Source organism: Cnephaeus nilssonii (assembly GCF_951640355.1).
Source record: "Cnephaeus nilssonii genome assembly, chromosome: 7".
In the NCBI taxonomy this organism is placed as follows: Eukaryota; Metazoa; Chordata; class Mammalia; order Chiroptera; family Vespertilionidae; genus Cnephaeus; species Cnephaeus nilssonii.
The window spans coordinates 103,166,692-103,304,888 of record NC_137078.1 but is presented as its reverse complement, the minus strand read 5'-3'; the positions used below and the strand labels follow the sequence as shown (position 1 = coordinate 103,304,888).

Here is a 138,197-nt window from a genome sequence, read left to right as displayed (position 1 = left end):
CATGGCTCAGGGAGTCGTCGGTCTCTCCAGCAGAAGAGGCCAGCGACCCACCCGGGACCCAGCTTGCATCTACTTCTGTGTCAAGTCTCTTTATTTCTTTATTTCTCAATCCCCGGACGCCTCTATCAAGAACCAGTTTCATCTCTCTCCGTGCTGGCCACGGAAAAGGGAGATCCCCGCCACATCAGGCCCCCGCATATTGACGCCCAACGAGAGGCAAGAGGCAAGGGATCACTCCTAGAAGTGTGCGCGCACCACAGACTTAAGGTAAGGAGTGGATTGTTGTAAAATTTGAATCAACCGGGTGTAAAAATATGGGTAATTCAGGGTCTCAGGAAAGAGATCTCTACTCACCCCCACCTTCTGCGCCTCCTCCACCTTCCCCACCTCCACCCGTTGCTCCTAAATATGAGTGGGAGCCAGAGCTTTAGGAAAAGAGAATCAAGCATCACGGTGAGTGGGATGATTCAGATGATGAGGAAGATCTCGCTCACAGTTTTGCAAAAATGGCCTTCGCCACCCGGCCTTTAAGGCTAGAAGCAGGTGCACAGCCAAATGTGAAAACTTCAACTTCTGCGCCAATACTGTCCCCTTTACAGCTAACCTTACAGGAGGCAAGACAAGCGGGAGAGGATATTACAGGACTTACAATGTATCCGGTTGTAGAAAGGCCAGACCCTACCAACCCAGGGCAGATACTGAGAGTGCATGAGCCTATTCCTTTTAAAACCCTCAAGGAGTTTAAAACCTCTGTTTCCATGTATGGCCCCACTTCTCCATTTGTCTTGGGCTTGCTTGACACTGTAACTAGTGAAGCTCTGCCTCCTCTCGACTGGCAAACACTGGCTAAGGCATGTCTTACCCCTGGAGATTATTTATGTGGAAATCCAATTGGACTGAACTTAGTGCAGAGCAGGCGGCTAAACATCAACAACATGGTGTGCCTCTCACTCTTGAAATGTTAATAGGAACCGGGGCATATCACAGCTTACAGGCTCAGATGATGTTCCCTTTGCAAGCTTATCAGCAGATAAATGTTTGTGGCACTAAGGCTTGGAGGGGGTTGCCCACTAAGGGAGAAAAGACCATGGACATTACTAAAGTTATACAGGGGCCAGAGGAGCCCTATCAGGACTTTGTGGCACGGTTGCTTCAGGCAGTAGACAGAATGGTTGGAGATTCCGATGCGGGATCCCTACTAGTGAAGCACCTGGCTTTTGAGAATGCCAATAGAACATGTCAGGAGGCTCTACGCCCCTACAGAAAAAGGGGGTCAATTTCTGAGTTCATCCATATTTGTGCTGATATTGGGCCTGCCTTTGTTCAGGGAGTGACTTTGGCTGCTGCATTGAAGGAGTCTCTGCAGAGGGACCATTCAGGGAGCAAAGAAAAAAGGACTTGTTTCACTTGCGGGAGACCAGGCCACTTTGCAAAGAATTGCAGGCAACGGGCTGCCTTAAGGGGGCAGGAAAGTTCTCCTAGTCACCCTGCTCGGCAGCCAAGTCTTTGTCCTCGCTGCCGCAAGGGGAAACACTGGGCCAGTGGCTGCCGCTCCCAGACAGACATTGATGGCCGGCCTATTGTCCCACATCAGGGAAACGGCAAGTGGGGCCAACTCCAGCCCCGCCAAACAGTAGGGGCACTGTCACTCACCCCGGCACAACCGTACCATACCGGCCTGCCGATAGGCCCACTGTCAAAGAACTCTACCACGCCACCCCAGGAAGTGCAGGATTGGACCTCTGTCCCACCGCCAAATATGTACTAACTTCAGATATGGGGCCACAAGCAATCCCTACAGGGATTTATGGACCATTACCTAAGGGCACCATGGAACTCATTTTAGGGAGAAGTAGTTTAACTATGAGAGGTTTTCAGGTTTTACCAGGTGTAATAGACCAAGAGTATACTGGTGAGATTAAAGTTATAGCACAAAAAACAAATACCATAATTCAAATTTTTCCAGAAACTAGGATAGCCCAGATTATAATTTTGCCATATTGTACAGCAGGGAAACTTCTCTCCACAGAGCTTCGGGGAGAAGGAGGATTTGGATCCTCTAATCAAATGTACTGGGCACAGCTAGTTAAAAGAGGGCGCCCAGAGCTAGAATTAAAATTAAATGGGAAAGTTTTCCTAGGAACAATAGATACGGGGGCAGATGTTTCTGTGATTGCCTCCAGGCACTGGCCTCCTGCATGGCCTCTTAATACAGCCACTGCCAATCTACAAGGCATTGGCCAAGTCTCTCGGCCTCAACAGAGTGCGCAGCTCATCAAATGGGAAGATTTAGAAAGAAATACAGGATATTTTACACCTTATGTGCTTAATCATTTACCTATTAACCTCTGGGGAAGGGACATTCTAGAGCAAATGGGAGTATTACTAATGAGTCCCAATGCTGCGGTTACAGCTCAAATGTTAAATCAAGGATTTTATCCCGTTAAAGGACTAGGCAAAAGGCAGCTAGGCAGAGTATCTCCTATCCCCATGTCCTCCCAGCAAGGGAGAAGAGGGCTAGGATACAGGGAGCCACAGCCTTTTCATTAAGGGCCTTGGTCATCTCTCCGACCCAGAAAACTGCTGCAAAAATTACATGGCTCTCTAACGACCCTGTTTGGGTTGACCAATGGCCCTTAACTGGAGAGAAGCTTCAAGTAGCACAGCTTCTAGTACAAGAACAGCTTGAAGCTGGTCATATTGAACCTACTTATAGTCCTTGGAATACACCTATTTTCGTAATTAAGAAAAAATCAGGTGGATGGAGACTTTTGCAAGATCTCCGAGCAATAAATAAAACCATGGAGGTTATGGCCCCTTCAATCGGGGCTGCCCTCACCTACTGCTATTCCTCTTAATTATGAACTACTCATTCTAGATTTAAAGAATTGTTTTTTCACTATACCTTTGCATCCAGATGACTGTAAACGATTTGCATTTAGTGTCCCTGCAATAAACTTTAAAGAGCCAGCGAAGAGATACTGCTGGAAAGTGCTGCCGCAGGGAATGGCTAACAGTCCTACGTTATGCCAGGATTTTGTGGATGCAGCTATCCGCCCCATAAGGCAGCAGCACCCCCAGGCATACATCATCCATTATATGGATGACATCCTATTGGCTCATGAGAATGTGGACACTCTTCATAAAGCTTTTGCAGACTTACAACACTCTCTCTTAACTATGGACTGTGTATTGCACCAGAAAAGGTACAGAAAAGTTCTCCTTTTCAATATCTAGGCAGTTTAATTGAAGGACGTACTGTGCGTCCTCAATGCTTACAAATTCGGACGAATTCATTAGTAACTTTAAATGATTTTCAAAAGTTACTTGGGAACATTAATTGGGTCCATCCTTCCTTAAAATTGACTACTGCAGATTTAGCTCCTTTGTATGGTATTCTTCGAAGAGATTCCTCACCATCTTCTCCGAGACAATTAACTGCAGAAGCTGGTATTGCTTTAACCAAAGTAGAAGCTGCCCTTCAAGCTGCTCAGCTTGCAAGAGTAGATTTAACTAAACCCATTCGGGTATTAATTTTCCCTACTACTCACACTCCCATGGGAGTCATTTGGCAGGACCCAGGAGTAATAGAATGGCTCCACCTGGCCCACTCTCCAACCAAAGTATTAACACCTTTTCATGATTTGGTTTCTCAGCTCATAGTGAAAGCACGGTACAGACTAGTTTAATTAGTAGGGCAAGAACCTTCCCTCATTACAGTGCCATTTACCATAGCACAGCAAAATTGGCTATGGCAATACTCTATTAATTGGCAAACAGCTCTTGCTAACTATCCTGGTCAAATTGGAAATCATTATCCTGCTAATAAGATTTTACAGTTTTTGTCTGTTACAACTTTTATCTTTCCAAAAATAGTTAAGGAACAACCTCTCCCCCAAGCACTAACCGTCTTCACTGATGGGTCCAGCTCAGGGAAAGCCGGATTTCACAGTATAAAGAGTTCTAAAGTAATTCAGACAAATTACTCCTCTGTACAACAAGTAGAAATCCAAGCTCTCATTTATGCTTTAGAAAACTTTGCCTCTGAACCTGTCAACATCTACAGTGATAGTGCTTATGTAGTTGGAATGGCTACAATTATTGAAACTGCTACCATTGGGCATACAAACTCTGAAGAGCTATTCCATCTGTTTATCACCTTGCAAAGAGTTATTCAAAAACGGCAATTCCCATGTTTTATTGGCCATATTAGATCCCATTCTGGCCTTCCAGGTCCTTTGGCTGCAGGTAATGAGGAAGTAGATCGTCTCGTTGCCTCAGTAAAGGAGACCACCCCATTTTCCATGGCACAGGCCTCGCATGCCCTGCATCATCAAAATGCCTCTGCCTTGCTCAAGGAATTCCATATTTCTCGAGAGCAGGCTCGTCAAATTATCAAGCAATGCCCTCAGTGTGTTATCCACCTCCCTGTGCCAGCATTAGGGGTAAATCCCCGAGGACTTAAACCTAATCAAATCTGGCAAATGGATGTTACTCATGTGCCTGAATTTGGCAGATTTCGGTGGGTCCATGTCTCTATGGACACATGCTCACGTTTCATTTTTGCTACTCCCTGAACAGGGGAAAGTGCAAAGCATGTAATTAACCACTGTCTAGTGGCTTTTCCAGTCATGGGACGGCCCCTAGAAATAAAAACAAATAATGGGCCTGCATATACTAGCTCCTCCTTTCAGCAATTTTGCAAGCAATACCAAATTATGCATAAAAAAGGAATTCCCTATATATAATCCCCAGGGACAGGCAATTGTAGAAAGAGCTAATCGAACCTTAAAAACTCAATTACAAAAACAAAAAGGGGGAGAGAGGTATAATCCTACTCCACAGAATCAGTTAAACCATGCCCTTTACACTTTAAATTTTTTAAATTGTGACGATGAAGGTCACACAGCAGCCGAGAGGCATCAAACTCCTGGTGCCATGGCATCTGCCGATATGGCACGATGGAAGGATTTGCAAACAGGACAGTGAAAAGGGTCAGATCTAGTAATGAAGTGGGGAAGAGGCCACATTTGCATCTTCCCAGAAGGTGCTTCTAACCCCATCTGGGTGCCAGAGCGAGCGGTGCGTCACCACCATGGACCTGGACCATACACCTCCGGTGATGATGCCAGCCCAACCACCAGCCCCAAAGGAGAGAAGAGTAAGGCAGCAGGCTAAGACCACCCAAGAAGCTAGTGTCCCCACATGGGGGCAACTGAAGAAGCTGACCACCGATGCCCAGCAAGTGGTGAAAGAACAGGGGGTTCAGGTAACCCCCTCCAACCTTTATCTTGCTATGATGGCACTTGTCAGCTGCCAGGTAAGTATGGCTGCAGCAGAAACTTACTGGACTTATGTTTCAGACCCTCCTATGGCCAATCCAGCCACCTGGACTGGAGATTCAGTGCCAGTATTTACTAACCACACCAATATGGTTGGGGGTAGCTCCGACAAGCATATAACTCCTTCTTTCCAATGTGATTATACTTATAGAGAGAAACCAAGATGGCGGCATAGGTTAAACACCTAACCTACAGCCTGGCACAACAATTTCAAAAATACAACTAAAAGTCAAAACGGACATCATCCAGAACCACAGGAAAGCTGGCTGACTGAAATGCCCACAACTAGAAGGAAAGAGAAAACCACAAGGAAAATCAGAGAAGCCGTAAAAGACTGAGGTATGGAGACACGGGCAGAGACACGAGCCCGCGCGCGTGCGGGGAGGACGGAGCCGGAGAGGAAGGGGCGGCTGACGGCCTGGCTGGCGTTCTCTGGCGGGAAGGAGATAAAAGCGCCAGATTGTGCTGAACCCCAGCTCCGACTGCACTGAACCCCAGTTCCGGGCGAAACCCTGGGAAGCCGGGCTCATGCTGGGGGAGTCTGGGCTGTGGGGCGGAGGCACAGAGGAGTTGCGCCGGAGCCGCGCACGGGAAAGTGCGCAGAGGAGGGACTGTTGCCTGTGCCGCTGGATTGCCCTAGCGGGAAGGAGACAAAAGCTCCGGACCATGCTGAACCCCAGTTCCAACTGCACTGAACCCCAGTTCTGGGAAAGACCCGGGGAAGCCAGGCTCATACTGGGGAAAACTAGGCTGTAAGGCAGAAATGCAGAGAAGCGGCGAAGGGCAGAGCACCGGAGGCGCGCACGGGATTGTGCGCAGAGGATGGTCTGTTGACCGTGCCGCTGAATCGCCCTGGTGGGAAGGAGACAAAAGCGCCAGACTGCGGTGAGCCCCAGTTCCGACTACACGGAAACCCAGTTCCGGGCGAGAATCTGGGAATCCAGATTCATTGGGGGAGAGACTAGACTGTTTGGCAGCACGCGAAACTCCAGGGCACTTTTCTCTCAGAGGTGTTTGCTGGGAGTACAGAGGGACACTGAGACACAGGAACCTCATAGGGCGGGGCTGACGGGAAGCCAAGGCTGTAGGCTCCGCCCTATAACTCCGCCCCATCCAAGCTGAGCACAGAGGCGTTTACAATTTTGCAAGTCTAGTTGAATGGGGCTGTCTCCCGGCATAGACACAGCTGATCCTCACAGCCAATTGGACTGGAGGTCACATCCTCCCAGTGTACCAACAGCAATCAAGGCTTAACAACACCAAGACTTTGCACTCAGCCCACAAAGGGGGTTATCAAGAGCGACCACCTAGGGAGATTGGGGAAGCTGAGCGATAGGGAGGCAGCCAAAAGGGGAAGACACCGAAACAGGTCACGAATATAAGGGATGCTGTAATTCCTGCTGAGGGGCCTCAGGCAGTAGCTGACCTACACTCCATTGGAGACCCAGAAACGAGGGCATCTAGTGGTCGGTGTGAGATGACACCAGATTTCAACCACTCGCATAAGGGACACATTCAAGAGGCAGACTCAGTGAGTGCCAAAGCCTTGCTGCACCAAGACCCGGCCCATAAACGTGTCTCCCACACAGCAACTCTTCCTTTATAGACACAGAGGGTCCGCACAGCCAAGTGGCCTGGAGGACAATTCCTCCCAGTGACACCAACAACAATCAAGACTTAACTATACAAAGAAGGACCAAGATGGAGGCATAGGGCAGAAGCCTGATTGTTGCCTACCACAACAATTTTGAGACTACGACGGGAGAGCAGAGCAGACACCATCCAGAACCACCGGAGGGCTGACTGAGCAGATGCTCTACAACTAGAATAAAAGAGAGGGGTACACGGGATGAAGCTGATGCCGGTGACCCAAAGACCACACTTTAAAAACTACGGCTCAGGCGACACAATGGCGGCCTGGAACGTGCTCGGCGCAGTTCCCCCAGCGGTCTCTGGCTGAGGGGAAGGCTCCACTCACTGCCGAGCACGGACAGACGAGCCCCTGGGAGACATGGGGTGGGAGACTCCGCGCTTGCTGACCTCCGAGTCCTTCAAGAATCTCAACGCCCCGGAAGCGGCCAGGTGCGCACGCTCGGCGACCGGCCACCGCTGCAGACCCAAGGGCAGACGCAGCCACCCCGGACCAGCCCGCCGCCGCGCACCGGGCACACCGGAGCTTCGCCGAGCCCGCCGCCCAACGAGTTCTGCGGTGGCTGCCCTGGAGCTCTGAGAAAATGGCCGAAGGAATTGCTGAGATGGAATTGACCAACAGGAATTGGGATCAAGAAGACGAAACCCAATGTGATTATACTTATAATGGCTTTAGTGGGAAACTTCAGGATGTTTACAGCTTGGTCAAGAGAATAAGACGTCCTATGGTGGCACAAACATTGCTAACATTGAAGGCCCCTGGGAATGCACATGGATATTCTTTAAATTGATGTCTATGGCCTAGAGCAAAGAAATATCCTTACATGATATTATTCTACAATTTCATTAAAATTTTGATATTATCTTACAACAGCATATTGTACAATTATCCCAAACAAACTTACAAACTAATTCTTTGAATGATTGGCAGCAATTTAAAAAGGACATGAAAGGATTTAATCCCTTCCACTGTGTGAAAGGCCCCAGGGGAAGGCACTTGAGCATTCTATATTGGCCCTTTTTGCCAAGAGGGACCCTCCCCCACAGCTGTTGCCTGAGTTTTCAGTTCATGCTGAGGTTGAAGCCTCGTGATGGCTGGTACCACGGATCTGTCTCTCGCACAATGGCATGAGCTGGGCCCTCCATGGAGAAGAAACCTGGGTTCCCCAAGATATGTGATCGGTGCCAGGGCCCCGCCAGCAGGCGAGGGGATCCCAAGGCAGGTGCTGGGCATGGAGGCCATGGGGGCATAAGCCACCAAGGAGACAGAACTGAATCTCACATCACCCTGCTTGGCCACGGAGGATGGCTGGTTAGTCAAAGACGGGTAAGATTCCTCAGGGGAGGAACAACCTAACACAGGCACAGTCGCAGAGGGGCCATCAGGAGAGAAAAAGGGGGTCAACAGAGGTGGGGCACAGATCCTCACCCCCCCCAATATTGCAGGGGCTTGAACACTCGCCCCTTCTGAGGGAGGTCTCCTGCCCCATGGCTGCTTCGCGCTTCCCATGCCCAGCTCAGATCGGGATCCAGGCAACAAACAGAGACTTGGCCCAGCTCAAATCGGAAAGACACCCAGATAACAGAGAGACATGGCCCAGCTTGGATTGGGACCCAGGCAACAGAGAGTTGGCCCATGGCAGCTGCCCTATGTCTAAATCCAGCCTAAATCCAGGAATGCTCAGGGCTTTCTCAAGGATGCAAATAACCCTTTCCATTAACATTTACAGGATAAACTAAGATTGTTGTTAAGAGTATTAACATTTTAACAGTAAAATAGTCAAATTTTCAGATTAATTTAAATTGGCGAAATGAAATAATTGAATATTCAAGAAAATTTAATTGTACAAAAGGCTGTTCCTAAAGTATTAACTAAAATTTCTATTGGTAGTTCATTTCATGGTAAAATTACTTAACATGTAATGAACCTAAAAGCAGTCATATTTTTGTGCAAAAAATTAAAACTTAAAGTGATCAAGACTGCATTATAAAAATTTTGCAAAAGCCTCCTAATAATTAAATCAAAAAGGGGGGGGGGGGGATAGTGGAAAAATATTATGTAAGGAAAAATATCCAGAAAAAAATTTTTACTTTGAAAACTAATTTTCATTTATAATACTAAGAGCAGGACACCTATGAAAAAACACACATGGTATCAGAATAAGCCAAAGGAAAATCATTTTGGAAAAAATGAAAAAGATCCCAAGTCAAATCTATAGAAAGGATTGCTTTACTAACTTTTGGTCGAGAATATGTTTGTATATTTTCAGAAAACAACTCCAAGACCATATGGATTCCTACAGGAGAGGAATTGACAGGAATGCTCCAGCCATGAAGACAAGAGGAAAAACAATCCAGGGATGAAAGACGCTGATGACACCTTGCCATGCTAGCAGTCAGCAGCAGTACGTCACTGCAGGATGCCCAGGACCAAACCAGAGACGGTAGGGCCTGCATTGCCACCGTTTGCCCACCATCCAGATATCATTGCTGACATGTAGACATGAGGAACTATTGGACATTGAAATTGGGACTCAAACATTTTTCATTCTTATATTTTATTTCTGGTCTGTAAATGCAAGATTTTTAAAAAATTAAAAATGGGGGAGATGTAGATGGCCCCCTGGGAAGACACATGGACATTATTTAGATTGCTGTTGACTAAGCCCAAGATATTTGACAGAGTCATGTCAGCTGCACCCCGCCCCAGGAGTGCGGAGGTGTTGTCAGTTCCTGGCTTACCTTTGTCTAGGTTCCGGAAGAGGGCTTTGAGATGTGGAACCAGTCTAGCACCGGAAAAGAGGAAATGAAATAGACCTGGGCCCTCCCAAGCTCCTTTAATCTTAAGTTTTCCGGTGAACCCCCCTTGTATATGGGAGTATAAATAAATGTGCTGCGTGGCTCAGGGAGTCGTCTGTCTCTCCAGCAGAAGAGGTCAGCGACCCACCCGGGACCCAGCTTGCATCTACTTCTGTGTCAAGTCTCTTTATTTCTTATTTCTCAATGCCCGGACGCATCTATCAAGAACCAGTTTCATCTCTCTCCGTGCTGGCCACGGAAAAGGGCGATCCCCACCGCATCAGGCCCCCGCATATTGTATTGAACTGAATTGAAATAGCCTGGTGTAAAACATGGGTAAATCCTCAAAAATGCTTTAAACTATGCTCTGTTAGGCATAGTCAGATTCTTGATTTCTTAAGTTTTGTTGATGAAACCTGGGAAAAGGTTAGAAAGCAGTTGTGTGAATACCATTTGCACCTCTTCTGCCTCCTGCAGTGGAAGGGTGCGAGTCTAAAAGGAACTTTTCAGCAACTGCCAATAATTCTTTATCTTAAAAAATCTTTTTCTTTCCTTAAAAAATATAAAAATAACAATAAAAATTGAAAAAATAAATAAGATAAAAACAATGGATGCCAGACCATTACTGAAACTTCCCCCGAAGAAACAAGGAGGTGGGGGAAAGGCCGCTTTGAGAGGCCTCATCTTCGCCATCTTTATTTATTTTCCAGCTAATGACTTATGTCAGGAGCCAAGAGTCAATGACAAATTAATTCTAACATTATTTTAGTAAGCTAATGAAACAGAACCTCATGGAAACTTAGTCCTCACCATTGGCTTACTTCCTCATGCCTGAGGACAAAGCATTCTTCGCATAGCTGCCCTTCAACCGCCCCATCCTTTATCTATAGTCAACACCCTTTACGACCTTAGCCAAATTATCTAAGTCCACATGATCCGCTCAGCCCCTATCCCTCCTAGACATCTCCCCTTCTAGAACTTCCTCATACCCCCTCCCCTGCCTGCAGCCCCTGCTGGCAAGCACTGATAGGTCCACAGTTCACTCCCCGCACCCCACCTCCCACTCCCTGACTTGGATATAAGGCACCGCTGTAAGAATAAAAATTTGAGGCTTGATCAGAAACCCATTTGTCTTGCCTCCATTCTTCGCGTTCCTTGTTTGTTTCTTTCTCTTAGGTTCGTCTCTGGTGTCCGTGTTGTTGCCCCGCGGGTCGGGGCAACTTAAAAGCTTTTACAAATTCATAAATGCATCTGGGGTTTCTGTGCACATGTAAAGGGAAAAGGCCAGTTTAAAAACGAGTGCGCATAGTTTTGAGCTGAACTTGACTTTTTGCTGTGTACAGAATAAAAACCCAAGACTGTTTTGGCCTTAAAAATGGCAAAGGTGAACCGGAGAAAGAAATACAGGCTAGTTTCCCAAGACATCTAAAGTAACTCTTGAAATTTCCCACCAGAGGCAAGTAAATAGCAGGAAGGAAATAGTCAACTTTACATATGAATGGCTGAGAGTTAGCTTCTTGACTTCCCCAGCAAGAAAATTGTGACCCTTTTGAAATTTAGAGGCTGGGCCAGGCCTATCGGCTGGAAATTTAAAAGAACTTGGAAGTTTACTAAATCAAATGATAAATTTAAATGATCTAAATGTATTGAATTGTTATAATACTGAAATGTTGATCTGAGTATGCATTGCATGAAGTCTAGAGGATAGAAGTTAATCTATTCATTAAATATGCCTTATATTTTATTTGAAAGGTATCCTTAAAAATGTAAAAGTATTATTGATTTGAGAAATGTTAAGTATTTAATTTTGCTACCTAAAATTTAAAGCTCTGAAAGTTTAAGGTTCAAATTGAATTGGGAGAAATTATATAAATGTGGTAATAATACCTAAAATATAAAAATGTGTTTTTGAGAAAATAAAATGTGTTTTCTCTTAAATAATTAGGAATTCAAAAGATGTTACTTCTTGGTCTGATTTAAAAAGGAGGGTTAATCCTGTGATCCAGATTAAATGTAACGGATAATATTTAAGACAATTTAAGTATATAAACTTCAAATCATATATATAAATATATATATTTGATCTTTCCAAGTGTATTTCAAGGTTTTTAGAGTAGCTTTTAGACATTTCACGGGCCCCAAAATGATTCAAAAGTCTGTTCTCTCTTAAAACAAATATATTTTTTTAATTAAACCGATTGATACCTGGAATCACATGGAAAGCTTTATCAAATAAAAATTAATTAACATATTTTACTTATATACATATATATTAAATGTTATGACAGTTTTCGCCTGAAAGAAGGGCAAAAACAATTTATTTCTTAAATATAGCCAAAATTTTCAACAGCAGCAGAATTTCAAGAAAGACAAAAGCCTCAAGCAGCCTGCATTTTTTAATCGGCTGGAGGTGGGACACTGTTTATGCTTTTAGATCAGACCAATAAAGTATCAAACCTATAAGTTTACTGAATAAGTTTCTTTGCCTTTTTGAAAAAATTAAAAATACCTACTTAAGTTACTTTATAAATTAGCTTTTTAAAATATAATCAAGGTCTCATATAAATTAAGTTACATGAGAAGCCAATGTTTTTATAAGTAACTGAATCCAAATAATATTTAAGAACAGATTAGAAGCCACCATTTACTGCCTGACTTTATGTAGCCTCCTGCATTAAGCTAGAGGTGGGGCAACATTTGCGGCTTGTGAATTCAGACGTAATTTTGCTTTATTTTTAAAATGAAGATACCTACTTTATTTACTTAAATAAATTAGCTTATTAAATTATAATCAAGGTTTTCAGCTTAATGAAAAGCCAATAATTTTATAAACAATTCTAATAAAGACCAAAAACAGCTAGTGATTGTCTGAAGTGTGATTTTTTACTTTCTTTTAAAAGAACAGATTGAGCAGCCTCCATGATGGCCACATGTCTTACCACTCACGTGGCTTGGGGGCCGCCATCTTGAAATAACAAAGGCCAACCCCCTTCCTTTAAATAAGCCAATGTCTTTGTAAGCAATTTAAATAAGTCTTCTAAGAAAATTACTGAAGGCTTCCCATGATCCCTCTGTATATGCAAATTAGCTAGTGGGAATACTCTTAAAAATAAATTTCTTGCTTAATAAAAAGGAGAAATTTGAAAATTTAGAAATCTCTTTCACTGGTATTACAGGATAAACTGAGGATTGTTATTAAAATACTAGAAGCCCGGTGCACGAAATTCGTGCACGGCGGGGGGTTGTCCCTCAGCCCAGCCTGTACCCTCTCCAATCTGGGACTCCTGGAGGGATGTCCAACTGCTCTTGTGGGATCGGGCCTAAATGGGCAGTCGGACATCCCTCTCACAATCCAGGACTGCTGGCTACCAACTGCTTGCCTGCCTGCCTTCCTTCCTGATTGCCCCTAACCGCTTCTGCCTGCCAGCCTGATCACCCCCTAACCACTCCGCTGCCAGCCTGGTTGATGCTTAACTGCTCCCCTGCCAGCCTGTTTGCCCCCAACTTCCCTCCTCTGCCAGCCTGGTCACCCCTAACTGCCCTCTCCTGCAGGGTTGATCACCTCCAACTGCCCTCCCTTGCAAGCCTGGTCCCTCTCAAATGCCCTCCCTTGCAGGCCTGGTCCCTCACAACTGCCCTCCCTTGCAGGCCGGGTGCCTCCCAACTGCCCTCTCCTGCTGGCCATCTTGTGGTGGCCATCTTGTGTCCACATGGGGGCAGGATCTTTGACCACATGGGGGCAGCTATATTGTGTGTTGCAGTGATGATCAATCTGCATATTACTCTTTTATTAGATAGGATAGAGGCCTGGTGCACGGGTGGGGGCCAGCTGGTTTGCCCTGAAGGGTGTCCCGGATCAGGGTGGGGTTCCCTTGGGGCGTGGGACGGCCTGGTCGAGGGGCCTGTGGTGGTTTGCAGGCCGGCCACGCCCCCTGGCAACCTAAGCAGGAGGCCCTGGTATCTGGAATTTATTTTCCTTCTACAGTTGAAACTTTGTAGCCTGGAGTGGAGCCAAGCCTGCTGCTCCTTCCGGGGCGGCAGCCATTTCTGTGGCAGTTAATTCACCTTCTACAATTGAAACTTTGTAGCCTTAAGCGGGTGAGCCCGGCCAGGGTATGCGGAAAGCTTTGCTTCCCCTGTTGCCGCCGGCAACCCTGGCCTGCTCTCTCAAGCTCCATTCTGCCGCCCTTTGTTTGAATTTGTTTACCTTCTATAATTGAAACTTTGTAGCTTGAGTGGAGGCTTAGGCCTGCAACGGCTATGGAAAGCTTGGCTTGCTCTGTTACCTGGGAAACCTTGCTCTCTGGCTGCAGCCATCTTGGATTGGGGTTAATTTGCATATTCGCCCTGATTGGCTGGTGGGCGTGGCTTATGTAGTGGAGTGATGGTTAATTTGCATATTACCGTTTTATTAGAGAGGATTAAATCTGATCCATACTAGTGGTCACCATAACCTTAAGAGAAATTGTTTCATGTGGCAAAGATTTTTAAATGAAACTCTCTGTAGCCTGAAAAATTATTTTGGAAGGAAATAAAGAGAGGTTTCCTTCAAATATCATAAGGATTGTAATTGATAACCAATGCAGCATTAGGCCTCCGAAGGTGGAGATAAGAAAAGATTAAATGACTTTCAGAAATTATTAGGGGACATTAACTGGTTAAAACCTTGTCTATACAAAAAGAAATTGATAGCCAGTTTGAAATTGAATTGCCATGACCTAGAGCAAAGAATATCCTTACATGATATTATTCTACAATTTCATTATAATTTTTGATATTTTACAACAGCATATTGTACATTTATCCCAATCAAACTTACAAACTAATTCTTTGAATATTTGGCAGCAATTTAAAAAGGACATGAAAGGATTTAACCCCTTCCAGGGTGTGGAAGGCCCCCTGGGGAAGCACTTGAGCATTCTATATTGGTCCCTCTTGCCCTTTTTGCCAAGAGGGACCCTCTTCTCACAATCCAATTGCCCACAGCTGTTGCCTGAGTTTTCTGTTCATGCTGAGGTTGAAGCCTCATGGTGGCTGGTACCATGAATCTGTCTCTCGCCCAATGGCGTGAGCTGGGCACTCCATGGAGAAGAAACCTGGGTTCCCCAAAGATATGTGATCAGTGCCGGGGCCCCGCCAGCTGGCGAGGGTATCCCAAGCCAGGTGCTGGGCGTGGAGGCCATGGGGGCATAGGCTATCAAGGAGACAGAACTGAACCTCACATCTCCCTGCTTGACCCGGAGGATGGCTGGTTAGTCAAAGACGGGTAAGATTCCTCAGGGGAGGAACAACCTAACACAGGCACAGTCACAGAGGGGCCATAAGGAGAGAACATGGGGGTCAACAGAGGTGGGGCACAGATCCTCACCCCCCCCAACATTACAGGGGCTTGAACACTCACCCCTTCTGAGGGAGGTCTCCTGCCCCATGGCTGCTTCGCGCTTCCCATGCCAGCTCAGATTGGGACCCAGGCAATATACAGAGACTTGGCCCAGATCAGATCTGGACCCAGATAACAGAAAGAGACTTGGCCGAGCTTGGATTGGGACCCAGGCAACATAGAGTTGGCCCATGGCAGCTGCCCTATATCTAAATCCAGCCTAAATCCAGGAATGCTCAGGGCTTTCTCAAGGATGCAAAATAACCCTTTCCATTAATATTTACAGGATAAACTAAGATTGTTGTTAGAATATTAAATGTTGACAGTAAAATAGTCAAGTTTTCAGATTAATTTAAATTGGCTAAATGAAATAAGTGAATATTCAAGAAAAATCTAATTGTACAAAAAGCTGTTTCTAAAGTATTAACCAAAATTTCTATTGGTAGTTCATTTTATGGTAAAATTGCTTAACACCCAATGAATCCAAAGCAGTCATATTCTTGTGCAAAAATTAAAAATAAAAGTCATCAAGACTGCATTAAAAATTTTTTATAATAGCCTCATAATAATTAATCAAAAAAGGATAGTAGAATAATATCCTGTAAGAAATGTCCTGTAAGTAAATTACATCAAGCCTTACTTGCTTTAAAATTTTACTTTAAAAATTATTTTTCATTTATAATGCTGATAAGGCACCCATGAAAAATCTTATGGTGTCAAAATAAGCCAAAGGAAAATCATTTGGACAAAAATCAAAAGGATCCCAAGTCTAATTTATAGAAAAGAGTTCTTTATTAACCTTTGGTCGAGAATATGTTTATATTTCCAGAAAACTCCAAAGCCCATATGGATTCCTGCAACAACGGATCCCAGAGAGGACCTGATAGGACTGTTTCCAGCCACAGAATAAGTAGTGGCCCCTGAGAACAGAGGAGAAATAGTCCAGAAATAAAGATAGTGAAGATGCCTTGCCATGATAGCAGTCATTACCTGTGCATTGCTGCAGGTTGACCAGGACCAAGGGTAAGGAAGGTCGGTGTGCACGCTTACAGACCATGTATGCACACCCTTCTGCATAGAAGTCAAAATATTTGATGTTTTGTGTTTTACCAGGACCCCTGACTTAGGGGCTTGCCTTATTTTAACACAGAGAATAGTATTAGCTGCCACATTAAAAGAGATGTTATACCTCAGGCATTAACCATTTTTACAGATGGATCCAGTTCCAAAAAGGCTGGATCTACTGCAGCAGGGGAGCAAGGATCCTTCAAACTTTTTATATATCAGTAGAAATACAAGCTCTTATTTATGCCTTAACAGATTTTGCTACAGAGCCCATCAACCTATAGTAACAGTGCTTATGTGGTAAGTATGACCAAATTTATTGAAACAGCTACCACAGGGCACACTAATTCAGAGGAACTTTTCATTTAATTTTCAGCCTTTAAAATGTTATTAGAGAAGGACAATGTCCATGTTTTATTGGAAGCAATGTCCTCAGTATGTTATCCTCCTTTCTGTGCCAACTTTAGGGGTAAATCCCCGAGAACTTAAAACTAATCAAATCTGACAAAATGGATGTCACTCAATAGTGGAAAGAGCCAATCGTACTCTTAAAATCATTTATTAAAACAAAAAGGGGGAGACAGGTGTTATGTGTCACCTCAAAAGAGGCTCAATCATGCTTTTTATACTTTAAAATTTTTGAATTATAATGCAAAGGATTGTACAGCAGGTGAAAGGCATCAGGCCTCCTGTACAATAGCTTCCACCGAGTCAGCTAGGTGGAAGGAAGCATAAACCAGACAAGAGTTTTATCAGATTCAGTAATAATGTGGGGAAGAGGTTGTGTTTTATATCTTTCCAGAAGGAGCAATGCAGCCAATTTGGGTGCCAGAGCATTACGTCCGTCACCACAATGGACCCAGAGAAGCTCCTGTGTCCCTTCACTCAAAAGGACTGAGAGCTGCCCTGATGACAGCGAAGCGGAAGAAGAAGAAAAATGAAAGCTAAGCTACACAGGGGACTGAGGTGCCAACATGGAGTCATCTGAAGAAAACGACTGAAGCACAGCAGATTGTGGTAAAGCAAGAAGTTGAAGCTACTTCTTTAATCATGTTTCTGGCCATGCACAGCCAAGTCTGAGGACTCTTGAGTAAATCAGCAAAAGAAACTTTAATTTACTAGGAAAATGTTACTGTAGCTTTATTTCTTTATTGTTGTGTTGCATTGGCATTGTTTTATTAATAGCCATGTCTGGATTTTGCATTGGCATTGTTTTGTTATTGGGTTTTGCATTGGCATTGCTTTGTTAATGTTTTAAGTCAGAAATTTGTTCTTGATGTTTAAATTTTACTTCCATTATTAGTAGCTTAAATTTAAAAGAAAGGGTGAGATGTAGGAAGCGGTTATAGGGTTAAGCCTCTGACTGACCTGTGGCAGGGTCACAAACAAGTTCGTTTGGAGGGCAGACCCCTCCCAGCATAATTAAGCCTAATCCTGTAACTGATCCCTAGATCCTTCCTGGGTAGCTAGTGGGCTGTGGGAGGGGCAGCAAGTGCTGCCAAAACATGTGAAACTTACAAGAACATTGTTAATTGCCTTGTTTGTCCCTGATTATAAATAAAGCCTCAGCTTTGCAGTCTGGATCTGTTCTGTGGCCTCAGCCAGGCACAGAAAGATTCACCCAGCCCCAGCTTTCAAATCTATCTCTGTGTCTCCTCTCTTTATTTCTAATATTTCTCAATCCCTTCCTGCCTCCACTTAGAACCAGTTCGTTCATCTCTCTTTCCACGCGGGACGCAGAAAAGGGAGATCCCCGCCATGTCTGCCCCCCCCCCCCCGCATCAGGCCCCCGCAACTAACAAAAGAGAAAGATGCAAATTGACCATACCTCTGCGACACACACTAGCCAATCAGGAGTGGGTATGCAAATTAACCTGACAAAGATGGCAGCAACCCTGCCCCCCAGCCGCTCTGCGCCTCTGGGAGTCAGAGAAGTCGGGGGAGACGGAGAAGTGGGCGCCAGCGCCTGAGACTGGCTGCGGCCCAGGAGACGAAGAAGCCGCCTACCCAGTGATCCCAGGCCACAGCCAGCCGGAGAAGCCACCCATACTGCATCCCAGGGAAGACGGAGAAGCCGCCTGCCTGCGGTCCAGGTGCCAGCCTAAGGCATGGTAGACAGAGAAGCCACCCACCCCGCAGTCCTGGGCACCACCACCTGCGGCTGCAGCCCAGGCGAAGCCACCTGCCCACCATCCCCTGCAGCTGCAGCCGGCCCGAGCGAAGCTGGCCCGGATCCTGGGTGCCTATGGCTGACCAAAGGGAGGGAAGCCTGGATCCCGTGTGCCTGTGGCCGGCTGGAGAAGGGAATCCTGGGTCCTGGGTGCGGGGCCAAGGCAGAGGTGGTTAGGGACAATCAAGCCAGCAGGGGAGCAGATAGGGATGATCAGGCTGGCAGGCAGAAGCAGTTAGGGGCAATCAGGCAGGCAGGCGAGCGGTTAGGAGCCAGCAATTCTGGATTGTGAGAGGGATGTCCAACTGCCAATTATCCCCCGAGGGGTCCCAGATTGGAGAGGGTGCAGGCCGGGCTGAGGGACACCCCTCCCCCCCCCCACTTCTCGTACACGAATTTTGTGCACCAAGCCACTAGTTTCTATATATAAAAGCCTAAGCAACCGAACAACCAAAAGACCAGTTACTATGATGTGCACTGACCACCAGGGGGAAGATGCTCAACACAGATGCTGCCCCCTGGTGGTCAGTGCACTCCCACAGCAGGACTGCCACTCAGCTGACCAACAGGCACCAGATGCTGGGCTCACGACTGGCGGGTGCAGCTGTGACACCGCAAGCTTCTCCCACCTCCACAGCAGCAGGGCTGGGATGAGCAGGAGTGGTGCCCAGCCCAGCTTGGGCTCCTCCCCAGCCGCCTGCCGCTTCATGCACTGCTACATCCCTCAGGGGATGTCAGACTGCCAATTTCGGCCCAATCCCTGCAGGCCGGCAGTCCAACATCCCCCAAGGGGTACCAGATTGCAAGAGGGCACAGGCCAGGCTGAGGGACCCCGACGGTGCACGAATCCATACACCGGGCCTCTAATTCTTAACAATACTTGTAGGTATACAGACCTTGTCAGTGCCTCAGGATGGCTGACTATTTTTGATATCTGTCCTTTTTCTCCTTGAAAAGCTTTTGATTTCCACTGTAGGTGGAGGTGTCACAGACAGGGCAGATGTCCATTAGCGGTTAGGAACCTAATAAGGTTCATTACAACAATGTTGGTGAGTCTTTAATTAATGTTTCTTTAAATGGACAAAAATGTCCGGGTGTTAAGTCGTGGTCATTGACCTCTTTGTCTCTGGGAGAATATTGTGACATTAATGTTGTAAATTTATCAGTCCCTGTAACCTGGTTAATAAGCCTTGATAATAATGTAAAATGTCTCCTTTTGGTTTTTCTTATATTTGAAAAATAACATAAAAATTAACAATATTTAAAACAGTGATAAGAATAATCATTTTTATTTTATTTAGCCTACAATCAATTTTTATTGATTTTTTTTACCTTTTTTTATTGAGGTATTATATGTGTACATATCTTACCATTACCCCCGCCCCACCCCACACCCATACATACCCTCACCCCCCAGAGTTTTGCGTCCATTGTTTATGCTTATATGCATGCATACAAGTCCTTCGTTTGATTTCTTATCTCCCCCACCTCTCCCTAACTTTCCCCCTGTAATTTGAAAGTCTGTTTGTTGCTTTACTGTCTCTGTATCTATCTTTTTTGTTCATCAGTTTATAATGTTCTTTATTATCCATAAATGAGTGAGATCATGTGGTATTTTTCATTCATTGACTGGCTTATTTCACTTAGTATAATATTCTCCAATTCCATCCAGGTTGCTGCAAATGATGAGAATTCCTTCTTTTTTATGGCAGCATAGTATTCCATTGTGTAGATGTACCACAGTTTTCTGATCCAGTCATCTGCTGATGGGCACCTAGGCTGTTTCCAAATCTTAGCTATTGTAAATTGTGCTGCTATGAACATAGGGGTGCATATATCCTTTCTGATTGGTGTTTCTAGTTTCTTCGGATATATTCCCAGGAGTGGGATTACTGGGTGAAATGGGAGTTCCATTTTCAGTTTTTTGAGGAAACTCCATACTGTTCTCCACAGTGGCTGCACCAGTCTGCATTCCCACCAGCAGTGCACGAGGGTTCCTTTTTCTCCGCATCCTCGCCAACACTTGTCGTTTGTTGATTTGTTGATGATAGCCATTCTGACAGGTGTGAGATGGTACCTCATTGTTGTTTTGATTTGCATCTCTCGGATAATAAGTGACTTTGAGCATGTTTTCATGTGTCTCTTGGCCTTCCTTCTGTCTTCTTTTGAAAATATTCTGTTTAGGTACGTTGCCCATTTTTTTATTGGATCATTTATCTTCCTTTTATTAAGTTGCATAAGCTGCCTGTAGATGTTGGAGATTAAACCTTTATCAGTGATACCATTTGCAAATATGTTCTCCCATGCAGTGGGCTTTCTTGTTGTTTTGTTGGTGGTTTCTTTTGCTGTAAAAAAGCTTTTTATTTTGATGTAGTCCCATTTGTTAATTTTCTCTTTAGCTTCCATTGCCCTAGGGGCAGTGTCAGTGAAGTTCTTTTGGCATATGTCTGAGATTTTGTTGCCTGTGGATTCCTCTAGTATTTTTATGGTTTCCCGTCTTATGTTTAAGTCCTGTATCCATTGTGAGTTTATTTTTGTGTATGGTGTAAGTTGGTGATCTAGTTTCATTTTTTTTGCATGTGTGTGTCCAATTTTCCCAACACCATTTATTGAAGAGACTGTCTTGACTCCATTGTATGTTCATGCCTCCTTTGTCAAATATTAATTGAGCATAGTGGTTTGGGTCGATATCTGGATTCTCTATTCTGTTCCATTGATCTATATGTCTGTTCTTGTGCCAGTACCAGGCTGTTTTGAGAACAGTGGCTTTGTAATACAGCTTGAAATCTGGTATTGAGATCCCTCCTACTTTATTCTTCTTTCTCAGGATTGCTGCGGCTATTCGGGGTCTTTTTTTATTCCAGATGAATTTTTGGAGAGTTCTTTCTAGGTCTGTGAAATATGCTGTTGGTATTTTGATGGGGAGTGCATTGAATCTGTACATTGCTTTGGGTAGTATGGACATTTTAATGATGTTCATTCTACCAATCCATGAACATGGTATGTTCTTCCATCTGTTTACGTCTTCCTCAACCTCTTTTTTCAGTGTCCTGTAGTTTTCCGCGTATAGGTCTTTTACCTCCTTAGTTAAGTTTATTCCTAGGTATCTTAATTTTTTTGGTGCGATGGTAAATGGGATTGCTTTTTTAGTCTCTCTTTCTGTAAGTTCACTATTGGTGTATAGAAATGCCATAGATTTCTTGGCGTTAATTTTGTATCCCGCTACATTGCCGAATTCATTTATTAACTCTATTAGTTTTCTGATGGAATCTTTTGGGTATTTATGTACAATATCATGTCATATGCAAATAAGGACAGCTTCACTTCTTCTTTTCCAATTTAGATGCCTCTTATTTCTTCTTCTTGCCTAATTGTGATAGCTAATACTTCCAGTACTATGTCAAACAGGAGTGGTGAGAGTGGGCATCCCTGTCTTGTTCCTGTTCTTAGGGGAAATGGTTTTAGTTTTTGCCCATTGAGTATGATGTTTGCTGTGGGTTTATCATATATAGCTTTTATTATGTTGAGGTATGATCCTTCTATTCCCACCTTGTTGAGAGTTTTTATCAAGAAAGGGTGTTGGATTTTGTCAAATGCTTTTTCTGCATCTATTGATATGACTATGTGATTTTTATCTCTCAATTTGTTTATGTGATGTATCACATTTATTGATTTGCAGATATTGTACCATCCTTGCATTCCTGGGATAAATCCTACTTGGTCATGATGTATGATCTTTCTGATGTATTGCTGGAGCCGATTTGCTAGGATTTTGTTGAGGATTTTGGCATCTATGTTCATGAGGGATATTGGTCTGTAATTCTCTTTCATTGTGTTGTCTTTATCTGGTTTTGGTATTAGGGTGATGATGGCTTCATAGAAGGAGCCTGGAAGTGTTCCTTCCTCTTGAATTTTTTGGAATAGTCTGAGGAGGATAGGTTTTAGTTCTTCCTTGAACGTTTGGTAAAACTCTCCTGTGAAGCCGTCTGGCCCCGGGCTTTTGTTTGCCGGAAGCTTTTTGATGACTGCTTCAATTTCTTCCATAGTTACTGGCCTGTTGAGCTGTTTAGATTCTTCCTGATTGAGTTTTGGAAGGTTGTATTTGTCTAGGAATATGTCCATTTCCTCCAGGTTGTCCAGTTTGTTGGAATAGAGTTGTTCGTAGTATTTTGTAACAATCCTTTGTATTTCATCGGGGTCTGTTGTTATTTCACCTCTTTCATTTCTGATTTTGTTTATTTCTGTCCTCTCTCTTTGCTTCTTGGTGAGCCTGGCTAGAGGTTCATCAATCTTGTTTATCCTTTCAAAGAACCAGCTCTTGGTTTTGTTGATCTTTTGTATTGTTTCTTTGGTCTCTATGTCGTTTATCTCCGCTCTGATCTTTATTATTTCTTTCCTTCTGCTTACACTGGGCTTTTCTTGTTGCTCTCTCTAACTCTTTGAGTTGTTGGATTAGGTAATTTATTACCATTGTTTCTTGTTTTTTGCAGTAGGCTTGTAGAGCTATGAACTTCCCTCTCAGGACTGCTTTCGCTGTGTCCCATAAATTTTGGATTGTTGTGTTTTCATTGTCATTTGTTGCCATGATGTTTTTTATTTCTTCCTTGATGTCTTTGGTAACCCAGTCATGGTTTAATAGCATGCTGTTTAGTCTCCATGTGTTTGATTTCTTTGGGTTGTTTTTATTGTAGTTGATTTCCAGTTTTATGCCACTGTGATCTGAGAAGATACTTGATATGATTTCTATCTTCTTGAATTTGGAGAGACTTTGCCTATGTCCTAACATATGGTCTATCTTTGAAAATGACCCATGTGCACTTGAGAAGAATGTATATTCTGTGGCTTTGGGGTAAAATGTTCTGAAGATGTCGATTAATTCCATCTGGTCTAGTGAGTCATTTAGGATTGATGTTTCTTTGCTGATTTTTTGTTTAGAGGATTTGTCCAATGGTGATAGTGGGGTATTGAAGTCTCATACTATGATTGTATTGCTGTCAATCTCTCCTTTGATATCTTCCAGGAGTTTTTTAATGTATCTTGGTGCTCCTGTATTGGGTGCATATATGTTTACCAGAGTTATTTCTTCTTGTTGGATTTCTCCCTTTAGTATTATGAAGTGTCCTTCATTATCTCTTGTTATGTCCTTCACTTTGAGATCTAATTTGTCAGATATAAGTATTGCTACCCCAGCTTTTTTTTCATTTCCATTCGCCTGGAAAACCTTTTTCCATCCCTTTACTCTCAGTCTGTATGCGTCCTTTTTTTTGAAGTGGGTTTCCTGTAGACAGCAGATATATGGGTTTTGTTTTCTTATCCAATCTGTTACCCTGTGTCTTTTGATTGGGGCATTCAATCCATTTACATTTAAAGTTATTATTGATAGGCACTTATTTGTCGCCATTTTTATTCTATACCCGTGTTCCTTCTTTGCTTCCTATTTCTTTCTTTCTTTCTTTTTTTTTTTTTTTTACAGCAGACCCTTTAGCATTTCTTTCATTGCTGGTTTGGTGGTGATGAACTCCCTTAGCCCTTTTTTGTCTGTGAAGCTCCTGATTTCACCTTCAATTTTGATTGATAGCCTTGCTGGGTACAGTATTCTTGGATTGAGACCCTTCCTTTGCATGACTTTGTATATTTCATTCCATTCCCTTCTGGCCTGATGAGTTTCTGTTGAGAAATCAGTTGCTAGTCTGATGGGGGTTCCTTTGTATGTAACTGTCTGTCTCTCTCTGGCCGCTTTTAAGATTCTTACTTTGTCGTTGGTGTTTGCCAACTTAATTATAATGTGCCTTGGTGTCGGTCTTTTGGGGTTCATTTTGCTTAGAACTCTGTGAGCTTCTTGGATTTGTGTGGGTTTTTTCTTCCCTATATCAGGGAAGTTTTCTGTTATTATTTCTTCTAACAGGTTTTCTATTCCTTGCTCCGTTTCCTTTCCTTCTGGTACCCCTATTATCCTGATGTTGTTTTGTTTTGTGTTGTCCCGAAGTTCCCTTAGGCTCTCCTCATGCTTTCTAATTTTTGTTTCTAGAAGCTGTTGTAATTGGGTATTTTTTTCCATCTTGTCTTCTAGCTCACTTATGCGGTCCTCTGCTTCTTCTAGTCTACTCTTGATGCTTTCTATTGAGTTCTTTACAGCAGCGATGCCATTTTTCATTTCTTCTTGGTTCTTCTTCATTTCCTCTTGGTTCTTACTCATATTGTCGAATTTGTCTTCCATCCTTTTCAGCCACCTTATGACCATTTCTCTGAATTCTTTCTCTGATAGGTTGCTTGCCTCTAATTCGTTTACTTCCTTTTCTGGTGATGCCTGCTTCTCTTTCCTATGGGGGCTATTTCTTTGTCTCCCCATGGTTTCTCTTCTCCGGATGTCTGGTTATATAGTTCTCTCTCTCCGGCGTTGATTTAAAGGTACAAAATACAACACAACCAGGCACAACACACAAGGCACTGAACAGAATTGTATTCACGATATTAATAACCTCCAATAAAGGTAACCACCAGAGAAAGACAAATTAGGGAATAGGAGTGGAAGAGGGAGAGTAAAAAGAAAGAACAACAACAAAAAAAAGAGTGTGAATCTGAACTTGGGAAAAGAGCAGGAAAAAAAGAAAAGAAAAAAAAATAAGAGAGACAAGAACAATACTAAGAAAGAAAAGGGGAACAAACTATATATATGGGGAGTAGACTCCACTAGAACAACCACTAATCCCAGCAAATTCCAGCAACACGAGCCTGGAGATTAATACAAACTGCAACACCAACTAATATCAAGGGAGGCAAGGGAAAACAAAAGTAAAAAACAAACAAAAACAAAGCAGACAATAGAACCAAACAAACAAAAAGAATAATCAAAACAATCTCATAAAAAAGCATAAAAATTCAATCTAATCAACATTCAAGCAAACAACAACAAAAGGCCAGAGAGAAAAATAATTTTTTTAAGGTAGCATAGAGAGAGGTATGTATGGATTTGGAGCAGGGGGTTGGGAATTAGATATATAAGTAGGGTGAAATTTTAGCAGAGGGTAAACTGAAAAAGTAGGGAAAATCTAAAGCCAGAAAGGGTTAAGATAAACAGGAGACCAAAAGGGGAAAGGTTAGGAGGAGAGTGATGGCAAAATGTTAGCGTTGAGATAGGGTAAGGGAAAGATGCAAATAGAATGTAGGACACTAATCCCAAAATAAAAGAAAGAGAAAATCAAATGACATTTTTAAAAAAATAAGTAAAATAATAGTAATAATAATGCTGATTGAAAATAAAAATGTAATAATTAAAAAGGTGAAAATCGAGTGAGGAAAAAGAAAAAAATTTAGTTTCTTAAGTAAAAGATGCAAAAAATGAAAATAAAAAATTAGAATAAAAAAATTTTTTAAAAAATTGAAAAAAGAATTAAAAATTAAAAAATAGGAAGACTAAAATGTGCAGTAGCGGCTGTCATTCACTTCCTCTATTATTCTGTTTGGTATGCCTGTTTCCCAGTCTTGGCAGTATTTCAGTTCAGCTTCGTTCCTCTGCTCCTCAGTGTTGTAAGCCAGTCCTGCTTTTTAAGCCGGCCGTGTCTTAATTTCTCGTATTTATTTTTGATTACATCAGAGACAATTAGCGTTTCAGCCCCTGGATGGCAGTGTTTCTGAATTGACTTCCGGGCCTCTCTAGATTTTTTTTTCCCCTCTATGGCACTCACTACCGGTTTGTGGAGGTGTGCACCTCAGAGCTTGTGGAGGTGTGCGCCTCAGAGCTGCCTCTCCGATGGTCACACCCAGCTCTGCTCCCCAGGTCTTTCAGGGTTTTTCCACCTGGGTTTTCCTATGTATTGGGCTTAGTAATCAGAATCGGAAAGAGCCCAAGTGTGCGGACAGAGGGTCTGTGCGCCAGACTAAGGAACCTGCACTCCTTTGAAAATTCTTAGTCTGATCCTCCTCGTCAGATTAAAATGAGTTGCTTTTAAGAGGTCACTTCTGTTAGCAGCTCAGAGGACCCCCTTCCACATTCACGGATCACGGCAGCTCCAACTGCCGCCGATTTTTCTAGGCACAGACCTCCCAGTTCCTGCCGGTCCTACGGCTCGCGCGCTTCCCTCCCACCGTGGGGATTAGAAACCACACCTTATTTCAGGCAAAATCTGACCTTTCCGTGGTGCAGTGAAGAGTTCCTTTGAATCCGAATGTTTGCGCTGATAGGGGACCGGTGTTCTGGTGCTCGCAGCTGTTCAGTGTTTGCAATTGTCGCGGAAAGTCAGGTTTCCAATAAAATCCTCCTTTCCTTGAAAGATGGCGAGGCGCCCGGTGAGCCCGCAGCTTCGGGAGGAGACCCAGCCCCTGTGGGTGCTGCACGGTCAGGGGAACCCTGGCCAGCACTCCCCCGCCTTCTCCTGGAGTTTAGCTGTCCCTTGGCTTGCCAAGATACACTCCCCCTGCGAACCTCTGCTGCTCCTACTCTCCGCCCCAGGACCAGACTCCAAACACGACTCTATTCCGTCGCCATTTTTTCTCTCCAATTTTTATTGATTTTGATTTGCCAACATTTTTATGAATTCAGGTATTTCTTAGAGTCTTATAAATATTTAAATACTAGCAGCCCGTTTGCAGGAAGATTCGTGCAATAGACCTTCATTCACCTGGCTGCCTGCACCAGTTTTCTGCAGGCACCAGGGACGCAGGCCTTGGCTGTGGCCACCGCCTTCTGCCTTCTTTCAGGGTCGGGGCTTGGCCCTGGGCGGCGGCCTTGGGCTCTGCTGCACCCCAGCGTCCCTGCTAAGGATCGTAGGAGCCGACCCCCAGTGGTTGCCTGCTATCCGTGCAGGCTCCCCGCTGGTGCCCAAGGCCAGGAAAGTGCGTCCCTGCTACGGATCTTAGGAGCCGACCCCCTGGTCATTGCCTGCGATCCGTGCAGGCTCCCTGCTGGTGCCCAAGGCCAGGAAAGTGCGTCCCTGCTACGGATCTTAGGAGCCGACCCCCTGGTCATTGCCTGCAATCCGTGCAGGCTCCCCACTGGTGCCCAAGGCCGGGAAAGCCTCCGCCCAAGGCTTTCCCGGCCTTGGGCTGAGCCGCACCCAGCATCCCTGCTACAGATCGTAGGAGCCGACCCCCTGGTCATTGCCTGCGATCAGTGCAGGTTCCCCGCTGGTGCCCAAGGGCGGGAAAGCCTCCGCCCCGAGGCTTTCCCGGCCTTGGGCTCCGCCGCACCTCAACGTTCCTTTGACAGTTTCCTGGTGGGCGTGGCTTTGTGGGTGAAGCAAAGGTACGGTCAATTTGCATATTACTCTATTATTAGGTAGCATATGACCTGTTTAGAAATCTATAATTTACAGCAAACCACTCCTTCTCATGAATTTTATAAAAGATGTAATTTATTTGAAACTGTACTAGAGTAAAACAATGATTCTATAAATGACAAAACATAAGGTAGCATTGTTATAGATTTTTTAATAAAGTACTTGAGGAAAACTTTGCTTTTTAATGATTATTGTACAATGACATAGAGAATAACATATAGTCCATATATTTTTTTAGACTTAATATGTAACTTCAATTAATATCTATAATTTTAAAACTTTGACCATGGATTATCAGAAGTGCATGTTGAACATTAGAAACAATTCATAACCTTCCAGTGTGTGGACCACAGAGACCTGGAGTGTTACTGCCGAACGGCCTCACAGGGAACCACTGCTCTTGGCTGCTTAGTGTACTGACAGGACACGTGCTACCCTGGGAGTTCCCTGTTTAAATCTGGCTTTCAAATTTTGCAATTTTTTTCTTAGTGCAGGTTGAAATTTTTATAACATCCATTTTAATAAAAAATAAATGTATATAAATAGAACATAGATGTTAGTATTTTTATTATTAATATCATTATTATTACTTTATTGTTATTTTAAGTATGTTAATGTTTAATTACTTTTTGTTGTTAATCCTCACCTGAGGATATTTTCCCATTAATTTTTAGAAAGAGCGGAAAGGAGGGGGGGGGAAGAGAAAGAGAGAAACATCGATGTGAGATAAACACATTGATTGGTTACCTCCTGTATGCTCCCCAACCAGGGCTGGGGATCGAGCCTGCAACCCAGGTAATGCTCTTGACTGGAATTAAGCCTATAATCCAGGTATATGCCTTTGACTGGAATCGTAGTCGGGACCCTTCATTCGGCTGGCCAAAGCTCTATCCACTGGGCCAAACCGACTAGGGCTAGTCCTAATGACTTTTAAAAATTTTTTTTCATAAAGACAGGGATTAAATTGTTGAGGTATTTCAGGGCCCATTGGAATAAATTAGTCATTTTTCGTTCAACTATAACATTTCTTACAATTTAAACTTTGGAAAGATTGTTAATTAAATATTATGACATAAATTTTGTAAAACTAGGTAAGGCTGGGTAAAAATAGTGTTAGTATTAAATATTTTGTCCAGACTATAAGATTTTGTTTAATTTAGAAGTATTTAATTTTTTAGGCCCATAAAAGATTACATCCTAATAATGCCATATGGAGGGAGAAAATGCACAGCACATAATACAAAGATGTATATGTATCATACAAATACCATATACTTACAGATTATATACATAATTAAAGAGTAACTCGCCTTTTTTGCTTAAATATGTATTTTCATATTTTTTTAATCCTCACCAGGAGTGAGAATATTTTTTCCATTGATTTTTAGAGAGTGGAAGGGAGGAGTGAGGACGGCAGAGAGAGAGAGAGAAAGAGGCAGGAGAGAGGGAAACATCGATGTGACAGAGACACATCTATTGGTTGCCTCCCACATGTGCCCTGACTGGAGATGGTATTGGACCTGCAAATCAGGTAAGTGCCCTTGACTGTGAATCAAACCCACAACCCTCTGGTGCATAGGACAATGCTCTAATCACTGACCAATGCCAGCCAGGGATGTATGTCCATATTTTATACTTTTTTATTTAAAGTAATTTAATATATGAGAATTTTTAGTGTTTGGAAGTCCAAATTTTCAATGATAATGAAATATTAACCAACCATTATTGCCTACATGGACTTGTATTAATATATATTTTTTATTTTAATGGCCATTTTAAGATAAGATTTCAAGTAAAACCATCTTTTTTCTGTAAAATGCTTGCCAGTAATAGGATTCCTATCAGGAGTATTATTGAGAGCTGGGGTCTGGGAGTTTCTGACCTTGGAGGCACAATTTCCCATGTAAATTGTAGTGGGGGGGAGGGGCGTTTGAACATTGGCAGTCTGAGCAAATTCTCTAGGGAGGTTATGTAGTGGGTCAAAGTGTGCTGCTTATGGGTTGAACTCTTTGAGGCTCTCAGCCATTGAGTGGCATTCAACCCTATTACATACCTCAGTTTCTCTCCCCAGCTGTCTAATACAGCCCTGAGGACTCGGAGTGCTAGGTGACCAACCTTTATATGCGTGTCCCCGGATGAGTCAATTTCTTAATTACAGTTGTGTTGGAGGTTCCCTGTGGGGCACCTACAAGTCATGAGGAATGACCTCTGACACCTCCACAAAGATTTTTAGTCCCACAAGAGGGTTCAACCTGGGCATGTATCCAGACCTGGAATTGAACACGTGACCTTTTGATGCAATGGGATGATGCTCAACCAAGTTAGTCACAATGGGTAGGGCAAAGGTTTTACCTCTTTTTTGTTATTTTGTTTTGTTTTGTTTTTTAATCCTTACACAAGGATATTTTTTCATTGCTTTTTAGAGAGAATGGAAGAAAGAGGGAACGACAGAGAGAAATATCCATGTGAGAGAAACACATTGATTGGTTGCCTCCTGCACAACCCCAACCAGGGCCCAGGCCAGGGAGAAGCCTGCAACTGAGGTACGTGCCCTTGACCCGGATCGAACCCGGGACCCTTTGGTCTGCAAGCTGATTTTCTAGCCAAACTGACCAGGGCAAGGTTTTACCTGGTTTTTCAAGGTGACAATTTTAGGGGAGGTCTCAATGAAATATCTCAATAGAATATTTATTAACGCCTCATGTGTCCTTTGACATGCTGATGCATTACAAAGAGCAGAAACAGTGATCAGGGTCATTCTCTGATCAGTTTCACCTTTTAAAATGTCACTGGAAAGGGACTTGAACCAAGGGGGATCGGCCCAGACACGGTCTGGAATGTGTAACCCATTGGCTCCTAAGCATCCTAGGTCAGGGAAGATACATTCTTGTGATTTATTAGTTGTGCCTATAAATTACTAGGCCCTGTTAGAGTCTCAGATTCCCCATTCCCCTTGCCAAGGACTTTTCCTAGCTTTTTCATAACCTGCCACAACTCTATACACTTGGGGACTCTTATTAGTGTTGAATTCAACGCAATGACCATCAGTGGACAGAGACTAGATGCCAGAGCCATAATCAGGACCCCAGACACACACCCTGGACTCCAGAACCTGGACCCTACAGAGGACCACAAACCAAAACCTGGACCCCCGGCCCTGGGATTCAAACTCGAAGCGATTCCCCTGACTCCAGCATACTATGCAGCACAAAATCCAGAAACCGGATGCCAGAGACTGACAGCGGATTCTTAAAACCAGATTCCATACACCAGAATCTGAATCTATAGATAGCTGCACTCGGACCCCACACAAGAACCCAGGACACAAAGCCACACACAGAGACCCAAAACTCCAGATACACACCCAAATACATATTTGACCCAAAACCACAGACCCTGGACATATAGCAGGGATCTATGATTAAGACGCCACAGCCACAATCTGGCGTTGGAGACAGACACCAGACCTCAGTTGCCAGATGCCAGATGCATGAACTGAACCAGATCCTCACATTGCACACAAACCCGTGAATCAATAAAGAGAAATCCTGTCACTCTAAGTCCAAGCAGCTAGTTTCACAAATACTTTTTTTTCATGCCAATGTCAATGTATAAGAGAAAAAATAATTTCAGAACTTCAAAATCCTACCAAACCCTGCAGTGTCACACACATAAGGCTAACAGAATGAAAAAGTAATAATAATGCTTACCTTTACTGGCAGGTGTCCATGATCTCTCGGCTGCAGCAGTGTGATAAGTTAGCCGTGTCCCAGCAGATAATTTAACAAGGCTGGCTCTTCAAAACCGTGGGAGATTTAAAAAGTAATTATTTGCCTCATACCTTGTAAATTCTAACAGCTGGGCTAATAACCAAATTAACATGATCAAATTAAGAGATGTACTACATTTAATACATGCACAAGGAAAACTCACGTACAAATGAATGCCAAAGACAAGAAGGAAATGTTAGGAACTGGAAATGTTGGAAAATGGGGAACCAGGGTCTTAGATTGTGGAGGTGAAATGGGTGATATTTAGGAAAAGTGCAGGATAAATGGAATGTTAATTTTTGTTAGGTAATCTCAAAAACTATAGGATTGGAAGAAGGGGTAAGATATGAATATCAAGAAACTCCTGGTAGCCTGGACAGTGTGACTCAGTGGTTGAGCATTGACCCATGAACCAGGAAGACATGTTCGATTCTGTCAGGGCACATGCACAGATTGTGGGCTCGATCCCCACAGTAGGGGGCATGCAGGAGGCAGCTGATCCATGATTGTCTCTCATAATTGATGTTTCTCTCTCTCTCTCTCCCCCTCCCTTCCTCTCTGAAATCAATAAAAATATATTTGAAAATAATAAAGGAAACATCTGAAAAAGCAAATGAATGAATAAAAGCTACCCCAACCAGATAGGATAATGTATTGTGTTATAATGCTACAGTAATTTAAAAACTTGGGTAATGTCCTATGAATAGAAAAGTTGGTGGAACAGAATACAAAGTCCAGTAATAAACTAAAATACATATAGAAGTTTGGTATAATAAAAATATCTCCTTAGACCAGTGGGAAAAATATGCATTATATAATAAACTAGGTGCCTGGTGCACTAAATTCGTGCACTGGGGAGGGGTCCCTCAGTCCAGCCTGCCCCCTCTCACATACTGGGAGCCCTCAGGGGATGTCCTACTGATGGCTTAGGCCTGCTCCCCATTGGGAGCGGACCTAAGCCGCAGTCTGGCCTCCCTTTGCGGGAGGCGACCGGGCTGATCAGGGGAAGGTGCCAGCCCCATCACCCCACTGCTGCAGCCACTGCCAGTCACCGCAGCCGCCAAGGTATTTTCATCAACACAGACTCCAGTCCCTTCACCATGAAAAAATGACAACTTTCTTTAGGCATTTTCAAGATGTGTCTTTCATAGGATATGACATTTCTTTCTTTCTTTTTCTTTTTATCCTCACCAAAGGATATGTTTCCATTGATTTTTTTCCCCTTCCCTCCGATCGCAGGCTCGGCCCCTTCCCAAGCCTAATGCCTCCGCCCAATGGCCGGCTGGGAGTGACCTGGGTGCCGAGGAGGTTCCCGGGACCCAGGTATGTATGCAAATTAACCGCCATCTTTGTTGGGTTAATTTGCATACTCACTCTGATTGCCTGTGGGCATAGCGCAGGTACGGTCAATTTACATGTTTCTCTATTATTAGGTAAGATGGTGTTGGAACAACTGAATGGGAAAAAATATTGAACCAAAAAACAATTCATTTCACTCATAACTAGTATAAAATCTGAAAGCTAATGAAAACATAAACGTACAAAGATATCAAAGTGAAAGAATGGAAAAAGATATATTAAGCAAACATAAACCAAATAAAAATTATATGATAACACAGGAGACTTAAAGGCAAAAAAGCATCACTGTAAATAAAGAGCACTTCATATCAATAACTTCATTTTAACAGGAAAATCCACATTCGCAAGCACTTCATCACATGAAATCAAAGTACACAGAACCGAGCTACAAGGGAAACTAGACAATTTTATCATCATAACTAGAGGCCCAGTGCACGAATTCGTGCACCTTGAAAGGAACTGTGGGCTATGAGGCCCATCCTCTGTGCCCCCACCCGGCCACTCCCACCACAGCCCCCCAGTCCCCTGTCTGCCAGCAGCCCCACTTCTGCGGCCACCGCTCCCACACGCTGACAGCACCGTCCCACTTGCATCCGCTGACAGCGTGGAGCCACTGGGGCCGGCGCCAGCAGTGGGTGCTAGCAGGGCCAGCACCGGCAGCAGGTGGGAGAGGCGGCTGAGGCCCTGATCGCCCCTCAGGAGCAGGGGAAGGTGGAGAAGCCCTCAGGGGTGATCAGGGCGGGCAGCTGCCACTCGCACCTGCTGATGGTGCCAAGTGATCGGGACCAGCACCTGGCACCAGCAGCAGATGCGAGCGGCAGCTCTGGCACTGGCAGTGGGTCCGAGCGGCAGCTCCGGCAGCAGGTGGACTGCAGTACATGGGATCAAAGAATTTTCAGTAACCACCAGAGGCTCGCCTCAATGACAGCAACCGGTGCCCCACCTTGGTCTGGCACCCCCCGCTCACCTGCTCCACCATCCCACAGCAGCCAATGCCCACCATGTTCTGCACATGCCCCCTGGTGGTCAGCACATGTCATAGCAACCAGTTGTTTGGTTGTTCCACCATTCAGTCTATTTGCATATTAGCCTTTTATTATATAGGATAAATTTATAATCATAATACATCTAACACACCTCTCTCATTCAGAGACAGAGCATAACTCTTTCAGAACCAATAGCCTCCCACAAATAATTCAGTAAAGATGTAAAAAACTTCAACAATCTGAGCAGCAAACTGTAGTCAATGTTCAGAGAACCCACTGTACCCAACAACCTTTCCTGCTGAAAGGCACAAAGGTGTTATTCCCAAGTTGCACACGAGATGGCAGCAGAGAAGCACACTTCAATTATAGTTTATGTGACCATGCAGTACCATAAAGCAAGTTTCAACAAACTTCAAAGAACTGAAATCATATACATTATGTTTCTTGTTGTCATTGCAGTTAATCTAGAAATCAGGAACAGAAGGCACCTAGAAACTCCTTATATTTAAAAGTTATGAGTCCCGGGTCCAGGCGAGGCCTCGCGCCCCTGGGACCGGGTGAGGCCGAGCGCCCCCGGGTCCGGGAGAGGCTGGATCCCGGGTCCAGGTGAGGCCGCGTGCACCTGGGTCTGGGTGAGGCCACGCACCCCTGGGTCCGGGTGAGGCCACGTGCCCCAGGGCCCGAATGATGCTGGGTCCCGGGTCTGGGTGAAGCCACGCGCCCCTGAGTCCGGGTGAGGCCGCACCCCTGGGTCCGGGCGAGACCAAACCAGATGGAGTCGGACCTGCATTACCACCATTTGTCCACCATCCAGAACTGAAAAGTCAGTGCTGACATGTACACATAAGGAACTGGTGGACATTGAAATTGGGTCTCAAAAGAACTGTTGGTCCAGAATGAAACTTACTACAGACTGATTCATTTGCCTGTCAGCATAACTATTATTGCTCGTTTCACATTCGGTTCTTATAAGTATATTTCTAGTAACACATGATCTCACTCATCTAGGGGAAATGATGAACAACATAGACTGATGAAACCCAGAAACAAGGAGGCATCGATCGGACTGTCGGGCCTCAGAGGGAGGGTAGGGGAGGGTGGTGTAGGGGGGAGAAATCAACCAAAGGACTTGTGTGCATGCATACGAGCCTAACCAATGGTTAAGGACAACAGGGGGGTGGGGGCATCCGTGGGGAGGGGTGTGGGATGGGAATGGGGGGATGAGGACAAATATGTGACACCTTATTCAATAAAGAAATTAAAAAATAAGAATAATAATAAATAAATAAATAAAAGTTATGAAATACACTTCTAAATAACCCCAAAATACATCACAATTTAAGTTAGAAAATAATTTGAACTGAATGATAATAGTACATACCAAAACTTAAGATGAAAAAATGTGCACTCATATATGCACATATTAGGAATAAAAGCTGAAAATTTGCATGTTTTGCATCCGTATCAGGAACCTAGCCTGTCGGGTATAGCTCGGTGGTTGAGCGTTGACCTGTGAACCAGGAGGTCATGGTTTGATTCCAGGGCACATGCCAGGGTTGTGGGCTCCCTCCCCAGTTGGGGGTGAAGTATGGTAGCAACCATACTTAGGTAAAAACTGTTGTTTGAATTTTAACCCTGCTATTCTGGCTTCTATACACACTTGCTTGCTTGGTCAATAGGGTGGTTACCTCAGCTTCCAGACTGAGACCTGGAGACACACAGAGGTAATTTTCCTGTGCCTGTGGACCAGGACTACAGGAGATTGATTCCCACTGACTCAGTAGCTCCAGGAGTAGAAACTGTAGATAACCTTTAGAGATTACTGACTCCACTTGGGTCTGCTTCTGTAAAAACCTGCTTTCCCAAGATAGGGCCACATTCCAATAATGTCCAGCAGGGGCTGGGAACCCCCCTGCAGGCTGTTCCCAGACTTGAGAATTTAGAATTTAGAACAAAGGAAAATTTTTGTGGTTTGGACCTTTAAAAGGACTGCCTACACCTGGGACAGCGCGGTCGTGAGGGTGGCCACCTGCGTGTGGTGCCCTCGCGGCCGTCCTGGCCAGTTCAATAAATCCTTGCCTGCTTTTTTTTTAATCAATCAGCAGCCTCCGGTGGTCTTATTTTTGATTCCAGGGTTCGACCCCACAACAGGGGGCATTCAGGAGGCAGCCATTCTCATCATTGATATTTCCATCTCTCTCTCCTTCTCCCTTCCTCTCTCAAATCTATATATACATTAAAAAAACCTAAAACAGTAAAATAAATTGAGAAAAAACAAAACCAAGGAAATGTGTGCGTATATCTGAAGGGGGATATACTTAATACCATAGCAATTTTTTTAACTCTTGGGGTAGAATTTTGAATTAATTTTATTTTTTCTGCATTACTTAATTAAACTGCAACAAACAAAGCCATTTTCATTTTAGGGAAAACATATACTAGAGGAAAACATGGGATAATTTATAAATAATAAGCTATACTGTTGTGGAGACAACACAAGTCTTTCCTTTACTCACCAAGCCTGGTCTCTTAGTTCAAAGAAAATAGAAGCTCTTCCTAATTGTTTAGCCCAAAGTGGCTCCTTTCATAATTTGCACTTTTTCCTATGCACTCCCAGCAGTTCTGAGAAGAACTCCTAAGCTTTGGGTCCCTGGAATTTACCTGAGCCTGGTTCTAACATTTACAAGTGATGTTCTTTTCAACACAGAACAGATCTCTCGGAATGAAGATGCGTTTTCATTCTTTAAATTATAAAATTGCGTCTTCATTCTTTAAATTATAAAATTCACACACACACTTTTTTTGGTTAATCCTCATCCAAAAATATTTTCTTTTCTTTTTTTTTTTAATATATTTTATTGATTTTTTACAGAGAGGAAGGGAGAGAGATAGTCAGAAACATCGATGTGAGAGAAATATCGATCAGCTGCCTCCTGCACAAATGTGCCCGCAACCAAGGTACATGCCCTTGACCGGAATCGAACCTGGGACCCTTCAGTCCTCAGGCCGACGCTCTATCCACTGAGCCAAACCGGTTTCGGCGAGAACATTTTCTTCATTGATCTTTTAGAGAGAGAGGAAGGGAGGGAGGGAGGGAGGGAGGGAGGGAGGGAGGGAGGGAGGGAGGGAGGGGGAAAGAGAGAGAAACATCCATGTGAGGGAGACACATCGATTGGTTGCCTCCCATACTCACAGGGAATCAAACCTGCAACCCAGACACATGCCCTTGACTGGGAATCAAGCCCAAGACCCTTCGGGGTGCGGGCCTACGCTTTAACCACTGACCTACACCTGCCATGCCAAATCCGTTTTATAGCTTTAACATTCGTTGCTGACAGACCGAGCCTCAGCGCCTGGGCTCTGCCTCCAGAGAGACTGCAGGATGGGACAGCGCAGCTCAGTAGACTGACAGGGAGGCGGCGCTCCAGAAGCTGGTGTTCAGCCGCAGGACGTGCCCGTGAAAAGTGGTCCCACAGGAAAGGCTCACTGATGTCCACCCGCCTCTCAAGTCAGGAAAAATCCTGCTGGTCATCTTTTATCTTCGACCCAATGTTTGGTGTCCCAAAACTGATCTAAGGAGACATCTTTATCCTACAAAAGGTATTCATGGTTTGGGGCTATTTACTAACACTTCTGTGCTGTTCCGTTAATTTACATACAAATGAATGCGAAAAGCAATGAGGTAATATTTGTAATACAAAGGTTTTGGGAAACGGTGAAGCAGGGTGATATTTAGGAAAAGGCAGCACACTGGGCAGGTTATGTTTGTAAGAAAACCCAAACCAATGGGACATGTGCGGGTGGGGTGGCCAGCAGGCTCCTGTTTGCACCTTCAGGTCTGAAGCTGAGGCCTTCAGGCTAACGTTCCCTCCGGACACCAGGCATCGCCATGGAAACCTCTTAGGAGAAATGGGGGAACTACAGGTTCTTTCTTAACTTACCTACCAGTTTAACATCAACATGCACAGTGCACAGCTGTGTCCTGTTGATTCCCACCTTTGGACGGTAAATAAGAGCTTCACATCCAGAAGCTAAACTTCCAAGCTTCAACTATCTACGAATTTCCCCCTTTAATCCTCACTGACTTCAGAGGATGCGGAGGAGATAGAGAAACCCCGGACACGCCGGGACCTGGATCAAAGCGCAATATTGTTGGCTACAGGCCAACCAGTCGCGGGGCCATGTTGTTGCAGCTGAAACACATCATCACTCCTCAGAGAGCGTCCATTACGGCTGCGGGCAGTGACACACACGAGGGCTCCGCACAGAAGCCACAGGAGAGCCTGGGGGCGGCTGTGGCTCCTGACACATAAGTCCCAGCGACAACGGGGAGCCGCCACTTGCCCGGCCACTGCGCCCCCTCACGCCTCACACCTCACACCCCTCTGCCCCCCTCACCTCACACCCCGCACCCGGAGGCCTCTCCTCAGGTCCTCTGTGCGACTCACCTCAGCCTCAGCCTCAGCCTCGCGCCTGCGGCCTCTCCTTGAGCCGCTCCTCACACCTCAGGACCCCGCCACGCTGCTCCCAGGCACCTCTCGCCTCAGGCCGCCAGCGCCTGCCTCGTACCTGAGCCGGTGTGGCTCCACTTGGGACACCTTCCTCTCCTCAGGTTCAACGGCCTCAGTTCCCGCTCAGCCCTCACAGCCCGGCGGGTCGGACGCACAGCAAGGCCACGCCCCTAAGTCCCAGACCAGCTCCAGCCTCAAGTCCGCCCCGCCCCTCATTCCAACCTGGCCCCGCCCCTCCAGAAAACAGCTTTGTGGCTTAGCCTTTTTTTAGTTGTTAATCCTCACTGGAGGCTATTTGCATTGATTTTTTAAGAGAGAGTGGAAGGGAGTTCTAGCCGGTTTGGCTCAGTGGATAGAGCATCCACCTGTGGACTGAAGGGTCCCAGGTTCGATTCCTGCAAAGAGCACATGCCCAGGTTGCAGGCTCCATCCCCAATGGGGGGCGTGCAGGAGGCAGCTCATCCATGATTCTCTCTCATCATTGATGTTTCTATCTCTTTCTCCCTCTCCCTTCCTCTCTGAAATCAATAAAAACATATTTTTAAAAAAAAGAGAGAGAGAGAGAGCCCTAACTGGTTTTGCTCAGTGGAGAGAGCATCGGCCTTCCGACTCAAGGGTCCCAGGTTCGATTCCAGTCAAGGGCATGTACCTTGGTTGTGGGCACATACCCAGTGGGGAGTGTGCAGGAGGCAGCTGATCGATGTTTCTTACTCTCTATCCCTCTCCCTTCCTCTCTGTAAAAAATCAATAAAATATATTTAAAAATAAAAAGAGAGAGAGAAAGTGGAAGGGAGAGGGAGAGACAGAGAGAAACACATCCATTGGTTGCCTCCCACATGCAGCCCCCAGGCCAGGAATGGTGCCCTTGACCCAGGGCCAACGCTCTAACTGCTGAGCAAACATGCTAGGTCTGCTGCTAGACTTTTATCTGTGACTTGCTGCTGGCCTCATGTCCCAACTCCATTTATTATATAACAAGAAGCCCAGCGCGCAAAATCGTGCGGCTCCACCCACCCGCGCCAGTCTTTGGTGGTTTCGGCGTTAGGGCCACTGGGTTTTTATAATATAGATGCACATTTTTCTAATGACCTGAGGAGACATATTTAGCATACAAAATTTATCTTTGGATTTGGGTCTCTTACTACACCTTCTATTCTGTTCCATTAATTTATCTATTTGGCCCAGCTGGCGTGGCTCAGTGGTTGAGTGTCGACCTATGAACCAGGAGGTCACAGTTAAATTCCTGGTCAGGGAACATGCCTGGGTTGCAGGCTCGATCACCAGTAGGGATTGTGCAGGAGGCAGCTGATCAATGACTTTCTCTTATTGATGCTTCTCTCTATCCCTCTCTCTCCCTAAAAATTAATAAATACATATATATTTTGAAATGTGTCTATTGGGAAGTAGTGCACTCCTGAATCCTGTCCAGAGGAGGTGATCATGAAAAGGGGTCCAACTGGAACCAGGAAGACGCTCCCCAGGAAACTGGTCCTGAGGAAGCACTGACTTGGAAACAGCTGGAGAATGTGCTCACAGACTCCAGCTGGCTGCAGTGCACCCCACCCCAGGCATCCCCTCTAGTTCGACCCTTATCTCAGGCACCCCCCCATCCCCCCACTGCCTGTACCAGGACGGAGACATCGCATCCAGGTCTCTCCTGGCCTGTTTTTGCAGACACCAGCTGCCCATTAGAGCTGGGCTGGAGCCGGGACACATAATTCATCTCAAGGTCTCTACTGGCCCCTCATGTCCCCTGGCCCCTTTCCTCGTGTCCTCTTTCCCATCACATCCTGGCAAAAGCAGGGGTGGAAAATTCAGCTCCAGAGCTTTCTCCTTTTGCCAGGCAAGCGCTGTAACCACACAGGCTGTCTAGAACCGTGATACAGAATTCTGCTCAAGGTCTTTCCTGGCCACGTACCCCAACAACCACTGTGCTCTTCACAGTGGGTTGAAGCAGGGAGAGAGAATTTGCCTGCAGGTCTCTCCTTGCCCATTAACTCATGACCCCCTCAAAAGGTGCGTGGAAAGGAAATAAATAATTTGTCTCCAGTTCTCTGCTCACCTCTTAGCCAAACACCTGCTCTGCCCCTCACATACTGCTCTCAAGGCAGAACGGAAATGTTGCCCCAGGTCTACTGCGTTCTTCCCCAGACACCTCATCTCCTTCATAGCTGGTTCAAGCCAGGATAGAAAATCTGCCTCCAGCTCTCTTCTTGTCCTTTACCCAAGGACTTCCCGTGCAACTCACACTGCAGACGGGTGATATGGATGATAAGAATAAAGATCCCTACTATAAAGGGCTCCTGATGAATAACTGAGCTCAAATTTAGCACACACAAAAAAACAAGCAAACAGAGCCTCATGTTCATTTCTACACAGGGGCTTCTCATACAAACCTCCATTCATGGAGTGACCTGCAAATGTCCTACCACATTGAACTGACTGATAAGTCATCTGGACTGAGCCAAGAAGAGATGACAGAACACATAGACTGGAGCAGAGAGGAGCTGAAATGTGTAGCCTGAAAGGGAATTCACTCAGGGGAAGCCTGACCCCAGGGTTTCCTCAAGCCATGACTTAAGGACTCCAGTTGGCGTTGAGCTAAAGATAAGGACCATCAATTAACAGACACCAGACAGCGGAGCCAGGCTTGGGACCCCAGAAACAGGCCCTGGTCCCCACAGCAGACCACGAACCAAAACCTAAACCTCAGACATAAAGCCAGACCTTGGGCCATGAATGCCAGACACCAGGTGCCAGAGAATGACACAGGACACCTTCCATCAGGCCCTGATGCCATAGCTGCACATGGACCCCACACAGGAACGCAGGAAAACAGCCACACCCAAACAGAACCCAGACAAAGAGCTAAACACAATTCACCCCGAGACCACAGACACTGCAGCCAGAACTCAGATCTCTGTTTAGGAACCCAGGTCCCTAAGTAGGCACTGGACACCAGACACCAGTTACCAGATGCCAGACACAGGAGCTGAACCACAGGCCCCAGGCCCTCACACTGTCAGCAGGGCTCCAGAGCAGGGGCCCAAGAGTTAGAAAATAATTAGAACTGAATTATAATAAAAGTACTACATTACAAGACTTACAGAAAAATGTGCAGTCTTAAGTGCACATATTAAGAAAAGAGACAAGCTGAATATTTACAAGTTTTATACACTTCTTAGAATCTAGAATAGTAAATTAAGTCCACAGAAAGTAGAAGAAAGGAACTGTGCATGTAGAGTTGTCTGGAAAGGTATGTACTTTTTTAAAAAAAAATAAATTTCTTTTATTGCTTTCAGAGAGGAAGGGAGAGGGAGAGAAATAGAAGCATCAATGATGAGAGAGAATCACTGATTGGCTGCCTCCTGCATGCCCCCCAATGGGGATCGAGCACGCAACCCAGACATATGCCCTTAGCTGGAATCAAACCCAGGACCCTTCAGACTGCAGGCTGACACTCTATCCACTGAGCCAAACCAGCTAGTGCTAGAAAGGTATGTATTTAAAACGAAAGCAGTTTTTACCTCTTGTGGCAGGATTTTGAATTAATTGTATTATTCTGTATAGTTTAAGTAAGCTGCAACAAACAAAGCCATTTTTATTTTAGAAAAAAAAGTAATAGAGGAAAACATGGGATAATTTAAAAAGTATAAGAACCTGGATTGCTGTGGAGAGAACACCAGAGGCCTTTTCTCTGGGCACCCAGTTTGGTCTCTTGACAGTCAGAGGAGGAAAATTATTCCAAACATTTTAGACCAAATTCGCTCCTTTTCTACTTTGCACTTCTTCATGTGTCACTGCAGCAGTTCTGATAGAGGAAATTTTCTAAAATTGATCTTAGCCTGGGTCTGCATTTACAGGCAATGTTCTTTTGGACAGGGAACAAACCTCTTAGGGTCTTTTTTTATTACTAATAAATTTATCATTTTTATAGCTACCTTAGTCATTGTTGAAAGACCTAAGCTTAAGACTCTGCTCTGCTTCTGAGAGCCTGTGAGGTTGGCCCTCCCAATGCTCAACTAAACTGGGACCAGAACTGTACACTCCTAAATACCGTGTCCAGTCTACAGGATGTGCTCACGGAAAGGTAGTCCCACAGGAATGCCTCACTTAAATTGGTACCTGAGACTTGTACCCCAGAAACAGTCCAGGCACACACTTTTGGTCCTCACAGGCTGGCTGTATCTGCTCCCCTGCCCCAGCTCACCTCATGTTAGGTCTCACAACCTGGTACCACCGCTTGCATGGATGCACTTCACCTTATGTCCACCGCATTGCTCTCCTGATGTGCAGACTTTGACTGTGCAACCTGGCCCAGTTTCTCATCTCAGGTCCAAGGTTGCTGTTGTCGACAAATGGCAGGAAGCAGAATCTCAACGAATTAATGGAGAATGGAGGTTTTTCACCAAGTTATATAAATAGACATGAAAGGAGTAGATATAAGTGGGTTACATGAAATCCATTGGTGATAGATTTGGGAGGTGGGAGAAAGCAAAGAGGGGAAACCTCTGGGGTTGGGTAAAAAGTAAAATAATAAACACATGCTTCTTTTAGGTGGGGCAGGATAGTTAACAGTCAACAATTAACATGACAACAATAACAATGGGGGAAATTGTGGTCTCCGCCCTGATGCACTGGTTGTGCCCGGAGGGGTCTGGAAAAGGGGAAGTTACAAGTTACCCTGACCTGCCACAGGTATGTTATCAGATGCAAAATAGACAATAGTCTCAGTTATGACCAAAGTTGATCTTTGTCAGGGAATATACCGGCCTAGGACATGACTACCCACCATAAACTTTTTTAATATAAAAAGTTTAATTTCAGACCATCCTTGTGGTTACTTTAGGTCTCTGAGTTTGCAAGGCCACCATGCAGACCTTCCCTCAATTAGTCAGGTTTGCATGTGGCCCTTTTTCGTACACAAAATTAAAAACTAATATTTTTTAGTTTCCATATTTTACTTTTTTTAGTGATTCACATTTTACCATTTCTGGCAATTTCATTTATTTATTTTTCAGTTTGGACTTTTTGACAGATATAATAATGTATACTTTACATTATGTCATGTCAAGAATAATGCAGAGTTTGATTAACTTGATTAGATAGCCCCCACTAGATTTGTGCATTATTAAAAAATGCTTTGAGCACAGCCAGCGTGGTTCAGTGCTCCACACTGATTCAGGACAATCAATGAGTCCGGGCTGACCCAATCAAGCAGAGACAGAGTTGAATCTGTGGACAAAGATTACATGGGAATGCAGGAATCATGGGCATGGGGGGTGGGGGGAGGCTGGTGCGGGAATCCCTTGGGCAACAAGGTTGTTAATCTTTCCATGATAATAGGCAGTTTTTGAATGGGGATGGACCACATTCCAAGGTTGGCTCCCAGGTGTGTAGGGGGGGGAGGGGAGGCGGCGGGGGGGGGGGGGGGGGGGGGAGAGCGTACAACACCCAGCCAGGTTAGAACTTGCTTTCTTTAATCAAAACAAAACAATCACGGTTAGCAGATCATGATTAATATTTCTTATTTTACTTCTTATAACTAATAACTAGTCCCCAGTATAAATATTTCTCTCTTCTCCATGTCCAGCGCAGCTAGAGAGCAGTCTGGTTCCTGAGTAGGGGTGACGGGGGATTGAGAAAATGAAAGAGACAGACACAAATACAGTAGGGAAAGCTGGGACTGGGTGGGACCACTGTCCTCTGATGGAGAGACAGGGACCCAGAGCCAATACAGCACATTTATTTTATACAGCAAAAAACAGGAAGTTTTGCCAAAACCGGTTTGGCTCAGTGGATAGAGCGTCGGCCTGCGGACTGAAGGGTCCCAGGTTCGATTCCAGTCAAGGGCATGTACCTTGGTTGCAGGCACATCCCCAGTAGGGGGTGTGCAGGAGGCAGCTGATCGATGTTTCTCTCTCATCGATGTTTCTAACTCTCTATCCCTCTCTCTTCCTCTCTGTAAAAAATCAATAAAATATGAAAAAAAAAAAAACAGGAAGTTTTACTAAAGGTCAAGACAAAGGAGATTATGTGCATTCTTAGGTGGACCCGAGTCATATTCATTCCTGGTGCTTGGCTGAATTTAGTTAATGAAACCCACCCCCTGGCGCCTGGGCTGAAGGTCAGGCTGACAACACTCCTGCCCTCTGGCAAGGTGTGTTTCCAGCAGATGGCTCTGCCAATGCCACTGGATTCAGCTGACAATAATTAAAGAAATGCTCATGTGCCTTACCAGGTGCTCTCTACACCCCAGTATTCTATTTCTGCCCCTGACAGTTGAGCATTGACCTATGAACCAGGAGGTCACAGTTTGATTCCAGGTCATAGCACATGCCTGGATCCCCAGTGTGGGGCATGCAGGAGGCAGCTGATCAATGATTCTCTCTCATCATTGGTGTTTCTATCTCTCTCCCTCTCTCTTCCTCTCTGAAATATATATATATACTAGCGTTCCCGTTGCAGGAAAAATCCTGCAATAGGGTTTCCTGATGCACTCTACCCCGCCCCGCCTGCTCTCCTCCCTTGTCCCCCGCCCCGCGTTCTCCGCCAGCCCCCCTGCTTTTCTAACTTATCCTCCAGCCCGCTCTCCTTCCTTCTCCCCCGGCCCTGCCTCCGCTCCTCCCTTCTCCCCCGGCCCCGCCTCTGCTCCTCCCTTCTCCCCCAGCCCCGCCCCTTCTCCCCCTGCCCCGCCTGCTCAACTTCCTTCTCCCCCGGCCCCGCCTCGGCTCCTCCCTTCTCCTCCCCCCGGCTTGCTTGCTTCTCTGCAGCTTTGCTCCCTTCTGCAGCTCTTGGCTTCTTTCTACGCTGTCTTGATATGTAAATTAGCCGCCATCTTTGTTGGGGTGATTTGCATATTCGTCCTGATTGGTTGGTGGGCGTGGCTTGGCTGGTGGGTGTGGCTTGGAGTAGCGAAGGTGCGGTCAATTTGCGTATTTGTCTATTATTAGATAGGATATATATTGTAACCAAATCAACCTGGTTACAATGGATTATATATATATATATATATATATATATATATATATATATATATATCCTATTATAACCAAATTATTGGATTATATATATATATATATATATATATATATATATATATATCCTATTGTAACCAAATCAACCTGGTTACAATGGATTATATATATAATCCATTGTAACCAGGTTGATTTGGTCTTTAAATTCCTCACAGTTGGCTAGTAGGAGCTCCTCAATGCCTCCATCAGTCTTTATGCACTTCCTTGCTTTCTGGTGCATTAACTCACCTCGTACCTCCTCTTGCTCAAACATTTATCAATTCTTTCTCCAAAGAGACTAGTTCCTTTTAATGGGAAATTACATTAGGAACCAAGAATTGTCTAATTCTCTAGCATACTGTAGAAATCATTCTACTTATGTATATTCTTCATTTGTCATTTACTTGCCATCCTCCTTTTCTGATGTTTGGCAGTATCTAAGGAAAAGCCACATGTTGGGCCTTCTGAATATATCATGTTTATAATGAGGCTGTTAGACTATTGGGGTAGGCAATTAGCTCAAATAGATTGTGGGAGAGGGGATTTCATGTACCCACTTAGGTCTCCTCCTTTGATGGTAATTTATACAACTGGTTGAAAAACTGCCATTCTCCGGATCATTATCTCAGAGCATTATCTCAATAAGTAGAGATTCTGCTTCCAGGCACTTGTTGACAGTTTGGCTCAATAGAAACTCACAAAAATTATTTACAGGTGTTAACGTAAAAAACCCATTGAAACCTGTAAAGAATTTTTGTGAGTTTATTTGAGCCAAACTGTCGACATATGCCAGGAAGCAGAACTTCAATGAATTGAGATAATGCTCTGGAGAATGGCGGGTTACATCCGTATTTATATATTGCAATCAAAGGAAAGGGACATAGGTGAGTTACATGAAATCCATTGGTGATAGATTAAGGAGGTGGGATAAAGCAAAGCGGGGAAACCTCTGGGATAGGATAAAAAGTGAAATGATGGACATATGCTTCTTTTACATAGATGGATACAGGATAGTTTAACATAATTAACAGTTGATAACAATAACAATGAGGGAATGTCCTGGTGCCATTTGTTGTACCCTGAGGGGTCCGGAAAAAAGGGAAGTTACAAGTTACCCAGACATTTTGCAGCTCTGTTATCTTAGGGGCAAAAAAGACAAATGAGCTCAGTAAAGATCTAAGTTGATCTTTGTCAGGGAAAATACTGGCCTAGGACATGACTACCCACCATAACCTGTTTGTAGTTAAATATTTAATTTTCAGACCATCTTTTGTGGTTATTTTAGGTCTCTGAGTTTGCAAGACTGCCATGCAGCCTCTCCTGAGCTTGTCAGGAGGTGAGGCTTCTCCTCCCTCAGCAGGTTCTTGGTGGTCACAGCCCAGGGTTAAGCTCTGGGGCTGGAGCTGGCTCTGCTGTTGGTGGTGCAGCTGGAGGTAGGAGTCACACCAGGGCCGTGGCCCAGCTGCCCCGCTCAGGAGGGAAGTGGAGGGGTGCTGCTCCAGCACCAGCATAGGGCTGACCAGGCTCTGGCCCTGGAGCTCGGGATGTGGTTCTGGAGCAGAATGAAAATGAGGCTTGTGCACATAACTGATTCACCCTATGTCTTTCCAAAGGCAGGACGACCCTGCTGCCTTAGAGGGAAGCCAGCCCGTGATCCTCACCCCAGACAGTCTTCCCAGCCTGAGCCCCTCACCTCCCAGCTCTGCTGCAGAAAGACCCGGAGAAGATGGGAAGGGCCACCAGGCCTGAGCCAGGCACGTTGACCTGCGTGGAGGCCAGCTTCAGCGTGAAACAGGGAATTGCAGGGGCTGGTTGATACCTTGCACCTGATCCGGCCAGGCTCCCACCATAGAGAACTGGTCCTGAGGGAGGCAGGTGTGCAGCAGGGTCAGAGTCCTGGCCGTTCTGTCCACACTGCCCTCCCTTGGCACCTTGCTTGGCTCTAGGCCCCTATGCCAGGGCACATCCCACCCTCGACCCCTGTGTGGGTGTAACACAGAGTCTGTGTAGGTCTCTTCTTCCCACTTACGTCTCCCAAAGGGCCTGGACACAGCCCACCCAGCCCTCGCTGTCCCTGGGCCCCTGGACTGAGGGTTGAGACAGCCCTGGGAGCAGGCTGCTCACACACCTCCTGTTCTGAGCCCAGTGACGGAGGTCAGGAGGGTGAGTGTGGAGAGAGGCAGGCTGAGAGAGATGGGGCTGTGGTGGGGATGGGGGCCCAGGGGACAACTCTCTGGTCCCCGGGACCTTGGACCCCACCCATAGTTCTCTTTGACTCCTCTCCTCCAGCCCTGAGCTCCCATGGGAATCGGAAGAGGTGTAAGAGTCAGGGTTCTGCCAGGTACTCTGAACCCACAGTTCCCAAACTCTACTCCCACCCTGTCCTGTAGACACAGGAGGCCCTCCTCTGAATCCAAAGTCCACTCACTTTTGTAGGATTTCCTGTGATTGCACATCCCGGGCAGAACCTGGGAAGATGCCTCCACATGCACAGGAGGCCATGAGGGTGTCAGATCTGACCTGTGTCTAGTGCCCCTGTCTGGCTCACTAACTAGAACTGAGGCCCAAGGATCATGTCTGCTTTGTTCATGGAGTTATGCTGAGTATCTCCCAATATCCCTGCTTGTAGTAGGTGCTTCATAACACAACCACAACCATCCCAGATATCCAAGTGGGCCTCAGTGGGGTCCTCTGTCCCTGGAGATCCCTAATCTGGCGACAACATGGACAAGGACAAAGACCACTAGATGGCATCTCAAGGTCCTTGTCCGGTCACTTGCCAAGCTCACAAATGCCACAGGCCAGTGATGGGTGAGGCTGGCAACTCTTCATGGGGAGAGAGACACAGCCTGCCCAGCAGCCAGCCCTTTCTGCAGAGCTTGGATCTGGGCTTGGCATCCTGGGATTCTGCCCAAGCTCAGCTCTCTGTGAGACAGATGGGGCGCTGAGCTAGGCGGCTGCAGCCTGAGTTCCCTCTATCACTGCAATGTCACCCCATCAGTGAGACTAAAGGCCTGGCAAAACCACCCAGGGCTTGGGGGCGTGCTGCAGGTGGCCACTGGTGCCGGTGCCCTGTGAGCCTAGCCTTTGACCTCTCTGACGTCATCTGCTGGGTCAGGTCCTGATGGGGCGCTGGGGAGAGCAGCAGAGCCTGTTCCCCCCTCCCTGAACCCAGACTTCCCTGGCTAGCTCTGAGAGGGTCTGGCTTCCTCGCGCGCCCTGGGTGGGAGCGACTGGCAGGGCCTCTGCACAGGTTCGCAGAGTCGCCATCAGGGGGCGCTGCTCCACCGTGAAACTCCTCACTGCTGAGAGATGGTCAAAAAATAGAGGCATGGAAATAGGGGTGAGCAAACAGGAAGCTTTTACAGAAAAGACATAACAATGACCAGATTCCCAATTTCACATAAAGGGGCTCATATTCTAAGTAGTATCTGCATGTAGAAATTTGGTTTGTTAATTTTGGCCAAAGCAGCGCCTCTGGAGACCCATCTAGTTCCCAAAACCCAGCTCTGTAAGGACACCAGGGAAGGGGCTTTGAGATCAGCAAATTATTTCCCCAAAGAGAAGCTGCATGTGCCCGAGGAGCCACTCAGTCTCTCTAAGGCTACTTTGTTGTAGAGATGATAGTGCCTCCCAAAAGGGCTGTTGGGACCCTCAGAGTCAGAGTTTATCTTTCCCACCCTGTCACCAGGCACCGCGGCCTTCTCACACCCTACCCCTCTCACCCCCCCACCCTCTCACCCCCCACCCCTCTCACCCCCCACCCCTCTCATCACCCACGCCTCTCATCACCCACCCCTCTCACCCCCCATCCACTGGTAAATCGCTGCCTTCTGAAACCACTGTTCAACTGAGAAAACAAATGCATAAAATAAACAGGCCAGGTACTACTCCACATCCACTAGAATGGCTATAATCAAAGAAAAGAAAAATAACATGTGTTGACGGCCCTCCTGCACTGCTGGTGGGAACGTGAAATGCTGCAGCCACTTAGGAAAGCAGTCTTGGCATTCCTCAAAAAGTTAAACCTAGAATTGCCATGTGATCCAGCCATTCCAGGCCTAGGATTATACCCCACAGAATTGACAACTGGTACTCAGACATGCACATGGGTATACATGAAGCACTACTCACCATCGCCAGTAAATGGAAGCAACCCAAACCTCCATCCACTGACGATGCGTAAACCAAATGTGGCCACACGACGGAGTGTCATCTGGTCGTGACAGGAATGGAGCAGCGACAGCACCACAGCACGGATGCATCTTCACACATCTCGCTAAGTGAAAGAAGCCAGACACAGAGTGACATATCGTATGAGTCCGATTATGAAACGTCCAGAAAACGCAAATCCACAGACCAAAAGCAGATGCGTGGTGGCCAGGGGGTGGGGGAGAAGGTACCAGGGGATAACTGCCTAATGGGTACAAGATTTCCTTTTGGGGTGATGATGTTTTGGAACCGAACAAAAGCATTGGTTGCACAATACTATGAATGCTCTAAATGCCAGCTAATTGTTTCATCTCAACACAAGAAACAAATCAGGTTTCATGTGCCCAATACACCGGTAGTGAAGCTGTGCCTGGAGTCATACAAGCCCCGCCACCATGGATCCCCAGCCTCATCTGCTGCTCTGGGGTCTGACGTATGGTTCCCCCCAGCCTCTACCCACAGGACCCTCTCCATGTCCCTACTGGCACCTTCCTCTCCACCTTACCTGCCCTCACCCAGGCCCTCCACCTGCACCAGCTTCGTCTCCTGCATTTCATACACTTCCCTATGAGACCCCACTTCTAACATGCACACCCCAATTTCAGTGACTGAGGACCAGCATCTGGGCCTGCCCTCCTGTCAGGCCCTCCTGCCCTCAGCCTGATGCTGGGAGTCCCTGCTCCCCCAAAGGCTGACCCTGCTCCCCTGGGAAACTCCCCTTGGGTCTTCACCCCCTGCCCTGCCTCTACTGCAGACCCTTGGCCCTTTATCACCCTCAGTCCCTTCCAACTTCGGGAGGAGGGATCCGCTTTCCATGACTCGAACTCCCCTCTCCACTTTGGTCCTCTGTCAGACACTCTTGGTCAAAATCTAGGAAGAGTAGCTTGCAGAGGATCTCTGCTCACTCAGTGCCTCCTGTCACACCCACAGCTCCAAAGCTCGCCAGCCCCACCCATGTCTCCTCAGGGCTCTCAACCTCTCCAGGACCTTTCTCAGAATTGACAGCTCCCTCCCCATCAGCACACTCCTTTGCCCAAAACCCAGCCCGAATCTTGGGGAGCACAGGTCACATGTGTCTCCACGTGAAGAAGCCAGGAGCTCCACGTGAAGAAAAAACTCCAGGAGCCCCACTGTGTGGTGTCTTGTTCTTCCTGTCCTGGGTGCAATCTAAGGTAAGTCCTGAGGCTTTTCTGTCATTCGCCAGTAACCGAAGTCTTCTGTTCCTCGGCCATTTTTTCATGCCTCATTCCGTCTTGTGTGAGCATACACACCGGCCCCTTGCAGGGTCAAGGAGGAGCGGCAGGGCCGGGTCTCATCTGATAGTGGCTGTGAGAATCCATATTCTCTGGGCTTAGGAGTAGCTTGCACGTATATCTCTGCTCACTCTCTGCCCCCCCTCGCCACCACTAGGGGTGTATTGCCTATAGACCCTCTGAGTACAGTTCCCAGAAGCCACCAGGACAGCTCTCTTCCCAGGTGGTGGGTCCTGACCAGCAATGAGAGTTCAGCCCCTCCCCAGAGTCCCTACTCCCCTACCGAGCGAGCAGCAGCAGCAGCAGCGAGCAAGCCAGCAAGGTTTCTCCTTAGGACTTCCCAGGGCCCCTCCTTCTACCTGAAGGGGCCTCCCGCTGGCCAAGTCTCAGCTCACTGTCAACTTTCAAGACAGACACCCAGTCAAAAATAGCCACGGAAGCACCTACCCTGCTACAAGCACAGACTGTCTAGCATTTTTCTCATTCATTGAATAATCTTTTTGTTCATTATCTGCCCCACACCCAAGTAGACTACAAGCTGCAGGCAGCCAGGACCTCCCAGCCCCTAGCAGAATGAGCACATAGTAGGAGCTCAATGAAAACTGATCATCACAAATAGATCCAGAGACATAGAAGCACGGAACAGACTGCGGCATCTCAGAGGGAAGGGGAGGGTAAGAGATCAACGAAAGAACTTGTATGCATATAAGCACAACCCATGACACAGACAATAAGGTGGTGAAGGCCTAGGGCAGAGGATGGAGGGGGCCCACGGCCTAGAAAGGGGTCAATGGAGGGAAAAGGGGACATATGTAATACTTTCAACAATAAAGATTTAAATTTAAAAATAATAAAATAAAATAAAAAGGGTCATCTAAAAAAAAACAAAAAACCTGGGTGTCAGCATATGGAGCTGTTAAAGCTACAGGCCACAGGGGTAGAGCAAGGAGATACAGAGGCGCATAAGGGAGGGAGCAGGGACCACACTGAGGGTGACCATGCAGTTTCTGGGCTGGCGAGGGCAGGAGCTGGAATGAGGGTGTAGGAGGGGGAGGAAGGTGCAGGAGGAGGAGGGGGAAGGCATAGGAGGGCGAGGGGGCATTAGCCTGAAGCAGGAGACAGGATCCTGCTCAGTTTCCAGCACTGTGACTGGTCCTGTCCTTGGCCTTCCAGGCCTCAGTTTCCTCGTCGGTAACCTGGGGCAGTGCAGTGAGTGTTAGTGCCATGATCTGTCCATGCAGCACAGTGCCTGGCACACTGCTGCTGCTACTAATAATAATGGTCGCTGGTGTGTCCTTATTGTTTTCCCTGTGATGTTGGGAGGAAGGACAGGAGGCAGATTGGCTGCAGAGAGCTGGTGGGTGTGGAGGAGGGTAGAGAGGAGTGTGGGACCCAGGAAGGAAGGAGTGGCTTCCTCAGTGACCAGAAGGGCACCTGGCCAGGGTCCTGCGCCAGCAGCGCGCTGGGTCCGCCCCCCAGGATCTCTGTCTGGGGTATGACCAGCCCGGGACACTCCAAACTCTGCCCCCTCTCCCCTCCTCGGCGCAAGCATCAGCCTGATCCCCTGGGACCTGCGTGGCGGGGAGGAGCGCAGCCGCGCGCTGGGGACAGAGAAGGGGCGGGAAGGGTTAAGCCGCCGCTGCGGGTGGGGGTGCGGGGAGCTGCCGCCGGCGAGTCGCTGCGATTGGCCCGGCGCGGGGACCCGGGGGCAGCTGCGGGCGGACAGCCGCCCAGACTTCCCGGACGCGCCTGGCGCCTGGGCTGTGCCGCCGGCGGCCTCCAGGGACGCTGCCCGGCTGCCCGGGGACAGCTCCGCTCCCGCCAGCCGCCCACCCCACCATTTCCCCAGGCTCCCGCCCCGCTGGGCCGTGGGATGGTCTCTCTCTCTCTCTCTCTCTCTCTCTCTCTCTCTCTCTCCTCTCTCGCTCTCTCTCTCTCCCCTCTTGTCAACCCAATGACAGCGCGGCTGTCAGCGCCTCCCACGCGTTTGCCACCCCCTCCGCCCGCCAGCGGAGAGGCCCCAGGGTCCAGGACTCCTGTGGGGCTGAGTCTGTCCAGAGGCCCGGTCCGTGGGGCTGGGTGCTCCCAGACCCCAGGAGCCTCACAAACCTTAACAGAGAGGGTGGGCCTGCGCCCCATCCTCCCCGGCTGCGGCCAGGGACCTGAGGGCCGGGGGGGGGGAATACCGGCCAGCACCCCCTCCACGACCACAGGCAGCACCTGGAAGAGGCTCCAGAAATCCCCAGTGTGTGCTCCCATGTGAGGGCAGGAGTGGATGGATCTTAGTATTGTGAAGAGTCCAGGTGAGATGGGATTCTGTTGAAAAACATCTAAATTTGTACAGAACTCCACTGCAGACCCAAGGTGGGGCGGGGCGGGCTAAGACTCCTGGCCCACCATCATGGCTCAGTGGTTGAGGTCAACCTGGGAACCAGGAGGTCACGGTTTGATTCCCAGTCAGGGCACATGCCGGGGTTGCAGGCTCCATCCCTGATTGTGCGAGAGGCAGCCAATCAATGATTATCATTGACTAGAGGCCCACTGCACGAAGATTCATGCAATAGGCCTTCCTTCCCCTGGCTGCCGGCACCGGTATTCCTCCGGCACCCGGGACCCAGGCCTTCGCTCGGGCTGCAGCAGAGAAGCCAAGCCTCTTCAGTCTTTAGTCTCCAGTCTTCGCTCCGCGCCTGTGTATGCAAATTAACCCATCTTTGTTGGGTTAATTTGCATACTCACTCCTGATTGGCTGGTGAGTGTTGTGGAGGTGCAGTCAATTTGCAAATCTCTCTTTTATTAGTGTAGATGTTTATATCTCTCTCTCCTTCTCCCTTCCTCTCTGAAATCAATAAAAATATATTTTTAAAAAAAGACTCCTGGAAAAAAATTGACTGAACACCTGCCTTCCTGTCTCCCCTCCCCACTAGGACCATGTAAGACTTCAGCCCCATGGGATTTGGGGGGAGGGTACTTCCGTTTCCATGCTCCAGCTGTTGCCTGTCCTTCCTCAAGAGGGGCCTGGACTTGGTCTGTGTCCTCTGTCCCCCACCCTACTCCCACCCTGGCCTTGCCACAGCCTACCTGTGGCTCCTCCTCCTCACCCCATCCTGAGCCCCTGGACCTTTATACAAAGGCAGGAGCCTCCTTCCAGCTGCCTCCCGGGGGGAGGGAAGCAGTGAGGCGAGCACCTGACTGCTCCCTCATCTATCACCCTGAGCTGTGTCACGATGACATTACTCATCCTTGGCCAGTGATGAATGAGATCAGTCTAGAGAGGACCACACATGTGGGGGTGGGGGCACCCCATTCAGGACTTCTGGGCCTGGGTGACAGAAGCAAGGTGCACTGTGTGTCTGTGTCTGTGCACTGATGGGTACTCTTGTTAGTAGAAAGACATGTGTGTGGAATTCTGTGTGAGAGTGACAGCAGCGGGGTGGGGGCTGGCTGGGATTTGGAGTTTGGGCATGGCAGCCAGGGGGGGGGGGGCTGGACAAGGCTGCAGAGGCGAGTCAGAAAAGTGGGGTGAGCCATGGAGAGGGGTAGACAGAAGGAGGGGCTGGGTGTCTAGAAGCCTAGCCTGGTGCCTGGTGCCGAGGGAGGGGTAGCAGGCAGCTTGGGGTGTTCAGGCAGGATGACTGACAACCGCGTGATCCCAGGTGACGAGCAGAGCCCTGCCCCTCCAGCCTGGAGCCTCCAGACCTTAGATATCCAGAGGTCAGGCAACTCTCAGCACCAGCCCGGGCAGCAGGATGGCCATGCGCTCCTGTGACCCTACTGATCCTCTCTCCCTTCTGCTGTCAGCCCAGGAACCCTTGAGAAGTCCTTAGCTGGCCATGGAGGGGTGAGTTAGTCATCACAGCGAAGAACTGAGGACGAAGCCTTGGCCCACAGCAGCTGGGTCCAGAGGACCAGGCCTCAGACCTGCTCTGCCACCTGCCAGTTGTCACCTGTAAAAGAAGTAAAAAGAGCACCTAGCTCACAGGTTTCTGTAAGATTATGCTAGTGAAATGCTGAGTCACTGTGACACTTATTTCCAAGGCCTCCTGAGGGCAGGCTGGCTCCTGGGGTCCCAGTTCAGGTGGGAATAGTGGGTGCCTGTGTGGGCCAGAGTTTTGGAAATGCAGGGATGTGTGCTCAGAAGCTCAAGGGATAATGTTCTGTCCTGATTGGAGAGATCCAGGACGCTTCATGGAGGACGTGGCATCTGAAATCAGCAGTTGAGGTGAGTCAGGTTAGATGAGGGGCTGCTGTCAAAGTCTGTTCTGGAATTTGCTCGGCCCACCCCTCCTGGGGAGCCCTGAGGAGGCTGTGACAGGTGTGTCACCTGCCCCACCTGGAGGGTTGGAGGTTCCTGCTCTGACTACCCCAGCAGGAAGGAAAGGCTATGTGAACGTTCACCTGTCCCTGCAACACAGCACTGGTCACAGAGGCAGACTCAGTGTTGGCTGAACAAATCTGAGCGAAATAATAAATGTGTGCTCACCCTGCAGGCAGTGGAGCCGTGGAGTTAATGAGTCGGGAAATGACAGGCTGAACACTCTGGGCAGTCGAGGAGAGGCCAGTGAAGACGGTAGGAGCCTGGGAAGGCTGCCCCACAAGGCCAGGCTCAGGGATGCTGAAGACTCTAACAGGGGAGCAGGGGGTGGGAGGTGGCGGGGGGGCATTGCAGCCTGGGCAGAGGGTCTGTGGTGTCTGCGCTATTTGGGCCCCGAGCTTCCCAGAGTCACTGCATTTGAGGACCGTGCCTGGTAGGGAGGGAGGCCACCTCCCAGGAATAACACTGGCCTCCAAGTCCTCTAAGAGTGGCTGGAGGCAGCATCTTTCCCCCCACTTGGGCCTCCAACTTGGGGTTACCAGAGGATCTACCTTGCTGCTGGCTGTGCTGACACTTTGAACTGGGCTCTACTCCCAGCTTCTCTCTGGGAAAGAGTTTTGCCTGCCACTCGAAGAATTCCTGGCCCATTGGAGCCTTTGGGTCCAACCTGCCCCCCCAAAAAGAAGAGACAGAGTCCAGTTCAAGACCAAGACTTCCCCTCCACACTCCCTGGACAGCCCACACCTGCTGCATATGCAGAGCTGAGACCAAGGTCCCGGCTGCCTGCCGGCCAGAGGTGCGCCTCCTCCAGGGGCTGTGCCCAGGCTGCTCCTCTGGCCAGAGGGCCAGCCCTGGGAGCTACCTCAAGCTCTGTGTGACAGGCCAAGGTCTGAACCCACCTGTTCTGGACAATGCCTGCTCCAAGCCAAAGCCAGATGCTGCCAGTCCTGCCCATGTCTCCTTTGTGCAAGCTTATTAGAAAACCCCGAATACAGTGTTCATTACAACTGCACCCAGGTGTTCAGAGGGAGGTGCTGAGTGGGGACATCTCGGAGCCAAGTGAATGCAGTGAGTTCAGTCGTGGGAAGAGAGCGGAAGCTTGGATGTGGATAGAGCTCTGCAAGAGGCTTGGGCTCAGACCCCACCCCTGTGGAGGCACCCAGCACCGGCTGGGCAAGTGCCACCTAGAAGGAACCACACCTTCCACACCTCCATTCAGGACGTCTGTGGTCTGGAGCCCCGCACTGCAATTTCCCAATCTTGCCTCAGCCCCAGCCTGCCCACTCTGGGGATGGTGACAGGAAGGGCAGTGGGCAGGGCCTGCCCCAGGGTGCTCATTTCTGTAGTTACTGTAATTGCTGGGGTCTGTGCCTGTGTTCAGCCCCCACCTCTGCAAACCTCAGCCCCTCCCCCTGGGGGGCAGATGCATACCCAGGGTCACCACCCCCACTACCCCACCCTCTGCCAGTGCCTCGTTGGCACTACACTGGTGTCTGGACTACTTGCTCAATGCCTGTCTGCCAGACCAGGAGCCCAGCACCAGACACAGGAAGACAGGGTAAGCCAGGGAGCAAATGCCGCGTCTGCAGGTGCTCAGGTACAGGTGCTGGCTCTGCACCCAGGGAGGCATAGACCCAGACGTAGACTTTTCCTCTCCTCTAGTCAGGGGCTGGGATGGGCTGTCTGTGGGCCTCTGCTGTGCTGATGATGAGGATGGCTGCCCTTACTGACCAAGTGCCCCCGGACTCCCTGGTTTGGCTTCACTAGCAGAGGGAGGGTCTGAGAGCACACAGGCTAACGCTCGGAGCCCTCAGCTCCAGGGCCAGGGGCTGGGGGTCCTGTCACTGAGGGGGAGGGAGGACAGAGCTCCTCTGGAGTCCCCACAGCCAGCAGCCGCTGACAGCCAGGCCCAGGCAGGCAGGACCCTGGCAGTGTGAGTGATGGTGGGCTGAGCGATAAGAAACTAATAATTTATGTTTCTAGCTCCACGGCTCTGGCGCCGAGGGAAGGCTGGGCCACAGCCGCCTCCTCACTCCAGCAGCCGCAATCCTTTATTGCACAAATTATTAACGACCAGAGAATGAACGACTCCATAATCAGATCAGGGCTGCCAGCACTTTTCATTTCACTTATTTGTATAAATTCTGAAGTCGGGGTCTAGCCTGAGTTCAGAAAGCCAGGATCATGCTGGCTGGGTGCCCAGGGCTGCCTCCCCTACTCCTCCCTGCTGGACAGAGCCTGCCCTCTCTCCCCTCCCCCCAGGACTCCGGGGGTGATGAAGACAGAGGGGATCAGGGAGGTCAGAGAGGGGGTCCGGGAGGTGGGACTGCACCGGAGACCTGAGTTCATGTGGACTCTGTCCTTCTACTGCCCCAGGGCCACCTCCTGCCCGCTCTCAGAGGCAGGGGCCGGTCCAGGGCTGGGGAGTAGGAGAAAGCCTCCCCTGCTGAGTGGAAACCTGTCCAGGCCAGCATCTCTCCAAGGCCTGAGCCTGGACACACCCGCCCCTCCTGTCCTCCCCTCACTGAGCCTCGCAGGTGGGTCTGTCATCTGCCTTCCGCTCCTGTCCTGCTGTGGTTGGGCTGGGCTGTTGGCTCCCTTGGGCCTGGGGACTTAAGCTGTGAGGTTTTCGGTGGCAGCACCAAAGAGCGAGCTGCCTGGAGTCCTCCTGAGTCCACTTTTAATCTCATTGACCTCTCGTTATACTACAGCGCATAAATTCTGATTTGGAGCGCTTATGTTCCATCATAAATTGGGCTGGCAGACTTCCGATCAACAAGATAAAGCTGTCTCCTGTGAGGTGGGTGTTTTATTAGTCTTGGCCTCGGCGCTGCAGGCAGAGGTGGGGGGCGAGGCCTCAGCTCAGCAACCCTCCTGTGCTGCTCAGAGGGGCCGATGGTGCCTGGGGTCTGAGTGCCTCCTGCTGTCATGAGCAGGCACCAGCACCTGGGCCCACATCCCCATAGCACCAGCGTGAGCAGCTGCCAGATCCCCGGGCTGGGCACTGGAGGGACGAGACAGAGGCCTGTGCACATGCGTGCCCCTACCTAGAGGTCATGTCTTCCTTCAAAAGCTCCATCTCTGCCCCCTTGCTGACACTCTGACCCAGTTTCTGGATCAGCCTGCCAGCACCGCCTGTCAGCACCCTGTTCCTCACCCACTCTAAGTTCAGTTCAGTAGTGTCTCTGAGCAACCTGGCCTCCCACAGCCTTGGCAGCACCTAAGAAAACATGTGGGACCAGCATATGTGCCCTAACAGGAGAGGAGAGCAATCCTGGGAGGCTTCTAGGAGGAGGGAATGCTGCTGTGATTCTGGAAGGTACGTAGGTGGGAACAGAGCTGAGATGGCCACAGGCACAGTGAACATAGCACCTGGACCCTGGTATTTTTAGGGACCACAAATGTAACTGAGGAAGAAAAAAGGACATAATAATATCAAATATCAAATACTGAAGCAGCATGGACTATATGCGTCTTCACACCAACACAGTTGTAGAATAGAATTTAAACATTTTAATGGAGGGGGCTCACAAAAGCAAAAGGTACTACACTAGTCGTAATGGGGCCCTGAGTGGGTGCAGAATAGTGATGTTGGGGACTGGGGCTCCTGGGCCCAGGCAAGGCCTGGAGGGCAGGGAGCCCGGACTGTTCCCGGAGGAAGCCCTGGAGAGCAGGGTGGCCAATGTGCCCATCAGGCGCTGGTTGAGTTGGACAGAGTCTGGGGCTGTCATGGAAGTAGTGAGGGGTGAGAGGGGCCTGGGAAGGAGCACAGAGGGAAGTCCGAGTGAGTGCAGTTCTCTGGTGACTGGGGGCCAGGTGGTGAGGAGAACTGGTGGAGGGAAAGGGCTGTGGGGACCGTGAGGTGGACGCACATGGCAGGCTGTAGACTCTTGAGTGTCTGAACTGAAGCTAGAGATGCAGACCAACAATCTGAAGAAAACCACAGAAGTACGTACAAAAGATAAGAGTGGGCCCTAGCCAATTTGGCTCAGTGGCTAGAGCATTGGCCTGCAGACTGGAGGGTCCTGGGTTCGATTCCGGTCAAGGGCACATGCCTGGGTTTTAGGCTCAACCCCCAGTAGGAGGCGTGTAGGAGGCAGCTGTTCAGTGATGCTCTCTCACCATTGATGTTTCTATCTCTCTCTCCCTCTCCCTTCCTCTCTGAAATCAATAAAAATGTATTTAAAACAAAAAAAGATAAGAGTGGAACCTAGGGTAGAACTCACCAATCCGTTTACTTATCCATCCACCAACCCTCCACCCATCTAGGGTGGAAGGGTGGGGAGGCAGAAAAGCACCTGAAAGAGTGAGAAGTGAGAGAAGGGAGGCTGATCTGAGAGGAGGGTCTCAGGGCATGTGTAGCTCATCTAATATACAGCTGGAAGCAGTGTGGAGGCCAGAATAGGGCACAAAGAGGAAGCAGCACATTAGCATCAAGCTGAAGCTGACAAGTTTGCTGAGGGCCGTGTTCCTGGCTGGAGGATGGGACGACCCAGCCCAAGTGTGGCTTTGCCCAGACCAGTGATGAATCAACTCATCCTGCCTCTGTGGCCCCAGGCTCTGGAGCACCCACATACCTGCTGCACCTCAGACAGTTACTCAATTGCTGGCTTGGGGCAAACTCTTGTATTTTGGCAAGACGGCCCAGTCCAAAAGGATGGTCTGTCCATTCTCCTGGACGGAGTCTGCAGCACACAGAGCATGAAAATTGGTGCCTCTGTGGGCAAGGCATGCGGACCCACATTTGAGGATCCCACACCCCTCTCCACACTCTCAGACCAGCCCCAGCCACTAGCTGCCTCTTTTCCTCCCACTTTTCAGAGGTCTCCAAGAGCCTTCCCAGTGCCCCAGTCTGCAGGTGGGAAGCCCCGCCCCCTGCCCCCAGGGCCAGCCTGGAACTGTGTTAAATGCCCCTGGGACTGTGGTGACCTTGGCTATAGCCCTGAAATTGCTGCCCTTCCCCTACCCATGGTAGGTTCTGGTCTGGCATGTGCATGCGGGCTCCCCTCATGGTCTCAGCCAATAGCAGGTGGTGCCCTTCAGCCCACCCACTGGGGCTGCACCTGGGGAACTGTGCATGACTTTATGTGCATCACAGAGTCGCTGCTGTCATGGCACAACGTGCAGGGCCACCCCATTGTGACACACAGATACAGAAGAGAACATGACCCCTGATGGCTCACCGGCCATAGTAATAAAGAAACCCTCACAGACAGCACCCACAAAGACATCAGTGCACCCACAAGGAGGTCACAGACTCAACCTGCCTTTAGAAGAATAGGTCCTATAGATGGGGGTCCAGGGCTTGGCCGCAGGTGGGGTTGGGCTAAGTATATGACCTCAGAAAGCCAGCCTGGCCAGAGCTGTGCTGGGAAACACGGAGAAACTAATGTTCACCTTTGCATGTCACTTCTGAAAATCTCTGAGAAATTAGTGGTGACAAAGTGACTGTTGGTCGTCTGTTGACCCTGGTGGTGGGACTGTGTGGGAGGGAGGAGGCCTCTGGTAGTCACCAGCTGTACTGGGGGGTGTACCTGTTTCTTCATGCAGGAGGGGGCACTTCTGTGCCGCCCTACACGGCCAGCATGGACCTTGGGACAGCACCACACCTGTCCTTGGGCCCCACCCTCAGCTCTCAGTCTGGGCAATACCTGCTAAAAATCCTTGCCCTAACCGGTTTGGCTCAGTGGATAGAGCGTCGGCCTACGGACTCAAGGGTCCCAGGTTCGATTCCGGTCAGGGGCATGTACCTTGGTTGTGGGCACATCCCCAGTGGGGGGCGTGCAGGGGGCAGCTGATCAATGTTTCTAACTCTCTATCCCTCTCCCTTCCTCTCTGTAAAAAATCAATAAAATATATATTTAAAAAAATAAAAATCCAGGGTGCCTACCCTGGGCCCTACGGGAGAGCCTCCTCTCTGTGAAAGAGGATGTCTGTGGCCATGGAAGCTGGGAGGCCCAGCTGGGCTGAGAGGGCTACACCCGTGGTCGGCAAACTGCGCCTCGCGAGCCACATGCGGCTCTTTGGCCCCTTGAGTGTGGCTCTTCCACAAAATACCACGGCCTGGGCGAGTCTATTTTGAAGAAGTGGCGTTAGAGGTTTCAGTTTAAAAAATCTGGCTCTCAAAAGAAATTTCAATCGTTGTACTGTTGATATTTGGCTCTGTTGACTAATGAGTTTGCCGACCACTGGGCTACGCAACAGTGTGTGTGCAGCCAAATGCTGGCATGTGGGGAAGTCAGTGAACTACTGCGAGCAAGCCCTGCTTGCAGGGCACTCCTGTACAGCAGGAATTCCACCACATAACCAGTCACTTCTGGACCAGTTTGGACTCCCTGCACAGCCTGGCCAGAAACTTCTGCACACCGCCCCCATCAGCCCCTTGGATCCAGCCAGCTTCCCTCTAGGCTTCTGCTCCCAGTGTCCCCACCTAGGTGTCCCCTCTTCAACTTCAACCTGCAGAAAGCCCACCTGAGCCCACTCCTGCTGTTCCCATGGGGCCTGATCAATGCCCAGTGGCTGAGGATGGCATAGCCTTGTGTCCCTATTGGGACTGTGGTGGGTTCTGAGCCTCACAGGTCTGCCCAGCCCACAACTGGTAAACATGCAGAGTGGATGCATGACCAGCACAGTCGGGATTGACCCTCCAGGGCATAGCCCCCAACAGTGAGGAGTATGGGTCCCCAAGGTCTTTTTTTTTTTTTTTAATATGTTTTATTGATTTTTTACAGAGAGGAAGGGAGAGGGATAGAGAGTAAAAAACATCGATCAGCTGCCTCCTGCACACTCCCCCACTGGGTATGTGCCCACAACCAAGGTACATGCTCTTGACCGGAATCGAACCCGGGACCCTTGAGTCCGCAGGCCGACACTCTATCCACTGAGCCAAACCGGTCAGGGCGGTCCCCAAGGTCTTTTTTTAAAAAAATATATATATATATTTTATTGATTTTTTACAGAGAGGAAGGGGGAGGGATAGAGAGTTAGAAACATCGATGAGAGAGAAACATTGATTAGCTGCCTCCTGCACACCTCCCACTGGGGATGTGCCCGCAACCAAGGTACATGCCCCTGACCGGAATCGAACCTGGGACCTTTCAGTCCGCAGGCCGACACTCTATCCACTGAGCCAAGCCGGCCAGGGCAGTCCCCAAGGTCTTGATGTGGGATCTGTGTTGCATGTGAGCTGATGTGCACGGCAGGGCTCGGGTCACAAGAGGAGGGAAGTAGAGATGCACGAGGACGGGGCCTCTGCTGACCTCGGCATGAACACGTGAGCACCTGGGCGTCCCTCCGCCCTCAGGTCTGGATCTCTCCTCCCTCACACTCAGCCGTGCTGGCACCTTTTGGGACATGGGGTGTGGGGGGCCCAGCTCTGCCACTCAGCTCTGGTCATCTCCCTGACCTGGCATCTGGAAGAGGGGCCATCGTGGTGCTACAATGGCTTGTGTCACGAGGGGTGAGAACTGCACAGGACCTCGCGCCCACATCCGTACCCCAGGGCCGCGGCCACATCCAGGGATCCTCCCTCCCTGCCTCCCAACCCCAGGCCAGGTCCAGGCTGCAGGGAGAGGAAGGGTGGAACCAGCCTCAGGCCCTTCATGGGAGACTCTTCTGCTCCCAGCTTCCTGGAGGGCTCTATTCCTTCCTTTTGTTTGGCACCACCCGGGGGAGCCCCCAGCTCCTGCACTCCCAGCCCATTCCTGCAGGAGCATGTAGGGTGTTAAGTTAGTATACACCCTGGGTGTGTGTGTGCTGAAGCTGTCAGCATCTGCGCCCCTGTCCTGTACATGCACATGGGTGTGAGCACACATGCAGGTGGCTGTTTGTGCTTTCAGAAGGCATGCGTCTGTTACTGACTGGGTGTTGTGTGGGCACAAGTGTGTGTGCAATGAGTGTGCTTCCTCACAGCTCAGTGTCAGCTCCGTCCACACCTGTGGGGCCAGTGCGACTGTCTTTGCATACCTTCCCCAGTGGGGCAGGTCTAGGCCTGCCCTCCAACCCCCCTTTCCCTGGATGAGCACAGGCCAGCTTTCCTGCAGCCTCCCCTCTGGATCTCTCTTCCTAGGATAATACCACATCTGGAGCTCAGTAAATGATTTACTGATGAAGCATGGATGGAAAGAGGGCACTAAGGGGTGCAGTCTGGAGAGGGGCATTGGCAGGCACTCCAGGATGGGAGGGTCCTGGCAGGAGCGCCAGTTGGGGACAGGGTCGGGCAGCGCCAGAGGGGGCGGTCAAGCCTGGCTGAGCCCGGGTTGAGGGTACCGGGGTCGGCGGCTGCCCCCGCGCTCCCCGGGGAGGTCTCCGGTCGCCCGCCGTCTGCGCCGCCCGCGGGGTTATTTATGACCCCCTCCCCTCTCTGGCGGCAGCGGCGGCTCCGGCCTCGGCCCAACAGCGGAGGGCCCCATCAGGGGGACCGCGACCAGCGACCGCCTGCGCTGCGGAGGCCCTGAGCGGGGCCTCCGCCGCTGGAGGTGGGGCTGTGGCCGCAGACCCACCTGCCCCCCACTTCCCCCACCCCCACCCCCCACCCACACACACACACACACACACACACACGGTGTAGCCCGGAGGGGGATGATTCTAGCCTCTGGCCCCAGTCTGAGAAGTACAGAGGTACCTGTGGGTCCAGGTGGACAGGTGGGAGGAACTGAACAGATCCTCGCGGGAGGGGGATGATGACCAGGGGTGAGAATGCCTGGTCCCCGTGGGAAAGTGGCTCTGACCCCGGAAAGCAGAGGGTGTGTTTCCCATGAAGAGGAGGAAACAGGTGGGAGTGAACCTCCCTGATAACCAAGGCGCTGGAAGGGGAACCAGCAGGGAGCTTTGCGCTCAGTCACAATCTTTTCAGGAAAGAACCCTGGTCCTCTAGAGCAGCAGTCACCAACCTTTCAGACCTCACAGACCACCAGAGGAGTGGAGCCAGATGGTGGCATGGAGGTTGGGCTGGCAGAGCTAGGTTAGTGCCACACCTTGCCAGCTGAACCCCTCTCCTGAAAGCCAGAGTTGGGGCCCCCAGGGCCCTCCTTAGCCACTGTGGGCTGTGATGAAAGTGTGAGAGGTGGTTTTACAGAGGAAAGGGAGGTCCCATCCGCAGGCTCAGGGTTGTGACCAGACAGTGGGCACACTGGCCGCCCACCAAGCCCTGGCATCCTTGCATTGACATGATGGTTCCTCCATGGGCCTTGGCTGTAGACATGGAAGCAGCACACCTAAGAGCAAGACACAGGCCACAAAGGTGGCCATGAGGGGAGCTCCCACTATCAGGCTACATAAGGACTCAGGCTGCAGATGGGGCGGAGGAGCCTCGGGTGGTGAAACAAGGTGGTCACTCACTCATGTACACCCATGTTCCCATCAGCAGACAGATGTCCCGGGAGTGGAAGAAGCAGAAGGGGGTGCAGAGGTTTGGGTGCCCTGACCAGTTAGTTCCTGGTCTGAGCCCAGACCTCCATCCGCATGCTGGTCTTGGTGCCTCAGCTGAGGATGAGGTGGGCAGTGGGTCTGTGAGGGAAAGCAAAATGATTGCCAATGGTCAGCCACATGCCCAGCTGGTAGGAGGTGAGTGGCGGTGGTGTGTCCCCTCACTCTCAGCCCCTCCCTTGCAGAAGGTGCTTGTGCAAGCTGTGACCCAGCTCGCCCTGCAGAGACTGGTCAGGGAGATGCCCACAGATGCCCTGCCGGTTGCATCTCAGAGGGGCAGGGATTGGGGTCTGGCTGCTGGGTTGGGATCTGAGGTTACTTCCAGCCTGTCCACAATGACACACCAGAGAAAGACAAGCCTGTCTCACTGGTTATTACCACAGCCACAGCCTCTGGGTTTCTCAGCCTCCCTTCCTAATTCTCCCGGTGCAAGGATGACATGCTGACCTGCACAGCGGTGTGGGCTGGTCATCAGGGGACAAGCCGCTCTCATTCCTGCTCTCCAAGTCACTGAGGTGGACATGGATGTAGCAGGTCCTCTCCCCCAGACTTGCTCCTCACAGGAAACAGGATGTGCTCAAGGGCAGAGCCCCTTCTCCTCCCCACACCTCCCCATCCCTCACCCAGACTAGGTCCAGCCCACCTTCTTGCCCCACACCTTGGCTCAGATACTGTTTGCCTTAACATCAGATGGCCTGGATATGAAACAGCTGTATGACATCAGGAGTGTTACTTGACTTTTCTGTGTCTCCCCTTCCTCATCTATAAAATGGGAAAGAAGGAAATAATACTGAAATGATCAACTAAGGCATATAAAGCAGCAATCAATAAGCAATAGAAATGTTATTGTTATTCACAGAACACAAACCCTCCCCATCTCAATTGATAAGGCCGCACACCACAAACCCAGGCCTCACACCCTGCAGGTGCAGAGGAGCCCCCCCCCCCCCCCCCCCACACACACACACTGATGCCCACCACGCACAGGCACTGGGCAAACACCTATCCAGAGCTGCAGGCTCACAATCACACACCTGTCAAGGAAGCGGGGGGGGGGGGGGGGGGGAGGAGCCCAATCCCGGATCTCCTCCTCTGACAGGAGCCCTCTCCGGATCTGGGGCCCGCCACCACCCCACGTGGAGTCACAGACTCCAGCAGCGGGCCCCAAATAGTAACTCCCTCAACAAAGGCGCTTTTCGTGCGCGCCGGGTCAGGCTAGCCCGCCCCCACGCTAGGTCTCGCTTCCTCCTACCCTCAACCGCTCAGGGGGTGCAGCCCGGTCCCGCCGCCTCGGTGTGAGGCCGGTCGGCCTTCACGCACCCCCTGTTGGAGCCCGCGCCCGCCCGCCCGCCCGCCGCGCCGGGGCCTTTTAAATGGGCCAAGTTGTGGCGGCGGCGGCGGCGGCGGCGGCGGGGGGAGTCTCCCAAGTCCCCGCCAGGCGGGCGCGCGCCAGTCTACGCGGGTGCGCAGCCCGGGCGACTGAGCTGGGCGGGGCGGGGCGGAGCGGGGGCCTGGGACCCCCGGGAGGGGTGGGGCGCGGGGCCCGAGACTTCAGGACTCCTCTCCGCCCCGCTCCGCCCGGAGGGCGGACCAGCGAGCGGCGGTGGGGGCGGGGCCGCCCCAGGGGGCGCGGGCGCAGGTGGCCCGGCGCCCCGCGGAGCCCCAGGGCGCTGGAGCTGCGCGGTCGGCACGTCGATCCGGAATCGATAGCAGCTCCGGCAGCACCATGTCTCCGTTAGCCGAGGCCCTGCCAGCCAGCTGGGCAGCTGTCCGAGGTGGCCCGGCAGGAGGCGCGGCGGCGGCGGCGGCAGCGGTGGCGGCGGCTGCCGGCGCCGGGGCGCAGTAGCGGGCAGGGCAGGCGCACGGCCAGGCGCCTCCCGGGTCCCCCTCCCGCCAACGAGACCCTACGCCAGCCTGGGAACAAGTTGCGCCGGCGGCGGGAGCCAGGCTGCAGGACCACTGGCCCGCCATGCCGGCGGTCAAAAAGGAGCTCGCAGGCCGCGAAGACCTGGCCCTGGCTCTGGCCACCTTCCACCCGACCCTGGCGGCTCTGCCGCTGCCGCCGCTCCCTGGCTACCTGGCGCCACTGCCCGCCGTGACCGCCCTGCCCCCGGCCGCCTCGCTACCTGCCACGACCGCCGGCTACGAGAGTCTGTTGGCTCCGCCGCTCCGCGCCCCGCGCGCCTACCTGAGCCTGAACGAGGCCGCCCCACACCTCCACCTGCCCCGGGACCCTCTGGCCCTCGAGCGCTTCTCAGCCACTGCGGCCGCGGCACCAGATTTCCAGCCGCTGCTGGATAACGGCGAGCCGTGCATCGAGGTGGAGTGCGGCGCCAACCGCGCTCTGCTCTACGTGCGCAAACTCTGCCAGGGCAGCAAGGGTCCATCCATCCGCCACCGCGGCGAGTGGCTCACCCCCAACGAGTTCCAGTTCGTCAGCGGCCGCGAGACGGCCAAGGACTGGAAGCGCAGCATCCGCCACAAAGGTGCGCCCGCAGTGGGGCCGCGGGCCGCCCCTGTCCCTGCCCTCCGCTCCCCGAGGACCCGTGGGTCCGGACCCCACTCGTCCGCCATCTGGGAAACTCCGTCACTGCCCAGAGAGGGCGCTGTGACTCCGGGGCTGCCGCAGGGACACTCTCTGTCCCCCCCTCCCCCCTCCCGCCTTACACAGTCTGCTCTGTGGACCCGGGCAGAGCGTCCTCGGCCTCCACCGTCCGCCCAGCTCCCGCTGCGCACTAGCCAGCTGCTCCTTACGCTCCGAAGGTCTTTGCAGGATTGCTGGGCCTCGGGACGCAGGGGAAGTTACGGAAACTCGGGAGAGCAGGCGGGAGGCGGGCTGGGCAGGATACTCCCCCTCACCCCGACCCCGGAACCCGGAGCCACGGGTTCTGCCGGGAGCGGAGGGCACACGTGCGGCCGAGGTGCGGGTGCGAGCTGCTGGAGAGAAGGGCGAGGCGTAGGGTTGGCGCAGGCAAGTGGGGGCCGCGGGGCCGCGCGTCGGGTCGGGGGCGCGCGCGGAGCTGGACCGGAGATGAAGCTGGGAGCAGCCTGTTGGGCTCCGGCAGGAGTCTGCTTCTTCGGGCGCCTGAGCGGGCAGCCAGGAGAAGTGCGGTGAGCGGGGGTGGGGGGAGTTAAAAAGTTAGGGACCCAGTAGCGTTCGAATTTGAGGTTCGCGGGTCCACAGTGGCCCCCCTCGGTCGGGGAGGGCGCTCGCCCAGGTCTTCAGTTCCCGAGCTCTGGAAATCCCCGCGGGACCCACGAGGATGGGGTGGGCGGCAGGGCTGGTGGTGGGTTTGGAAGTTGGACTGAGGTGGGTGTGCATATTCGTGCCGGGAGGGAGCCCTCGGCCCTGCTGCTGACTGCACCCTGGAAGTGTGCCCAAGTGCCACCCACTCCCTCACCGGTCCTGCCTCGCCTCTCCTCGCAGGGAAAAGTCTGAAGACGCTTATGTCCAAGGGGATTCTGCAGGTGCACCCTCCAATCTGCGACTGTCCGGGCTGTCGAATATCCTCCCCGGTGGTGAGATGTGGGAGACAGTTGGGCTTCGGGGTCTTCTTTCTTTCCAGGGGAGCATGTGCTTATTTTGTAGGATCCAGAATCCTAACCTCAACTTTGCCAGTGTGCAGGAGGGAGCTCCCTGGGCAAATAGGGGCGACATTGCTTGGGGTGGGAATCCTGGGCACCTGGAGGCCCCTCCCCTTTGGATCCTGCCTATCTGGAAGCTTTCTTTGGGAGTTTTGGAGCTGCTTCTCCTAAGTCCTGGGAATACCCCAGGGTGTGAAGTTTCCTCCCTGGAGAGTCTCATCCAACTGGCTTGGAGACCCTGCCCTCAGCAGTCTGGCGGGTCACCATGTCGCCTGGCCAGCTTGGAAGAGGACCTGGTCCTAGGTAATGCTCGTTCTGGGGTGTGACAGTGTTGGCCAGCCGATGTGTGTCTGGGGTGGTTACAGGCTTGGATGTGAATGATGTGCCTTTTTGGGTACCCACAGCTGGAGCCCTGCAGGGCAAGACCTTGGGTTTGCAAGACTGCCTGGGCCTTTGGTAACCAGAACTGAGGCTGGTTGGAGGCTGGTGTGAGGCCCCAGCCCAGTGTCGACATGGCCTAGGGGAGCCGAGCAAAAGGTGCTGTGCCTGCCCCAGCACATGTCCTCCAGGCAGCAGCGGGTGGAGAGTTGATCTGGAAAGGAAATTGCATCTCAAGAAGGACCAATTTTGAGCCCCTGGGGAGAGCCGATTAGAACCCTGGCTGCGTGGTGGGTGGTTGTGCTGCTCTTACTGGCATCACCTAGCAGCCCCTCTCGCAGGAAGGGGTGGGAGAGCAGAGGCCTGAGAGGACCCAGGGTCTCTGGCCTTTCCCTTAGGGACAGCCATCAGTTGGGGGAAGGAGGAGATGTTCTGGGTTCCTCTTGGGCCCTGACGGCAAGGAATCTGGAGGAACTAGGAAGCCACAGACACCTGTGAAGACTGACACCAGGTCAGACGCACACGCTGGGCAGGGGAGGGGGACTCGCTGCGTGCCCACCGCACACATTGTCTGACATGAGCTCATCACCCACAGCCATGCCTGCACACGACAGTGTGTACACAGGTAGCCCACCTCCTGCCACGGCCTCCGTACCTTCCTGGGGCCAGAGACCAAGCTCACCCTCCACTTCTGCACCCTCTCAAGCAGCTGGTACAGAGGAGGGGTCCTCGCCTCCTCGCCGCTGGCCTGGAGTTTCTGTTCAGGTGGGAGGAGCTCTGCCTTCCCACAGGAGCAGGGGAGCAGATGGCCTGAGCCCAGGACCAGTTCCTTATGGCTGTGGCGTGGATGGCGGTTCAGACAGGGATAGGGACACAGTTTAGGACTGCCTGCCTGTCCGGGGCTCCCAGGTTCCTGCTTTGCATGAGCGATCGCTCAGACCTGGGCTTGCCCCTCCTGAGCCTGGTCCCTCCCAAGCCTGTCATTCTACCCCGCCCTTAAGGAGCCCCATGAAACTCCTGTCTTTCCAGCCCCCACTTTTCCACACAGACTGGCTTCCCCCACAGCCAGCTCCACAGGTGTATGTACACCACACAGTCACGGATACTCAAGGGGCAGAATATGGGTCTGTGGCACAGGTATCATGCAGCCAGACAAGCGGCCATCCTTGCTGCCTGAGGAGCCAGTATTTGGCTAGGGGTGGAGGTTCGGCACCCAGTTTTCAAATCTGTGCTGCTAAGCGGGGATGAGTGGCTGAGGTTTCCAGTGTATGTGGAAGGCATGCATGTCCCCTGTCCTTGGTCGGGGTCAGGGCTGCCCATCCTGTTTCTGTCTCTGAGCCCCCCTCCCACGGGAGCACCCACAGGAGCCGCCCCAAGCCAGCATAGCTGGTCTGGCCTCATCGCAAGCAGTAGTCTTAACCCGCCATTTCTCTCTCCTCTTCCCTATCCTACGGATGAGAAGCAGAGGGCACACCTTTCCTTTCCTTCTTAAGTGGGTTTGATTCAGCAGGAAAGGCGGTCCTGATGCTTGGCCTACAGCAGGCTAGAGAAGGGCAGAGCTGAGCGGGACCTCCCTGCAGAGTTGCACTCCAGACAGGCGGGGAGCTGTTTCAAACTCCCGAGCCCACTGGCTGGCACGTAGAGGTATGGGGACCAGACAGTGGTCACCTGTGCAGCCTTACCCATGCTTTGCTTATGCTGGTGACGAGCTGGGCCGGGGTTAGGGTCAGAGAGGGGCTACGGATCAGGCCCTGTCTTGCAGGCTACTCACAGACTGACCGCCCCCCCCCCCCCAACCCTGTGCTGGCCCCCGGCTGCCTAGTCTGTCTCACTGAGTGCTGCAGAGGAGACTGGAAGGGTGTCCTGGTAGACTCCTGAGGGCAGGTGTGGAGGAGACCGGGGCGCCTGGGGGTGGGGGTGCTGTGTGTCTGGAGGTGACAGTGGACTGGGTCTAAAGAGAACCTTTACTCAGGACAGGACTGATGGCTGCAGAGCCGCCCTTCAGGTCCAGGGTGGCACTGGTGCAGGGAGGGGCCAGGTCCCCCTGACACTTTGCTCCTCGAGCTCAGGGGTGTGGTGGGGACGCCTTATCCTGGCAACAGAAGGAAGGAGGTCAAAGGAGGCCCCTGGGACTGAAAAGATGAGAGAGAATTAGATAATCCCAAGACCCCTGCCACCTCCCTGAGCCAGTAACTTGTTACTAAGTAAGAAAAAGCTCCCTGTCCACCAGCAAACCATCACTGCCTTTTCTTCTTCCCCCGGGGTGGCGGGACCTGAGACGCTGGACAGTGCCGTGTGTGTAGGAAGCCCCCCAGCGTGTGTGTACCAGCTCTAAGCATGCACTACTCTGTGTGGAGTTCCCTGTGCATCTGCGTTCTGGCTCAGGCACCTCAGCTCTGTGCCATGAGCCCTACCTGGTCATGGTGGGCGCAGGGGTGGGGCTCAGGGGCCTTGTGGAAAACTGGATCTCTCAGGGCTCCTGGGCTCACAGTGCTGGGCTGGCCAAGTGATCTGTGAACCCAGGCCTGCGATTTGCAAGGGCTTCAGACCCTGTGGGACCTGGGCTCTGCATGGCTTGGTCTCCATTGGGGGTTCACAGAGTCTGAGTAGGGCTGCCAGGCAGACACGCAAGCACACATGGAGGGCACTGCACGTCAAAAGAGTGACAGGACACACAGAGGGGCTGTGGTGCAGACAGATGACCCCTCTGGGTTCTGAGGAACTGGGGAAGCCGAGTCTGCCTTCAGGTGGCGTCTCACACTCAGGCTGATGGCCGGGAAGGTTGGGCTGCAATGTGCAGTCTGGACAAGGCAGTGCCCAGAGCAGCCTGGCCAGGGCCACCCCTGAGCCTCAGCCCTGGCCAGGGTGGAAGGGCGCCCATGGAAGGGCTCTGCCCGAGGCCTTGTCTCCCTGCTCTTGGCCTCTGGTCAGTCGTGGCTTTTGCCAACCCTGGGGCCCATCCTGGAGGCTGGTGGCCCCCTACTCTTGGCTAGGGCAGTGGGGAGCATGGGCTGCTGACTGTGCCTATGTGATCTCAGTGAGGCTCTGTCACCTGGGCCTACCTGGGGGTCGGGCCAGGGTGCAAGCCACCAGGGGGCCGAGGGGCTAACCTTCCTCTATTCCCTCTCTGCCCAGAACCGGGGGCGATTGGCAGACAAGAGGACAGTTGCTCTGCCCTCTGCTCGGGTCCTGAAGAAAGAGCTGACCCCCAGCTTCTTAGCCAGTGATGGCGACAGCGACGGGAGCGGGCCAGCCTGCGGGCAGCGGCCTGGCTTAAAGCAGGAGGACGACACACACGTCCGGATCATGAAGAGAAGGTACTTTCCCAGGGCGAGGGCGTGGAGGGCATGCGGGCTCAGGTGCCAGAGGGGACGTCGAGACAGGTCTGCAGGCAGCTGGAGGCAGGTCCAGGCCTGGAGGGGAGTCCTTTGCCCTCGAGACTGGGCCCGAGTTTAGCTTGTTGTGCCTCAGCTGAAACATGCCAGTCCCTCCTTCTCATGGGACCACAGTGAGAGCCCACCTTGCCCCTCGTGGGGCAAAGGACCAAGCCAGGACTGGATCAACATTGTTGGGGAGCGGGCACAACAATGGGCTGAGGAAGGAAGGGGGACTCTGCCCAAGGGCTCCGGGGAACAGGGAGGCCCGGGCAGGGTTTGGGAAGGGGTGCCTGGTCCCACCACAGCCAGGCAAGGGGTGGGGAGTGGGTGGACCCTCCCTCGGGGCAGCCCCTGTACACTTGTGCTCATGTGCCTTGGCAGGTGGTGGCTCTGCTGGGTCCTCACTGTCCCATCCCAGTCTTGGGGCCACCCTTCCTGACCTCCCACCTCTCCCCTCACGGCAGAGGAACCTCTCTCTGGCCACTGACTTCTCTGTCCATCCATCCGTGATGCATCCCCAGAATTTCTAGGCCTCTTCCCACCTAGTCTTTCAGCACTTTCCAATGTCTCCTACGCTAGTAACCCTCTCGGACCTCAGGACCCCACTGCCAAGCCCACACCCACACCTGGTAAGGTGAAGCACCACACAGGCTTCCCCCTGCCTCCTCAGCCGTGGTCTTTCCAGGGCACTGCTGTGGTGGAGGGCCTGGGCACAGGGCAGAGCTGGGCACGGAGCAGAGCTGTTTCCTGCCTGATCTCTGATCCTGGCGTCCCTCCTGCCTCCATGGTGCAGTGGTCACTTTTGGGAAGGCAGTTGGCAACAGCTGGAACCCCGGGGCCTATACCTGGGCTGACACCCAGCCATTGATTGGCACTGGTGGCAGTCGCAGGCTCGTTCTGGCATGGTTCCAGCCCAGTTGGGGTACCTCTAGCCACTAGGAGTTTGGGTTTGGTCACATGAGTGACATGCAGAGGGAACTGCAGCCCCCACCCCAGCACAACGTGGGGCTCCTTAGGGCCTACAGCAGAGACATGGTGCCTCAGCTCTGTGCTTCCCACCTCCTGGTGGCAGCCCTCGGTGGTTGAACTGGTCCAGATGGCGCTGGAGACAGGGGGTGCTGGGGGTGGATGAGGGACATGCCACACACCTGTCTGCTGTCCAGCTGCCCATCCTGGAGGCCATGCTGACTTGCCTTCTTTCCTCCCAGGGTCCACACCCATTGGGATGTGAACATCTCCTTCCGAGAGACGTCCTGCAGGTGAGGTTGGGGCCTGGATCAGGCTTCCTCCCACACAGTGTGTGTCTGCTTCTAAATCTCTCCGGCCTCCTCCTTCCTCCCCTCCTTCATCTGCGGTCTGTCTGTCGACTTGTGCCTGGGCCTTGGCAGCACAACCCTGGAGCCAGAGTCCCCCTCCCACATGGGACTGGCCATTTGAGCCCATTTGCCTAAAGATGAGGCCATAGCCGCCCCCTCCCATCCTCCCAAAGACCCACCAGGAGGTGAGAATGGTGATGTGTGAGTGGAATCTTGAAGGAAGCATAGGAGTTCCCTAGGGAAAGGGGATGTCTGCAAAGACATGGAGAAATGAGGGGAGGGCATATGGGAGGGGAGGAGGTTCCCAGTCAGCAAGTCTAGCTCGATCAGATGTTAAAAAGCCTTGGATGCTAGGCCTCTTGGGCGTTGTCCTCCAGGCATTGGGGAGCCACCGAAAATTCTTGAGCTGGAAGAGTGACCAGGTGTATGTTTTGAAAGGTCCTCTTGAGGCCCTGCCCAGCAGGTTGGGGGTTTGCTGAGTCCACAGGGATTCAGGCTGTGGAGGCAGGATGGAGGGAGATAACAGTGAGGGGACCTGAGAGGAGGTTGGGGGGCATTGGGAGACACAAGTTTATGGTTCCAGGGGGGCAAGGGGTGATCAGCCTGTGGGCGGAGCCCAGGCCGTACTTTCTGGTCGGTGGGGTCAAGTCTTATCCTCCTCCTGGGGAGGCCACAGGAAGGGCAGCGGGCAGTGAGCATCAGGTCTGGCCGAGCTTCCTCGGCAGAGCACGGGTAGAGCTGGTTCTGCCCACTCCCAGCCTGGCTCTGAGGTCTAGATCTGGAGCCAAATTACAATGAAAACATCTTCAAACTTATTTCTACCTCATTTTGAAGTTGCCCGCTGAACTGATCCTTTTTATAAACTATCGTGAACAGTGATGACATCTTATGAGGCTTGTACTTGGGAAGCTACAGGATAAATTTATTCGCGAAGCCGGTAGGAACCCAGGAGCTGCTGCTCCTCTCCAGGGCGACTCTCCCTGCAGGCCCCCCAACCTCGCCCCCACCCACCTTGGAAAGTGGGAGAGGGTCCCCCTGCTCAGACAGGCAGTAGAAGCAGCTAGGATCATTTCCTGGCTTTTATGAGAGGAGAGATGGTGGGGGGGGGGGTGGCCAAGGGGACTTTCAGCCCCCCTCCATGCAGCACCCGGCCCAGCTGCCTCACACTGCCCACCCTCTCTTTGTTGCCATGGCCCCTTTAGGCCCTGTCCCTCTGTCCTTTTGTCTCTAGTCTCCTGTCTGTCTGTCAGACTCTGTCCATCTGTCCAATCTGCCTGTTTGCCTGCCATCATTGCTCTCTATCCTTCTCTGTCTGTTTGTCTGACTCCATCATCCATCTTCATCTGCCTCTCCATCGTCTGTCTGTTCATCCCGTCCTTCTATCCATCTGACCCTGAAGTGGATGGGTCTGAGCACTGGGCAGCAGGCAGATGTGGTCCCTGCCCTGTCGAACCCCTGAGCTGGCCCGGAGGTGGGAAAGGACTGGGCAGTGTGATGGTCACTGAGGAAGCCTGTAAGGCCCCTCTTCCTCCTCCCAGCACATCCTCCTCCACTCAGCCCCCCAGGGAGCCTCAGAGCCCCCCTACAAATTGCGAGTAACAAATAATAGGTGAGAGAGAGGGTGCTTTCATGGCTTCGAGAACCTCATGCTGGATGCCCGGTGAGGATTCACCTATTATCAGTCAGTGTGTGCAAAGTTTCTTTGTCGTGTAATTTGTTCAGTGAGTGACCAGAACAGACTTCCCAGGGCAGGGACAGCCTATCTTGGAGTGAACCCCCAAGGCAAAGAGTGGGGTGTCCTGGTTTCCACTGGGCATCATCCCCAAGGGGCTGCACCACCCTCGAGTGCCCGAATGACCTGTGCATGAAAGAGCTGATGGCTGAACTGGAGGCCTGTTCTCACCTGTCAGTCACCTTCTGCAGGAGCCCTGGGGACCTGAGGGCAACATTGGCCCCGCCTCTAGGCCCCACCCAACCCTGGTGCTGAGACAGCAGCTCATCTCCTACCCCCGTTGATGAGGATGAGTGAGGGTGTGGATTAGCTTCTAATTAGTCCTCTACAGTACCTGCTCCCACCCCACCTGCCTTCCTGTCTTCGGGGGGGGGGGGGCACCTTCTCTCCTGAGGGTGGGGTGGGAGGGAGCCCAGCCCTGGCGTCTTTGGTGCTGAAACTGATCTGCTTAGGGGACAGCCCTGGATTAGCCGCTCAGCCGCCCAGGCCAGGGTGCAGGGCTACTTAATGAGGTTTAGGGTCGGTTCCAGGTCACTCCATGGAGGTCCCCCTGCAGTGGCCCAGCCAGGAGGCTGCTCTGTTACAGGTGGGCCAGGGAGCAAGGGTGCTGGGGGGGAGGGGGCAGTCCCTCCTGCTTCTCCTCTGTCCTGCCCCGACTGTGTCTGCAAGGTGGCAGGTGACCCTTCTTCACTAATGGAGTGGGGCGCCATCTCTACAAGTCGCACTGGGGTTTCCTCACTCCCTCTTCTCTCTGGGGTTCTGTAATGTAGGGTTGAGCTGATTTAACAGCAACAGAAGCAAGAGAACAAAAGAGTTACCTACATGCTTACCCTAAGCCCTCCCCCACACACACACCCCAAGGCCTGGCCGAGGTTCTGCTGGGATACTTGAGGTGAGCAGGCTCCCACCATACCTGTGTCCATGTCTGCAGGTCCGCAGGGCTGTGGCCCCCATGAGTGCATGTGCCTGTGTGTCATGAATGTGCGTCTCCATTCATGTGCTGGCCTTTGGTCTGACCCTTGGTTTCCTTATTTGAAGAAATCGGGGGTCCCTGGCTGGTTGCAAGTTTTAGTTGAAATAGTGTGGGCAGCGTTCTCTCTGAAGCAGCCAGGGCTTCGGTAAGCGCTGCACACACGTGACAGTGTGTACCGGGGCTCCCCGGGGGGCAGGCGCACTGCCTGGTGGGTGCCTGGCTGCCTTCCCAGTAGGGGGCATGGACACAGTCCTGGTCACTGGAGAGAGCATGGCAAGGCTGCGCCAGCCCAGCTCTGCACGGACCCTCCCTGGAGCTGCCGTGGGGTCTGTGTGCAAGTTCCCCTGCACAGCAGACACTTGGCAGGTGCTAGCTGTTCGATGTTGGTCCTGCTACAGGGATGCTCACACACGTGGGGTCACAGGCCACCTCCGGAGGTGTGCAGAAGGCATGGCCGCACTCAGATGCTGTCCCCTGATGCTGTACACGCCCACACTCAAGCTTGGTCTGGCACCCTGCCTCATGGGTCCCACCTTCCCCATCTTGCCTTGCTGCAGCCAGGAGAGCGACCTTCCCACCCTCCTATCCAGCCTGCATCGCAGCAGCCACCTCGTTATGCCTGAGCATCAGAGCCGCTGTGAATTCCAGAGAAGCGGTGTGGAGATAGGCCTGGGAGGTCCAGGTGAGGAGCCCGGGAGTACCAGGGGCCAGGAGGGGGCTGCCAGGGCCACAGCAGCTTAGCCTGAGGACAGCCCTTGCCGCCACCCTTCCAGTGTCTGCTCAGTGGCCTGGATGCCGCCACCCCCAGCAGCCTTGGCAGGCAGCCAGGGAGGCCAGCGGAGGAGGAGGAGGGAGGTGGCGAGGCCGGCTGTCCCCTGGGGCTGCATGTGATGGTAATTGTGTTAATCCCGGCCAGCAGGGCAGACGGGGGCGGAGGCAGTGGCTCCATGGTGGCTGCTGCTGCTGCGGTGGGCTTGGAGTGGCGAGGCCTCTGTCACCCCTGCTCACAGGGGCAGACGGAGGCAAGGACGGTCAGGGATGTGCGGGCCTCACAGAGGCTCAGAAAGGCACACCTACAAATGGCATGCACTGAGCAGCCCCACAGCACACGGGGTCCCAGGAGGGAAGGGTCCCTCACTGAGAGCAGGAAGACTGGGTAGGAAGGTGCTGGCCCAGGAGCTCTGGGATCACCTAGGAGGGGTGGCTCCATGAGGGGCAGCAGCTCAGAGAAGGGCTGTGGGCTGGGAAAGGAGCTGGCAAGGTCCCTGGCTGTCCTAGGAGCCCTGGGCAGGGAAGTTTCCAGCAGTGGCTGCAGTTCTCAGGGTGGCTGGGCAGGGGGTGCCAGCATCCTGGGCCCCCGAACTTCCCATTAGTGCCCCCCCGCCCCCCCCACATGCCTGTGCCTGGGAAGGGCCTGGGGTGGGGGCTGCTTCTAGAGCCGTGCTGGAGGCTGCTGAGCAGGCGGCTGATAAAATCTAATTGCCCCATCGATCGGCGGAGCCTCCGGAGCCCCGTGATGATTGAGATATTCTGAGCCAGGGGGCCCTCCCTGGACAGCAGGGCGCCTGCATCACACGTGTGCCCAGCCCCAGCCAGGCTGTGCTGGGGGCCCTGCGTGGCTGGGTCAGGGTGTCCTCGCTCCCACTTTGTGCCGAGGTCACCCTTGCTCTGCAGGAAGTGCCACCTGTGCACTGGGCCCAGGTTTCACCAAGGCCTCGACCTCCTCTCCGGGCCGTAGTACCCATTGCCTCCCTCTGTTCCTGTGGCCCTGGCGTGGGGTCACCTGCCTGTCTTTACCTGCTCTTCCCCAGAAGCCACCTGCTAATCCTGTCCCCACAGCCCCAGCCCCTCCCTGGCCCCTGAGTGGGAAGGTCGGGAGGACTGTGGGGGGGCCCAGGTGGGTGGGGGCGGCACCTTGTGGTTGGCCGCCTGCTTCTGAATCCAGGCTGTGTCCCTGCATAAATGTGGCCCTCATCACGGACTAGTCACCTGACCCCCTGGCAGGACCTTATGTAGCCACCACGCGGGGGACCCCTCCCCACTATAGAAAGGGATGGGGGGGGGGGTTCCACTGTGGACAATGGGAAGCAGGTCACAGGGAGATGAGAGCCCTGGGTTATGTGCAGGTTGGGGTGTGGACCCAGCCCAGGCCCAAGCCCAGGCCTGGCATAGTCGGACATGCGGCCCTCCTGCCTGAGACCCTGAGGCCACCGGGCTGTCCACTGGACTTCCCTAGGGGCCTCATGCTGACTGTGCCTCCATCCTGCCAGGCCCCTGAGGTAGGGATGGGGCAGGGCCTGGGCTGAGCCACGGGATGGGCCAGTGGCAGCAAGGTGGCCAAGATCAATAAGTTATTAGCACCATTCTGTCAGCTGTAAAGTGGAGATTGATCGCGCCGCACTTCCTGGGCTGATAAAAATGACAGATTAAGGGAATAAGGAAAAGGAATTAGGCTCTGGAGTTGATGGCAGTGTCCCTTCACCGAGGTGTCCTGGTGGCCCTGGGTCACAGAGGGGGCAGCTCCTGCACCCCACCCCCCAGGCCTCCCTGAGCAGGAAGAGTGTGGGGCAGTCCTCACCCCTGTCCTGGGAGTGGCATCAGGAGCCTCTTCTCCCTCTCTGGCAAGGTGCTGAGCAGGCCTACACTTGCACTGGACAACCATCTGGCTGGGTGGGGGCAGCAGGATGCCTGTGGGGTCCTGAGTTGCCACCTGAGGCTGTTACCAGAAATGTGCCATCACATCACACACACACCCAGAGCCCAGGGCCAGCACTGTCCTCTGGCTGGAGGCCTGGGGCTTGGCTAGGCAGGGCCTTGATGTGGCCAGGACCTACGGACACCCTGAGCAGTGATGGGTGTGGTTCTGGGTTGACCTGGGGCTGGGCAGGGCCAGAGGCCGGAGTTAGTGAGCCTGGGTTGTCCCTCTCCCTCCCTGCTCTTCTCAATCTCCATCCCTCCAAGCCCTGAGATACATAGTGGGGCTCACTCTACCCTCCCCCAGGTGACCTGTTGGGCAAGAGGCTAGGCCGCTCCCCCCACATCAGCACTGACTGCCCTTTGGAGAAGAAGGCTCGAAGCAAGTCCCCCCAAGGTGGGAGCCCCATGGGGGGTGGTGGTGGAGGGGGCAGGTCACAGGAAGGGGAAGCATATGGGGAGGGGTTTCTTTCAGGTACCACCCAAGTGGAGAGGTTGGGCTGACCCCACCCTGCAGCCCAACCTCTCCACTTGGGTGGTACCTGAAGGAAACCCCTCCCCATATGCTCCCCCCAAGCAGAGACTCTGTTGCTGTCAGAGCTGGGGCCCAGCATGGCCCCCGAGGATCACTACCGCCGGCTCATGTCCGCACTGAGTGAGGCCAGCACCTTTGAGGACCCGCAGCGTCTCTACCACTTGGGCCTCCCCAGCCATGGTATGTGCCCCTTACCAAGTGTCCACCTACCTGTGATGGGCTCTCCTTGCCCCTGGAGGCCAGTACTCGCCCTGAAAAGAAACCCTGGGGTCTTTGGCTGCTGACAAGGCTGCGCTGGGTGCAGGGCCCCATAAGCAAGCTCCCTGGGGGTGGGCAGAGACATGACTCTCCTCCCTCTGCCTGAAGAAGGACACCACCAACAGGTCCCCTGCAGCCCCACCCCTACCCCCCACCTGCATGTCCCCTGCGGCCCCACTCTCTCACCCACAGGGCCACACACCCCCACGCCACATGCAGACACTATCATTTCACACTGTGAGCCTGAGTGGGAGTGGGGGCCAATGCCCCTGCCATCCATGCAGGCAGGCCTCCCCTCCAGCTGGAGGGTGCCCGGGTGTCAGGGCCTCCTCCAGGGAGCGCTGAGCCTGCCTGGGGGCGCGGGGGGGGGGCAAGAGCGGGGGGAACAGCCTTAGGAACTTCCCTGGTGGATCCAGGAGGACCTCACTGGTACTCAGAAGCCTGGCTGGAGGCGCCTGTCCCTCCCCGTGCCCCACCCTGTGCTCGGCCCTGGCCATCTGTCCGTCTCAGCTCCCAGCTTGGGAGTCCCACCCACCATCGCGAGATCACACCTCAGCTCCCTGCCCAGCTGCACCCTGACCCCAGCCCCCAGTCTGGGGAGCGTGGTTGTTGTGGCTGGAAGGTGGGTGGGGGGTGCTGGGAGAGGGGGCAGGACTTCCTCTCCTCACACAGGCACTGTCCCCCAGGGCAGTGAGGCACCGAGAGCCTGAATTATTCACCAAATGTTAATAATTTAAAAATCTTCCTTTTTAATTGCTTTCCTTGCCCTGCCTGGGGCCGGCTCGGCTGGCCTGCGCGGGGGAGGGGGCGCCGGCCGCCAGGGAGCAGCGCCGGGAGCTGGGCTGTCAATCACGGCCCCGCGCCGCCGCCCCCGCTGCGGAGCCGACTGTAAATAACCCGGCCGCCAGCGCGCGGGGGCGCGGAGGCCCCACTGGGATCGATGCAGGCGGCCGCGCCGGCTGGGCTCTGCGGGCTGGCACCCGGCCCGGGCAGGGCCCACCTCCGCTTTTCGGGTAATTAATTTATAAACAGGCGGCGGCGGCGGCGGGAGCCTGCACATACGGGGGGGGGGGGGGGGCGGCTGCGGGGGGGACTCGGAGGCCCGGCCCCCGAGCAGGCTGGAGGGATGCGGATGGGTAGCAGAGAGCATCAGGCGCAGGGTGGAGTGTGCACGGTGTATACCTAGGAGGGGGCCGCCTGCGCAGCCTCAGTCTTGGGCTGGAGACCACACTGCCCTCCAGGAGCAAGCCGGCGCCCTCTGCCTTGGGCATTGCACCCCCCTCCTCTCGAGGCTCCTGCAGCCTTACTCTCCATGCTCTCTGAACTGTCAATATCAGCAACACTCATGCACCCCCAGCCTCCACTGCCAGCTGGGTTTTCCCCTCCCTCTTTTCATCCCTCCCACTGCAGTTTGGCTACTAACATCCCCATGTCACTTCCAAATGCTTTCCTGGCCCCCCTCCCAAGACAGGTGGGTGCCTCCCACTCCCACCCCAGCATCCTGTTGCACCGTAATGATCTGTCTCCCTTGCCCTGTGGTCTTTTTGGGTCAGTGTGAGGACGTGCTCTCACTGGTTCTGGTCTTGGTGTCCTTGGCCAGTGCCCTGTGCTTGCCCGGGGTAGGGGGTGAGAGCCCAGGGGGCTCTGGGTCACTGCTGTTGTCGCCCCTCCCCCAGACCTCCTGAGGGTCCGGCAGGAAGTGGCAGCAGCAGCTGTGAGGAGTCCCAGTGGCCTGGAAGTCCACCTGCCCACGTCCACAGGTCAACGTCGGAAGCAGGGCCTGGCTCAGCACCGAGAGGGCAGTGCTCCAGCTGGCACCCCATCCTTTTCAGAGAGGTACTGGTGTGTCTGCATCTCAGAGGCCCCCATAGGCACTGTGCTTGCTGCTGGGGTGGGTAGACTTATCGCCTGGTTTTTGCAGGTCAGGGTGGCAGCCTGCACCTTCATACTTGCCAGCCACCTTGACTCTCTCATCCCAGCCACTTGGCCTTGTGGGGACTGAATGTGCCAGGCACTGGGCTGGCCTTGGGTTCATGGCTTATCGTGCAGAAGGGACCTGATGCCCTCCTGAGCTGGGCAGAGGCCCGAAGAAAAATATTCCTGGGGTAGAATGCGTGGGGGTGACCCCCCCTCTGGTTGGAGTGCTAAGGGCGATTCCCTTTCCATTGAGCAACTGTGGGACCTGCTGGATCCAGGTGCCCCTGAGACAGATGAGGGCCTGGCTCCCCCAACAGGTAGGTGAGGGCGCCAGATGCAGATTGGGGGACTTCGTGGAGAGGGGGCAGAAGGCAGAACCCGGAAGTCGGAGGCCCCAGCCTCCAGCAGCACCGATTCAGACTCGAGCCTTTGGCAACACAGACGCTCGTCGCGGCCCGGAGGCCCCAGGAAGGGGGGGGGGGGGGGGGGATGGTAGACCTGAAGAAGGGCGAGCGAGTGATGGGGCGGGAAGAGCTGCAGCGATCTCTGCCTCTGTTGCCCGCTTCCCCGCGACCCCCGCCCAGAGCGCCGTCTACAGCCGCCTCCCGAATCGCGGCTAATTGTGCTCCGCCCCTGGCCGCGCAGGGTCCGAGGACTGGGAGGCGAGGCCCCGGCGCGCCCGCGGTAATTACCGCTGCAGTCGCCGCCGCCCGCCGGGTCAGCCTCCGCGCCGCCGCCGAGATTAATTGGCGCCGCCAGCGGGGGCCGGGCGGGGGCGGCGCGCGACCTGAGGCCGAAAGGGAGCGGTGCTCCGACCGCCAGCGGGGCCGCAATTAGCAGCGCGGCCGGCGGCCGGGCGGGGCGGGGCGGGGGCGGGCCGTTCCGGGAATGGAAGGGGCGCACGGCGTTCACCGCCCTGCCGTCCACAGGGAGCTGTCCCAGCCGGCCCCCCTGCTGTCGCCCCAGAATGCTCCGCACATCGCTCTGGGCCCCCACCTCAGGCCTCCCTTTTTGGGGGTGCCCTCGGCTCTGTGCCAGACCCCAGGTGAGGAGTAGGCGGGTGTTGGAGGCTGGTGTCCTGGGGGACTCGTGCGTTCGGGGCCACCCGGTTTGCCTGTGCCCCACCAGCGTCCGCGAGTGTTCCTCTAGGACCCAACCCTGCCAGGGACAGACGGGGGCGGGGGTAGGCGCTTGGGGGTCACTGGACCACTCGGCCACCCGCTTCGTGGACTGTCCCCTTCCCCAGGCTTTGGCTTCCTGCCCCCCGCCCAGGCGGAGCTGCTCGCCCGGCAGCAGGAACTCCTGCGGAAGCAGAACCTGGCGCGGTAGGTGGCGGGGCTGGCAGGGCAGGAGGTGGCCCCGTCTCGCTGGGTCCTGACCCTGCCCGCCCCCCGCCCCAGGTTGGAGATGTCGGCAGAGCTGCTGCGGCAGAAGGAGCTGGAGGGCGCGCACCGTCCGCAGCTGCTGGCGCCAGAAGCTGCGGTGCGCCCGCCTGACGGCGCAGAGGCCCTGCTGGTGCTGAGACCCAGCTCCGCACCCAGGCTGGCGCTGCCCCCGCGGGGACCCCCCGGCTCCCCCACCCCGCCGCGGGAGCCCACCCACCGAGCCACTCGAAAAGGGATCGTCAGCCCGCCCTCAGCCCGGCCCAGTGAGCCCAAGGAGACCACCGGGGCTGGGCTTTGGGTACAGGATGGCTCTGAGGATGAGCCCCCCAAGGACTCAGATGGAGAGGACCCCGAGATGGTGGCTGTTGGGGGCCGGGGCCCCACCCCAACTGCAGGGACCAGCTCTGAGGGGAAGGGACTTCTCGCAGGGTCCGTGCTGCCCCCCTCTCTGCCCTTGAGCGTGCCCTGCGTCAGCCCCTACCTACACACAGGTGGGCACCCCAATGCTCTAGATCCCTCAACGGGGGTTGGGGGGTGGGAGGGCACTCCCCCCACTTCCACTTAGGGAAGTCCAAGGGGGAAAAAGGCCCTTTTAGTCATGGATCTGGACAAGGGCAGAGGTCAGCAGATGGATGGGAACCTGGAAAAAAGGCAGCCGCAGTCCTAGTAACTCCACCTCCCAACCAGGCGCCATGGGGGGACTCTTCAGTGATGGGGAGGAAGCCACCGCCCCTGAGGACATTAGCAAGTGGACAGTGGACGATGTCTGCAGCTTTGTGGGGGGCCTGTCTGGCTGTGGAGAATACATACGGGTGAGGGGGCACCTGCCCAAGATGGTTCTGAGCTCCTGTCCCCCAGTGCCTCTCCTCACTCCCATTCCCCTCCTCAAAGGGTGTAGGGGACACTGTGCATGCTCCCATCCCAACCCGCAGTGCTGTGCCTTCCACATAGGCATATGCCCGTTTTCTTTCACAAGAATATTTTCCCTAAAACTGCACAAACAGCTCCTCTTGGCTCCACTTTCCAAAGCTTGAGCCCTCCACCACCCCACCCCACCCCACCCCGACCTGATAGCCTTGGCCTGGCTGAGGGACCCTGCAGAGCAGGCTGGCAGTTCCCACACTCAGGCTCTGACAGGCTCCCACCCCACCAGGTCTTCAGAGAACAGGGGATCGATGGGGAGACCCTGCCCCTGCTGACGGAGGAGCACCTCCTGACCACCATGGGGCTGAAGCTGGGGCCTGCTCTCAAGATCCGGGCGCAGGTGCGTGCCAGTGGGGCGGTGGTCCCACATCCTGGAGGGACAGCACCGAGGCCCTTCCTGGCTGCAGACCCCCAACCCAGGCCTCTCTCCATAGGTTGCCAAGCGCCTGGGCCGAGTCTTCTACATGGCCAGCTTCCCGGTGGCGTTGCCACTGCAGCCACCAGCACTGCGGGCCCCCGAGCAGGAGCTCACCTTAGGGGAGCAGCCCCTGTCCCCAGCAATGGTCCCCTCGCCCTATGGGGGGGGACAGCCCACTGCTGGCCAAGCTTCACCCAAGCAAGAGAACGGGACCGTGGCTCTGCTTCCAGGGCCTTCAGACCCCTCCCAGCCTCTGTGCTGAGTTGTGGGGAGCCTATACAGGCCCCCACCCTTTAGTGCCAGCCACTGCAATGCAAAGGCTCCTCCCCACAGCTGCTTTTCCTCTGGTTTTGGAAGCAAAAACACAAAGAACTTTTAAAAAGAAAACATGTGACTTAAGAGGAAAAGAATGTGTTTTCAAAGACTTCTGGGGGTGACGTAGAGCCTGGCGCACACACCTGGGATCCAACCTGGGTGCTGTAGACAAACCAAAGACAAGCGGTTCGCTGGCCAGGCGGCCACTGGCTCCCTTGGGAACTGGGACTGCAGTGAGATTTCAGCATCCTGACATCAGGTGAGAGCTCAGCTTCCCTCACGGGCGCCCAGCACCCTCGGGTGCAGCAGTGGGCAGGCTCCACAGTGCATGTGTCAGTCACCAAGGCTGCCACTCCAGTGATCAGCACAGTGCTTGCTACTTCCTGGTCTTTTATGTTGTAAAAATAAAGCCCTGTCCGCCATCTACTGTCCTTCCTGGGGTATGGGCACTGACCCCAAGGCCAAACTGCTGGTGAGATGGGGCACTGCCAGTGGCCCTCAGTCCTCCTCAGAGAGTTGTAGGTCCTCCAGTTCATCCTCCGGCCCCTGGGCCAGCAGTCGCCACAGCTCCTGGGGGGCCAGCCCTGACTCTGCATCTGAGCCTCCATCTGCAGGGAGACACCGAGGCTACATAAATTCTGCTTTATCAGAAGCCAACCTGGGCGTTACTCATCACTAATTAATCACAGCACTAATTAATTTATCAATGCCACTGCTGCTGGCTGCCAGGGCCAGCAGGAACAGAGCAGCTGGCCCTATATCCCCAGGGAGGAGCTTTGGGCACACAGGCTCAAAGGGCACAGCAACCCTGACCTCAGGAACCACTCACCCTCTGAGTTGCTAACTTCTTGACCGCTACTGCTGCCGTCCTGGTCTTCATCGTCTTCATCCTGGTCTTCCTCCTCTACTCCCTGCTGAGCTCCAGGAGACCTAGGTGTAACTGGGGGCCAAGGGGAAGAGCCCATGGGAGGGGTCCACGAGCAGAGGCACAAGGGGTGGGTATCTGGGCTCACAGCCCTGCACCCACCCTCCCCTTGGGCCTCCTTTGTGCAAGTGGAAAAGATTCAGAACTGCCCTGGAGAGTAGTGGGGAGAGGGACAAGGCCTAGGAACACATGTTCCAATTCCAGGAGGCCCATCTCAAAGAAAGGAAAGTGGTGGGGAAGGGCAGAGTGGCCCCCGCAAACAGGAGCTGAGGTGGGAGTAGGTGCCCCTCCTCCAGGCCTGCTTGCCCAACCCCTGGGAGTTCAGGCCGAGCCATGCAGGCCCACCTCTCTCTGAGAAGTCTGCAGCATCATCCTCATCACTGTCCAGGTCAAAGAGATCCTTGAATTCCACCCTGTCCTCATCCTTTCTGTCCCCCAGCTTCCGCCGCTTTATCTCGGGGAAGTTCAGGTCTTCCAGCTGGAAGGCCCAAAACAAGAGCAGAAGGTGAGCGTGTGCAGGAGCCCTGGGTGCCAGCCCGGCCACACAGCCACAGCCGTGCTACCAGCAAGAACCCTCCACACCTAGACCCAGTGTCCTGTTTTCTTCCTTCACACAAACACCTGCTGGGCCACTTTTCCTCCCGAAGCCTAGTGAGCATCCCTAGGATTCCTGGACAGCCACCCGCCCAGTGAGGGAGGAGGCCCCAGCCATCCACTGGCCTTAAGTGCCATCCAGGTCACAGCCACATCCTTCAGGGCAGCCCCAGCCCTGCCACCCTTGCAGACGTTGTCCCCAACAGGCTCCACCCCCATCCTGTCTTATCAAGTCATAGCCAGGGTGCTAGGTCCTCATCTCAGAACAATCCAGCCGGGCGTGCCCAGGCTCCGACATCCTCCCAGCCCATACCCGCTCTTTGCCACTGATTTCCAGCTGGATCTCTCGGTCCCTCAGTTTCCGCCACTGGCTGTAGTACTTGGTGAGCGGAGTCCCCTCCTCTCGGATCTGCTTCTCCCAGTCATCCTGTGGGGAAAGGTTTGGGTCACGTTCCATCCTGGGCAAAACCCCAAGCCCCAGCCACACACGGGTGCCCTCCCCACTGACCACGGCCTGCCGGTTGGCCACGCCGAAGGAGGCCCTCTGGCGGAGGCTGCAGATGTGGTCTGCGTTCTCCTGCACCTTCTCCAGCAGCTGGCGCACCTGCCGGCAGTAATTGGCCACCTTGCATTCTCGGAGGAAGGACTTCAGCTGCAGAAGGAAGAGGGGCTCAGCCAGCTCCCCACAGGGCTGCTCTGCACACAGCCAGGGGCCCATCCCCCACGTGTGCCCAAAGAAGTGGAGGCGTGGGGGCGGAGCCATCTGAGAACCAGGGCCTGACCCCTCGGATCCCCCGTACATGAATCTGCACTGGCACAGCCACTCATTCCTTTACACACTTGTGGGTTTTTTTCCTTCGACAGGAGAATCAAGCAGTTGTGGAAAACACAGGACTGCAAAGCCTAAAATACCACTGGCTCTTTACAAAAAAAAAAAAGTGCTGACCTGTGGGGCTTCAAGCCCAGAAATAGAGCCTTGCCCACCCGAACCCATGTCCCGTTGGGCCTCTGAGCCAGTGCACTGGGTGGAGGCAGCCCCACCCCAGGGCTATGCAGACAGGCAGCACCGCTCCCAGGAGGCACAGGCCTCCCTGAAACAGGAACATCTAGGCTAAAAGCAGGGGCTTCCGGGAGGGAGGGCGCGCCCCCGGCCCCCCTATCGCCTGAAGGAAGCTGAGGTAGCCATACCTTCGTACCACACTCAGGACCACAGGGGAGGCATGCAGCCAGGAGACCAGCCCACTCAGTCCCAACTCCCCCAGGAAAGACTCAGGGCCATCTGTCCCTGGGCTGTGGCAGGCCTGGGATCCTGGTAGTCACCCAGGCCAGCGTCCCACCACTGGCTCTGTGGCTGAGACAGGCTGTCTTCTTCCGCCCCTGTGTAAACAGGGAGCTGAGGCCATTAAAACACAGTCTAGTCAGCCTCACAGTAGGTCACAGAGGGGTCTGGGCAGGGCAGGGAGCCGGACAGCGGGCACTCACCTGCAGGATGGCGGGCAGCGCCAGTTCGGGGAAGGCGATGCTATGGGCCTGGCTGTGCAGGTACTCGAGGGTGAGGTCATACAGCTGCTCCACCAGCCCATCCTGAGGAGCAACGGGAGGAGAGCTCAGGCACCTCCCTCACAGGCTGAATGCCAGCTCCCTCTCCAAGGCAGGAAGAGGTGGGGACCCACAGCTTCACTCAGGCTCATGGGGCTGGGGCCCACGGGTGTCTGCTCCCTGACCCTGGGAGCCGACGAGAGTCTATGCAAAAACTCCACAGGGCAGCAAGCCCCTCCTGTCCACACTCCTCTTGCCTCCATGGTCACTCAGGATGCCAACCCGTGTCCTCTGACATCCTGCGGTGGCCCCACCTGGGGCACTCCCTCCATAGCCCCTCCCTGGAGGCCAGCCTTACCCGGTAAGCCTTCTCCTGCAGGTTGACCTTGGACAGCTTCAGGATCACAGTGAAGTTGATGGGCTTGGAACTCATCCGTCCCGGCTTCCTGTTGAAGTCAACCTGCTGGAAAACCTGCAGGACCGACGGCCTCATCAGCCAGACTGCAGTGCCCACATCCCACTGCACCCCACCCCCACTCGGGTCCCTGGAGACCCGTCATGAGAGCAGGGACAAGTGGCCAGAGGCAGTGCCAGACTTGCAGCCCCACAGAGCCCCCTGGCCCAAGAGCCTGTTCGCCCCCCAGAGTGGGACCCTGGCCAACGGTTCCTCCTACTGCTGCTGCTGACCCTCCCCTACAACCCAGCCTGAGCGCCCCAGGAGCTGCGTCTGGAGACAAGAGTCCTTCAGTCCAGCACCACAACAGCCTCACCCACGATCATGTCCCCAAGGGCTGCATCCCCAGGAGCAACACACCGAGGGGCACGAGGTCTCAGGCGGGAGCTGGCAGCCTTGCCTCTTCGTCCTCTACAGAGGGCAGGCTGTGCTCTGTATGGGTCCTGCCTTGGGGAGGAGCCCCCGCCCCTGGTCAGGAGGCTAAGGCAGCCCAGGGAACAGGGTGAGTGCCTGGCCTCTCAGCTGGGCACTTCTCCCCAGGACACCAGCGCTAGGGAGGTGCGGGGGGGGGGGGGGGGTGTCATTCTATAAGCATGAATCTTCTGTTCCTGCCTCAGGGGTAATCGGGATGAGTTCCTGAGGGGCATGTGGGCCGAGGCTGGGGGAGCCCAACTGGGGAAGGCACCCCCAACAAGAGACTCCACAGAGTTGAGCTCATGTCAGCTCCAGATGAAAAGCAGCCGTGATGTGTGGACAACAAAGTGGTCCCCGGAAGGGCAGGGTGTTTGCACCAGCCTGGCTCAGCCTAGAGGGAAGGGGGTGGTCTGATCTCCCACACAGGCTGCTCTTAACCCCTTTTCCACCCAGGGAGGGAAGGGCTGGGGCTCCCCGGAGGCAGAGAGCTCGGCTTCCACTTCTGTGGTCAGTTTTCTCTGGAGAAGAGAGGCCTGCACCCCTGGGTTAGGGATGTGCGGGACGTAGCTATGGCGAGCCCAGTAGGCGTCAGTGCAAAAGTGAAGGAGGAAAGAGAACAGGTGAGGGAGACAGTAGGCAGAGGACAGAGACAGGTGCCCTGAGCTGGCCAGCAGTGGGGAGCTTCATGCCTGGACACCAGGGCTGGGGTGGGGGTGGGGGGTCATTCTATGAGCATGAATCTTGCACTGTCCTTGCCTCAGGGCATCGAGTGAGGAGGTTCCTGAGGCTCCCGCCCTCCCCCTCCTGCTCCAGGGCAACCACAAACCTGACCTCTGCCTTCCTGAGGCATAGCTCTGAGCTGTCTGGTGGGTGATGGGTGTGAACTTCTGAGTATTTCCTGGGTTGGGGCCTAACCACCAGTGGATTTCTGGGCTTTGGACCACAGCCTTTCCCAACTGAGCTTATGTGAGCATGCACACGCAGATGCACACTCTCGTGCACACAAACGTGGACGTGCAGAGGGCAGATGCAGCCTTGGAATTAGACCTGGGTTTCCGGCCTGGATCTCCCGCTCGCACTCATCTCGGGCAAATGCCCAGATTGACCCAGGTCTGTGCCCTAAAACCAGCACCCTCTGGTCCACCCCACAAGGCAGCTGCCTTGTCCTCACTGCTACTCTTGCCAACTAACACATGCCACCAGCCTAGGCAGAACAGCGATGCCCTTGCAGCACCTGGGCCTCGCCCGCTCACCTCCCTGCTCACCTCGAGGATGAAGGGCAGCACGGGGATGAAGGTGCCGGTGCCTTCGGAGAGCAGCGTTAGGATGCGCACGCAGTGCATGCGCAGCGGGTAGAAGCGTGCGGTGGGGACCAGCCTAGGAGCAGGAGGATGGGAGTGAGTCGAGGCCCAGCCCCCAGGATCCCACAAGCCCGCCCCACCCTCCTGGCACTGCCCTGACCTTTCCCATGGAGCCCCAACTGCAGCAGGGATCCTCCCTATCACCCCTCTCAGGGTCACTGGCCACACCTGCCCCACCGGATTCCTGACAGAACAGAGCAGGACACAGGCCTTCAGGACTTGACTCCTTACTCAGTTATGGAGCTGAGGGGACACCCAACCAGGTTGAACTTTGTTTCATTTTAATGTGTTTGTAGGGATCATTCATTCAAGCCTTTCATCACAGCTTTCAACTCTCCTTCAGGAGGACAGGGCTGCCCCCTCCTGGCCAACAGCCACCAGGCCACGCACAGCTCCTCCATTCTCTGCTGAGACCCACATGCCCAATGTTCACATCCAGGATTCCCTCTGTCCAAGAACCCTGTGCGAATAAACCCAATCCCCTTCAAACTGCACGTGGCCCTCTCCAAGAATGCACACTGCTGCATCCTCGGACAGAGACACTAGGGAGGCACTCACGGCGCAAGCCACCCAGAAGCCGAGCTACCCAAGCCTGGGTGTCCTCCCACGCAGGGTACAGGCCGCAGACAGCTCCAGCCCAGCCCCTCCACGGGTGTCGCCAAGTCACAGACTGCAGACCCTCCCTAAAGGCCTGGCCACCTGGGAGAGGACCCCTACAGGAAGCCTGTGACCTGCCCTCCAGGCCTCAGGGCCCCACACACTCAGACTCACTTGATGCAGCCGAGGACGACCTGGGCGAGGGGGTAGATCAAGGGCTGGAGGGTGTCGCTGGGGCAGATGGTGCTGAGGACGCGGCACCACAGCTGCAGGCAATGCACGAACTGCCAGTTGTACACGGACTGGTGTGTCTCCTGCAGGGAGCCCCCAGGTCAACAGGGTCCCCAGGGCCCAGCCCCTCCTCTGCGCCATGCGCACAGGCCCCAGCAGGCTGAGCCCCTCCCAACCCCACAGCAAGGACCCTGCCCCAGCCCAGCCACATACCTTCTTGCGCATGGTCATGGCGTTGCGCAGGTGGATGGCGAGCTGGCGGATGTACAGGAAGGCATGCTGGTAGGCAACGCTGGTGTCCAGCGCCAGCAGCTCGGTCAGTGTCCGCTGCATGAAGCTGATGAGGGGCAGGGTGCTGGGGGAGGTGAACTTGCAGTTCCTCACGTACGTGATGTACATTTGCTGCCGGAAGACCAGTCACAGCTGCCTGAGCTCCCAGGCCCCAAGGCCCACCACGACACCTGGGTCTGACCCTCAGAGCTCCTGCCTCTCAGAACCACAATCCGGCCGTGTCTGCTGCAGACCCTCCCCTGGGGCCCCTGCTGCTGCTCAGCTTCCACAGGGATGTACCCCAAACCTTGGGCACAGAGTCTGCGGTCAGAGGGAGGGCCCAGTACCAAGGGAGGGTGAGCTCCAGCAGGAACAAGTCTGGGGGCCAGCAAAGGGACCATGAGGGACTGAGAGGGAGGAGCCCTGCTGCCAGGCCTATGCAGGGGGATCTGGAAGTTCCCCGTGCGAGGCAGGCCACCCTCGGTTTGGAGCTGGGCACCAGAGTCCCTGCCCCCTCCACACCCGATGTCCTTGTGCACTGAGGGGACAGCTGCACACTGCAGTCCACAGAGGCAGGGAGCGGGTAGGGATGCCATCATTGTCACCACCCCTTCTCAGGGAGGAAAGGTGACAAGGACCTGGGTCTGCCTTGAGCAGTGAGAGGTGCTGACCACGAAGGCAGCCTGCCAGCCCTCAGGCTGAGCCTCTAAACCCTGATTCGATGGACACAAACAGGGGCAGCAGGGGTGGGAAGCGCTGGCCACACTACCTTCAGGACGGGGCTCAGGAAGGTGTCTTTCTTGTGCCGGCAGACTCTGATGAGGACCAGGAAGGCCAACACTCGCACTGTCTCCTCGCCTGTGCTCCACAGGACCACCATCCTCTGCAACGAGCGAGACGTCACAGCCAGCCCCGGCCTCCCCAAGTCCAGCCAGAGGCATCCATGGACATGGCTGAAAAGCAGCCCCAGCTCAGAACCTGTTCCCACACGCCCAGCTGTGTTGCCCGAGGCAGACCCCGGTGTGGGGGGCATGCTTGAGGGCAGCCACATGCACTTGAGCACGCCAATGGGGTATGCCCACCTTGAGCAGCATGCGGCACTGCTTGGGGAAGGTCAGGAAGTAGGGCACGGAGCTGCTGATGTGCTGCAGGACGGCCGCCGCCACCGTCGCCTCTGCCACGCAGGCCACGAGCTGGGGGAGCAGGAGGTCAGCGCCGCCAAACCCACCACATGGAGACACAGAGAAGGTCCAGACCCCACTGCCCATGGACAGGCCCTGGTGACCCAGCAGCGCCCACTCCCCCGTGGACACCACACCTGTATGACTGAGCTCAGGTAAGCCTTGATGTCCAGCCGGAGCTTCCCCCACAGCGGGCTACTGGATGGCTGCAGCAACCTGCAGAGACCACACCGCCCCACCAAGTGAGACCCAAAGCTTAGACACCCCCCAGTTTACACATTCTGTCCCTGCACAGGACACAGGGCCCTGTGGGGAGACCCTCTCGAGAGTGGCCATGACCAATGCCTGAGGGATAGACTGCCACTTCCCCAGGGTTCCCAGAGGGCACACACCTGCGACAGGCAGGGAGGGCTCTGCGGTCTAACCCAGGTGCTAACCACCACCACTGCAACCAGGTTTTCTGTGGCCCAAACAAGCTTTAAAAAAAAAAAATCAAAGTCGCCCTGGCCGGTTCGCTCAGTGGATAGAGCATCAGCCTGCAGCTTAAGCGTCCTGGGTTCAATTCCTCTAGGCAAGGGCATGTACCTCAGTTGCAGGCTCAATCCTCGGCCCCAGTCGGGGTGCAGAGTACGTGTGGGAAGCAACCAATCGATATGTCTCTCTCACATTAATGTTTCTGCCTCTCCCCATCCCTTCCATTCTCTCTAAAAATCAATGGAAAGATACCCTTTGGTGAGGATCAACAACAACAAAAACCCTGAAGTGGCCCGGCTGGTGTGGCTCAGTGGGTTGAGTGTCATCCCATGGACCAAGAGGTGGGTTGCGGGCTCGATCCCCAATAGGGACGTGTGGGAGGCAGCTGACGGACGAGTCTCTGTCATCAATGTCTCTCTCTCCCTCTCTATCTAAAAATCAATAAAAACATGTTTTTTAAAAACCACCTGCTGAAGTACATGAAGGGGCAAAGGCCAGGGGCACCGTGGCAGCTCACTCTGCCCAGGAGGCAGTGCTCTCCACTTCCTCCAGCAAGGGCAGCGCAGCGGCCTCCTTCCCAGGAGGGCACCGCCAATACTGCATCGGCTGCCCGCACACTCACTGCCGGTCCCCTTTCCACCCTGCCCTGGACAGACAGGGTGCCTCCACTCGGCCCAACCCCCCTCAATCCATCAGTCCAGCCTGACCACCACCACCAGGCCCAGGTGATGACAGAGGGCCTCTCTCTGGACACTTCTTTCTTCCTTTGAAAGGCATTTGGGCCATGTGGTTGTGTGGCCCTCCCTGCCCCAAGTAACCCCTGTTCTACCAATCTGCTGCCCTCCTCCCTCCTCTGAATACAGCTTCTCTGCTTGATCTACCTCTAACCCTTAACGTGCAAGGTAAGGTTCTCAAAACCACCATCGACCAGGACCCCCTAGGAGACACACCCAGCAGCTGCAGGGCAAAGGGCAAGGAGAGTGAACAAGACTGTTCATCCAAAGAGGAAGAAGAGAAGAATAGAGTAAGAGAAGGAAGGAGGGAGGGAGGAAAGGAGGAGGGGAGGAAGGGAGTTGGAGAGGGAGAGGGGAGAGGGAGAAAGAATTCTGAACGGGGAAAATCGGGAACAAAAGGAAGCAGTTTGTGGTCCCCGAGAAATTCTGGGCAGAGAATGTCCCTTCTCAGGAAGAGAAAAGGACAGGGCCACTCCAACAGGCCCTGGGAGCCGAGCCTCTCCCCAGAGCCCAGAGAGAGCCTGCTGTCCCCAACATCCCTCTGTGCCAGCTGGGCCCAGAGGGAACTGCCAGGTCCCAGACCTCTGCTTTCCCCACACTGCAGGGCCCTGAGTACCCTCCACCCCACCCCCCCTCACCTGCTGCTGTCCTTTGGGGCTTTTCCAAATAGCAGCTTCTGGAGGCAGCCAAGGAGGTCTCTGATGCAGAAAGTGACCAGAGCATTGAACACTGCAACGAGAGGACCACAGATGCCGCTTACAGGACAGCAGATGGAACAGAGAGCCTGTATCCCAGGTCCCCTGGCCCCAGCTCACCAGCACTGTCTGTGACCTGGAATTTAACGGCCTCAGCACCCTCTGGGTCTCCTTGGGTGGTAGCCACAGCTGCTCGGAACGCCTGCACAACTTCATGGAACAGCTTTGGAGTTAGGTGTTGCTGAAGGGGCAACAGAACCCAGAATGTTGAGGGAGCCATCGGCTGTGCTGGACAGAGGGGGAGGCAGCCAGCAGCTCCCAGAACCTGCCCTAGGAGAGAATGGCACCCCTCGCCCTCATTCTCACACAAGGGAGAGGTGAGGACAGTGTTCCATGTGCCAGGAATAAAAAGACAGAGTCCAAAATCCTCCTGGTCAGGCAGGGAGCCCAGCTCAGGGGCCACAGGGGAGGGGCTGAGGGTCCCAGATCTGGACGATGCCAGCTGTGCACAGCTTCTGGAGTTCTCCCTTTCCGTCCCTTCCTTTCCCTACAGAAACCACGGCCAGACCCTCAGAAGAAGGGGCCTGACTTGACCAACTAGCAAAGGCACAGAGACCATATCCTGCCCACAAGAGACTTCAGGGAGCAAGGAGCCAAAGAGAGAGACTGAGAGCAAAGGAGCAGGCAGAGCCCCTAGGATCTGACTGAGGAGACAATGCAGTCCTGGAGCCTCCTTGCCTGAGGAAGAGCTATGCGAAGTAGCTGGCTGCTAGGAGAAGGAGACCTCCCATCTGCACAGTACCATGTAACTCAACCGAGTCAGGCCGACTGCTAACGGAGGGGGGGGGGGGCGGGGGGGGTGTCCAGCCATTTCTCACTTTTGCTGCCTGCTTCCATCTCTCGACCATGGCCAGGGTCACTGGGGTAGACTCCCTCTTCTTCCCCTTCGATCCTCTGGAGGCCCCATCCTTGTCCTCCTCACCTTCCTCCTCACTGGCTTCCTGCACCAGACACAAGAGGGTCGGGCTAGAGCAGGAAGTAGAGGCCAGGAGTGTGCCCCCTGCCCCCAACCAGCTCCGTCCGGGTCCTCACTTCCAGCATGTCGGGCAGGGAGTGCAGCTGCTCCTCTCCATCCTCAGAGCCGTCGGAGTCGCTGAAGTTCAGCAGGCTCTGGTCGTTCTCCTGCAGGAACTTGTAGAACTCGGGGTCTTTGTCCTTCAGCCGAGAAAGCTGGTCCTTGTGCTCAGATGCCCGGCCTTTACGTCGACTGGGGAGGCGGGGGTCAGTCATCCAGTCAGACGGATGGGCAGAGCCAGTAGGGGTGGGAGGTAAGGCTTCCTGGCCTCCCCACTGCCAGCTTGCTGGCCTCTTCTGGGAAGATAGGGAGCTAACCTGCTCCCTCACAACAGCTACCCACAATTAAGGCAGGGGATTTCTAGGGGGTAGGTTTTAAGATCGCTCTGTGCCCCACGCTCCAAGCTCACACATCCCACAGCCTCTCTCTACGTTTCAGCAGGTGCATTTCAAACCCAACATGCACAACACTGAACCTGGGGCTCCCCCAAACTTGCTCTGCCCACCCCTGCTTTACCTCAGTGGTGGCAACTCTACCTTTCCAGGCACTCAGGTGAAAGGTCAACCTCTGTCTGTCTCTCATACCCAGCATGCACTGTGTCAGGAGATCTCACCAGCAATATCTTCAAAACCCCTCCCGCCTCCTCTCTAACCAGTATCATCTTTCAGTCACCACAAGGGTCTCTCCCTGTCCCCATCCCTGCGCCTACAGCAGCCCAGGTGGCTCGCGGTGTCATCTGTCACGTGCCATTCCTTCACTCGCAGCACAAATCCCTGCGACTTCCCTTGTTACTGGAACGCCTTATAAAGGGCCCCACCACCACCTCTCCAGGTCCACCCCTCTCCTGCCACAGCCACACTCACCTCCGCGGGAGGCCCGCTCCCAGCTCGGGACCCGGCTGTCCTGCCGCCTGCAACACCAGGACCTGCTTCCCCTACCGGCGGCGCCGCCTGCTCCCTTAGGTCTTTGGTTAATTGTCACCTCTTCCAACGACCTTCCACTCCACTCCACTCAGCACGAGATGCCCGCCACGCTCCCGCTTTCCCTTTCTGTCTTCCCTGCACCTCCTGGCTCACCCAGCCTGAGGGGGCCTCCCGGACCAGCCTACGCCCGCCTCCAAACCAGGCTAGGTAGGCACCGAACGGCCGCTCGGTAAGCATCCGGTGAAAGAGTAAATAAGCCCGAGGGTGCGGGGCAGGGGCCATCGATCCCCAGACCGCAATGCTGAGGCCCCAGGAACAGTCAGCAGCCCGCGGTTGGGGCGCCGGGACGACAAAAGGGGTGCTGCCCACACGCCCGGGGACACGCCCCGCTCACCTGGCGGAGGGGCTCCCGCCTGGCCCATCCGGGTTCCGGGAGGCTCCGCGCGCCGCCCGCGCCTGGGCTTCCTCGGCTGCTTCAGGCTCCGACTCGGACTCGGAATCAAAGCCCGAGGCCAGGAACTCATCCACCGTCAGCTCCGCCAGGCGCCTGCGGGCCCCGACACCGGAATCACGACCGCCCGCCAGCCCGGTGCCCGCCCCGCTGCCCGGACACGTAGGGGCGCAGAGGGGCCCCTGCGGACTGGAGCGCCGCGGGGAAGCCTCATCGGCCCCCAGACTCGCCACTCACCGCTTGCTGCCCCGCACCCCCGCCATGCCCACCGGCTGCAACGTGAGCTCCGCTTCCGGCCCCAGAATGCCGCGCGCCAGCCGCACTTCCTCCGCAGGCCCCACCCCTTGCCCCGCCCCGCACGCTGGCTCTGCGGTTCTCCAGCCGCGGCTCCCGCGGTCTGCGAGCGGGAGGGCGTGTGCACGTCCTCTGTGCCGCGGGCGCCAGGCTCCAGGGTGGCGCGAGGGAGGCGGCTCCGGCGCAGGCCCGGTTCGGTCACGGCTCCCGCGCGCCTCCGCTCGGGCACTGGGCGGGACGTGCCGCTCTCGCTCTTTCTCCGTAAGAGGCAGTGATAACGCCACCGACCTGGCGTCAGACGGGGCCTGGGGCCCACGGGGACCCCGGGCGCCCTCGCCTCGCCGGGTCACAGCCTCCCCAGGGCTCCGTAAACACGTGCCTGTGAGGACGTCAGTGCATCGGCAACGGACAGAGTGCACCACAGAGGACCCCTATAGAGAGCGCTTACAAATCAGCAATAAAAACCCAACACTCTGGTAGGAAAAATAAAGCAAAATAGAGACGGTGATGCTTAGATGGGCAGTTCGCCAAAAGATTCAGGACACCCTGGTGGTCAGACTGGCCTCGCCCGACCAAGGAGGGTCAGAGCCAGGAGAGCAGTTTCCGCTTCACGGGACGGTCCCTTCGTCTCCGTGGTGGGGAAGGGGGTGGGGTGGGGGGCGCTCTTATTCAAGGCAGTTGGCCCAAATCTACCCGGAAGTACTACGCCTGGTACTTCAGTCCAGCGACTCCCCCTCTGCTGGGAATTCACCTGTGAACACCTCTGCCTAAGGCCACAACCCCGGGTCGGCAGGGACGGCCGCTTTCCAGTGCTGATGTGGGAACAGCCGCGGGTGCAAAGGCCCAGAGGCTGGAAGGTTGCCTTAAGGAAGGCCTGTGCCCTCCTTCCCGCCAGACCCCCCCAGTGGATCCCACAGCCCCCGGGGCGCGGGGAGGCTCTGGTCAGACCCCTCGACCTAGCGTCCTTCTCCTCCCACCCCCACCCCGCAGCCCGCGCCCAGCTCGAGGTCTGGGGCTTGTGGGGTGGTGGGGGCTTCTTGGGTGGGTTAGCGGGGGCGGCAGGCCCGGGAGCTTCTGGGATAGAAGCGGCAGACGGGGCCCGGGGTGGGGCGGGCGCTTCCTGGAGGGGCGGGCGGGCGTGGCGCCGGGACGTGGAGAGGATTTGCGTCCCACGTTGCGCGCCCGCAGCCGCGGGAGCGCGGGAGGCTGGGCGGGCGGCGCCGAGAAACAACGGCTGCAGGCAGCGGCGGGAGCCAGAGACGCGGAGCAGCCGCCACCGCCGCGCAGCCCTCCAGCGGTCCCGGCCGTTCGTCTGGGCGTCCTCCGCGGATCGCGGTTCCGGTGGCCGAGCCCATGCAGCCGCGCAGCGAGCGCCCGGCCGGCAGGACGCAAAGCCCGGAGCACGGCAGCCCGGGGCCGGGGCCCGAGGCGCCGCCGCCGCCGCCACCGCAGCAGCAGCCGCAGCCGCAGCCGCAGCCGCCCGCGTGAGTGCGGGACCGGGGACCGCGAGCCGGGCCGGCGCTGAGCGGGTCCGGGAGGAGGAAAGGAGGGGCGCGCCGACCTGGCGGGCTGCCGGGAGGGGACGGCCTCGGCGCCCGCAGGCTCGGGCCGCCAGCGGTGTGTCCAGCTGCCCCTCCGGGGGCGCGGGGCCGGGCGCCCCGAGGTGGCTGCTCCCGGAGGCACCCGCCCCCCCCCCCCCCCCCCCCCCCCGGCCCGCTGCCCTTGAGTCCTGGCCGCGCCGCTCCTAGAATCGCCGGCTTGTCTGCCGAAGGGGGGCGGGGGGTAGGCTGGACGGGCGAAGCCGCTGGAGGGTTCAGTGTGGTCACGCCTGGCCGGTGGGCTTAGGGGTCCGCTTCACAGCCGCCTGAGCCACTGACCAGTTTCACTCCGGGCACTTCCTGTGCCAGCGGGGCTGTGGACACCCGACTCCGATGGAGCGGGGAATGCTGGCCATGGACAGAGCAAAGCCTGGTTCTGAGGAGGCCTGGGCACATAGGGTCCGGTGCCCAAAGAGGGGTGGGCAGAGAGGCTCTACAGGCCCAACACCCCGACCTCAAGGGACGTGGGAGACTCCTGGAAGTGAGGGAGCAGATAGGTGAGCCTAGGCCGCAGGGGAGGTCCTTGCAGGTGCCAGGTATGGCCCTGGGGGAGGAGTGGCCTCCTGGTGCCCCGGTCCTGACCTGGCACTGCCCGTCTGCAGCACCGAGGCCGAGCGTGCGCGGACCCGGCAGACCCGGCCCACAGCCCCCATGGAGGGTGCCATGCAGCTGCTGAGCCGGGAGGGCCACACCGTGTCCCACAACTCCAAGCGGCACTACCATGATGCCTTCGTGGCCATGAGCCGCATGCGGCAGCGTGGCCTCCTGTGTGACATCGTTTTGCATGTGGCCGCCAAGGAGATCCGAGCTCACAAGGTGGTGCTGGCCTCCTGCAGCCCCTACTTCCACGCCATGTTCACAAGCAAGTACCACCCCACCCGTGGGCACCGGGGGGGGGGGGGGGCTCTTCCGGTCTCCCCAGGCGGGACTGGCCTGACCCACTGTCCCCACAGATGAGATGAGCGAGAGCCGCCAGACCCACGTGACGTTGCATGACATCGACCCTCAGGCCTTGGACCAGCTGGTGCAGTTTGCATACACGGCTGAGATTGTGGTGGGCGAAGGCAACGTGCAGGTGAGGTGCTTTCCCCTCCCGGCCTGTGTCCCACCTGGTCTCCTGCCTCAGCTGTCCTCACCTGTTTCTCTGTCGCTGCTCCCCTGCCCTCTCTCCCTCCTCACCCACAGACTCTGCTCCCTGCTGCCAGCCTTCTGCAGCTGAATGGCGTCCGTGACGCCTGCTGCAAGTTCCTGCTGAGTCAGCTTGACCCCTCCAACTGCCTGGGCATCCGGGGCTTTGCCGACACGCACTCGTGCGGCGACCTGCTCAAGGCAGCACACAGGTACGTGCTGCAGCACTTCGTGGACGTGGCCAAGACCGAGGAGTTCATGCTGTTGCCGCTAAAGCAGGTAACGTGCCAGCTGGGGTGCAGCTTGGACCATGACCCAGTCCCTGGACCCCAGAAAGCACCCAGCCCTTGGACTCTTTGACCCCCATCATTTGGGCCCTTAAGGCCCGGGCCTCTGCCCCCTGGCCCTTATTCCCAGCCTCTGACCCATGTCCCAGCCCCACCCCCTGCCTCTGACACATCCTCTGCCCCCATCTTTTGACCCCACCCAAGCCTTCTTCTTTGCTCTGGGCCTGGGCACCCAGGAACTGGGTCTGTGGTTCCTGACCCCACTTGGCCCCTCCTCATAGGAACACTGGGCCCCCCATTGGACTCTCCTTCCCAGGCATCATCAGGGCTCCGTGGGCCCCCAAGACCCTCCCCAGATTTCAGGTCTGAGGGTCCCTACCCCCAGGTGCTGGAACTGGTCTCTAGTGACAGCCTGAACGTGCCTTCAGAGGAGGACGTCTATCGTGCCGTCCTGAGCTGGGTCAAGCACGACGTGGATGCTCGGAGGCAGCACGTCCCACGGGTGAGGCCAGCCCCTGGGGGCCGCTGTGTCTAGGAGGGAATGCAGTGTCTGAGGACCTGGGTGCACCGGGGCTCCTCCGTGTCCAGGGTGTTGCAGGCACACGTCTCAAGAAGTGTCCGGTGGAAAGGTAGACAGGTGTCTGGGGGGTCTCACTGCTAGGAGGAAGTGTGCCCACGGGTTCTGCCTGCTGCCTGACCATGGCACTCCTGCATCCCAGCTGATGAAGTGTGTGCGTCTGCCCCTGCTGAGCCGGGACTTCCTACTGGGCCACGTGGATGCTGAGAGCTTGGTGAGGCACCACCCTGACTGCAAGGACCTGCTCATCGAGGCCCTCAAGTTCCACCTGCTTCCGGAGCAGAGAGGCGTCCTGGGCACGAGCCGCACTCGGCCCCGACGCTGTGAGGGTGCTGGCCCTGTGCTCTTCGCTGTGGGTATGCCCACCTGCTTGGTCCCCCACATCCCTTCCCTCTCCCTTCACCTCTCTGTCCGGCCTCTTCTATCCATGAGCCCGACACCAGCCCATCCCACCTGTGCTGGTCACATCCTGCACCCACCCATGTGGCTCCTCTGTCCACCTGTGGAGGGCCCCTTGTGGTGTGACCCACTCAAATCCCTGTCCACACCCTTGGAGCCCCCATACCCTCCACCTTGAGCTGTGCCAGAGCCCCCCATCCCATTACCTCCCTGAGCCCCTCATCCTGTCCCATCCCCTCCCCCTCCCTAGGTGGCGGGAGCCTGTTCGCCATCCATGGGGACTGTGAAGCCTACGACACACGCACGGACCGTTGGCACGTGGTGGCCTCCATGTCCACACGCCGAGCCCGAGTGGGCGTGGCGGCAGTCGGGAACCGGTTGTACGCAGTGGGCGGGTAAGTGTGGAGGCTGCTCTTGGGTGAGGGGCCCATGTGTGCCCACTGGGCCAGCCCTGACCGGCAGCGGACCCCTCTCCTAGTTACGACGGGACTTCAGATCTGGCCACCGTAGAGTCATACGACCCTGTGACCAACACCTGGCAGCCTGAGGTGTCCATGGGCACGAGGCGCAGCTGCCTGGGTGTGGCTGCCCTGCACGGGCTCCTGTACGCAGCCGGTGGCTACGATGGGGCCTCCTGCCTCAACAGGTAGTGGCGGGGGTCGGGGCAGGGTGGCCTTCAGGGATGGGCTTGGCCGCAGGTGTGCTGCATCAGGACTGCAGAGGTCAGACCTCGAGGGGAGCAAAGCGGGATCCCGTCTGTCTCAAGTCCCCTAGGCCTGTTCTCTGTGCCAGCCACCTGTCCCTTCTGCTCCCCTCTGGGGTGCTTCCCACGGGTCTAGGACTGGGCCCAGGTGGACACTGGCACAAAATCACCCAGGCAGCGGGGGCCCATGCACACCCAGCAGGCCCGCTTCCTGTTCCAGTGAGACTCTGGGGTCAGTCTCTGACTTCCCATCCTCTGGGGGAGGGCAGCCCTGGTCTGCTACCGCTCAAGGCCAGCAGTGGTCCTGTTGTCCACAGTGCCGAGCGCTACGACCCTCTGACGGGAACGTGGACGTCCATCGCCGCCATGAGCACCCGCAGGCGATATGTCCGTGTTGCTATGCTTGGTGGGTGACAGGGCTTGCTTGCCGTGGCGCCTACCCCTGCCTGCCCCACCCTGGAGACCCCACACACAGCAGGCAGGCCACGGTCATGTTGACTCCCTGCAGATGGCAACCTGTATGCAGTGGGCGGTTACGACAGCTCCTCACACCTGGCCACTGTGGAGAAGTATGAGCCCCAGGTGCGAAACACCCCAATCACCGGTGTTCCCCTCCCCAAGTGCCGTCTGAGGTCAGCACTCTGGCCACCCACACCCCCCAGAGCCTCAGACCTTTAGATCCACCCGCCCCTCCCCCCTCGTCCCACAGACACCTGGCCTGGAGGGGGCTGTGTGCTGTGGAGGCGGAGGGAGGCTGGTAGTGGGTGTGCCCCAGCGGGTCCCCTCACCACAGGCGAACACGTGGACGCCGGTGGCCTCCATGCTGAGCCGGCGCAGCTCGGCCGGCGTGGCGGTGCTGGAGGGAGCGCTCTACGTGGCTGGCGGCAATGACGGCACCAGCTGCCTCAACTCTGTGGAGAGATACAGCCCCAAGGCCGGTGCCTGGGAGAGTGTGGCACCCATGAACATCCGAAGGTGTGCTGTGCCACAGCCCGGGAGGGGCCCCTGTCCCCCCACAGCCTGTTTGCCCCCAAGAGACAACTGCTATGTGTCTCACCCCTGCGGCGTGGTATGCCCGTCCCCCCTCCCTGTCCAGGCTCAGCTCCAGTACTGCCCCCCACCCCGCACCTCCCAGCTCCAGGAGGCTCCTCCCACGGCCTGTGGCCCCGCCCCCAGAGGCTTCGGCCTTGGCCTGTGGCCCATCTGGATCTCACTCCCGCCTGTCCCGCCCCCAGGAGCACCCACGACCTGGTGGCCATGGACGGCTGGCTGTATGCCGTGGGGGGCAACGATGGCAGCTCCAGCCTCAACTCCATCGAGAAATACAACCCGAGGACCAACAAGTGGGTGTCTGCGTCCTGCATGTTCACGCGGCGCAGCAGCGTGGGCGTGGCGGTGCTGGAGCTGCTCAACTTCCCGCCTCCATCCTCGCCCACGCTGTCCGTGTCGTCTACCAGCCTCTGACCCATGGCGGGACTGACAGGCTTGCCCGCAGCCTCCCACATGCCTTAAGCCCCACAGGGGGCCCAGCGCCTCCCTGCCCTCAACGTGCATCGGGGTTGGGCTCCCCACCAGGGACGCCCTGTGCTGTCTGTCCACGTGTCCGTGTCCATTCCGCAGCGTCCGTTTACGTGTGTGCGTTTATTTATGTGTGCGTTTATTTATTCAGTATTTATTGATGATGAATAGTGCCGCTGCTACCAGTTCATACGATTGCTCTGGAAGTTTCTGTGTCTCTGGGACCAAGCTGCCATCCGGGTGTCCTCCCGCCTCACTGGGGGTGGACACTCAAGAGATGTGGGTCAGGGCCAACTCGGACTCTGCAGACCTGGGGGAACCAAGGGGTAGATGCAGAGCAGCAGGTGGGGGGAGGGGGCCTTCTGAGCGGACGCAGACCCCAGCCTCCACTTTGCACAGGCCCTGGCCTCACAGGGCCAGGCGTGCTGCGGGAGGCCTGCGGGGGCGGGGCTTCCTGCCTGTGGACGTGGCGTCTCCTGGATCCTGCACTGAGCTGGCACCGCGAGTGCCACAGACCCCTCAGCAATATGAGCTGCCTTGGACAATAAACGTGTTCCTCGGGCTCTGGGCCTGTGTCCAGTGTGATCTCTGCCTTTTGGGGTCCTGTCTCGGGTGACCAGGAGGGTCTGGGGGTGGGTATACAGTTGGGCTGAGGTACGGCGTTGGCATCTGGGGCCTTGGAGGTGGCGCCATTGTGTCCAGCTGGGGCAGCGCTGCGATGTCCTGGACGAGAGGCTGACCCTGGCCCCTCAGCCTGGTCCTGCGTGGGCCCAGGTCCACCATGCCTGTCCCACACCCCCCTGGGAAGTCCACCCACAGCCTCCTTCCTGGATTCTGGTTAAGCCTGTGGGACCCTGACCTTGGCGCAGAGTGAGAGTGAGGACTGAACCAAGGCAAGCGAGGAGGCTGGGGAGGGGGGTCCTGGCTTTCCCTTCCCTCACGTTGGACTTGCTTCTCCAGCGAGCACCCATCCCCCCTCCTTACAGTCACTGGTGACTCAGATGGGCATTGAGGTGGAAACAGGATGTGTGCTCACGTGGGGTGCCTCGACGGGGTCCCTGTCTCCCCGAGCTCTAGCCCCAGACACCCCAGCCAAGGTTCTGGCGGGGCATGCACTTGGAGGCCCGTCCTTTACAAGTGGGAGGCTGAGTTGGAGGCTCTGGGCTGGGTTGGGGAAGCTCCCCGTACCTCCCAGGACTGCCTTCTTCTGCAGAGGACCCAGGGCTAAGGACTGGAAGGCTGGGCCCAGGTAGGAGTCGTCCCGCCCAGAGAGGCTCCACCCTCGCCTGTGTTTGGGCACCAGGCAGACGCTGCCAGCCCCGCCCCAGGAGGTGGGGGCAAGAGGCTCAGGACCGAGGGACCCAGACCTGTCGCTCCGCTCACTAGGCCAGCCGCCACCACCGCTACCGCCCATGGGGAACAGCCACTGTGTGCCCCAGGCTTCTAGGAGGCTCAGGGCCTCCTTCTCCAGAAAGCCCTCGCTGAAGGGCAGCAGGTGAGGGGGCGCGGCTCGAGGCTGGGTCTCAGGGTCGCCTCTACCCGCCTGGGGGCCAGGCTGTGAGCCCCTCCCTTCGTCCGCAGAGAGGATGGCACCAGGAAGCTGGCCGGCCTGTTTGGCTCCGAGGCCAGTCCGGACGACGGGGACACCACGGCCGACAAGATCTTCTGCTACATCCCGGGGACGGTGAGTGGTGGGCGTGTCCTGCGCGGTGCGGCCACCAGTGCGGGGCTGGGGGGGGGGGGGCGGGGGAGGGACCGTGTCTGCTCTGCCCAGGGCCCCCAGGGGCAGCCCCGAGGGGGGCGTCAAACCTAGAACCAGGTGAGGAAGTAGGAGCAGCCCCGCCCTAGAAGCTGGTCTGGCCGAAAGTCTGAGCTGAGAACGAAACTGGGACCAACTCTGAGTCAGTGGGTGAGCAGCGCCGGCCCCAGCTGGCCGGGGGCGGGGCCTCCGAGGCTGCTCCGAGGGGTGGCCAGGCCGGGAGCCCGGGGTCTGCAGCTGGGCGGGGACTGGCCAGCGTGTCCAGGCACCTTTGGGTTGGACCAAGCACACGTGTCTCTGAGTTGTTTTGTGTGGGCTTGGATGTTGTGTTCCTAGCGTGGAAGTGAATCCCACCCCATCCGCTCTTTACTCTGAGTAAGGGGCTTGGGTGAGCAGTGAGCCAGCCTCGCCCTTATTGCAGGACTCAGTTTCTTCCAAGGTGTCCCCCAGCATCCAGCACCCACCACTGCCTCCTCCCATAGCAATGCCCTGCGGGGCCCCCACCCCCACTCCCAGGGCCGTACTGCAAGGATTGGCACAGTTGAGCTGAAAGTCACCCCGCCCCCTGCCCAGCCCCTGTGGGGGAGACACCCAGCGTCCCAGATGACTGGCATGCGTCCTAGCATGTGAGAGAAGTGACCCCCAAGTTGTCATTCCAGGAGAGGGTGTAGGAGGAACAGGTGTAACTGTGCCAGGGGCTTGGGCCAGGGCTCCGCCCTGCAGGCCTCGGTTGGTCCCCATGCTGGTGTGGACTTCCACCACCACCTTCTCATGTGCCCCCGGCAGGCTGGCCCCGCCCTGCCCCCTGAGGTCCAGGGCTCCCTGGGGCAAGGACTGGCTCCAGCAACGTGCTCCCTCAGAGGGATGGGGTCCCGAGTGGCCCCGTCTCGGACCTCAGCTCCTGCTACCCAGGCCCACACATTGTAGGGCCTGGTAGAGTCCCTCCAGGTGCGGTGGTCCTCTTGCCAGGACTGGGAGTGGCTGGACAGGGCACCGGCATGTTGTGTCGGGAGATGGGGCTCCGGAGAAGTCGGCTCTCCTTGGGTCCTGCCCGTGGTGGCTCTGAGCTGACTCCTCCCTGGACCCTAAGGCTGAGCCCGGGCCACAGGGCCAGTTTCGCAGCCCTTCCTGCTCTGTGGCCTATTTTTCACAGTCCCATCCCGGCATCATTCCCCGAACTGGGTGTGGGTGCAGGAGGCCCCACCCAGAGGCAGCGAGGCTGGGAAGCTGTGCGTCTGTCTGTGCACATTCCTGGGCTTGTCTAAGGGGCGGCTCAGCTTGGCCAGGGCACGGCCGACTGGGAGGCAGCCCCTGCCAGCTCCTGAGGAAACATGGCCCTCCACAGCGCCCTCTCCAGCCGCAGCCCTGTCTGAGTCCCAGTCTGATGATCAAGCTCCCATTTGTGGAGGCCTCTCTGTGCCCCAGAATTGGCTGTGTGGGGGTGCTGGCAGGCAGGCACTGAACCCCAGCACATCTCAGACCTGTCCTGGCCCCAACGATACAGCAGTGGCCAAAACAGACAAAACCCCTGTTCTCAGGGTGTTCCCATCCCTGTGACACAGCCAGATGGCCAGACAAATGAGCACAAGGTATTATGAGGAAGATGAGGTTAGCACTGAGGTGTGCAGAGGGGTCAGGGAGGTTGGGAAGTTGGAGGGGCAGACAGGGCGTCACCGAGGAGGCGACATGAGCCACTCCCTGAAGGAGGTGAGGAGACTGTCCCAGGCAGAGGCTCTGCGCTGGGCATATGCCTGATGTGAGGGAGGAGTCAGGGTGGGGGCAGGTCCTCGACGACCCCTCAGACATTGCCAGGCAGGAAGCCCGCCCGGCCCAGGGCTAGGCAGCATGTCCGGGCACATTTGGGCCTCCACGAAGTGACGTCAGGAGATCAGGGTCACGGCTCCCTTCCAAGCTCCATGTTCACAGGCGTCACATTGACTCAACAGGGGCTGTAGAGGGACTGGCAAACACATCAGGCATCCCCTCCCCCCTTTTTTAGAACCAGGTTAAACATTTACCAGCCAATAGAAATTCAGGAAGGTTTTTAAATATATATGTTTTTATTGATTTCAGAGAGGAATGGGGAGAGAGAGAGAGAGAGAGAGAGAGAGAGAGGGAGAGAAACATCAATGATGAGAGAGAATCATCGATCAGCTGCCTCCTGCACACCCCACACAGGGGATGGAGCCCAAAATCCAAGCATATTCCCAGACTGGGAATCAAACTGTGACCTCCTGGTTCATAGGTTGATGCTCAACCACTGAGCCACACCAGCTGGGCCAGAAGGGTTTTGAGTATTATCTCATTCAGACACCCAAAATACTGTGACCAACCAGACTTAGGGGCTGAATAACCAAAATAAGAGTACACAGCTTAGGAATCTCCTTTGAGTCCAAACATCACTGTCTCCACCACTAGTCTGTGTGACTCCACAACTCGCAGTGAGGCGGTGTGTGTGTGTGTGTGTGTGTGTGTGTGTGTGTGTGTGTGTGCATGTGGTGCGTGTGCGTGTGTGTGTACTGGAGCTCAGGCCTCCTCCCCTGAGCGGTGCTCCCTGCAGGACCTCCCGGGCCTGGAGAGCCAGCGAGAACACCTGGACCAGCCGTTCCTGAGCGTTTTCAAGAAGGGACGGCGCAGGGTGCCTGTGAGGAACCTGGGCAAGGTTGTGCACTATGCCAAGGTCCAACTGAGATTCCAGCATAGCCAGGTGGGGGCCGGGCTGGGTGGGGGTCTGGACCCAGCCTGCAGCCTGCCCCCCGCCGGTGCTCAGACAGCAGCCCTGCTCCCCCAGGATGTCAGCGACTGCTACCTGGAGCTGTTTCCTTCCCACCTCTACTTCCAGGCCCACGGTTCTGAGGGACTCACTTTCCAGGTGAGGGAAGTGGGCAGAGGAAGGAGGCTGGGGGGACAGGGAGGAAGCCCCTGAGGCGGTGGCCACGGCGCCTGGGGGTGCTCAGCCTCCGATCCCTCCGGGCTCTGGCAGGGGCTGTTACCACTGGTGGAGCTGAGCATCTGCCCGATGGAGGGCTCCAGAGAGCATGCCTTCCAGATCACAGGTGTGTGGGCACGAGCAGTCCCGCCCAGGAGGGTGAGAGGGTCAGGGCGTGTGGTAAGGGTGCCCCCAGGGCAGATGGGGAGCACCTGGCTCCCTCAGAGCGCCCTCTGGCCAGGCCCAAGGGCATTGGCAGGACCCTGAGTGTTGAGAGATCCTGACTTTTCTTCCAATGGGCACATGGCCGTGTGCCTGGCTGGGGGGAGTGCAGCAGGTCCTGGTTAGCGCCGTATTCTCCCGCCAACTGCAGCCCTGGGGTCTGCGGGAGGCCCCTGGGGAGGGCCCTCTCCTGGGGGTGCCGGCCCAGTCCCCCCTGCTCTCCACCCACAGGCCCACTGCCTGCCCCCCTTCTGGTGGTCTGCCCCAGCCAGGCCGAGCTGGGCCGCTGGCTCTACCACCTGGAAAAGCAGATGGCCCTTCTGAGAGGGCTGCAGCGCTGCCACTCAGCACCCCCGCAGGTCAGTACCGCGCACCCCAACCCCCTTTCCCAGCCCCCCTGCCTGCCTGCCCTGACCCCCGTTTCCCAGGGCCCCCCTGAGGACGAGCTCCCCTGGAGTCTGCAGCACAGGCTGACCCAGCTGCGGACCGCATGGGGGCGCCAAGTGGTGGGCAGCGCCATCTGCGCCTCAAGGGTCAAGCTGCAGCATCTGCCATCACAGGTGGGTGGGTAGGGGCACGGGCTAAGGGGTGAGGGGTAAGGGAGGGTGGAGGCAGCAGGTGGGGCCAGGCCCTTGCTGCACCCCACTCTGCCCTTGACCCCCCGCAGGAGCGATGGGACCGGATCCTGGTCCTGTACCCGACTTCCCTGGCCATTTTCTCGGAGGAAGCGGACGGGCTTTGCTTTAAGGTAGGTCCTCCCACTGTGACCCGCCCCAGGGAGGCACCTGTGTGTAGGGGTGGGAGGGGGCGGCAGCTCAGGAGGAACCTGTATTTCGGGGCCAGTTGGGACAGAGCATCCTGGCCCCACCTACCAGCCTGCTGCCCTGGTCAGTCAGGTCTCAGCTCTGATGTGAGCAAGAGGGGCCCTGCCCGGGCACCTGTGTCACCATGGAGGGTCCTTGGCCACATCACCTGGGGGTGACCATGGTCTTCAGTTGCCGAGAAGCACACATGGGGGCTTCAGTCCCCCCAACATCCCTCCCAGTCAGCGGTGATGGAGGGGACCCGTCCCCACGAGCATGCGTCTGTGTCTGCCATTGGTTGATGAGGTCCCCACCCAGAGGCCGGCGGGAGGCAGGGAGATGCCCCCGGGGCAGATGGGGAGCCCGGCTCCCTCAGGGCTGTTGGCCTTGACCTTGCCTCACCCGGCCTGGTATCCCCATCTCTGGAGGGAGAGGGGAGTGATGGGCCCAGGCAGAGCCCCAGGGTTACCCCCAGGCGAAGGCCCCACCTCCCTCACTGCCCCACAGGGGGAGCTTCCACTCAGCGCCATCCACATCAACCTGGAAGAGAAGGAGAAGCAGATCCGCTCCTTCCTGATCGAAGGTGGGCTGTGACCGGGCCTGGGAGGGAGGGTGCCCGCGGCTCCCGGCTCTGCCCTGGGCCTGGGGACGCTCACGGTGTCTGTGTGCCAGGCCCCCTCATCAATACCATCCGGGTGCTGTGCGCCAGCTACGAGGACTACAGCCACTGGCTGCTCTGCCTGCAGACCATCTCCCGCCGGGAGGGAGCGCCCCTGCTGCCTGGCCCCGAGGGCTTCCCGGGGCTGCGGGGGCCCCCCCAGGTGAGGGTCAGCAGGCCCTGGTGGGCAGTGATGACACAGAAGGGCAGAGGGTGGGGCTGGGCGTGGGTCAGTGGAGAGAGGGGTCCTGCCACATGGCTTACTACCCCCCACCCACTGCCAGGTCCTGGGCAGTGGCCGAGGCTCGCTCTCCTCAGATGGACAGACCAGCTGGGACTCGGGGTACCCAGCACCCCACTCTAACCGCACCAGCCGCTCCCTCCCCGAGTGCTCAGTTCCGTCCAGAGCTGGCTGCCCTGCCCAGCCTGCATCTGTGAGTGTCTGGGGGTAGGGGCAGGGGCCATGAGGTGAGCTTGTGATGTGGAGCCTGGGTCCCCATGGCACCCCGTCCCTCCTGGGGGAGGGGACTCAGAGGATTGTGTGGGAGAGGGCCCCGGGAACCTTCTGGAAGGTCGTGTTCCCCGCAGGACCAGGCCAACCCTGGTTGGACCAGCGTCAGTGGGCAGAAGGCAGAGCTAAGACGGGGCGGCAGCAGTCGGTCACCCAGGAGCAAGGCCCGGGGCGAGGGGCCTGGCCCGGCCACCCCGCTGCACCTGGACCTGACCAAGGTGGGCCCAGACACTGACCCAGCCCTGAGTTCGGCTCTCCTCTGCCCTGCACCTCCCTGGCCTCCGTCTCCTGGGCCCGAAGGTCCTGGAACCACCTAGGAGCCTCTCTCGAGGAGGGAGGACATGGGGTGGCCCGCTCCTGGAACTCTGTCTCTTCCGCCTCTTGCCTGCAGCTGACCAGGCCGAGCCTGGAGGGTGGCCCGGAGGCCTCAGACCACTCCCTGGAGACACCTCACTCCCCGCTGTACGCTGACCCCTACACACCACCTGCCACCTCCCACCACAAAGTCAGAGACGTCCGGGGCTTGGGTGAGGTCAGTGCCCTGCTGGGGACAGAAGGGCCAGATGTGCCCACAGCCTGCTGCTTGGAGTCTAGACCAGTGGTCGCCAACCTTTCGGACCTCACGGACCACCAGTGGTCCACGGGCCACCGGTTGGCGACAGCTGGTCTAGACTATGCTCCTCCCCCTGGGTCTGGGGTTGCCACCGCCTGAGGTTTAGAGGAAGCCTGAGGTCTGCTCAGGCCACGAGAGGCAAAAGGGGGTTGCGGGCAGGGGTCCCTCAACTCCGCCAGGCCCAGCCCAGGGCCTCAGTCACCCACCGACACTTCCCTGGCAGTTCCTCGCTGCGATGAAGAGCTCGCTTGGACCCGAACCCTCGAGCCCGTTCCCCTCCGTGCCCGTGTCTGTGCCTCTCTCCAACCCCAGCTCTGGAGTCTCCAGCCCCCACTTGCTCTCCAGAAAGGGAGCCCTGCAGCCCCGAGCCTCTCAGCGGCACCGGGGCTCCGTCAAGGGCCGTGGGCCCCGGCCCCCAGACTCTCCTCAGCTCGTGAGTAGCCGCCCCCACCTGGGCAGGGGTTCTGTGGGCCCTGGGGGACCCCCCGGGAGCAAGAGAGACAGAGCTGGATACTGGGGCAGTGGGCACTACGGGCAGCCGTGGCAGCTCATGGGCTGGTCTCCAAGTCCCTTCCCCAGGGCGTGACTCTCACACTTGTGTTTGGGGTTCCCAGATCTCCCCGCCCAGGGAAGTTTCGCCCGACCCCCCACTGCCTCCACCAGGTGAGTGAGAGGCCCTGCCTCCTTCCGGGGGGAGCTGGGGTGGCACTTCCTAAAGACACACACACCTCTGCCCTCCCACCAGATGGCGGACCCCCCAGGAGCTGTGACAAAATCTGGGACCAGGCTCCGTCTCCCTCCCGCCAGCAATGGCCCCGAGAAGCACCTGAGGCTGAGGGGGGGCTCACCCAGTGGATCTGAGCCGCTTCTCAGGCCCACCTGCCAGTGTCGACTCTGGGGGGTTCTCCAGCAAGGCCTGGGTCTTTCTTTGTGGGGCCTCCGGCCAACCACCCAATACCCAGTCAGGGTCTGACCCCAGGGGGTGGAGGGGGTCTCCAGAACCCTGAGCTTTCTAGGATCTGGAGGGGCTAGGAGGACAGCTTCTCCCCAGGATGCCCTGACCAGTGCCCTGGACCACAGATGAGGGCGCGATGCCCAGAGGGGCTGAGCCTTGGCCCCCAGGGAAAGAGTGAGGGAGAGGCTTGAGGGGCTTCACCTGGGAGTGGGAGAATGGAGCAGGGATGAAGGTGAAGGTCAGAGGGCTGAGGAAGTTGGGTTATGGAGAGTCAGAGTATGTGAGATCAGAGGTCATGAGGACCCGAGGTCAGCAAGGTCAGAGCTAGGAGGTTGCCCATGTGGGTGGGTGGCATTGCTCGGGAGAAAGGGACAAAAGACTAAAGAAGAAAGAAGAGAAGGAGATTTTATTTGTCTGTGTCAACGCGTTCTTCACTCACAGCCAGGAGGCCCTGTGGCCCCGGGACCTGTGCTCGCTGCCTGGCTGGATGCCCTTCCAGCACCCAGCTGGCCCCTGCCCACCCTTCTGCCCTCTCTTTGGCTCCTCTCAGCCCCGGGACAAGCCCAGTGTCCCATTTCTCAGCCTGACACCATGAAACTCTGCTTGGAACCTCGTCCAGGGCTCTCCCAAGGAGGGGCTCCAGGCTCTGCCCTGCAGACCCCTACCCCACAGGGGCCACTGGGGTCACCTTCCTGCAGCCCCTCCAGGTACCTGCTCCTTGTCTCGGGCAGCAGCCAGGAGACCTTGGCCACAAGCCCTTGGGTTCAGGGTTCAAACAGGCCAAGGAGGCCCTGCCAGCCCCACCCCGCCCCTGCCCAGTCTCCAGGTACTTGGACACCCTCTGATTTCCTGCTCCATCCCACCACTCACCCTCTCACTTGATAACCAGACCAAATACAAAGGCCCAGTTCCATTTGATTTTGGAGAAACCACAAGTAATTTCTTAGTATAAGCACTCTCACATACTGCCTGTCTGAACTTCCAGCTTTACTGGACACCCTGCTTTATTTGCTAATCTGGCCACCTTCCTAACCAGTTCCCTGCTGCACCCCAGCCACCCAACCTTCCCAGTCTCCCCTCCCAGGTGCGGGCACAGCCTGGGCTTCGGCCACTGGCCTGAGCCTCGGGTGGAGTCCAAAAAAGCCAGGACCGAGGACACTGGCTCCTTCTAGATGCTGCCGTGGAACACAAAGGTCAAAGGGCAAGGCCAGAGGGCAGCACCTCGGCCTGAGCATCTGTGGCCGTTTCCTGGTCCTGCGTCTTCCTGGGCTGAGTCTGGCTCCTAGGGGCTGGGGCTTCGGCGTCCCCGCCTCACCTGCCGGCGGAAGTAGCGGATGGCAGAGATGGTGCCGATGTTGGCCAGCAGGACTGCAAGGGAAGCAGGAGCTGCCTGGGTGCCGGCTCCCGGCCTGGTCACCACTTGCACCTGCACGGCAGGCCTCAAAGGGTGAGAGGAAGCCAGTGGGGTGAGCAGTGGGTCAGCAACGAGAGGAGCAAGGTCAGGGAAGAAATTTGTGTCCCCCAAGCACCCTGACCCCTGCTGGCCCCTCCACTTGACTTCTGGGCACCAGCCCCACTCCCCCCAGGGCCCCCAAACCTGTTTTCCAGGCGTCTGGGGTGTGCAGATCTGAGGTTCTCACAGCCCAGGTGGCAAAGGCTACAAACACCAGGCACATGTCCTTCTGGCTGAAGGTAAACGAGGTGAGGGGACCCCAGGACTCCCCTAGGAAAGGAAAGCACATTCTGAGCTCCAGCTGCTCCCCTTAGATACGTCTGTCCCGGGACATGTCTGTCTGGAGACACGTCTGTCCTGCACATGTCTGTCTGGAGACATGTCTATCCTGGACATGTCTGAGTCACATATTCCCCATGATGCCTCTGTCCCAAGACATAGGCAGTGTGTGGCACAGTTGAGTCAAGTCAACTTGGGCCAGTTGCCTCTGGGCACCACTTCCTGGTTCCTAAACTACCTTCCCGAAGGAATGTGAGACCACGTCCACTGAGTGCCCACTGCCCAGTGCCTGCCCTGCCGGAGGCCAGGGGCAAGGATGTCAAGTCATCTGGGCCTGAACTCAGGGTGACGGTCGGTACACAGCCAAACCCTTGAATGACCTGGGTTGCCCCACCTGGACTGTGTCCTGGGATGGCCAAGCACTGCTCCTTCCTTCCAAGATCCTCCTTGAGGCCTCTCCCTGGCCCAGACCAACCTCCTGGCATGCCCCCTCCCACCCCCGCCTTGGCCTTCTGGCTGACATCCCTGGACAGTGTGTTCCCAGGACCTGGACAGGCCATGGGGCCCACGAGACACGCACCTGCTTGCCTGAGCACCAGGTCGAGCTGCTCTGTGGCCGCTGGGCTGGGCTCCAGTGCAGGGCCAGGCTGCACCCCCTGGGTCCCCGGTGTGGGGGCCTCCCGGGCCTGCAGCTGGAGGAGGGCAGCCGGCCCCAGCACGTCCTCCAGCCCGTCCTCCCCAAGGAAGTGTTCATAGGCCTCGGGGAAGGAGATGGGCATGGGGTCTCCGGGCAGAGGGGCTGGCACAGGCTTGGCCTCTGGGGCTGGGGCCGGGGAGTGGCCCCCCTGGGGCCCAGACCTCTTGGCTCGGCTGTCCCGGAAGAAGAACTCACACACTTCTGGCCACTGCATTTGGGCCTCGCCATCCTCTGCCTCCTCAGCCTCTTCATCCACCTCCTCAATGGTGTCACAAAAAAAGAACTCGTAGGCCTCAGGGACGGTCACGGCAAAACAGCTCTTATACCCAGGCCCCCCCGAAGCAAAGGCGGCAGGGGGGGGCAGGTGCTTCAGGATCCGAGGCTGGGGAAGCCTGGGCCCAACCGCCACTGCGTCCCAAGCTCCAGGCCCCCCGCGGCCCCCTGCGGCCGTCCTGGGGGCTGAAGGCCAGGCTGTGGCTGGTGAGAGCGGGCGCGTGGCCTCTTCTGACCCCGGCTCCTCGGGGCTGGGCTCAGACACAGAGAACCGCACTTTCTTCTTCTTGCCTGGGACAGGTCCTGGGGGGGGCTCCCCCGAGGGGTGTCCAAGCGCACCTGCAGAGGACTCCCCTCTGGGCTTCTCTTGGCGCCCTCCTGAAGACACCACAGAGCCCAAATCCAACTTGGCCTGTGGGGCGCCCTTGGCCTCCATCGTGTCAGGCCCGGCCTGGGGAATGGAGGCCAGGGTGGGTGCACCCACATCAGACTCTGCCTTCGAGGCAGGTACGGATGAGTCCACCTGCGGCTTGACCTTTCTGCCCGGTGGGGTCAGGGCTACATCCAGTCTAGGCTCGCAGGCGGGTGTAGACGGAGCCGTGTCAGGATGAGGCTTGGAGGCGGGTGTAGATGGAGCCGTGTCAGGATAAGGTTCGCAGGTGGGTGTAGACGAAATTGTGTCAGGATGATGCTTGGAGGCGGGTGTAGACGGAGCTGTGTCAGGATGAGGCTTGGAGGCAGGTGTAGACGGAGCCGTGTCAGGATGAGGCTTGGAGGCGGGTGTAGACGGAGCCATGTCAGGATGAGGCTTGGAGGCGGGTGTAGACGGAGCCGTGTCAGGATGAGGCTTGGAGGCGGGTGTGGATGGACCCGTGTCAGGATGAGGCTTGGAGGCGGGTGTAGACGGAACTGTGTCAGGATGAGGTTCGCAGGTGGGTGTAGATGGAATTATGTCAGGATGAGGCTTGGAGGCAGGTGTAGACGGAGCTGTGTCAGGCTGAGGCTTGGAGGCGGCTTTAGACAGAGCTGTGTCAGGATGAGGTTCGCAGGTGGGTGTAGACGGAGCCGTGTCAGGATGAGGCTTGGAGGCAGGTGTAGACTGAACTGTGTCAGGATGAGGCTCACAGGTGGGTGTAGACGGAGTTGTATCAGGATGAGGCTTGGAGGTGGGTGTAGACAGAGCTGGGTCTGACTTAGCCATTGAGAAATCTGGACCAGGCTCTGGGGCAGGTGTGGCCACAGCGTGTGGCCCAGCTCCGGGGGTCATGCTGAGTGGGTCCGTACCTTGCTCAGTCGTGAGGACAGGTGTAGACAGATCCAGTCCCGGCCAGGCCACCTGCTCAGGGGCCCCTGCAGACTCCAGGCCCCGCTTGTCCTGCCCGGCTCCTGCAGTCAGCTCGGCTGGCCCAGCTGAGGGGCCCTTCCCCCTGGACCCAGCTGGGCTTCGGCCCTCCTTGGGCCTGGCCTCGGGGAGCAGCGGGGAGCCCAGCGGGGTTGTGGGAGCAGAGCCCGCGGCACTCGAGCGCCCACCCCCCTTGGCACCCGCAGCGCGCCTCTTCTTTCGGCTGGGGCTTCGGGGTGGGGCTCCAGGGCTGCTGGGGGGCCTCTGGGGCAGAGGGCTGCGGCCTGGGGACTCAGGGCTTGGAGGAGGCTCACCAGGGGGTCGAGGGGCAGGGTCCCGGGGGGCTGGCCCCTGCAGAAGCCTCTGCATCTCGTCTTTGGAAGGCACTGGCCCTTGGAGGGGCACGCTCTGGCCGGGAGAGGCGGCGCCCGAGCTGAGGGACGGCCGGGATTCTGACCGTGCTGACGTGCTGGGCATCTGCTGACCGGCCCCCAGGGCCAGGGCGGGCTCCTGCCAAGACCTGCTGACCAGCTGCTTCGTGGCCGCCCGGTCCTCCTCCTCGAAGCCAGGCCAGCCACTCCCCCCGAGCAGGGGCCGAGGCCCGGGGGGACTGCTGCCGCTGCTGTCCCCTTGGTCAATGTCACTGGACAGCAGCTCGTCCCCAGAGGCCAGGCTGGCCTGCAGGAGGCCACACTCCTCAGCGGTGGCTGAGAACTCAGCCCAGTCCTGGTCACTCAGCTGGACACTGTACTGGAAGTTCTCCATTTCGGTCAGCAGGGCGCGTGAGCAGCAGAGCCGGGGTCTTCACCCCCTGCCCGCCCACCAGCACCCCTCCGCCCTGGCTCAGCACTGGGCTGGCATCTCCGTCCTGAAGGCCAGCAGAGCAGGGTGCAGACGGCAGCTGGCTGCTTCCTCCAGGTCCAAATAGCTACAGCCCCACCGTCCCTGTTTCCAAATTGACCCCCCGTGGCAACTCTACGATATGTGGTCACATTCCTTCCACCAAACAGCGCTCTGGATCGGTGAGGGGCACGAAGAAGTAGGATCCTTGTGCGTGGATTTTCAACCCCAGAAGTGGCTTTCCTTCATGTCTCCAAGCATCTCCTGCTCAGCTGGGTCGGCCTTACCCTCCAACTTTCCTCTGGACAGGCCGACCTGACTGTGGGGAGCCCTGGCCTGTCCCAGCATGCCCCAGGTGGCATTTGGCCATGGGGGCGGGGCCACAATATCCAGCAGGTGACCAGCCTTGGGTGATGATGACCTTCCACTAGCCTTGGCTGGGACAGGCTGCTGGGCTTCCTCTGAGCGCACGCTGGTCACGCCGGTGCTGGCCAGAGGGCACGCGGGTCCCCAGGAGGAGCCTAGGGAGGAGTCCCCAGAACAGAAAGGAGCTCCTGCCCCCCTCGGTCATCCTTAGGGTCTGTGTCCCCGACCCAGACGTGCCCCCTCCCCTTGCCCCGTCTCAGTGACCCAAGGCGACCCTGGCTGGAGAGTCTCCAACCCCTCAACCCCTGTGGGCTGCCCTTCTGTCTCTGAGATGGAGTTGCCTGGACTCCAGGCACCGAGGCAGCTTCCTGACCCTGAACTTCGCCCTCCTCTCTAACTCTGGGGAAGGTCCCTGGGGGCTATCTACCTCGGGGACCCCTCAGGGTGGGAATAAGGGGCTGCTGGTGTCGTACCTGAGACCCTGCAGCAGCCAAGCAGCAGCGCTGGGCGTCCAAGCTGCCTATCCATGGCCTGGTGCTGGCTCGCCATGCAGCCCCACCCCCATAGCCAAAAATACCCATCCCAGGGTCACATGTCTCCTGCCAGCCAGCAGGGCCCAGGCCACAAATAGATGGCATTTGAGGGGCCTCCAGCTACGTGAGGGACACCTTCCTGGTCAGGTCGGACTCTGGCCAGAGAATGCTGACCAGCAATCACCACGTGGCCTCCTTTGCCTGGCTGAGGGCTGCTCCTTCTTCTTAAAGGGACCCCACTGCTGGGAGACCTTGCTCCGCCCCCCATTCCCCCACCCTCTGCCCCCACAAGGCCAGTCCAGGACAATGCCTGTGGGGAATGGAGGGGTTAGAGTGACACGGTGGGAAATGATGGATTCCAGAATGTTCCTCCAGGTCCTCTGGAGGTGATCCGTGCAGACCCCTCCCCGGCAGCACTGCCCATCCTGCTGGGAATGTGGGGGATGTGTGGAGTTGTTGAAGGCTCCCAGTGGAGGGCACCCCAAATGGGCATGGCCCCTGGGCCTCTGGAGAGGTCAGGAAGGAAAATGGGGTCACTCCTACCAGCATCACCCCACGTAGGCTCCTGGGGATGGGACCCCAAACGGGTGCAGGAAAGGGCATCAGATGCCACCACCCCAGGTGAACCAGTCCCCAGGAGGGGGGCGGGGTGACATGCCTCTGACATGGCTGGCGAGCAGCAGCTCCTGCCAGGACTCCCCTGAGCACTTTGCCAAACACTGTCCACCCTGAGGGACACCTTCCTGGTCGGGTCGGGGGTGCCAGGAGGACCCTCTTTCACAGTAGAGTTGGGTGCGGCTCAGAGAGGGTGAGCCACACAGCCAGCGAGTGGCAGAGTTGGGTCCCAAAGCCCCTGCTGTGGGCTGGGCTCCCGGCCATCCTGGGCTTGGGGCTGTGCTGCCTTTCCCTGGGCAGGTCATGGTGATGCATCGGCCTCCCCGCTGGGAGCACAGGAGGGAGCAGTGGTGTAGACAGCACATGGGCACACAGGGAAGTAAGACCATTCCCAACAGCCCCGCGTCATGGGAGGAAGCGAGAGCCGGGACGAAAATCCTGTGAGAGGCTGAGGGACGGGGCCCGGGGGCGGGGACAGCGGGGCCGAGCTTCGAGGGTGACAGTGGAGGCATCGCAAGGATGCGCCAGGATGGGCATTGAGTGTCGGCAAATGATTCCGCGTGACAGGTGTTCAGGAAGCGCTCCAGGGAACAAATGGCGAGCGAGCGCAAGGCATGGCCACCGCCAGACGCCACACGAGAAGGCTGTGTGTTCCTGGGCAGGTGAGCCTGGCCGGGGAAGGTCACCCTCCGAGCCTTTCCACGTCTGCACTCCTGTGTCTCCTTGGGGCTCCTTCCTAGTCATGCAGAGCTCTGCGCCAGGTCCAGGCGTGGGATTTCGCACACCAATGTCAGTGCAGCCTGACGCTGTCTGCCTGCCGTAGAGTCTCAGATCCCGGCTGGAGGGCTCTGTCCCACAAGGCTGCCCCCCTGGACTCCAGGCCCCCGGACATCTGTCTAACTTGGCACAAATCAGAGGTTCCCATGGCTGCTGCCCTTGGATTGGGCTCCTCAGCTGGAGTGGCTCTCAGAACTCAGGGAAACACCCGCATTTGCCAGCTGATTATGAATAGATGGGACAAGGGACACAGATGATCACGGGATGCAAGTGATGCGCTGGGCATGGCACGTGGAAGGGGCGGGGCTTCTGCGTCCTGGGTGCCACCAACCGGCAGCTGCCCTTCCCACTCACTCCAGCCCACCTGGCAGGGTCCTGCGCAGACTGTCTACCCGGGGTCGGTCATTCACTCTGGGTTCAGCCCTGTCCCCTCTCACGGGAATGCAGAGCTTGGTTTCTCTGGGGACCAGGCCTCACCCAGGAGCCCAGCAGAGCTGCTCACGGGACGAGATACTGCTGGTGCTCCTGCCATCCATGACATGACAAGGGTTTCGGGAGCTCGGTGCCAGGAACCGGGGCAGAGACCAATCTGTACAAATTGTGTTATCTCATGGTCATTTCCTTCGCTATTCCACGGTCACTGTCACGCTGGAGCTGGGGACTGGGGGCTGTGCCGTCAGTGCCCGCCAGGCGCTCACTCCGCAGCATATCCTGGGCTGGGGCTTGGGTTGTTTCCATTTGCAGCTAATAATCAACAGCGATGTGATGACCAGTCAGGAACATCCTTTTGGCAAACGTGTGTCCATGGTTTTGTAGAGTGCGTGGGTCAGAGGGCGCGGTGGGCCTGCCCAGCTGTCCTCCTGCGTGGTCCTGCATTCACCAGGGGCTAGACAGTCTGGGACGGTGTGCCCGCGCCTGCCGACCTCCAGGCTCACACCTCCTCGATAACAGTAAGGCTGCTGGCCATTCAAATCATCTCCTCAGGGCTTTTGCCGCTTTTCTAGGCCTTTTCCTTACTCATTTGTGGGAGCTTTCACACACTTTGCATAGGCATCTTATTAAATGTTTGCACTTTGATTATCTCTCTCTCTGTCTCACTTTTTCAGTCTCTTCACGGTGCCTTTGGATGAACAAATTTTTTTAAATTTTATTTTGGATGAACAGCAACTTAGATGGATAAAATTCAAATTTCAGCACAGTCCAAGTTGTCAACAGTTTCCTTGGTGGTGATCACTTTCCTGTTCCCTTGAGCTCCCTGCCTGCCCCAAAGCCTTGCAGGTGTGGGGAAGGTGACTTGTTCCCTTTGTAAGCCTCACTACCCTACCTCTCCCATCGGACCTGCGACCGAGCTGGTGCTGACGTCCCCCCAGGATGGTGGGTGATGGGGTGTCCTGTCACTTTTTGTTTCTTGTGGACACCCAGGGCCGGGTCTCACTCTGTGGCACACACGTATGTGGACCTGCATGTCCAGGCAAACACGGGTTCCCACCAGGGGAGGGCTCTTTGACAACCGCCCTGGCGGCCATGGAAGAAGAGAATACAGGGTCACAGGAGGCAGGGAGGCTGGCTCTGAGGCTCTGGGGAGTGCGGTGGGCGAGGTTGGAGGCCATGCAAGGAGGAGAAGGCCTTTTGAAAACCAGCTGTTGCTGGAGTTAATTACCACCCCATTCGGGGACCTGCTTGGCCCCGGGGAGGTCTGGCCGCAAGGAAAACAGGAGAGCTCTACAGCAGGTCATTGGGACACTGACCCAGCTCCTCCGTGGAGGCCTTGTCTCTGCCGAGACCAGCATCTGGGCGGGAGGGAGCGATTCTGTGGATGGAATGCACCGCCACAGTGGGAAGCAGACGTATCAGAAAGAGGCGGTGAACGGCAGCCTGCGCTACCCCTGGCGGCCACCAGAGGACACAAGACCCCCACGGGAAGCCAGCAGAGCTGCGGGGTGGAGGGGGGCGGGGGGAGGGCCTGGACACTTCTTGGGGTGCCACGCCCCGTTTTGAAGGTTTGTAGCCACTGTGAAACTGTAAATACCCCAAAACAAGAGCCAACTTTCAACGAGCAGCTATTCCATGCCGGGCACTCTTAAATGCTTTCCACAGATTACGGGCTTTTTACTTTAAAAATTGTAATCATGCCCTAACCGGTTTGGCTCAATGGATAGAGCGTTGGCCTTCGGACTCAAGGGTCCCAGGTTCGATTCCGGTCAAGGGCATGTACCTTGGTTGTGGGCACATCCCCGGTAGGGGGTGTGCAGGAGGCAGCTGATTGATGTTTTTCTCTCATCAATGTTTCTAACTCTCTATCCCTCTCCTTTCCTCTCTGTAAAAAAAATCAATAAAATATATTTTTAAAAAAATAAAAATAAAAATTGTAATCATTTTAATGAGGTATAATATATACACGACAAACTTCACATATTTAAAGTGTAAAATTCGCTGCGTTTTGGCCGGTATACACCCAGGAAGCCCTCACCTCAATCCAGAGAGTGAAGTGCCCATCATCCCTGAAGGTTCCTCTCCCTTGGAACCGCCTCCCGGCCCTGCTCCCCTGGGATGTGGTAGCTTAGAATTTTATGCAAATGAGTCAGGCCGTTTGTTTCCTCTCGTAAGGACAAGAAGACATGTCTGGTGTCTGTCACTCGGCATAATTATTTTGAGATTCATCCACACCAGTGTGTATATCAATAGGTCTTTTTAAAATTATTAATGTGGAGTGTTCCGTGTTGGCTACACAGTTGGTATTTCCGTTCACCCGCTGATGGACCTCTGGATTATCTCTGGTTTGGGACTAGTCTATATAAAGCTGTGTCTGGGTCTTGTGTAGACGTGGGCTTCCATTTCTCTTGGGTAAATACTACGTAAGGTGGGGTCACAGGACAAGAATACCCTTAACTTTCTAAGAAAGTGCTAGACTGTCTTCCAATATGATTAGTTGTCACTCCCAGCAACAGTGTGTGAGGCACAGCCTCGCCGACAGGCGTGGCCAGTCTTCTTCCGTCATCAATACACGTCCAGGTGCCTCACTGTGGCTTTAACCTGAACTTCCTTGATGACTAGTGATGCCGAGCACCCCTTCATGTTTAGTTTTGTTTCTGCCATAATCTTCTGTGCAATGACTCAGATCTCTTGCTCATTTTCTTAATTGGGTGAGTTCTTTTCTTATTGTTGACTCCTGAGAGATCTTTGAATCTTCTTCATCAGATGTGTGATTTGCAAATGTTTTCTGCTACTCTATGGCTTATCTTTTCGTTTTCTTAACAATATGAGGAGCAGAAGTTAAAAAAATTTATCGGGGCCCCAGCCAGCATGGCTCAATGGTTGAGCGTCAACCTATGAACCAGGAGGTCGACCCAGGTTGCAGGCTTGATCCCCAGTGTGGGGTGTGCAGGAGACAGCTGACTGATGATTCTCTCTCATCACTGATGTTTCTAACTCTCTCTCCCGTCCTCTATGAAATCAATAAAAATATATTTTTTTAAACCTATCCATTTTTCTTCCATGGATTGTTGTTGTTTTTTTGATGTCGTACCTAGGAAATCATTGCCTAACAAAAGGTCACAAAAATGTTTTAAGCTTTCTCCAGAAAGTTTTGTAGTTTTGGGTTTTGCATTCAGAACTATGATTTGTTTTGAGTTAATCTGTGCCTATGGTGTGAGGCATGGTTCCAGGTGATTTTATTTGCATATAGATGTCCAGTTGTTCCTGGTCCCATTGAAAACATGCCTCGTTCTCCAGGGAATTACCTTTGCACCTTTGTTGATGATCAACCAACTGCATAGGGAGGGGTGGGTCTACTTACAGAGTTCTAAGGGATAGTTTTCACTTTTAGTACTTTAAAGATGTTCCACCGTCTCCTCACATGCATTTTTCCAACAAGAAATCTGCCGTCATTTTATCTTTGTTCCTCTGTGTATAACGCCTCTTTTTTCTCTAGCAGCTCTTAGAACTTTCTCTCTATGGCTATTTTTGTAGGGAGGGGGTCAGCAGGTTTATCAATACATGATTCACACATCATACAATCCATCTATATAAAGTAAATGGTTTTTAGTTGTGCAGCCATTATTATAATCAAATTTAGAACATTTCCATCACTCCACAAGAGGCCCCACCCACCCCCATTCCCCTCAACCTCCCCCCAGCTCCAGGAAACCACTGATCTAGTTTCTGTCAATTCGAATGTTCTAAACACGTCAGGTAAAAGGGATCACACAATATGTGGTCTTTCGTGACAGGTTTCTTTCACTGAGCATAGTATTCTCGAGGTTCATCCATGTTGTATGTAGCATGTTTCGGTACTTCATACCTTTTTATTGTCAAATAACATTCATTTGCATGGCTATACACACTTATTTATCCATTCAGTTTGTCAGTTGACAGACATTTGGATTATTTTGACTTGGCTGTTATGAATAACTAGTAGCCCAGTGCACAAATTCATGCACATTGACAGGAAATTAATTAGAAGAAATATTTTAATATTGCTATTTGTCCTTTCTCTATAATAGAAGTATCAAGAGATGAAAGAAAATTAGTAAAATGTACATGAAAACAATATATAAATTGATTAATAAAATCCAATAATAACATGATATAACAACAAATATTTTCCATGAAAATTTTACTGTCAGAATCTTCATTCATCATTAATTTTTTTTAAATATGTCAGGTATTCTGGAAAATTTATATCATTTGGACAAACTTTGCCTTTGCTACAACATCGAGTAAATTTTCCATCAGATGGTTTTTCATCAGAGAAATTTAGGGGTAGGCAAAATTGACATGTAACAGTCATTCCACCACAACTGTGTTCGATAATTGCATCCTCATTTACCTCATTTTCGCTGTGAAGGCAGTTCCTACATTGTTGGTAGTACTTGTTGATGACTGTTCTTCAGACATATTCTGTCGATGACACTGGCTTCTTTCGGCTTCAGAGGTACGTTGTGGCAATAGTTGGCCTTCAGACATATTCTGTTGACAATTTCGGCTTCAGAATGTCAACAAAAACGTGACATCATTACCCAGTGCCCACAGACACCGTTTGCAGGCTGGGCTGGGCTGTGGGCCACATTTTGCACCATGGCAGCATCGGCTGCAATTTGGTGGGCTGTTGCTCCGGGGTGGTGGTGGGGCCTGTGTCCCACTTGGGGGAAGCTGAGTGTTGCTTTGTCAGTGCCAGGTCCTTGGTGCCGTTTCTCTGTGTGCGTCACAGCAACTCCTGCATTGAGTGTCTGCCCCCTGGTGGTCAGTGCATGTCATAGTGACCAGTCATTCCGCCATTAGGTCGATCTGCATATTAGGCTTTTATTATATAGGATACTGCACATGCTTTTCTGTGGACATTTGTTTTCATTTCTTGTGGGTCCAGGCCCAGGAATGGAATTGCTGGGGCACATGGTAATCCTACAGTTAATCTTTTGAGGAACTTCCCGACTTTTTCTAAAGTGGCTGCACCTAACCCATGGACACAGACAGTAGGATGGTGAAGGCCTGGGGTGGGGAGGGGACAGGCTGGAGGAGGTGGGGGCGGGGAGGGACATATATACTTTTAACAATAAAAAGATTTATTTCAAAAAATTAAGTGGCCCCAGAAAGAAACTCACTATAGACTGATTCATTTGCCTCTCAGCATAACTATTATTGCTTGTCTCATTTTCGGTTCCTATAAGTGTATTCCTAGCATCACATGAGCTCACTCATCTAGGGGAAAAGATGAACAACATAGACTGAAGAACAAGAACAGCATTGATCAGACTGTCAGACCTCAGAGGGAAGGTAGGGGAGGGTGGGGACAAGGGAGATAGATCAACCAAAGGACTTGTGTACTTGCATATGAGCCTAACCAGTGATCACGGACAACAGGGGGAGGGGGGCATGCGTGTGGGGGGGTTTGGGAAGGGAATGGGGGGGTTGATGACAAATATGTGATACCTTAATCAATAAAGTAATTTTAAAAAATTAAGTGGCTGCACCATTTTACTTAAAAATTTATTTATTTTTATTGATTTCAGAAAGGAAGGGAGAGGGAGAGAAACATCAATGATGAGAATCATCTATCGGCTGCCTCCTGCATGCCCCACACTGGGGACCGAGCCCACAACCCAGGCATGTGCCCAGACCAGGAATCAAACCATGACCTCCTAGTTCATAGTTGATGCTCAACCACTGAGCCACACTGGTCAGGCCCATTTTACATTCTTACCAAAAACATATAAATGTTTCAATTTCTCCACAAGCTCCTAACATTTATTACTGTCTCTTTAATTATAGTGATCTTAGAGTGAAGCGGCATCTCTTCGTGGTTTGGATTTAAATTTCCCTGATGGCCAATGATGCTGAGCACCTTTTCATGCGCTATTTATTGTCTATTCAGATTCTTCATGCATTTTTAAAGTTGGATTTTTAATCTTTTTTTATTATTGAGTTGAGTTATTTATATATTCTAAAGACAAGTCCCTTGTCAATGTTTTGCAAATATTGTCACCCATTCTGTGTCTTTTTGCTTGTTTGCTAATGTCCTTTGAAGTACAAAGCATTTTAACTTGTATGAAGTCTACTTTGAATATATATTTTAATGATAGTTTGATTTTTAGAGAGAGGGAGAAGAGAGAAACATCAATGTGAGAGCACAACATTGATCGGCTGCCTCCTGCATGCCCCCTACTTGGGATCCAGCCCGCAACCCAGGCATGTGCCATGACCGGAAATCGAACCAGCAACCTCTCGGTGCACGGGATGCCACCCAAATCATGAAGATTTGCTCCTGGTCCCCATAGAACAGCCTGGCCAAGGTCTGTGTAACACTTTCCTGACCTGGGTTGGCAAGGAGAGCCCACGTCCAGGGTGCTGAAGTGCCTGGGGCCTTGAAAGACAGTAAGAGGGTCAGGAGTTGGAAGTGCTCAGGCTGGAGCCAGCCAGCCCCTGGGCAGGGATTTTTGGCTCAGACTGTGGCCGGCACAGAAGTTGGGGGGTGGGCATGGGAGCCAGGAGAAGACAATGGTGCCTCCCCACACTTGGGGCTGCTGGGCCCTTCCCCTCACTGTGCTGGGACAAGGCAAGGAGGGATGCTGGGGGAGCCCCACCCCCAGGGTAAGGATGGGAGGGCTGGAGGTGGGAAGCTATTGCTGCTCAGGTATCTGCACCTCCCTTACTGTGAGGGCAGAGGGTGATGTGGGCCAAGCACAGGGCTTCAAGCTTCCAGCACTGACCCATTCTACTGAGCCAGCACGCCCGCGCAGATATCAGTGTCCCTCAGTCGAAGCAAGCCCAAAGCCACCAGGTGGCCAGGTGAGTGTCAGGGTCAGGTGGGCACCAGGAGGTGACACCTTTGAGGTGGCAGCAGCCAGGCGCTTTTTGGTAACCCTGGCTACCAGGCTGCAGAAGGGTCATTGTGGCCTGGGCATGTTTGTGGCTGTGCTATCCTTATTTGAAGCCTGGGGCCTGTGCACCCTCAACCCCTGCTCCAATCGAGGATGCTCCACCAGTTACTGCCACAGAAATGCCCCAGCCCTGCCTGGATGCCACTGGGGTGGCATGAGCTGTGGCTGCTCAGCACCCACATGGCAGGGGCTGCACCCACCATTGGGGCTCACTGGGAACCTGCTTCCAGATCAAAGTCAGGCCAAGCCCCACTGCTCGTCAGCTCAGCTGCAGGGCTGTATCTATTCCCACTGCCACCCCAGTCCTCCCCCACAGTCCCATCCTTGCAAGGGCTCAGCAGGGGTCATCCCTGGGTGGCCGTGGGCATATGTGTTTATTGCTATCGTTATTTATATTTATCTTAGATTTTATATAAAATTTCTTATTTAGCGTAACCGATTAACCTAAAACTTGGCAGCTTGAAACAACCAGCATTCATTCTCCATTCAGTGTCTGAAGGCCAGGAGTCCAGGAGTGGCTCTGGGGTTCTGGCTCAGGGACTCCAGGAGCAGCCCTGACTGTTGCTGCAACTGGGGCTTGTCTGAGGGCCGGACGGTGCCAGAGGACCTGCTACTGAGCCGACTGTCATGGCGGTGACCGCAGGTCTCAAGGCCACTCTGGGTTGCCTTCTTCATGGCAAAGCACAGCTGGTCTCCCCAGAGTGAACATTGTCAGACAGACAGAGAGCAGGCAGCACTTGCAACCTTGTCTTGAAGAGACAGTCAGTCACTTCTGCGGGAGCTGAATACCAGGAGGGGTCACGGGGGCCTCGGGGAGACTGCAAGCCCAGGGTCGATTCTTTGCCCAACAAGGGTGCATCCCAGGAGGGGTGTACCCCCAGGGCTCCAGGGAGCAGAGATGGACAGCCCAGCCCAGCCCAGCTTTGGGGAGCAAGTGTCCCCATGGAGGGGAGGAAGTTGCTGGTGCCTGGAGAGAATCGGGCACCACAGTGGGGGCTGCCCCAGCCTGTCCCCCACGGCAAATTTCCTGGACTGGTTCTTCCTCCTGAGCTCATACCTATGATTTGCTGTCATTGTCTGGTCCCCAAGCCCTGGCCCTACAGGCAGACAGACATAGGCAAAGGGACCGACAGGCACCAACACCCAGAGCAGGCGGATCGGCTGACAACGCACATTAACTCGGCAAACATTTATTGACCCATGGCCCTTGCAGGAACCAGCTGGAAGGAGGCCAAAGACACTGGAGAACAAGACACTGCCTGCCATGGAGGGAAGTGACTAAGCACATACCCGCCCCCCAGGAGGGAGTTCTGGTCCCTCCCTGCCCCTCCACAGGCCAGGCCTGAGAAGGTGTTTCATCACTACTTAGCAGGAAGTGGCTGCAAGATGAAAACCAAGATAAAAATAGCTGGTGGGGGGTGAGGGGATCAGGGAATGACCCAGATCCCATCAGAGGCCAGGGGAGATGCAGGAAGTTGAGGGGAAGAGACCCCAGTGGGGACAGCACTCCACGGTTTGGGCTCCAGCTCCCACCACAGGGTTGGCCCCAGCTCTCCACTGGCCTGGGCAGTTGTCCAGGCTGGCGGGGGGGATGGGGGGGAGTGCTTCCTTCCACAGCTGGAGTCTAGGCTGCTGTTCCAGAGCCAGCTGCCCTCAGTTGCCGGAAAGCTACAGCCTGAGGAGGGCCTGGGACAGCCCCTTGGTGCTGCCCTCTGCCCAGGCCCTCACCGTGGGGCTGCCTCAGCTCCGTCTGCTTCTCAGACCTCCCTAACCGAACTAGGATGACGACCCTCCCCAAACCTCCTGGCTCCAGCTTTCATGCAAATTAATCCATTAGGTCAGTGTGGACTGAGTGGTTCCAAGTGTGGGGCTCAGCTCTGAGCAGGCCCTGACTCTTCCCCTACCCACTGAGGCTGCACACCCCACACCCCCAGGCCTTCCCCTCCCTGAGCTCCCCTCCCCCAGTACAGACCCTCTGCAACCCTCCTGCTCAGGAGGGCCTCCCAGGCCTACTGAGTGTGTGTGTCCACACCGCTGCCACCATCCTAAGCCACTGACCCAGGCCCTGACGCTCAGGGACACGTGCGCAAGGCGCCAGAGAGCAGGGAAGACTGGCCTGGTGAGGACTTGGAGATTCCCCGCCAGGAGGGCAGACGTGGGAGCCTTGAAGGAGGGGCAGGCCAGCCTCAGGCAGAGACTCACCCTCCTCCTCCGGGATAGGCCCTGGCCGGGCAGGCGGCAGGCAGGCAACAATCTGAACTGCGGTTGGGAAATTAATCTTGGCTCCGCCTCAGGCGCTTCCAGTCCAGGCTGTGTACCTGGGACCACCCCGTCATTGCACCGGGAGCGCAGGCCCCGGCAGACTCCTGGCCCAGTGTTCAACGCCACCTGGCGTCGCAGTCTTGTATTGCAGCGCTGACACACGCAGAGGCTCAGGACGGACGCTTACGCAGAATGAACCCCCAGTCCTTTCTCACTGTCGGGGAGGGGGGTGGTCCCAGGGCAAGGCCAGGCACTCAGCAGGACTGGACTTTGGTGGGAGCGCACCCTCTGAGCCCCGGACTAAGTGCTTGTGCCAGCCTCACTCCAGTTCCCTGCCCGGGGCACTCTGATGCCCTCTCCTGCTGGTCCCCAGTGCTGGGGAGACTGGCCTAGGGCACGGTTCACGGAGGAGGGGACAGACGGTAAACGTGAGAACAAAGCAGGAGGTGGACCAGGCGCCTTAAAAATATTGCCCAGTGACGCTGGACTGGCGCTTCCCAACAATGGGGTGTATTCTGGAAAACGTGGTGACTGTCGCCTTCTGCCTGAGCCTCCTGCAGACCTCACACCCCCCTCCCACTTCAAGGTGGATCGCTGGCTCCTGCCCGGGTGCGGGCAAACGCGACGCCTGGGCGGACCCTAGAGGGGGCGCACCTGTCAGGAGGGCGGGGCCTGGGGAAGGGGGCGGAACCCGCACGGAGCTTGGCGGCTCCGCCGCCGCCGCTGAGCGCTGATGCCACACGCGCTACCAGACTAGATCCTTCCCGGAAAAGACAGAAACAAACACAAAACTCTCATTGCAGCCGCTGGAAATAAATATTCCTCATTACAGTCTCAGCAAAGGCCGCGGGTCTGGATCGGGGCGGCCTCACCGCAGCCAAGGCCTCCAGGGCGCACTGCGGCCCTGCAGCCCCGCCGAGGGGGCGGCGGGGGGCGCACGGGTCAGGCCCTGCAGGAGCAGCGGCGCGAAGGCCGTTTCAGGGCGCAGCGGGGGGAAGGGGCCGTCGAAACCCGGCAGCGGCTGGCGGCCCACGTAGACCTCTGGCGTGGGACCTTCCGTAGCGGGGGCCGGGGGCGCCGAGCGGCTCGGCGGACCCAGCTGGCCCAGGCAGGCCGCCAGGTGGCCGAGCAGGCGGGAGCGCACGTCGGCCGGGATGTCCTCGCAGGCGGCCAGGAAGCGGTGCACCTCGGCCAGGCACTCGCTGAAGCCGGCGCGGTACTTGCTCAGGACGGCGGAGTCGGCGCCCAGCGCGGCTGGAGGCAGCGGGGACAGGTGGTGGGTTCGCCGTGGCGGTCCCGCGCACCGCCCCCTCCCTCTCGCCACCGTGTCTCACCTGCCCCTGGCCCGCGCCGAAGGCTCCGCAGGTGCCTCACGGTCATCTCCAGGATGTCCGCCTTCTCCAGCTTCGAGTGGCGGGCGCTCTGGGGGCGGAGCCGGTGTGAGCGGCTGCAGCCAGCAGTGCCCCCGACTCAGGCTCCGCGCCTCGGTCCCTCGATCTCGCTCCGCCCCGACTTACCTCTTTCCTGAGCGCGTCCAGGAGGAGGGTCTTGAGCTGAGCGAGGCTCTCGTTGATTCGCGCTCGGCGCCGCTTCTCCATGACCGGCTTGGAGGACTGCAGGTCGGGCCGTGGGCCGTGGCTGAGTCCCGCGTCCATCCGTCCCCCCATGCGCCTCCCGCCCAGGCCCGACCCGGTCCCACCTTCCGGTGCGCGGCCGCACTCCGGAGTCGGTTGGGGGTTCGGCTGGCGCTGGCGAGCGCGACTGCCCGCGGCGAGGTTCTCGGCTTCCCCGGCGTGTCCGCCGGCATGGTGAGCCCTGCGCCCCGGTGCCGGCGGGCGCGGCGCCCCGAGTCCGGGTCCTACAGGCTCCAGGCCCGCGCGCGGACGCTTCCCGGCTATTTAAGGAAGCGCCCCCCGCGGGTGTGTGAACCCCGCTCCGCTCTCTTTCCCACACTTGCGTCAGCCAATGAGCGGCCGCTCCGCCCTCCCGCCCGCCCCGCCGGCCGCTGGGCCACCGCCCCCCGGCTGCCCGCGGCAACTGTCCGTCACGCGTCGGCTCCCGGCCCGCCGACCCGCGGGGGACAAAGGGGAGGGAGCTGGGCCTCATCCCGCGCCCGCCTCCGGCCCCGCCTCCGGCCCCGGCGGGAAACCGCCGTGCCGCCCCCTGCGAGCGGCGCTCGGGCAGGAGGCCCCCTGGGCGCCGGGCTGTGGACCCGGGCGGAGTCGCGAGGCCCGCCTTCCCCTGAGCGGGAAGTCTGAAAGGGAAATTCTCGAGGGGAACCGAGTCCGGGGGGGAGGACGAACCTCGACCAACACCCCCCTTCCTTCTCCGCCATCCCGGTCCCGCCGGGCCTGGAGCCTCCGCACAGCCGGGCATCGCCCTGCCGCGTCTCAGCCCCCTGGATGCCGCCGCCTGCAGCGCCCACGAATGACCCGTGACACGTGGGCGTGGGAGCCAGCCACTGGGCAGGAGAGAGGGCGCTGGCAAAGGTCATACAGTCAGGGTGGCATCACAGCACAATTAAATGATGGCACAAGACCAATGAGGGTGAAGCCGCGGGCAGGTAGAGGGACGTCACCAGTCAGATAGGATGACGTCATCAGACAGACCGTAAACCTGTCCCAGGTGAGGCTGGTGAGGTCCCCAGATAATCAGAGATGATTGTCTCAGGGTGAAGGTAGGTGATGACGCGAGCCAATGGGGTGACTCATGGGGCTGGTGATGTCACCCCCTAGGTTTCAGGACATCAGGGTCAGCCCCACCAGCAACGTGGAGGGACAATAGCTAAGGTTTTGTTTATTTTAAAGAGGCAAAGTGAGGGAAACAGGGCTATGCTTACTTTCTTTTCTAAAAATATTGATTTCAGAGAGGAAGAGAGACACAGAAATATCAATGATGAGAGAGAATCATGGATCGGCTGCCTCCTGCAGGTCCCACACCTGGGATCGAGCCCGCAACCCAGGGCATGACCGGGATGGAAACCCGGGCCCTTCAGTCTGCAGGGGACGCTCTATCCGCTGAGCACAGCCGGCCAGGGCTGGGCTGGGCCTAATGTCGTGTTTGACGTTGTTTTCATTTTGAATTGTGTGGCAGGAGCGCTACAGTCCTGAGTCCTCGGGGTCTCCGGCCCGTTGCCCACGTTTTCCAAGGCCCACGAGTCGGCCTGGCCTTGGAACTTCTAACCGGTGGGAGGCAGGCGGACAAACAATCACTGCTCGGCTGTAAGACGGACATGGGGGCGGGGGCTGCTGGGGAGTGGAGGCCCTTCTTCCGCCGGTGGTCGGGGTCTTCAGGGAAGTAGGCGGCAAGCAAGGCTGCGTGGAGGGCTGGCCGCGGAATCAGAGGGATGGGGAGGGGCCGCGGGGGCTTCCGGCCCCAGAGGGAAGAGGGGCGGCCTCGAGGGGCTTTTCTGACCCAGAGAGAGAGCCCACTGTCTGCGCCCAAGGGTCACCTCGCCTGCTGGGAGCCTACCTAGTGGTGGCGTCCACGGAGGCCCTGCCCCAACACCGCCCGGGATCCATCAGGCCCTGGTGCAAAGCAAAGCAAAGCCCCGCTGGCCTCCGGGAAGCCTTCCAGTATCCTGGAGCCACGCCGGCCCCTCGGAGGTCAGTCTGGGGCGCCAGGCGTGGCGGGAGGCGCTCAGATCCTCCTTGCCACACACGTGCCTACACGGGTGTGCGGGTGCGGGCCTCCGGACTGGCCTCAGGCCGAGCTGCCGCTCACCAAGGTGAGGCCGCCCCCACCCCCACCCCCACCTTCTACTGCCCCAGAGGAGCCAGTGGAGCTAGGCAGGAGGCGCTGGGAAGACAGGGGGACAGAGATCCGCGGAGGGGACCTGCCCACCCAGAACCGCCTGGCAGCGCTGATGGTTCCACTGCCTGCTCGGACTAGTCCTGCTGGCCAGGAGGTCTCCCAGACCTGGAGCCCCCACTGGACCCCCAGGGGCCACCTGGACCTTCTCCTTCTAGGCGTCTTGGGGAGAAGCTGGGGACCCGCACTTCCTGGGGGGGAAAGGGGGCGCTGGGACCAGTCTAGGGGGTTCTGGACCACCCCAGCCGCCCACAGAGACCAGATAGGCAGTCAGTTCAGACGGAAAAAACTGGCCTGGGAGCCCTGTTCTTGACCTTCCTTTCCCTTGGAGTTGTCAGCTGGGCTCACTCGCCCCGTACCTGTTTCCTCGCCTATGCAATAGGTTATCTTTCTATTTTTCCCGGCGTCATTGGGGAGATGACTGAGATCCTACTTTGGAAGCATCCAGAACATAGAACTGGACACATGTCAGCGACAGCTGTTAGTGCCCAGGAGGCAGGCAAGAGAATGGGACAGGTTTTCAGGTCCTCCTGGGGAGACTGAGGCAGGGAGGTGCTGCCTAGACCCTTTCCAGAGAGGGAGGGGTGCCTCCCACCCAGGGTCTCCTCAGGCCTGTGACTTGAAGGAGGTGCAGGAAGTGAGCCGCCTGTATCTTGGGGGGTGGGGTGAGGTGCAGGGGACATTCCAGAAAGACGGACAGGCAGTGCCAGGAACTGGGGCACGAGCGAGCCAAGTGCCAGAGGAAAGGAGATGAGAAGGAGCCAGAATGGCCAGTGTTCCTGTGTGTGGCCAGCACCCCTGTGTGTGGCCAGCTTATCACTCCGGGGCCGTGGGGGGAGGGATAGAAGCAGGACTACTAGGCTGTACCTGCAGTAGCCCAGGTGAGAGGAGATGGTGCCCTGGGCCAAGTGTGCAGGGGTCAGTGGCGAGGACTGAGAGGTACTTGGGAAGGCGTTTGGTTGCTGCTGTTGTTACATATATGAAGGGCTTCAAAATACAATCTATATATATAAAAGCCTAAGCAACCGAACTATCAAACGACTGGTCAACCAGTTGCTATGAGGCGTACTGACCACCAGGGGGCAGACGCTCAATGCAGGAGCTGCCCCTGGTGGTCAATGCACTCCCACAGCCAACCTCCCAAGGCCCGCCAACCTCCCACAGTCTCCCCCCCCCCCCCCCCCCCCCCCCCGGCTTCCCCCGCGGCCTGATCCAGGCCGAGGGACTCCACCTGTGCACGAATTCATGCACCGGGCCTCTAGTCAAGAATATGAAAAGTTACCTATGCTATTTTAAAGGTTTAAGGAAGTTTAAGTTCGTTTGTAAATAAGCCCCAATATTAACCAAAGGCCCCTTTATAAAAGACTGTTGTGATTTCATAAATAGAATATTAAGGTTTGGGACCAGAACTTAACTATTTTGTGGCCATGTTGTTAGGTACAATCTAATATATTTTTTTAATGTACTTTTATTGATTTCAGAGAGGAAGGGAGAGAGAGAGAGAAACATCAATGATGAGAGAGAATCATTGATCGGCTGCCTCCTGCACATCCCACACTGGGGATCGAGTCTGCAACCCAGCCGTGTGCCCTGACTGACTGGAATGGTGACCTCCTGGTTCATAGGTCAACACTCAACCACTGAGCCCTGCCGGCTGGGCCACATTTATTTCCTTTTAGCTAATATTTGTATGACATGTCTCTTTTCATCCCCTTTTAAATTTCCTGTATCTTTTATATCTCAGATGATTCTTGCCTTCTGTAAACCACATACAATCAGATTATTTTTAATCATGGTCATTTAGTCCCCCTGATTTCAGCCCTCTGGCCTGTAGCACTGTGAGGGCATACATTTCTGTTGTTTTAAGCCACGGGTTTGTGGTGATTTGAAACATGTGCTCCCACAGGTTCTGTCACGTCGCCTCTGTGGTTTTCAGGTCCTCCTGATGAAAGCAGGAAGACATCAGGTCACATGGGACAAAGGAACTAAAAGTACCCGTATGTCACGTATTAAGAAATCAGCAGGGCATGAGGTGAGGGGTGGCGGGTGGGGGGCAATGAGGTGATAAGGACACATATGTAATACCTTATTCAATAAAGAAAAAAAAGGAAGAAATCAGCAGACATATAAAGCATGTTTAAGAATGGTCATCGGGGGAGGTTGGGGCGTTTTAACTCTCTGTGTATTCTTTTTATTGTTTCAAAAAATGTTTGTGGCTTTCTTTTTTGTTTGTTTTTCCTCTTTGTGGTGTTTTTTTTTTAATATATATATATAACACCAATATTATTTATGCAAGGAATGGGTCAAGATATAAACTTAAAATAATTTTTAAAGTTTTCAAAAATCATTTTTGTGCGTGTTAACAATTTTGGTGCCTTATCAGAGTTTTGGGGGGTGGAGGGGAGGAATGGTCAAGATTTATATTCAGCCCAGCCGGTGTGGCTCAGCGGTTGAATGTCGACCCAGGAACCAAGTCACTAGTTGATTTTCGTCAGGTTGCGGGCTTGATCCCCAGTAGGGGGTGTGCAGGAGGCTGCCGATCAATGATGTTCCTCTCTCATCAATGTTTCTGTTTCTCTATCCCTCTCCCTTCCTCTCTCTCTACAAATCAATAAAAAACGTATTTAAAGATTCATATTCAAAACATTTTCTCTTTGCCACTCTTTGACTTTTTGTTGTTGTAACCCTCACTAGAGGGTATATTTTTCATTGATTCAAAAGAGAGAGAAATGGAGAGGGGAAAGGGGGAGAGAGAGAGAAAGGAACATGGATTGGTTGCCTCCAGTACTCACCCTGACCCAGGATCAAACCCAAAACCTGGGTATGTGCCCTGTCTGGGAGTTAAACCAGACCCTTTGGTGCACAGGATGCCGCTCTGACCAACTGAGACACCAACCAGGCCTGTTTAACTCTTTGAGGAATGTCTGTTTTCCACAGTGGCTGCGCCATTTCACATTCTCATCAGCAATGTATGAAAGTTCCAGTTTCTCCATCCTCATTAGCACTTGTTCTGTTATTAAGAGGCCCAATGCACAAAATTCGTGCAAGAGTGGGCCTTCCTTCCCCTGGCTGGCAGCTGGCAGCACCGGCTTCCCTCTGGCACCCGGGACCTGGGCTTCCCTCGCAGCCCCAGCTTCGCCTGGAAGGATGTCTGGTCTAATTAGCATATTACGCTTTTATTATTATAGATTATTATTATTTATAGTCATGCTAGTGGGTGTGACATATCTCGTTGTGGCTTTAACTAGCATTTCCCTAATGCCCAATGATATTGAGCATATTTTCAAGAGGCTGTGCCCATTTGTATATTTTCTATGGCGACATGCTGTTCAAGTCCTTTGACCAATTTTTAATTGAGTAATATTTTTGTTGTTGAGTTGTAAGATTTATTTTTATATTATGGATACTAGACCCTTATCTGACATACGATTTGCAAATATTTTCTCCCATTTTTGTGGGTAGTCTTTTCACTTTCGCAGTAATGTCCACGAGTTCATTTTTGTAGAAAATAAAAGATACATCTCTTTCATTAAAAAAAAAAAATCTGAACAAATATTGGTGACCATCCCTGGGTAGTTTGGGTTGTCACTATTTTGTTATTTCTGAATTAACTGTGACAAGATTTTCCAAGTTTGTTACTTTCGAAAGTTGGTAAATGGAAAGTGAAACTTTCCCATCATCACTTCATGTTGTTATGGCTTTTGTTGAAGTGCAGGTCATTTGGGGGGGCGGGGGTTTGGAATGCACACTCCGGGGGAGGAGGCACACAGGGTGTCCCACCCTGGGCGCCGCGGGCGGGTGGGAAGTCCCTCCAAGGATTCCTTACTGTTCTCCTTGGGCTCAGTTTCTGCCACTGGCTCCCAGGCTCGCCTTTGGGAAACGAAAACTGAAACTGAAGCTGAATCGGTGGCTGGTGAGGCTGCTCCCAGACACGCCCCCTGACGTGTGAGGCTCAGGCTCAGAAAAGGGGTGAGCCCTCAGCGCCTGCCGGAGAAGGAGCTGGAGCTGAGACAGTGAACTCATCATCCTCCTCATCGTCGTCACGGCCTGGGAAGGACCTGGCATCAGAGCCCACAGCCATGGTGAGGCGGGTAACAGGCTGGACAGGTGGGCTGGGCACCACTCCATTACCCTCTCCCTCCCTGTGTGCCAGGCAAACAGAGCTGCGCCAAGCTCCCAGGTTCCTAAGTGGACACCAGGGCTCCTCCTGACACCAGGGTCTGGGCCTTGGAAGGTGGGTTCTGCCCAGTGGCTGCTTCTAGGTCCCTTGGGGGACAGCTTAACTAGTGAAGCGAGACCAAGTAGATGGTCACGGGAGGCTGGCTGTTCCTCTAGAAATGCCCCCTTGTGCTTCTGTCTCCTGCACTTGAGGTCTCTCCTGGTGGGTGGAGAGGACACAGAGGAGGGAGCAGGGTCCAGGGCCCTAGGAGCTTGCCCTGCGACCAAGGTCTTGCGTGTAGTGGTACCAGGGTCTCTGAGCTCCGTGTGATGCCCACAGGGCGGGTACCTGAGGGTGAAGATGCTGAGCAAGGAGTTCCGGGTGCCCATGAGGGACTCCATGCTGTTGTCGGAACTGAAGCAGCTGATCACCCAGGAGATCCAAGTGCCCGCCTTCCAGCAGCGCCTGGTGGTCCAGGCAAGCAGTAAAGTGCTGCAGGACGGGGTTCCCCTGGCCCACCAGGGCCTGCGCTCCGGCAGCGAGGTCGTGCTGGTGGTGCAGAGCTGCGACAAGCCCCTGAGCATCCTGGTGAGGAACGAGAGGGGCCACACCAGCGCCTACGAGGTCCTGCTGACGCAGAAGGTGGCCGAACTCAAGCAGCAGGTGGCTGACCGGGAGAGCACGAAGGTCGACCAGTTCTGGCTGAATTTCCAGGGGAAGCCCCTGGATGATGAGCAGCAGCTGGGGGAGTACGACCTCACACCCCACTGCACTGTGCAGATGAATCTGCGCCTTCGGGGGGGCAAGGAGGGGCCAGGAGGACAGCGCTAAGAGCCACCACCAGCAAGTCCCTGGCCAAGGGGGCCCATAATAAACGTTGATGCAAAGCTAACTGGCTGCCTCTGCATCTTCCCTCACTCCTGCCCTGTCACTCTCGCTTCCGCTGATGAACCCTGGGGGAGAGGTGGAGGAGGAGGAAGGCAAGCAGACCCAGGGTCCCTGGGTGGTCACAGCCCAGAGCCGAGTAGGATCAACTAGTAACAACGCTCTCCCACACCCCCACCCTGCAGAAAGACTGGAGGTGTGTTCCCACACCTTCGGGAAATTAACTTCTAGAGAAAGAAAAAGGCCTCACTGGGGTCCATCCCTGGCCCAGGTGAAGCATGGTCAGGCCCTTGCACAACTGGCCCCACCCAACATCTGGGTCAGCAGACAGCATGGGGGGGGGGGAGGCCAGGTCAGACCCCAAAGGCCACAAGGCGATGTCCCCACTGGGATCAGCACCCCTGGAAGCGGTGAGGGAGGGGAGTCCTAGGGCCTGCCTGGGTAAGCTGGGAGGTGGGGCTCCGGGCCTCTCTGTCCTCCGGGACCCACTAGCCCACCCTGTCCAGTCTGCATTGGTCTGGAAGGGGTGTGGACAGGGCCTGAACATACACGTCACCACTGGTGACTTGCTGAGTGGAGGCTGTTCGAAACATACATACACCTGCCTTCGGGTTTTACTTAATGGAGAGGTCGTGGCCAGAGGGAAGGACGCCTGAATGGGGGACTCCTGTAGAAGAGCTTTGGGGAGCACCGCCTGGCACAGGCTGCACGTGCTTCCACACCAGATGCTACCCCCGTTTCCCAAATGAGCCCACAGGAGCCAGGCTGAGCCAGCCTTGGACACAGGCAAGATGGGGGTGACAGAACAGACAGCTCTCTGGGCCAAAGTCCAAGATTCTGGGGACACTCAGACCTCAGCTTTCAGACTATTCGGGCAAGTTATTTGGCTGGAGACCCAGCGTCCCCTTTCTGGTCTGTGGGAGTCCGTATTTGGGCTGAGGGGTGGGGCGCAGCCTCAGGTCTGCCTTGCCTAGGACAGATGCGTGCGGGGGGCTCTCCAAGATCCAGCCACATTTCCTGGGCCCCACAATCACCTCTTTACTGCAAGTCAGCAAGTGTAAGCACACACCTTGATGCCATCCTCCTTTCCTGAACCCCCCACAGGGTCTGGAGACGTAGGGTCCTTCAGAGGGGGCTCTGCATAGCTATCCCTTCCTAGCTCCTGGCCCCAGCTCTGTGGCAGGCTTGGTGAGGGGGCACCTCACATCCAGCCCTGGGAGAACGGAAGGGGCCTCCTCCCCCTCCCCCTCGATCGTCAGCCAGGCCAGGCTCCAATTTGGACGTTCTGGATCGCAGTTTGTCCCTGCACTTAGCCGGGCGGGAGC

General features: G+C 54.9%; 7 protein-coding genes across 12 annotated transcripts; 4 read left to right on the top strand and 3 right to left on the bottom strand.

The window, feature by feature from the left end:
- Positions 1-66,260: 66,260 nt before the first annotated feature.
- Positions 66,261-84,323, top strand: SAMD11 (sterile alpha motif domain containing 11). 2 transcript variants are annotated; one of them, XM_079778008.1, is made up of 14 exons: positions 66,261-67,012; positions 67,954-68,045; positions 71,625-71,806; positions 73,075-73,125; positions 76,445-76,569; positions 78,889-78,978; positions 79,162-79,296; positions 81,051-81,210; positions 82,221-82,336; positions 82,538-82,616; positions 82,692-83,167; positions 83,364-83,488; positions 83,830-83,940; positions 84,035-84,323. In XM_079778008.1, exons 1-14 carry the CDS (start codon positions 66,496-66,498, stop codon positions 84,278-84,280), a joined length of 2,505 nt encoding a protein of 834 aa, XP_079634134.1. In that variant the 5' UTR covers positions 66,261-66,495; the 3' UTR covers positions 84,281-84,323. The 2 variants fall into 2 exon arrangements, with proteins under 2 accessions (XP_079634134.1, XP_079634133.1); XM_079778007.1 differs by having other exon boundaries at positions 79,159-79,296.
- A 65-nt stretch (positions 84,324-84,388) lies between these two features.
- Positions 84,389-96,591, bottom strand: NOC2L (NOC2 like nucleolar associated transcriptional repressor). The gene is made up of 19 exons (XM_079778015.1): positions 96,489-96,591; positions 96,195-96,347; positions 94,895-95,069; positions 94,681-94,803; positions 93,923-94,043; positions 93,746-93,836; positions 92,037-92,115; positions 91,801-91,911; positions 91,488-91,601; positions 90,662-90,850; positions 90,392-90,531; positions 89,525-89,636; positions 87,750-87,863; positions 87,335-87,436; positions 86,361-86,504; positions 86,166-86,279; positions 85,604-85,736; positions 85,163-85,273; positions 84,389-84,941 (listed from the first exon to the last, which is right to left on the bottom strand). Exons 1-19 carry the CDS (start codon positions 96,512-96,514, stop codon positions 84,832-84,834), a joined length of 2,262 nt encoding a protein of 753 aa, XP_079634141.1. The 5' UTR covers positions 96,515-96,591; the 3' UTR covers positions 84,389-84,831.
- Positions 96,592-97,663: 1,072 nt separating this feature from the next.
- Positions 97,664-103,302, top strand: KLHL17 (kelch like family member 17). 3 transcript variants are annotated; one of them, XM_079778017.1, is made up of 12 exons: positions 97,664-98,029; positions 98,746-99,005; positions 99,097-99,218; positions 99,329-99,550; positions 99,944-100,060; positions 100,278-100,491; positions 100,785-100,929; positions 101,013-101,180; positions 101,537-101,643; positions 101,746-101,819; positions 102,031-102,212; positions 102,473-103,302. In XM_079778017.1, the coding sequence occupies exons 1-12, from the start codon at positions 97,899-97,901 to the stop codon at positions 102,699-102,701; spliced, it is 1,971 nt and encodes a 656-aa protein (XP_079634143.1). In that variant the 5' UTR covers positions 97,664-97,898; the 3' UTR covers positions 102,702-103,302. The 3 variants fall into 3 exon arrangements, with proteins under 3 accessions (XP_079634143.1, XP_079634142.1, XP_079634144.1); XM_079778016.1 differs by having other exon boundaries at positions 99,875-100,060; XM_079778018.1 differs by having other exon boundaries at positions 101,555-101,643; positions 102,473-103,301.
- Positions 103,303-103,730: 428 nt separating this feature from the next.
- Positions 103,731-112,398, top strand: PLEKHN1 (pleckstrin homology domain containing N1). Of its 2 annotated transcripts, none has more exons than XM_079777411.1 (15): positions 103,731-104,250; positions 104,337-104,439; positions 107,075-107,221; positions 107,357-107,386; positions 107,498-107,570; positions 107,897-108,225; positions 108,333-108,413; positions 108,976-109,051; positions 109,141-109,289; positions 109,411-109,560; positions 109,715-109,855; positions 110,029-110,169; positions 110,474-110,683; positions 110,865-110,913; positions 110,996-112,398. In XM_079777411.1, the coding sequence occupies exons 1-15, from the start codon at positions 104,168-104,170 to the stop codon at positions 111,109-111,111; spliced, it is 1,878 nt and encodes a 625-aa protein (XP_079633537.1). In that variant the 5' UTR covers positions 103,731-104,167; the 3' UTR covers positions 111,112-112,398. The 2 variants fall into 2 exon arrangements, with proteins under 2 accessions (XP_079633537.1, XP_079633536.1); XM_079777410.1 differs by having other exon boundaries at positions 103,735-104,250; positions 107,306-107,386; positions 110,996-112,383.
- A 44-nt stretch (positions 112,399-112,442) lies between these two features.
- PERM1 (PPARGC1 and ESRR induced regulator, muscle 1) lies at positions 112,443-116,327 on the bottom strand. Of its 2 annotated transcripts, XM_079777409.1 has the most exons (3): positions 113,518-116,327; positions 112,803-112,928; positions 112,443-112,573 (listed from the first exon to the last, which is right to left on the bottom strand). In XM_079777409.1, exons 1-3 carry the CDS (start codon positions 116,012-116,014, stop codon positions 112,488-112,490), a joined length of 2,709 nt encoding a protein of 902 aa, XP_079633535.1. In that variant the 5' UTR covers positions 116,015-116,327; the 3' UTR covers positions 112,443-112,487. The 2 variants fall into 2 exon arrangements, with proteins under 2 accessions (XP_079633535.1, XP_079633534.1); XM_079777408.1 differs by having other exon boundaries at positions 112,486-112,928.
- A 7,963-nt stretch (positions 116,328-124,290) lies between these two features.
- On the bottom strand, positions 124,291-129,944 carry HES4 (hes family bHLH transcription factor 4). The gene is made up of 4 exons (XM_079776912.1): positions 129,718-129,944; positions 129,536-129,631; positions 129,353-129,440; positions 124,291-129,272 (listed from the first exon to the last, which is right to left on the bottom strand). The coding sequence occupies exons 1-4, from the start codon at positions 129,823-129,825 to the stop codon at positions 128,887-128,889; spliced, it is 678 nt and encodes a 225-aa protein (XP_079633038.1). The 5' UTR covers positions 129,826-129,944; the 3' UTR covers positions 124,291-128,886.
- Positions 129,945-135,803: 5,859 nt separating this feature from the next.
- On the top strand, positions 135,804-136,871 carry ISG15 (ISG15 ubiquitin like modifier). The gene is made up of 2 exons (XM_079778059.1): positions 135,804-135,910; positions 136,327-136,871. The coding sequence occupies exons 1-2, from the start codon at positions 135,908-135,910 to the stop codon at positions 136,816-136,818; spliced, it is 495 nt and encodes a 164-aa protein (XP_079634185.1). The 5' UTR covers positions 135,804-135,907; the 3' UTR covers positions 136,819-136,871.
- Positions 136,872-138,197: the final 1,326 nt, after the last annotated feature.

Coding starts and splice junctions, on each gene's coding strand:
- SAMD11 (XM_079778007.1), top strand. CDS start 66,496: ATGCCGGCGGTCAAAAAGGAGCTCGCAGGCCGCGAAGACCTGGCCCTG. Junction 68,046..71,624: donor GTCGAATATCCTCCCCGGTG/GTGAGATGTGGG, acceptor CTCTCTGCCCAG/AACCGGGGGCGATTGGCAGA. Junction 76,570..78,888: donor GATAGGCCTGGGAGGTCCAG/GTGAGGAGCCCG, acceptor ACCCTCCCCCAG/GTGACCTGTTGGGCAAGAGG.
- NOC2L (XM_079778015.1), bottom strand. CDS start 96,514: ATGGCGGGGGTGCGGGGCAGCAAGCG. Junction 96,348..96,488: donor GGGGTGCGGGGCAGCAAGCG/GTGAGTGGCGAG, acceptor CGGGGCCCGCAG/GCGCCTGGCGGAGCTGACGG. Junction 93,837..93,922: donor CCAGGTCACAGACAGTGCTG/GTGAGCTGGGGC, acceptor CTCTCGTTGCAG/TGTTCAATGCTCTGGTCACT.
- KLHL17 (XM_079778016.1), top strand. CDS start 97,899: ATGCAGCCGCGCAGCGAGCGCCCGGCCGGCAGGACGCAAAGCCCGGAG. Junction 99,006..99,096: donor CTTCCACGCCATGTTCACAA/GCAAGTACCACC, acceptor CTGTCCCCACAG/ATGAGATGAGCGAGAGCCGC. Junction 100,492..100,784: donor CCCTGTGCTCTTCGCTGTGG/GTATGCCCACCT, acceptor CCCCCTCCCTAG/GTGGCGGGAGCCTGTTCGCC.
- PLEKHN1 (XM_079777410.1), top strand. CDS start 104,168: ATGGGGAACAGCCACTGTGTGCCCCAGGCTTCTAGGAGGCTCAGGGCC. Junction 107,222..107,305: donor TGAGATTCCAGCATAGCCAG/GTGGGGGCCGGG, acceptor CTGCTCCCCCAG/GATGTCAGCGACTGCTACCT. Junction 107,387..107,497: donor CTGAGGGACTCACTTTCCAG/GTGAGGGAAGTG, acceptor GGGCTCTGGCAG/GGGCTGTTACCACTGGTGGA.
- PERM1 (XM_079777408.1), bottom strand. CDS start 116,014: ATGGAGAACTTCCAGTACAGTGTCCAGCTGAGTGACCAGGACTGGGCT. Junction 112,929..113,517: donor CCTGGTGCTCAGGCAAGCAG/GTGCGTGTCTCG, acceptor TTCCTTTCCTAG/GGGAGTCCTGGGGTCCCCTC.
- HES4 (XM_079776912.1), bottom strand. CDS start 129,825: ATGCCGGCGGACACGCCGGGGAAGCCGAGAACCTCGCCGCGGGCAGTC. Junction 129,632..129,717: donor GTGCGGCCGCGCACCGGAAG/GTGGGACCGGGT, acceptor CCCGACCTGCAG/TCCTCCAAGCCGGTCATGGA. Junction 129,441..129,535: donor TGGACGCGCTCAGGAAAGAG/GTAAGTCGGGGC, acceptor CTCCGCCCCCAG/AGCGCCCGCCACTCGAAGCT.